At 47.8% G+C, this 143,791-nt stretch overlaps 2 protein-coding genes across 12 annotated transcripts; one reads left to right on the top strand and one right to left on the bottom strand.

Annotated features, from left to right (window-relative positions):
* Window positions 1-42,779: 42,779 nt before the first annotated feature.
* SEPTIN10 (septin 10) lies at window positions 42,780-95,400 on the bottom strand. Of its 4 annotated transcripts, none has more exons than XM_022599043.3 (11): window positions 94,827-95,399; window positions 75,206-75,274; window positions 71,017-71,137; window positions 70,405-70,600; window positions 63,180-63,366; window positions 59,244-59,405; window positions 57,537-57,633; window positions 56,029-56,197; window positions 49,997-50,129; window positions 44,667-44,854; window positions 42,780-42,855 (listed from the first exon to the last, which is right to left on the bottom strand). In XM_022599043.3, the coding sequence occupies exons 1-11, from the start codon at window positions 94,851-94,853 to the stop codon at window positions 42,840-42,842; spliced, it is 1,365 nt and encodes a 454-aa protein (XP_022454751.2). In that variant the 5' UTR covers window positions 94,854-95,399; the 3' UTR covers window positions 42,780-42,839. The 4 variants fall into 4 exon arrangements, with proteins under 4 accessions (XP_022454751.2, XP_089778635.1, XP_089778636.1 ...); XM_089922509.1 differs by lacking the exon at window positions 94,827-95,399 and adding an exon at window positions 93,180-93,721; XM_089922510.1 differs by lacking the exon at window positions 75,206-75,274 and having other exon boundaries at window positions 94,827-95,400.
* Window positions 95,401-95,679: 279 nt separating this feature from the next.
* SOWAHC (sosondowah ankyrin repeat domain family member C) lies at window positions 95,680-116,360 on the top strand. Of its 8 annotated transcripts, none has more exons than XR_016395320.1 (3): window positions 95,682-96,897; window positions 97,943-98,158; window positions 111,871-116,360. XR_016395320.1 is itself a non-coding variant. In XM_089922511.1 (2 exons), exons 1-2 carry the CDS (start codon window positions 95,753-95,755, stop codon window positions 98,088-98,090), a joined length of 1,293 nt encoding a protein of 430 aa, XP_089778637.1. In that variant the 5' UTR covers window positions 95,682-95,752; the 3' UTR covers window positions 98,091-104,571. The 8 variants fall into 8 exon arrangements, 2 of the variants coding, with proteins under 2 accessions (XP_022454752.1, XP_089778637.1); XR_016395319.1 differs by lacking the exon at window positions 111,871-116,360 and adding an exon at window positions 102,892-104,571; XR_016395318.1 differs by lacking the exon at window positions 111,871-116,360 and adding an exon at window positions 98,885-104,571.
* The last annotated feature ends 27,431 nt before the right edge of the window (window positions 116,361-143,791 follow it).

The raw sequence follows: 143,791 nt of genomic DNA, 5'->3' as shown, positions 1-143,791 counted from the left end.
CCAAGAATTTGTCCATTTCTTCCTGGTTGTCCATTTTATTGGCATAGAGTTGCTTGTAGTTGTCTCTTATAATCCTTTGTATTTCTGTGGTGTCAGTTGTGATTTCTCCTTTTTCATTTTGAATTTTATTGATTTGCATCCTCTCCCTTTTTTTCTTGATGAGTCTGGCTAAGGGTTTATCAATTTTGTTTATCTTCTCAAAGAACCAGCATTTAGTTTTATTGATCTTTGCTATTGTTTTCTTCATTTCTATTTCATTTATTTCTGCTCTGATCTTTATGATTTCTTTCCTTCTACTGACTTCGGGTTTTCTTTGTTCTTCTTTCTCTAGTTGTTTTAAGTGTAGAGTTAGATTGTTTCTCTGAGATTTTTCTTGTTTCTTGAGGTGAGGTTGAATTGCTCTAAACTTCCCTCTTAGAACTGCTTTTGCTGTGTCCCATAGGTTTTGGGTCGTCGTGTTTTTGTTGCCATTTGTTTCCATGTATTTTTTAATTTCTTCTTTGATTTCTTCAGTGATCTCTTGGTTATTTAGTAGTGCACTGGTTAGTCTCCATGTATTTGTGTTTTTTACAGTTTTTTTCCTGTAATTGATTTCCAGTGTCATAACGTTGTGGTCAGAAAAGATGCTTAATACGATTTCAATTTTCTTAAATTTTCTGAGGCTTGATTTGTGACCCAAGATGTGATCTATCCTGGAGAATGTTCCGTGTGCACTTGAGAAGAATGTGTATTCTGCCACTTTTGGGTGGAATGTTCTATTAATATCAATTAGATCTGTCTGGTCTATTGTGTCATTTAAAGCTTCTGTTTCCTTATTTATTTTTTGTTTGGATGATCTGTCCATTGGTGTAAGTGGGGTGTTAAAGTCCCCCGCTATTTTTGTGTTACTGTCGATTTCTCCTTTCATGGTGGTTAGCATTTGCCTTATATATTGAGGTGCTCCTATGTTGGGTGCATAAACATTTATAATTGTTATACCTTCTCTTGGATTGATCCTTTGATCATTATGTAGTGTCCCTCCTTCTCTCTTGTAACAGTCTTTATTTTAAAGTCTATTTTATCTGATACAAGTACTGCCACTCCAGCTTTCTTTTGATTTCCATTTGCATGGAATATCTTCTTCCATCCCTTCACTTTCAGTCTGTATGTGTCCCTAGGTCTGAGGTGGGTCTCTTGTAGACAGCATATATATGGGTCTTGTTTTTGTATCCATTCAGCCAGTCTGTGTCTTTTGGCTGGGCATTTAATTCATTTACATTCAAGGTTATTATTGATATGTATGTTCCTATTACCATTTTCTTAATTGTTTTAGGTTTGTTTTTGTGGGTCTTTTTCTTCTCTTGTGTTTCCCACTTAGAGAAGTTTCTTTAGCATCTGTTGTAAAGCTGGTTTGGTGGTGCTGAATTTTCTTAGCTTTTGCTTGTCTGAAAAGCTTTTGATTTCTCTGTCGAATCTGAATGAGATCCTTGCTGGGTGGAGTAATCTTAGTTGTAGGTTTTTCTCTTTCATCACTTTGAGTATATCCTGCCACCCCCTTCTGGCCTGCAGAGTTTCTGCTGAAAAATCAGCTGATAACCTTATGGGGATTCCTTTGTGTGTTATTTTTTATTTTTCCCTTGCTGCTTTTAATATTTTTTCTTTGAATTTAATTTTTGTTAGTTTGATTAGTATGTGTCTTGTTGTGTTTTTCCAAGGGTTTATCCTGTATGGGACTCTCTGTGCTTCCTGGACTTGGGTGACTATTTCCTTTCCCATGTTAGGGAAGTTTTCAGCTATAATCTCTTCAAATATTTTCTCAGACCCTTTCTTTTTCCCTTCTTTTTCTGGGGCCCCTATAATTCAAGTGTTGGTGCGTTTAGTGTTGTCCCAGAGGTCTCTGAGACTGTCCTCAATTCTTTTCATTCTTTTTTCTTTATTCTGCTCCTCAGCAGTTATTTCCACCATTCTTTCTTCCAGCTCACTTACTCATTCTTCTCCCTCAGTTATTCTGTTACTGATTCCTTCTAGTGTATTTTTCATTCCAGTTATTGTGTTGTTCATCTCTGTTTGTTTGTACTTTAGTTCTTCTAGATCTTTGTTAAACATTTCTTGTATTTTCTCAATCCGTGCCTCCATTGTATTTCCGAGATTCTGGATCATCTTTACTATCATTACTCTGAATTCTTTTTCAGATAGACTGCCTATTTCCCCTTCATTTAATTGGTCATGTAGGTTTTACCTTGCTCCTTCATCTGTGACATAGTTTTTTGCTGTCTCTCTTTTTTTTTTTTTTTTTATGAGTGGGATTGTGTTCCTGCCTTCCTGGTTGTTTGGCCTGAGGCTTCCAACACTGGAGTTTGTAGGCTGTTGGGTAGAGCTGGGTCTTGGTGCTGAGATGAGGACCTCCATGAGACCTCACTCTGATGAATAGTCCCTGAGGCCTGAGGTTCTCTGTTAGTCCAGTGGGTTGGACTGGGAGCTCCCACTGCAGGAGCTTCGCCTGACCCTCAGCTCATGAACCAAGATCCCAAAAGCTGCCTGGGGTGGCAAAAAAAAAAGAAAGAAAAAAGAGCAATAACAAAGTAAAAAATAAAATTAGACTAGGAAACTAACAGATATTCTAGAAAGAATATAAAAATAAAAATATAGATGAATCAACAACCGGAAGGTACCACAGTACCACAATAGTAAAAAAGAGGAGGAGGGAAAAGAAAAAAAAAGGGGGGAGGGGGGCGAAGGCCTTGGCTGTGGAGGGCGGGGCCTAAGCAAGGACGAGGTTTGGGTGGTGGGTGGGGCCAGTACTCAGGACCCACAGGGCTGGAAAAGTTCCTGGGGGTGTCGGGGGTGGGGCTTAGGCTCAAGGAACAGAAGGGGCCCAGGCGTGCCCCCCACCCCTGGTCTCAGAGGGCAGCGGACCTCACCTGGGAGCCCAGCAGGCTCCCTGGGCTCAAGTGGGCCAGGCGATCGCCCTCCTCTCCTGTCCCGTTCCTCTCGGAGGCCCCTCCTGCCTACATCTCCTGATCTCCCCGGCCTCAGGGGCGCCGACCCCGTCTGGCCTCCACTTCTCCTCTCCCCTCAGTCCCCCCACGTCCTGCCGGTTCACTTGGGGCTTCCTCCTGTCTCCTTGGGCGTCAGGGTCACTCGCCCACCAGCAGCTGGCAGTAGAAACGGCCCCAAGAGTCGAGTCGTAGAAGATAAACTAACCCATAACCCATGGATAACTCACCCCACCCTTTGGCACTGGAGCAGCTCTAGTAAACTTTTCCCACACCCTCTGTTGCCAGGACTGCTCGAGAAGGGTGAAGTGGATGCCGCAACTCTCCAGTCCTGTGACCTTGTCTCCCAGGTGGGCCATTTCCTCCCTGGTTAGATCGGCAGCTCAGGGAAGGGCCGCATCGAGCCCCTGGTTGAGCTGAGTTCACCTGGATTCTGACACCTCGGCTTCTTCCAAATTTCCATCCTTTCCCAGTCGTTTTAATGTGATAACGACAACCAGGCATGCAGTCATGATGGCGGCTCCTTAGAGAAATTGAGGACCGGATGGAAGCCCAGGCAGGGCCCTTTTCAGGGAGGAGCTGCCAAGCCAGGGTCTGGGCTGCATGCAGCGGGCAGCGGCAGGAGGGGCCCGGCCAGCGGCCTCTGAACCTGTATCTCCGAGCTGGTGCCCAGGCTGGGTGTCATCTCACATTTCCTGGAAGCAGCCTGTCTGAAGAAGCACACACAGTTCAGGAAGGAAATCCCAGTCTCCCTGAGAGCTTGCAGGGCTGCCCGTTGGCGCTAATGGAAATAATAGCGTAGATTCCTAAGTGACCCCCAAAATCCTGCATCCCCTTGACAAAGCCCCTCCCGTATGGAACTGACGGGCCTGCTGCTGCCTTTCTGGTTGGATGAGGTGATTTCTACCCATCTGTTTTGTTTAAAAAACTATTCAGAAGCACATGAGCTTGGCACACCCGAGTAGATAATGACGTGTTTATCTTTCATGTTCCGTTCCAGACCCTTTCCGAAGGATACCAGATTTTACAGAGATTTCATGTGAACGCATTGCATTTAATCTAATAATTTGTGATAGCTCCACATTTGTTCTACAGAAAACAAGCGGAGGCCTGTTGGAAATGTACATTCAAGGCAAGGTTGTCCTACAGGACGAAGCCGAAAGCAGCCCGGACACAGCCTGGAGCCAGAGGTCTGTTCTGGCTTCTCGTCTCTGCCTTTTGGCCTGACCTCCTCCGAAGCCATTTTAAAGAAATTAATGTTACGCTCTAAATTCTACTGAGGTAACAGGCCTTCCTGCTTCAGTGAAAAGATGATGGCGTTGGATGAGATGGCAAAGGAACAGGACCTGCTGCCGCAGCTTCTCGGGGGCTGAGTCCAGAAGAATCTGTAAAGAAGTGAAAGCTCAGCGCTTTAATCCTCCCTCATTTAACTGCGTCAAAGCCCGTTAACCGTGTCTCAGCCCTGGGGGAGTTTGCGTCGTCCAGAGGCCGGCTGCTTGCCTGGAGACGTGAGCGCCACCCAGAGGTCCGGTCCAGCCGTTCTGCAGCCAGGCTCCTCTGGGGGCTTGGGGTTGAGACGGAGCCCTGCCTGTGCCAGACCCTCCCTCTGGCCGTGGGGGCAGCTGCAGGTGGGCGCAGGCCGCTTACAAGGTGCCGGCACCTGCACCAGCATGAATACGACGGGGGGTCCACGTGGGGGCAGGTAAAGCAGCACACGTGTGAGGGGACAGAGCAGGCGAGGGAGAAATGAACTCCCGGAAATGCTCACCAAGGTCCAGGGAGGAGACGGCTCCCAGTCGGGGCTACAAGCGCGAACAGGGCTGGTGGGGATAGGGGACTGCGGTGCCAGTGAAGAGAAGGGGGTGTGTGCCTCCCCCCTGCCCCCGGCACCCTGGTCCGGCTGCCCCTGCGAGAGTCCTGAGCGTGCCTGTCTGGGAGCCCTGGGCCCCCCTCTTGGTGGGGCTTATCCACCGCCTTAGCCCCCGACGCCTCTTTCCTGGGGTGTCTCCTGTTGGGGGGAAGACGTTGTCCTCTCCCTTCAGGTCCTTCTGGCACATCTGAGAATTAAATTGACAGGCGACGGATCAGCAGGAGGAAATAAGAAAAATTTAAAAGCGTGTGCATGGGAGAGACCCAGGAAAACGAACTCCCCCAATGGTGGAAGCCCTCACCTTAAATCCCATCCTCAGCTCCAGACGAAGGAGTATGTCAGGGATGGGAGTTTGGGACTCAGAGCGGGAGGGAGGCAATTCACGTGGAGACGGAAAAGCAAACGTTTGGTGAATGCGTGTTTGCTGGGCCAGGCAGGAACCGTGGACACAGAAGTTTCAGCAGTTTTTACTACAGTTACCTGTGGTGACTCCCCCTTCCTGGAACAGGTCCTCCATCTACATTCTTTTAGGCAGTTAGGGGAACGCTCTTCCTGAGTCTTTTGGGCCTTAGAAAGAATCATAAGTGAATCATATTTATATATATAATCATCATAATAAATTAATCCTCATGCCACAGAGACACGATTTGGGGTGCATGTTCTGTCCCCTCGCTCCTAACCGCTGACGTGTGTGGCTCGACCCCATCACACAGCCACCCTTGCTCCTGGGGGATCACATCCCCACACCCTAGAGCAGCCCCCCTCGGGGTCAGAAGGTCCACAGAGATGCGGGAAGTGCGGTCCTGGACTGGGCCATGGTGCCGGGGGAACCTGCCATGCCTCTGTTTGGACTCATCACCCTGGTTTTGGGGTGTGGCTCCCACTTGAGATGGACAGGGCAGGGCCAGCGGGGCTGCAGTTTTCAGAGCCTGCAGGTGTTCAGAAACGCAGGTGCTGGGGGCGCGGCCGCCAAGAATCCGTGCTTTTTGCCCACCAGCACAGGACCCCGGCCACTCCCCGGGGCAGTGGGTGCGGGCACACTGTCTGTGGCTGCCCTTTCGGGCCAGGAGGACGGGGCTGACGTGTGAGTCTGATGGCTGTGTGTCAGGCTGGTCGAGGAAAGAAAGCCCCTGTTTTCTGGGAGTCGTTTGGGTACGAGCTGATCGTGGATGTCTGCCTGGTGAGGTCCTAGCAGAGCTCAGGGCGGGGGGCTGTTTCCACGATGGATGTGGCACCCTGTTGATGGAAAACATGGGCATAACCGAGAGCAGGACACGTGGCACTGTGAGCAAGGCCCGTGCTGGCCTGGGGGTGGGATTTCAGTCAGAACGGCACTGGGCCTGTGTCATCGGCTTCAGAACCACGGGCAGCCCGCTGGGGGCAGGAGAGATGCGGGGCCCTCCCTGGACAGCGTCAGGGCCTGGCCCTGTCCCTTGTCCAAAGTGCCGCAGATACTTCTTTGCTGCCGCAGGAGACAGGGCCGTGGATGGCTCCGGAGACCTGGGGTCCCTAGCGCTCGGGGTGGGGCGACTCCGGAGAGCTCCGCGACCTTCCCAGAGCCGGCCCAGCTGGCCCCGTCCCCGCGTCCCAGAAGCAGACTAGCACCTTCCAGTGTTCTCTGTGGCTCTGCAGGGGCTCCTGGATCATTCTCTCTTCACCTCCTCACCCCCTGAGGAAACCCATGCAAAGGGTCCACCGGCCCCCACCCTCCAGGTTCAGCACCTGAGCCCCCAGGTCACGGAGCCAGGGGTGGGGGAGCACGGGATGCGAGGCGGCCTGGGTGCCGAAGGCCACCGGCCAGCATCTGCCCCCGGCCGCTGTCGGGAGGGAGCCTGACGCCCGCGCAGTCCCGCACTGGAGGGCCTGGAGCAGCCCCGGCTTCTACCTGCAGGACGCCAGCTTCACGTCACCCCCGTCGCAATAGCCGGCAACATCTCCACCTGTGGTCGCGAGCGTCTGCTGGCCGCAGGGTCACCCTCGTGGGGAGCCGGCGGTGTGCAGAGCAGCTGTGAGCAGTGTTCTGGGCCTCCCTGCACCGGGCTGGGTGGATGTTACCTTTCCAAATCGTCAGAACCCTCCCTTCATTTTCAGAAGAGCCCCAGGCCCACCAACAAATAAATACATAAAAAATAAAAAACTCCTGCAGGAAAACCCAGCTTATTAGAACTTGGCTTGCTTTACTGAAACTTAAGGTCATTGATAAAGCTTCAGTGAAGCAAGGTGAGTTATTTCTAGAGATCCACCGATGACTGTCCCTACGGTGAATGCCCCTACAGTGTCTACCAGGCAGCGTGGTCACTTACAAACTCGCTAAAAGAGTACATTTCTCGTTACGTGTTCCTACAAGATAAAATTTAAATTTAAAGATTAGCTTATTGGCACAGAGAAGGCTCCAGAAGGTCCCACCGCAGAGAAGCCTGCCCAGCTCTCGCTCACGCCAGGCCTGCCAGCATCCGAGGTGCCACATCCTCAGGGGACACCAAGGCTGTCGGCCTGGAGCCCCTGGGGACTCGGGTGCAGGTCATATGAGCTCACATTCAGACAAGTCCCTGGCAGCTGTAATGTAACCCGAAGCAAGGTGCTGGGATTCTTCCAACGGCTCAGACAATGAGACCCAACGCACAAGTCCCTGACCTTTCGTGTAAAGCTTGGCTCTGCTGTGCAAGGGCTGAGGGAGGCTGGAAATCCTTCCCCAAGGGGGGGCCTCGGGGGGGCACAAGCCCACATCACGTGATGGCTGCTGGGACCTGACCCAGAGGAGAGAAAGTCGCTCCCCGCTCCTCCACAAAGGCACAGCCTTCCCGCCAAAGAGCGCGTCAGCCTCTCCCTGTCAGAAAGAATCAGGAGGCCCTGTGGGTCAGCCTCACGCTGTGCCCGCCTTGCTGAGGGCCCCCTTCCAACCGGACACGTGGCGGGCGGGTGGCTGTCCTCCGCCTCCTTGAGGGCTTCTCCCCGCAGGAGTTGGAGACTGAAACAATGGGATTCAAGCCCCACGGAACCCTCCTTCCGGGTGGGCCTGCAGAGGACACCTCTCCACCCGGGGGGCCCTGCTTGCTCTGCCCACCCCCAGTGATGCTACTGGGACGGTTACAAGGCTGAGAGAGGCCCGTAGGGAGAGACCCCTGCGTGCCCCATCCCTGACAGCGAGGGGAGGGCCGCGGGGGCTCCGATGCACAGGGGAGATGAGCCGCCTGGCGCAAGGAGTGGCCCAGAGCAGCCGCGGATGGTCTTGTTCAGCATCGCACCTGTTCCTGCAGCTCCGGCTCTGCTCCTTTGATGCTCTCAGACCTGCGTGGTTGGAGTCCCCGGGCATCTGGCAATGCGTCCTGCCTCCGAATCAAGGCGGGCCTTCCAGTTTCCGAGGCCCCATCGGGGTGTGACCTGGGATTTTAGGGCCCTGCGGTTTGGTTGGCTGTAGGTTGTCTGGAAGTCTTCGTGTTTCCGGTAAAAATATGCTGAAGTTCAGTTCTGGGCTTCCTTCCGCACGGAATTCTTCTCATCTGTTACTTGTACGTGTTTCCAGTACTTCTGTAAACTATTCCAAAGAAGTCTGTTGGGAGATGCTTTCATTTTTCCATCCTGCACTTGTTAACTACAGTGCCTGTGCTCGAGGCGTGTGCGTGTGCCTGTGAAGCTCCCGGGTAAGGTCACGTCAGAGGGCAGGGCCGCCAGCACCCCGACCCTGCTGCTGGGTCTGGGACGGGGAATCTCGGAGGCATCTCGTGAAGTCTGCCATGTAACACACACCCAGCCTCAGTTGTGTAGAACAACTTTCACTTTTGGTGATGAAAATAATCAATGAACAGTCTCTGCTAGGGATAGGAAAGAGTTTTCCTTGAGCCAGACTGAGGACTCTAGCCCAGAAGACAGCCTCTCAGGTAACCTGAGGAGCTGCCCTGGAGAAGCAGGGTTTTCAGCACAGTTTTGTGTCTCGTCAGAACAAAGAACATCAAGCCAGGGATGCTTTCCTTCAAGGTTGAAAAAAACAACAGACCAGCACGTACTGAGTCAGCGTGGCCTTGGCCCCTGGGGAGGGAGGCTTACCGTGGATGGGGGACCAGTGCTGGCGCCCCGGGAAGGGAGGCATTTCATCTTTATTGTTTTTTCTTTTTATAACTTTATTTATTTATTTTTGGCTGTGTTGGGTCTTTGTTGCCGCACGCGGGCTTTCGCTATTTGCGGCGAGTGGGGGCTACTCTTCGTTGCGGTGCGTGGGCTTCTCATTGCGGTGGCTTCTCATTGTGGAGCACGGGCTCTAGAGCACAGGCTCAGTAGTTGTGGCTCGCGGGCTCTAGAGCACAGGCTCAGTAGCTGTGGCTCGCGGGCTTAGTTGCTCCACGGCATGTGGGATCTTCCTGGACCAGAGCTCGAACCCATGTCTCCTGCATTGGCAGGCGGATTCCTAACCACTGCGCCACCAGGGAAGCCCCAGTCTTTATTATAACATGGACGTTCTTTACTTCTGGTCAGGGCACCCTTTTCTTTCATAATTAAAGCCAGCGTGCAGTGTGTTTTTGACAGGTCACACACAGGCCGTTTAGTCGGCACAAAATTCAAGTTAACTCACGTAGAGGCCGCAACAATTTCCCGCACCTCAGTGTGGGAGAACATCTCCCGTCGGGTTGTCATGATTCTGCTCCGGGGCTGGGCTGCGGCTGAGCGGAGGGAGGCCTGGACGCTGTGCCGGCCGGGCCGGAGCCACCTGCGGGCCGCTCACTGGCTGCTGGCCGGCACCTCAGTCGGCTGTTGGTCAGACACTCATGCGTCCCCTCCGTGGTCTCTGCTCAAGGGTGAGCTGGCGGTGTCTTCGAGCCCTGGGTGCGGGTGGAGCCATGGCAGGCCCTGGCGCACGGCAGGGACGTGGATCCTACAAGAGGGGCCACGTGAGGCAGTCGAGGGAGGAGAGACAGCACCGTGGCCGCATCTGGAAGCTTCGCTTGGCCACGTCACCCAGGGTGACATGTGACCTCCCTCTTTCCTTGAGTTCTTGTCTGTCACAGCTTCCTCCTGTTTGGGGCTCTCAGACTGAGAGCAGAGTACGCCCTGTTGTCTCTGTTGTCCCCAAAGAGCTTGGCCTCCAGCTCCCGCTGATGTCACGGCAGCGGCCTGGGTGCAGGTGGCCCGTGGCCCCGTCCATGCCTTCCGCCGGTCAGACCTGCACACCCACTGCCCTTCACCTCCTTTTTTCTCAGTTGAATTATGCCATCAGCCTCTTAACACTGGGGAGGGGCATGGCCTGCTTTGAGAAGCTACTCATGCCCAGCCTGGCAAATCCAGGGGCTTCACAGAGCCCAGAAGCCACCTTGGTTCAGACCCCTGAGGTCCTTCACGGCCCAGCACGTGACACATCCGGGTAGGGACAGACCTTCAGACCATCCTCCTTCCTGCTCCGGGTTTGCTGATGGCCCCTGCAGCACAGCACTGGGGAGGGTCCGTCCCACCACGTGTGTCATCATAGTACGTGGGAAACGTGGTTTCAAACTCACTACCTGTGAGGACCGCTGCTTTAGAAGGAAAAGGTCCTGGTGCGGTTCCTTTGGCTGAGGAGCGGTACTTTCCTCCCCAAACAGTAAGATGTAGCTGTGGAGGGAGACTCATGTATCACTGGACGGACTGGCTGTTGTAGAAAGAAGGCTCCAAACGGCTGTGTGGTAACCATGGTGACGGAGAGTGTGCTGGTGACAGCAGGCTAACGTCTCACATGTCTTATTTCATCTGGTCCCCAGACAGCTCTCTCGGGCAGGTGCCGTCGTTACCCCCACTCCACAGGTGAGGAAACTGAGGCCCAGGAAACGCAAGCACACGTTCAAGGGCACCCGGCTGGGAGGCAGGAGAAGAGCCAGGTGGTGTGGCCCCTGCCCTTCAGCATGGGGTCCTGACCTGGGCTCTGGCCCCTGTGGAAGGTACACGGCCACAGGCCTCCCACCTTCGCTGAGCACCGGCCACGGCACCTGCCCTGTGGTGGCCTTTGTGACGCCACCCAGGGTACCTGGTCCTGCCCCGGGTGCAGTGACAGCATCACGGGGCTACACGGCGGAGGCTGGACCAGACTCTGATCCCGCGTTCAGCGCCCTCTCGGGGTGCTGGCCGGGCTGGGCCCCAGGGTGCGAGCTGCTCAGTCCTGCCCGCGGGAGGCCAGGACGGTCCGTGGGACATTGAGGAGTCGGGGATGCCAGCGCTTGCTCCTCTGATGGACCAGGGGTCACGAGAGGTGACCTGGCCGCCCCAGAGCGGCTGAACTAGATCTCGAGGTGGCACCCAGGGTCCATTGCTCAGGCTTCCTGCCGTAGGGGCTGGTGACGGGTGCAGGCCACACCATGACCCTCATTGAACGTGGGGTGATCTCTGGGCCAGATGGGGGTACACAGGGTGCTGCTGCTCATAAGTCAGAGGGTGATGTGTGTGGTTACCGCCAGCATCTGGTGGACAGCAGGTGCGGGAGCCCAGGGCTGGCAGGAGAGCGTTCTGCAGAGAAGGTGGGGCTTGGTCCAAGGAGCTCCAGCCTGAGCTGAGGGCGAGTTGGGGCCGGGTCAGCCTTGGACGTGTGATTGTGTTCCGGTGGCTGGCTGGGGACCGGGTAGGCTCAGCAAACACTAAGTAAGGCCATGGGGCACCGGGCAGAGTAGGGCCTGGAGGGTGAAGGACGAGCAAAGCCTCCGCATCATGCACCAGCGGCCACGGGAACAGGCGGTGAGGTGGCTGGAGAGAGTCTGGGATTCTGCATCCAGAGACCGGGGTCCGTCCCTGTCATCTCTCTGTACTTGAATTTCCTCTCTCTCGTTGAGGTAACTGTGGCCTTTTCAGACTGGATGTGTGTGTGCCCCCAGAATTCATAAGTTGAAGCCCCAGTGTGGGGGGGCCCTTGGGGGGTAATTAGGGTTAGATGGGTCATGAGGAAAGTCCATGTGACCACCTGACAGACGGCACCGTCTGCAGGCCAGGAGGGTCCTCACCAAGGGCCCGTCCATGCTGGCACCCCCAGCCTCCAGAACGGCGAGAAAAGACAGGCTTGTGGATTAAGCCGCCCAGGCTGTGGTACTTGGTTATGGACACCTGAGGCAACCGATACAGATTTTGGTTCCGTGAGTGTGGCAGGGGCGTCAGTTACAAAGCCTGAAAATGCAGAAGCAGCTTTGGAACAGGCGACGGAGAGAGGCTGGGAGGCTTGACGTTTGGCCTTATAGGCAGTTCTGGCGAGGGTCCTTCGCGAGGGATCGTGAACAGACTCTGGTAGGGGCGTGAATGCTGAAGGACGTCCAGGTGGAAGGAGGAACGCGCTGCTGCTAATGGCAAGGAAGGCAGCCCTGGCTAGAAAGTGGCAAAGGGAGCAGCCTAGCCATGCCCTCGTGTCTTGCAGAAGGTCCATGTTGGATATTTAGCTGAGAACATTTCTGAGCAGCACTGAAGGAGAGGCTTGGTTCCTCCTGCCGGCTGGCAGTTAAACGCAAGAGGAAAGACATGAGTTGATTGTTAACCAAAAAGGACCGGAGCTTGGACATCTGGAAAACCCTTAGCCTCACCATATTGCACAAAATGAGAAGGCGTGCTCTGAAGAGATGCCAGGGATGTGGCCAAACCATTTGATAAAGAGACCACAGGTGCAACTCATGCACTTAACCAGCCGTCGCAGCCGAGCCAGGAACAGAGGTGGGATTAAAGCACCAAGGACTCTGCCAGCCTGAACTTTGGGGGTCAGAAGAAGCAGGGTGGTGGGGAGGACGGCTGTGGGGCTCCTTGGATTCTGCAGGACCAGACCACGGGGCCGTTGGGCTGCAAACATGCACTCTTCTACCGGGAAAGGGATGAAGGGCCCCAAAGGCTATTCAGAGGTGGCCTCTGACCGAAGCCGGGGGTGTGGGCCCGGAGGAGAGGCGTTGACCAAGGAGGATTGTTCTCCAGCTTGGGGTCTAGTGGAACGTGCCTGGCTACGTTTTGGACCTGTCACTCCCTCGTCTTCCCATTTCTCCTTTTGGGAGTGGGCAGGTCTATTTTCTGCCTCCCTCACCTTTGCATTTGGGAAGCATGTAATTAGTTTGGTGTCACAGGCTCACAGCTGGAGAGGAAATTTGCCTCAGGATGAATCATAGCTCGAACTCACCCACATCTGATTTAGAGGATATTTACTTTGGACTTTAGACTTTTCTAAGTTAAAATTAAAATACCATATTATATCATATTAGGTATACCACATAGTGAACTGATATTTTTACACATTATGAAACGTTCACCCCGAGAAGACCAGTTTTCATCCGTCACCATACAAAGTTGTTGCAGTGCTATTGACTACGTCCCCTATGTGTACATCACATACCTGTGACTTATTTATTTTATAGCTGGAAGTTTGAACCTCTTAATCCCCTTTACCTATTTCTCCCCTCCCCCAACCCCCTCCCCTCTGGTAACCAACAGTTTGTCCTCTGTATCTGTGACTCTGTTTCTGTTTTGGATTATTTCTTCATTTGTCTTGTTTTTTAGATTCCACATACACATGGAATCATACAGTATTTATCTTTCTCTGTCTGACTTATTTCACTTAGCATAATACCCTCCAGGTCCATCCGTGTTGTCGAAAATGGCAAGATTTCATTTCTCTATGGCTGAGTGTATATATACACATTGTTGTCCATTGTATAGATGTACCACATCTTCTTTATCCATTCATCTGTCAGTGGGCACTTAGGTTGTTTCCACATCTTGACTATTGTAAATAGTGCTGCAGTGAACAAGGGGTACATATATTTTTTCAAATTACTGTTTTTTTCTTCAGATAAGTACCCAGAAGTGGAATTGCTGGATCGTATGGTAGTTCTGTTTTTAATTACTTGCTGAACCTCCATACTGTTTCCACAGTGGCTGCACCAATTTATATCCCCACAAGCAGCGCACAAGGGTTCCCTTTTCTCTACACCCTCACCAACACTTGTTATTTCTTTTCTTCTTGATAATAGCCGTTCTGACAGGTGTGAGGTGACACCTCATTGTCGTTTGGATTTGCATTTCCCTGATGATTAGTGATGTTGAGCATCTTTTCCTATGTCTGTTGGCCATTTGTATGTCTTCTTCGAAAAAATGTCTATTCAGGTCCTTTGCCCATTTTTTTATTGGGTTGTTTGGGGTTTTTTTTTATACTGACTTGTATGAGTTCTTTATATTTTGGATATCAACCTCTTATTGAATGTACGACTTGCAAATATCTTCTCTCATTCAGTAGGTTGCCTTTTCATTTTGTTGGGGGTTTCCCTTGCTATGCAAAAGCTTTTCAGTTTGATGTAGTTCTGTTTGTTTATTTTTGCTTTTGTTTCCCTTGCCTGATGTGACAGGTCCAAAACAATCTTGCTACGACTGATGTCAAAGAGCATACGCCTATGTTTTTAGGAGTCTTATAGTTTCAGGTCCCACATTTAAGTCTTTAATCCATTTTGAGTCTATTTTTGTATATGATGTAAGAAGGTGGTCCACTTTCATTCTTTTTCAGGTAGCTGCCCAGTTTTCCCAGCACCATTTATTGAAGAGGCTGTCTTTTCCCCACTGTATATTCTTGCCTTCTTTGTCATAGATTGATTGACCATATAAGTGTGGGTTTATTTCTGGGCTCTCTAGTCTGTCCCACTGATCTACGGAGCTGTTTTTGTGCCAGTAACATACTGTTTTGACTACTGTCGCTTTGTAGTATAGCCTGAAATCAGAGACTGTGATACCTCCAGCTTTGTTCTTCTTTCTCAAGATTGTTTTGGCCATTCAGGGCCTTTTATGTTTCCATATGAATTTGGGGATTTGTTCTAGCTCTGTGGAAAATGCCATAAGAATTTTGATAGGGATTGCATTTAATCTGTAGACTGATTTGGGTAGTATGGGCATTTTAATGACCTTAGTTCTTCCATGAACGTGGTATATCTTTCATTTATCTGTATCATCTGCCGTCACTTTCCTCAGTGTCTTATGGTTTTCAGAGTACAGGTCTTTCACCTCTTTGGTTAAATCTATTCCTGGGTATTTTATTCCTTTGATGCAGTTGTACCTGGGATTGTTTGCTTTGTTTGTCTCTCTGATAGTTCATTATCAGCAACAGATTTCTGTATATTGATTTTGTATCCTGCTACTTTGCTGAATACACTTATTAGTTCTAAGAGTTTCTTGGAGGAGTCTTTGGGATTTTCTATATATAGTATCATGTCATCTACAAATAGTGACAGTTTTACCTCTTCCTTTCCAGTTTAGATGCCTTTTATTTACTTTTCTTACCTAATTGCTGTGGTTAGAACTTCCAGTACTATGTTGAAGAACATAGTGGGCATCCTTGTCTCGTTCCTGACCTTGGAGGAAAAGCTTTCAGCTTTTCACCATTGAGTATGATTTAGCTGTGGGTTTGTCATATGTGGCCTTAATTATGTTGAGGTATGTTCCTCTATATCTACTTTGTTGAGACTTTTTATCATGAATGTACGTTGAATTTTGTCAAATGCTTTTTCTGCTTTTATTGAGATTATCATATGATTTTTATCCTTTGTTTTGTTAATGTGGTGTATCACATTGTTGGATATACATATGTTAAACCATCCTAGTATCCCTGGAATGAATCCCACTTGACATGGTGTATGATCCTTACAATGTGTTGTTGGATTCAGTTTGCTAGTATTTTGTTGAGGATTTGGGCATCTATATTCATCAAGGATATTGGCCTATAGTTTTCTTTGTGTGTGTGTGTGTGTGGTGCCTTTGACGGGTTTTGGTATCAGGGAAATGCTGGCCTCATAAAATGAACTTGGGAGTTTCCTTCCTCTTTAGTTTTTTGAAATAATTTGAGAAGGATGGGTATAAGTCTTCTCTGAATCTTGGGTAGAATTCACCTGTGAAGCCATCTAGACCTGGACCTTTGTTTGGGGGAAGTTTTTTGATTACTGATTCAATTTTGTTACTGGTATTTGCTTTATTTAGATTTTTCTATTCATGATTCAGCCTCGGAAGATTGTATGTTTCCATTCCCTCTAGGTTGTCGAATTTGTTGGCGTATAATTGTTCATAGTAACAATTTGTTACTCCTTTGTATTTCTGTGATGTTAGTTGTAATTTCTCCACCTAATCACCATAGGATAATGAGGAGATGACGGTGAGGACATGGCACTCATAGGCCATGTTACAGGTTAACTTCGTTTTAATGAAATGAATTGACTCCCTGAAAAATTTAATGTCACATTTTATAAATGAAATTCTATTCTCTTTGACTTCCTTTAATTTCAGAGATAATTTTCCATAATTTTAATTGACTTTTAACTGGCAACACTTCTTAATTTAAGCTTTAAATTTTTTTTCCTTTGGCCAAGTTTTTGCATTAATATTTTATGAAACAAGGCCTCTGGGGACAGACACTATCATTTTATTATTTGTAAAATGTTTTACAGTTTTCCTATAATGAATGAACGTCTCTTTTTTTAATATTAGATTTCCAGATGACTCTTTTAAAGTAGGATGTGACTTTATTTCAGGGTGTGTGAGTGTGTGCCGGTGTGCTTGTTTCCCTAATGTCGCCTGTAATCCCTTCTCTAACGTAATGACATTGTTTGTATGGGAGGCAGAGTGCAGACCCAGGTGTGTGTGTAGCGTGAGAGCCGGAGCTTCTCATGCCTGCAGGCCTGGCTCCCACCCATTCCTATGCCTGGCGTGGCTGCCGTGCCTGGTGAGCTCCTACCTCAAACGATGGCCCTTGCCCCCCAATGTACAACTGGGGAGGGCAGCCTCGCCTGGGAGCCAGCTAGGCAGCCAGACACACGGGTCAGAATCTCCACCCCCGTGCACCCCAGCACTTCATAGCACGACTTTAAGCCCATGCCTGTCCCCTGGGCTGAGGCACTTAGTAGGTAGGGGACACAGTCTCCTTCTTTGATCATCTTCCCATGACGCTGGGCCCTTCCCTGTGTCTTACCTGTCTGCCATCTTCTGGAATCACTTACCTGGTTGCACAGGTGACCATCGGCTTCTAATTGATCACTTCCTTGGTTCTAGATCAGAACCATTTCAGACCTGTTGAATCAGAATCCTTGAGGGCAGAGCCCCACATCTACATTTTATCAAACTCCCTGGTTGGTTCTTTGTACCAGTTGGAGCCGAGAGCCCTGTGTTGGTCCCTGGGCTCTCCCAAGGCAAGGCAAGGGTTAACAGGAAGTGAAGTTGATTTTATTCATTTAACAAAAATGTGTTGGCAGGGAATTCCCTGGCAGTCCAGTGGTTAGGACCCCACGCTTCCCTGCCAATGGGCCCGGGTTTGATCCCTGGTCGGGGAGCCAAGATCCCATTAGCTGCGTGGCCCTGCCAAAAGCGAACAAGCAAAGATGTATTGGGAGCTAAAGATTTTTCAAACTTGTTTTTTTTGCAAACATTTAAAAATATCCAGACACACCATAAAAACAGCAACAGAATCATATTTTGTGAGGTACTATAATAGTTTAAACCAGCTCTCGCACTGATCTTAAACACTCGGTGAGCCAAATGCAAAGCCGGGACTGGACCGGGGCTGCCCTGGGCTCCCGGCGTCCAGTGCACAGCCCGCCGGGGTGAGCTGTGTCAGGGGAGGGGCAGGCAGGGTGGGGGCGGTCAGCTGCACAGGGAGCCGGGGCGTCGCAGGGGAAGGGCTGGCCCAGCTGGGAGCGAGGGCCCCTTTCTCTGGAGATGTGCCCTCCGCCCCCCGCAGCCGGTGGGGGGACGGGGCATTGTGTTCCCACAGTTCAGATGTTTGGGGTCCCGCAGCAAGGCTGAAATGACTGAGCCTCGGTCATTCAGAGGGTCACTGGGGTGGAAAGTGACCCGTGCTTAGGGGAGGGGAATTTAAGCCAGGTGCGGAGGGGGGCTGTGAGGAAAGCAGTGGCCCCGAAAAGCAACAGGGCACGATTGCCCACGGCACCTGGGCTTGCGAAGGCCCGGGAAACCCCAGGAAACCCGTGCTCCTTTAGCATAAGCTTTTGGCCCCGATCCACCCCAGCGCGCGTCCTCCCTCTCCTGCCGCCCGTGAGGGGCCCATCGGCGGGCCCTCGGCTGCGCCCACAGACCAGGGCGGCCCGGAGGGGCTGGACCGGCCCCCGAGCCCGCGCTCCGCTCCACGGGGTGTGTGGACGCGGACTTCTGGGGCGTGCAGCGTCCGCCGAGGTCAGTGGGAGGGTAACCGGTGGTGACTGACCACGGGGACCGACAGGAAATCCCCCTGCATGTGGGCGCCCGGCTCCAGACCCGCAGCCGCCAGCCTCCTGCGCCTTCCCTTACCGGGGCTCCTGTGGGTCCGCTCGGCGGGCGCGTATCCGGTGAGAATGCCTGCAGCATTCTCGGCCCGGGCTGGACATGGGGGCGCCAGGACGTCAGAGCCATGTCCCCTGCCCGCGTGGTGTTCTGGGGCAGCCCTGGGACGAGGTGGGTCGGGTGATGGCCTCCCCTGTCGTGGATGGCACCACAGGGCCACTGGCAGCCCTGGGGACCCATCATGTGGCTCTTAGTTTTATTCACCTATGTGCTTACTTACACACACGTGCACACATACATACACACACATCATACATATACACACGCATACACATATGTATACACACGCACACATACATGTACCTGCACACACATATATATACATGCACACACGCACTACACATATACATGCACACACACTTGCACATACACGCATACACGAACACATATATACACACATACATACACATGCATACACACATACAGTTAAATCACCTTTAAGAGTTTTGGACTTCAGGATCGCATTTGACCATTTGATACCCTGTGGCTTTTTTGCCTGAGACCCAGCAGCATTTGGGTGTCTGGCTGCAGCATGGCTCCCCTTCCAGAGGCCCTGAGGGCCAGGGACCACCGGCCCACCGGAGCCAGTGCCTCTCCTGCTGGTCTCAGGTTAGGCGACTGTCATCCTGGGAGCCGCTTCCTCCACATGGTGGCCACAGGAGCCCTGCTCCTTGGAGGACGGGGACGCCTCTGAGCCATCTGCATGGTGCCCCCCGGTGGCCAAATGACCAAAGCTCTCCTAAGTGTGCCACACGCACAGATCTCTCTTGAATGTTGGAAGAGGGCTGCTCTGTGACACGTTCCCTGCACACCTGCTCGCCTCCAGGCCAGGGCTCGCCCGTGCCAGCCATGGACAGCGTGCAGGACATTAGCTTCCATCCTTCCTATCAGTACCAGTGCTGGGAGTAGAGAAAAATGTCAGAATTGTTCATACTAAAGTGTTATTGACTTACCTTGAGGTTATGCACGTCTCTACTAAGTGCACTTTAAGGGGATTTCAGCACCACTAACTGTCCCCAGCTTGGGCGGGCAGAGGAGTCCCCATCCAGCCACCATAGGGTCCGGCGGGCCCTGTGACCAGAGCAGACTCTGTGGCAGCCATCACCGACTCAGGAGCTCAGTGTCAGGCTCCGTGTGCTGCCTGTATCACACCACACCCTGTGCCAGCTAATCCGCATCCAACGTCAGAAAAGTAAATCCCAGGAGGGTCATGGAACTGTCTAGATTCTAAGGCGAGCACACTGCTCTGGAAGCATCTCTGCGTGTACACACCCCTCCTCCACACCGCTCGCTCACACGTCGCACACACGCGCACCTCGGCTCCCTGTGTGGCACAGACCACACGGTGCTACCAGGGCCTCCAGGTGACGCTGTGTCTGTACACATGGGTTCTGTGAGCCCGGGGCGGGGGGCAGCTGACGTGGAATAACCAGCCCCCCACCCCACCTCCAGGTGAAGTTTCCAGGCTGGAACGCGGTCCCGTGATGGCGGGGCTGCTGTCGGATCGGCACCTCCAGACCCGGGTCTGTGCTGGCACCTCTGCCACGTCTGGGGAAGGAAGGAGTTGGGAAGGCTTTCCGTCTCCGCCGTTCTCCTCCTCTGAGCATCTTTACGGGACCGTGTTTAGAGCTTCCTGACAGGGTCCTACCCCCTCGCTGACAACGAGGGCCTCCGGGAGAACTAACCCACTTGCCTCCGTTCTGTGTGTCTCTCTAGAAAGACAAGAAGCCCGGGCTTCTGAAGCTGCTGGCCGGCGCGTCCACCAGGAGGAAGTCGCGCTCCCCGCCGTCCACCTCTCCCACCCACGACCCCTGGGCAGCGGCGGGCGCCTCCCTCCAGGGTGCGGCGGGGCCCGAAGAGTCCTCACTGCCCGTCCACGGCAGGGCCGGGTCCTGCCCCGTTGAGGGCGAGAGGCAGGGGGCCTTGGGGTTGGAGCCACTGCACAGGAAGGCAGGCTCCTTGGATCTGAGCTTCCCGTCACCGTCCCGGCAGGCCCCTCTCGCCGCGGCCGCCGTCCGCCCCGAGGCCAAGCTGCTGCCCAGAGAGAGGTAAGGGTGGGCCTGCGTCCTCCTGGGCCTGGGTGTGGTGGTCTGTGAGGTCTGGAGCCATGTTGGGGAACAGGGATGACGCAGGTTTCTGGGGTTTCAACCTGCCAGGCGGCGGCCCTCACGATCTCATCAGCTCAGACATAACAGGAGCGTGTTTCACGTTCTGAGTCCATCTGGGTCCTGAGTTTGTATTTACAAGGGATCCATCTGGAAATCTGGTGGAACTGATGGTGTCCTGAGCCCGAAGAGTGAGCAGTGGAGTGAGGGACCTGCATCCCCCTGCCCCGAAGGAACCCGCAGTGACCCTGGGCTGAGTCCCCCGTAAGCCTGAGCGAGCCCCGCCCTGGGGAAGCTCTTCCAGGCTCAGCCCACTTTGACACCTGGCCCCAAACTGCCTTCAGGGTTACACCATGTGAAATGGCCGGTATTCGTGTTTTTTGCCAAAGACAACAATTTCTTAGAGTTCAGCATAGAATTTTCCAGGTCAGGAAACTGAGTCCCCCGAGGCCTCGGGTGGAAGCGGCCGGAGGCTGGTGTCCTGCTTGTGGGCCAGCCCGTTTGAGTCATCGGTCCTTAGAGAGCCTCAAAGAGGGCTGAAGGGCGCTCAGGGGAGGAAACGCTTTCCTTTCTAAGTGCCCCTCCTCCTGGGAGAGCTGCCTAAACGGTGAAAAGGGGAGCATCTCCTGAGCGCGCAGTCCTGGCATTTCTGACAGATCCTTCCCCCGCTCGGCCACACTGACCGATGCCAGCCCTTCCGTCTGGCCTGAGACGCACCACACACGTCACACGCACACCCACCATGTACACCACACACACGCACACGAAGTGCACACCACACACCCCCTCCTCTCTCCCTCCACTTCCTTCCCCAAGGGAGCCTCCGCCTTCGAGCAGCTCTCCCACGTCAGAACCTTCTTTCTGCCACGGGACCAACCCAGCTGCCTGTGATTTCTGAATGGGGGTCACGGCCCCTCCTCCGGGTCCCAAAATTGGGGGCTCTGGGGAATGACAGGTCCCTAAACGTGTCGAAGCTGCTCTCGTGTCTCCCCTGGGTTTCTGCCTTAGCAGATCCTCAACTTCTAGACTCCACAAAAGGCTTAAACACCCTGTTGTAAAGAAATCATGGGAGTCTAGGATTAACTAGGAGGTTCAGGGAATTACTCCCATTAGCTGACTGGATTAACTGGGAAGTTCAGGGAGTTACTCCCGTTAGCTGACCGGATTAACTGGGAAGTTCAGGGAGTTACTCCCGTTAGCTGACCAGATTAACTGGGAAGTTCAGGGAGTTACTCCCATTAGCTGTCTATCCTAATTGGGGATATTGTACCCGGGGCCCTGGGCGCCCTCCTGCCCCCAGCACCCTGCACAGCTCCTTAGTGACCACTACTGCCTAGCGCGGCCCTCGCCACTCCCATGTACCGGCCCCCAGCAGGTCGGAGCTGAGGATGTGACAATGGCAACGTCACCTTCAGGCCGGGGCAGCCCCCGAAACACCTGGACTCGGGCCGGTGGGTCACACTGACCTCGCAGCTGTGACCAGAGTCCTGCATGGTGAGCGCACCCTCACTCACACCCCAGCCCCTGTTTGGGGGCCCGCCAAGGGGGGCTGTGCATGAAGGGCAGGCTGGGCTCGGTCCACGCCCCCAACATGCATCACAATCTTGCAGCAAGAGAAGCACCTGCCACTTAACAGCCATTTCACCCAAACGAGTGTCTGCTTTTTGAGTCCCGGCCCCTACATACAACACGGGGATGATGGTGTCTGGTGGCTATAATGGCCGCAAAACACCTAGATTAATACCTGGAAATGGATGAATGCGTAGTGAACGCCAAGGGCAAAAACAACCGTAACAATGCATGAGATGACATGGGAGACGACGCTGTGTGACATGACGTACACGACAGGGGGGAGGCCGTGGTGAGGGCCGTGGTCCCCCCACCTCCGCATTGATTGACAGGCCTCCCCACCTGTTCACACGCCCAGTCTGTGTGTCCTCACCTCTCGCCGGCCTCTCAGCTGTTCGGCTCTGTTGGGATTTAGGAGTTTCTTGCTTTGATCCATTGTGGGTCGTGGGAGGCTCCCAAAGACATCTGTGCCCTAATCCCCAAACCAAGGATAAGGTGGCAGGTGGGCCAAACAGCTGACCCTAAAGTGGAGAGGTCGTGCAGGCCCCGTGGCGGCCCGTGTGACCTCAGGAGTCCTTGCAGGCGGATGAGGAGCTGGGCCCGCCGTCCTGGCTTTGAGATGGAGGGAGAGGCCTCCACCGGAACGCCGCAGCCTCTGGGGGCTGGAGGAGGGGAGGGGACACAACCTGCCCCGGAGGTTCCATCCCTCGACTTTGCCCCGTGAGGCTGTGTCGAACACCGGACTTCCGGAACCCCCAGATGAGACGTGTGCGTTGTCAGGCACTGTTCGTGGGAATCCGTCAGAGCCGCCACAGGAACCCAAGGCATGTGTAGACCTTAGAGTTTGGTGTCCAGGGTGTATTCTTATCATTTTCAAGGTCCTGGAGGGACACCACTGTGATGCCCACAGCCCCCCCCCAGACCACTCGCCCTCATGGGGACCGACACGGGGGCTCTGAAGGGCCCCTCTGGTGACACGGAGGATATGCCCAGCCCCACAGGCAAAGCGACTGCATCTGCAGCGGTCGGATTCCCCTCGAATTCTGCACCCTTGGTCCGTGCGTCTCATGTCTGCAGAGTGGCTGTGGTTGACGCAGCTGCTCAGGATGGCCTCTGACGTGTGACGCCAGGATCGTGCCACTGTTCGCTTGGCCCTTTGGGGCCACTGAGCATGTTTCTTTCAGCGTCTTGGAAGGATCTGGACAGAAAACTGAATGCTGGTCTTGTAGACGTTCAGCCCACATCATCCATCCGGGCTCATTAAATCACGGGATTGCTCAGAAGCACCAAATTAATTTTTTTCTAGCAAATTACACTTTTAAAGTTGCTTGTTTCACATCTGGCAGTTGAGGCAAAAGCTAAAACTTATGTTGGGAGCGTGAGGAATGATCTCGACGCGTTCTCTCCTGGGGACTTGAGGGAAGGGGGCGGTGTTTGGAGGAGGGGGATGGGCAGGAAGCCGGGGGGTGGGGTGGGTGGGGGGGGAAGGGGGGGCGGTGCTGGTCCTGGCAGTCCTGCAGCCTGGGTGCCAGGGTGTGGGAGCTGCAGTCTGTGTGTGCTGGCTGATCTCACGGTCGTTGCTGTGTTCCAGCTATCTGCAGGGACGCGGGGCTGGGAGGGCAGGAGCTGTCCCCTTCCTCGCCTCGTCTACTCCCTGAAAGGGACCGCGGTGGCCACTGTCCCAGCCTGCACGCTGCAGGCACCTGGGGAGGCCGGTTGGCCTCGCGGCCCGCTTCCTCTCTGCCCCCCGCTTCCACCGCCTGGAGCGGGCTGGGCCCGTGAGCTCCTAGGGCCGGCCCGGGTCTTCTGCACCTGAGCGTCTTCCCCAGGGGACAGGGTCAGGCCAGGTGCTGCCAGGGAGGAGGGACAGGAGAGCCTGGAGTTCGGAGAGCATGGGGAGGTGGCCAGAGGGAAGGGGGAGCACAGTCTGCACCTCTGGCCCAGGGAGGCCGCCTGGGCCTTTCGGGACTTGGAGGAGGACCCGGGCCCCGAGGGCGGGGCTGGGAGCGGGGAGCCGAGGACGGAGGGCGCCCTGAACTGCTCTCCCCGGCCCGGCCCACAGATGCTCCTGCTCTGCCAGTGCCCACGGCAGGGGTGCTGGCCAGACTGGGCCCAGGAGCAGGGGACGGGGTCAGCTGTGTGCGAGCTCCTGGTCGCTGCTCCTGCGACCCTCCCAGCAGCCCCACGCTTCGACCCACCCGCCCCGAGGACACGGGGACACAGCGTGGGGTTGAGGTCGGTCTGGTGAGGAGGGAGTGGCGGGCGGTGCCCGGGGACGGCAGGGACAGGCAGGCCCAGCATCCGTGACCGGGAGAGGCCGGTGCGCTTGAGGGGGGGCGACGGGAACACAGAGCCTCTTCCCAGCTTGCCTCTAGTCCGAGCGACGTGCTTCCAGTGGAGGAGGGCGGTGTGGATGGTGGGCTGGAGGCGGAGGGAGAGGAGCGAGCCCGGCGCCCAGCCGGTCCATGGGGAGGCCTTTGCTGACCCCTCCCCTCCCCTCCCCACGCACCCAGCCTGCAGGGTCCATGGTGCCTACGAGCTGGGGTTCGCAGGCAGCGAGAACAGGCGGCCCTGCCGGCCACGAGACCACCCACAGTGAGGATCTGTGCACGGAGCCCCCAGCTCACCTGACCAGTCCTGCCCCCGTAAGGGTGGTGGGCTTGGGGACAGCGGGACGCACGAGCCCTGTGGGGTCCCCGGCTGGAGGGGGCTGCCGGCAGCTCTGCCGGGCTGGGCGGCAGGGAGGGATGCGCACGGTCGGTCTGCCCTCGCCCTCGGGCGCTTTAGAGCAAGGCTGGTCCTCAGAGCCTTCTCCTCCCCTGAGGCTTCCTGGGCAGGTGTGGGGTGCAGGCCTTTGTCTCAGATCCAGGGAGCTGCTGAGGCCCAGGGGTCTGTTCCTGGTCGGAGCTCAGGCTCCCGGCAGGCAGAGGCACAGCGGAGACTCACGTCTCCAGGTGGATCTTATGGCACGTTGGTCTGAAAACAGGGACGGAGCCCCGGAGCCCGGGAGGTGGTGGGCGGCTCACCCCTGGGTATCTGTTTCCCCAGGTACCGCGTGGTGGTCTCATACCCGCCCCAGAGCGAGGCGGAGATCGAGCTGAAGGAAGGGGACGTGGTCTTCGTGCACAAGAAGCGTGAGGACGGCTGGTACAAGGGGACCCTGCAGAGGAACGGCCGCACCGGCCTCTTCCCCGGCAGCTTCGTGGAGAGCTTCTGAGGCTGTGACTGCTGCCCCCCAGGGACGGAGGTGCAGGGACCCCAGGGGAGCGGCCGCCCGAGGCCCTGGGTCCTTCTGGGGACCTGGTGGGGACGCCCGCACGCGCAGGATCCGGGGGCGAGGAGGTCATGCCTTCCACCCATCCGTGTCCTCTGACAGGGAGCAGACGCCGCTGGGGCGCTCCTCTGCCATCTGCTGGCGGGGCCGGCGGGGGGCAGGGCCCCGCGCTTTGGAGAGCGTCCTTTGGGCGGCTCCGGGTGTCCCGTGGGTCCTGACCCTCGTCTCCGGCTATACCTCAGGCACCTCCACCTGGAGCCTCAGCATGGTGCCCTGGCCCGGGGTCGTCAACTGCCCCATCCAGGCAAGGCCAGCACATGGCTCCCGCGGGGCGAGGTGGCAGCAGTGCCTCGTGCTTTGCCACCACTGTCCCCTCTCCCTTGTGCTTCTTTCTTACGTCTTTTTACTGCCGAGCTGTTAGACTTCATAAATGTCTAACAGGTCGTTCACTGCCTATTTTTCATACATCTGGTGCTGCCTTTTTGTAAAACTAGTCGGGACTTGGTTGAGCTTGAAAGAAAAAAATCTCTGGGGCGACACCAAAGGGGCAGAACTTTTACAGGCACCATGTGAACCTGGAGAGCCAGGTCTTCACAGCCTCGGTGCTCGTGGGGCCAGAGGGGCCTGGGCATTGGAGGGAGTTAGGAAAAGCCCGTGTCTTTCCACCCTTCCAGAGCCCCTGCCGCATCTGGAGATATTCTGACAAGAGGTGGCAGTAAAGGAACAGGAGGGTGGACCCCAGGTCAGGAGGCAGAACTTCCCTTCTGCGCTGTAGAGGGGACACCACAGCCGGCACTTCCACTGTCCAAACGTGCGGTTTTTACCACCGTTCAGATCGACTGCCTTGTGACGGTTTCTCCTTATTTTCTTTAAATAAATAACTGCTCTGCTCTCAGTGCGCACCTTGGTCTCGAGACCAGAGCCACGAGGATAACGAGGGCTTTGAGGCGTCATGCAGACTTGCAGGTCCAGGGAGCTGGGCGGGGAGGGGCAGCTCTGATCCTGGGACCTTCCCCGTCGGGGGTCTACGAAGGGCACCCACGAGTCCACCTTCCCCCAAGCCCCGACGGGAGGAGCCCGTGAGAGAGACACCTTAGGAATACGTTCCTGTCAGTTCCTAAACCCTCTCTCTTTTTGCAAAGCCACTCAGGGTTAAATCAGGCTGAACACACTAGCCTTTGGCATGTCTCTGCAACAAAACCCAGAATCCCACTCCCCGGCCCGCCATGAGGCCGTGGCAGGAATGCGGTTTTCAGAGTTCCTGTGTTGGGGTGTGACCTGGCCACTTGTTGCTGCCAGGTGGCTCCACGCTGGCGGGTCGCTCCTAGAGAAGAGCGCTCTTCCTCTCTCCAGGACATGACAGATTGACAGAGTTGAGAAATTTGTTCTGAATCAAAGAAAAAAAAATCCGGTTTAAACGCAGGGAGCCCCGTGCACCGAGTTTATGACAGCCAGAAGGTGCACGTTTGTCACTGGTTGCCAGATTAGTTGCTTTCCGTGCACAGAAATCCTGTGCGTGTCTACAATTATGTCATCACCAAAAACATGCGTGGATTAACGTGCTGAGTGAGACACGTGTTCTCCAGTGAAACCAGAGCTGACTGTGTCCACAGATGATAGAAAGTCTTCTTTCTAAACGTAGGCAGTTACCAAGCAACACCACAGACCTCTCCCGGCACTGCCCACGTGATGCTGAGAGGCTGGCGCCTGGTGGAGGGGGCACGGCCCCCTGCAGGTGTCTTAGCAAAGTTGTCGCCAGCCTCTCCTGTGCAGAGTCAGGGCTGGGCACTGGGGCCTCCCCGGGGCCACCAGCGTCAGGGCCTCCTCGCCGGCCAGGCTGCAGGGAGCATGGACACGCACGACCACCCCCGTGCTTTGGGCTGTTTTCAAACCCTTGGTCAGAAAATCAGCCCTCGTGACCAGTGAACCACAGACAGAGCAGGAGAAGAAGCAGACCCTTCTGCCGGGCCGTCCTGCCGGAAGGATGCCCTCGTCCCGGGCACTAAGGTGAACCAACCCTTTGCCTGATACCCTTAGATTCCCCAGGTCCAGACCTCATGCACCGTGCTCGTGATGTGGCCTTTGGGGCCAAGGTGACATAATCTGAGGAGCAGGGTAGAGTCCTCAGCCACATGCACTGACATCAGGACACGGAGGTGACACAGACATCGGGCCATCAAAGGGCCACGGGAACAGAGTCAGGAGATGGCAGCCTCACAGTGAATGCCGGGCTCCGGTGGGAAATTGTTGTCACTTTGCACAGTCACACACATGCACCCCTTGCTTCTGTTAGACACAGACGTCAGTGTGTGATTCTGGAGGGATGGACTGATGACAAACCATGATGCCTGTGTTTCCGAGTCTTTAAATAAAACTGAACGTGGAGAGGCCTGGTGTCTGGATGGGGGAGCAGTCAGGTGGGGCCGGGCCGGGCAGGAGCAGAGTCGGCAGGCGTCCCCCACGTCCCCTCTGCCAGCCTGTGGGCGCACAGCCCTGCCACCCCCGGGAGCTTCCGAGTGGGCCACCCGGGGTCTGTGTCAGGGTGGCGGGCCGCTGAGGGGACCGGGGGCACCAGACAGCCACTCCCGGCACAGGCTGGGATTCTGCCACTGGGCAGGAAGAGTTGAGCCTGGCCAGCGGGGCTTGGGTGGCTTCTAGGGCCCCTGCAGGCCAGCGGGGCTTGGGTGGCTTCTAGGGCCCCTGCAGGCCAGCGGGGCTTGGGTGGCTTCTAGGGCCCCTGCAGGCTCGCGGGGCTTGGGTGGAAAAGCAGAGTGGCTTTCTGTAGGTGATGCCCCTGCCTTGCTTGTGGGAAGCCTTCACGTCATAGTCATTCAAGGCCTGTCGGCCAAGAGTGCCTGGAATCGGCCTCCCAGGCCAGCACGCTCACTGCCTGGCCTGTGTGTCTGGCCTCGGGTGCCTGTCCTCTGGAACACGGGGTGCTGCATGCCTGGAACCCACCCGCAGGAGGGGCGTCAGGAGGCTGCCTATCTCCAAAGGGGGGGGGCGGGGGGCCTGTCTCCAGTAGCCAAACAGAGGGAGGCCCAGCAGAGGGCCGCACACGACCCAAGACCTGTCAGGGTGTTTCCTGGAGGCGACCCCGCTGCCCTCCTGGCCGGGCCTCCCCCACAGAGCCTTTGACCGTCACATCACTGGAGCTGGAGGGAAGCTTAGCCAGGAGCTACTTCCCTCTTCTATGTGAACGAACAGAGTGAACTAGCAGAAGACTGGTAACACCGCCTGCAGGGTGGGGAGGGGAGGACAGCCCGTGCTGCAGTGATGAAGCCTTCACGCACTCCCCAGCAAGCTGGGCCAGAGACACTTCGCCAGGTGGGCCATTAGATGAAGCGCCCAGATCTCATGCTCAGTGCACCCCCAAGACCCATGCCCAAGGCTGGGCACTGAGCCAGGCCCTCCGTGGAAATAGTGCGTCGGGCCTGAGGGCCGGAGGAGGCAGCGCCGTCATGACCCGCAGGCCGCCTGGTAAGTCTGACCACAGGGACGGACACGGCATACCCCTGCCCCTGGGCCTGGAGCCACGTCCGAGTCCAGGCTGGTCAGGGCAGCTGGACACTCACCTGTGAAGCAGAGACAATCCCACTGTCCACAGGGAACTGGGACTCTGTTGAGACCTCAGCCCCATGGCTTTTGGCAGCTGGAGTCATTGCTCTGTCCCCGACACTCACGAGGTGGCACACGTCGGCCCTGGGGAAACTCGGGTCTCCTTTCCCCAGGGGAGCCGCTCCACAGCCGGCCCTTCATTGGCAAGGACAGATTGGTGACACCGTGGAGTGTGCAGTGGCAGTGTTCTGCCCCGCCCGCAGCCTCACCCTGCCCCATCCCTCCCCGCAAGCCCAGAGCAGAGCGAGGGCTGTTCCAGGGACCGTAACAGATGCACCTTTTCAGGCTCTGCGTCCACAGCCACCAGTCCTCCTGGGAAGCCTGGAGCCAGACCTCCAGTCACAGGACTCAGCCTGGAAGGGGTAGGGGAGGGTGTGTGGTTCAGAAAAGGGATTCTGGGTAAGGAAGGGGAGAGGAGGTCCGTGAGGAGCCCCTGCACCAGGCAGGGCAGAGGTAACAGGGCGGCAAAGCGGAGGGGGGGGCACTGGGAGGGCGGCAGGGAGGGGCTGTGTGCAAGCCCCCTGCAGATTGAGAACCACGGCCCGTGTCCCACTTCCCGGAACCTGAAAACCTGTCAGGTTATGAGGCAAAGAGGGGTTGAGGTTGCTAACCTGCCGACCCTGAGTTAGGGAGACCCTCCTGGTCCCCTGGGTGAGCCCAGAGTGCCCACGGGGCCTTGCAAGGACATCAGGGAGGCCGGAGAGCCGAGAGCCGCGCAGGGGAGGTGCCCAGGGCCTGCTCTGAAGCTGGAGGAACCAAAGGCTGACGCTCCTCTGACCCGGGTCGGGTCCTGAATGACCCCCGGGACCTCTCCGGGCCTTGGGCCGTTTCGGGAGGGCTAGTGGGTCTGTTTGAACAGGGATGGAAGGAGGGCCAGCGGGGCAAAGGGGGAGGGGCCTCCTGATGGGGAGCGTCCGGAACTGCTGAGGAAGAGCCTCCAGGCGACCGGGAGGCCCCCACGGAGGAGGTGAGCGCCGGCACCGGGCTGCGCCGGAGGGGCCACCGAGGGGGCGGCTCAGCAAGCACCGGGCAGGACGCCCGCCCCGCGAGGAGGGGGTGCGCACGGCAGTGACAGGGGCTGAACACAGGCCAAGGAAACGGCGTGCGTGCGGGTCCCCTGGAGGGGAGCATCCGGGGGGCGCGGAGGGCGGGCAGGGGTGTGCGGACGGCAACGGGCTCTGCCACCTGCTCCCCCGCGCTCGCCCGTGGCCCAACCTGAGGGGGGGGGCAGGTTCCTTCCCAGGGACCCCACCCCCTGGATGAAACCTCTGCCACGGGCTAGGCTGGGAAACAGTCCTCCCTGCTCGGTTGTTCCTGGAATGACTCTCCCGTTCCAGGACCCTCAGGGCCTCAACTTTTTGGTACCAAACTGCCCTTTTCTCTAAATAAGCAGCTCTTGCCCTGACGGTTCCAAGAAAGAAACACGACGGCCCCCATAAGAGAAGACGTGCAGCCGCCCTCGTAATCAGAGGAACGGGGTCCACGCGACACCGGGACCGGCAGACGGGACGCTGCTCTGCCCGCCAAGCCGCTGGGACGCAGGTGATGCCCCGGAAGGGGACCTGGCGCACCTGCGCCCCAGGAGGTGCCACGTGGACGCGGGGCCCTCGCACGGCACGTCGGCACACGCAGCCCACGCACAGGGACATTCACGCACGGGCCCACGCACGGCACGTCGGCGCAAGGCACGTCCCCGCGCGGGTTCCGCCCTCTGACCCGGGAGACGAGGGAGTGCTGCGGCTCCACGCCAGTGGATGAAGGAGCAGGTGAGGATGCGGGGGCGGCGCGCGTGTTCTTGTGAGAAAGGGACGTGGAGGAGTGAGCGTGTGTGACGGGGACGGGCACCGGAATGTGCTTCTTCGTGTGTGCGCGGGAGCGGAACCTGGGCGGTGGGCGGGGCGTCTCTGGAGGTCCCTCAGCGCTGCCTCACTGAAACGTAGCTTCCCACGTCTAAGTCAGATGACCTGTTTGGAGTGAGAGTCAGAAGCTGAGCAGCCGCTGTCTCTGGCGCGGCTGCGAGGGACCCGGGGGCGCCGCGGGGCAGCAGCCTCTGAGCTGGGGGCGGGGCGGGGGGGGGCTGGAAGAGGGAGGGAGAACCCGGAGCCTCCCGCGGCCGCGGTCCCCACCCCAGGCCTGGCCGGGCCTTCGAGGGCCGGCTGGGGCGCGTCCCGGGACGTCGGTGTTCCCGGGCTTCGCGTCGGAAGCTGCGGTCCTGACTCTGGTTTCCGACGCGGCGACCTCCCACCCTCCGGGCTGGATCGTGTTTGGCGGCGGCCCTCGGAGGGTCCAGGGCGCTCTCCCTTCTCGGCCCCCGTGGCCTGAGCGCTGACTTACAACGGGGAGAGGGGCAGGCTCTGCAGCACCGCCGAGTCATTAGCACCGTGGCACGTCCATGCGCGCCGTTGACTCAGCGCTTTAATGCGCCTCTTAAATATGCATCAGAGCCCTGATAAACGTGAGTCATCCTGGGAATGACTTCGCAGCTGTTCGCCTGCCGCATCGCCGATGCATGTTTTTTCGGTGAACTCATCAAAGGACCTAGATTTTAATCAAAGGCTTCGGAATCATCTGTTGGGGCCAAGTCAAATCCCTGTGAATCCGAAGGGAGGTCTCTGGTGGCACGCCACAGGGCTCTGCCAGTAGAGCACGCTGTAATTTAGGTAAAGGCGTCAGGGCGTGAATATCACATCTGTCAATTACCCAGAGCCTGGTGGGACAGGTGGATATGACAGACAGCGGAACCAAGGTCACAATTTCCTCAAGGGAAGAGATTCGTGCACGACCGGAGTAATTGTAGAACCTTATATACAGAAACCTGCGGTTTATTGTGTTTGACCGACCAGCGCGACCAGGGTTCCTCCAAAAGAAGGATGTGACATAAGTAAATGCAAAACTGCCGAGGTGCGTGCGCGGAGAGTCCTGTGAAGCGGTTCACTTGTCGTTGCAGCTGTGGCGCTTGGGGGAGGATTAGTGGTGACACAGCTGCCCCCAGGGATCAGGACTCGAGAGGACTCCCAGGACAAAGGGGCAGGACTGGCAAGGCAGGCGAGCTTCTCCTCAATTATAGACTAGGTCACTTTCCAGACCTTGGAATTAATTGTCTATTAGTACAAACGGTTAAGTTGCATTGGCCAAGTAAAATTGTAAAAAAAAAGTGCTTTAGATTTTATATTTTCAAAACGCTAGAACTCTTTGTTCAAATGAAATCTCCTGTGGAAGAGTAGCTCATAAAGCCGATGAAAGCAGGGCTCTTTTTCTTGAAACGGGGCGGGGGCCGGGAAACCCATTTGCGTGGGTGCCCCCCACAGTCCACGGCCCTTTGTGCGTCTCCCAGGCAAGTGGGAGCTTCTGTGCTCTGTTCCTGTAGCAGCTGACAAGCCGTCGGGGGTCGGGGGCCTGCTGTTCTAATGGCCTCCTGGAGGGTCTCGTCAGGATGGTTAGACTTGGAAACGTGATCCAGAACTGAGATTGCAAAGTTAGGTTTAACAGCTGGGCAACCCCACTCAGCCCTGTCCGTCATACTCAGCAGAGGCCGTGCTCCCGGGACGCCTCAGCATTTGGCTTTGGGCCCAGTGTCTTAGCGCTGCTCATTTCTCCTCTTTCTCGGTGCCAGGCATGAGGCCACTGTCAGGGGCTTCCCTGTGCAGCCACTTCACAGCCTCGAGGCGGTGGGGACAGGCGTGGCCACCGTCCCCGGGTGGAGGGGAGTTCGTGCCTGCGTCCCACTGGGACGGCTGCCTTTCTCTCCCCGGATGGGAGGCACCGACAGCCGCCACTTCCCCCACCCTCCCGCAAAATGCATTTCCCAGACTGCCCTGCAGCCAGCCCAGGCCACGAGTGGGGACCCCCCTTCTTCCCGGCTTTCCGAAAGCTGGGGCGTGGATGTGCCAAAGCCATCTCCAGCCCCGAAGATAGGAGCAAAGTCTGGGGACAGCAGAGAAGGAGGAGGAGGGGCTCCGACCAGCCAAGCCCCGGCGGATGGCCTGCCCACGGGAGAGAGAAGTAAACGTTTCTCTGTTTAAGCCACCGTCACTGGGAGACTCTTTCTCTTACACCTGTGTTTCTTTTTACCATCTCCACTGGGTTGCCTTCTAACCAGCCGTTCTAGAATGGTCGTCTCTCTGTGGATCACGGATGGAGCAGACATTGCTGAGTGACCAAAAGCCAGTTCTGATTTCTGCTTATGGACATAATGGAAAAACAGCATTGGATTTACCCTTCCGCCTGACACAACTAGGAAACCAGACAAGACACAGGACATTGGAACACAGGTGCCACAGAGCAGCGATTCTCGGGAAGAAGGGGCCCTTCAGTGAGTGTGGGCTGCCGTCACAGCCTGGGGGCTTAAACAGCAAGTTTCATTTCCCACAGCTCTGGAGGCTGGAAGTCTGAGATCAAGGTGTCAGCAGGGCTGGTTCCTCCCGAGGCCTCTCTCCTTGGGTCCTCATGTGGCTCCCTCTGTGCGTCTGTGTCCTGATCTCCTCCTCTTGTAAGGACAGCAGTCCTGTTGGATTTGAGCCCACGCATGTGACCTCATTTGCCTTACCTACCTCTTCAAAGGCCCGACACAGAACACGACCGCATGTTTCAGCTGCATCACACAAAATTTTTTGTCTGTTTTTGTGTTTACTAAGTTAAAAATATTTTGTAAATTTGCCTTTTTTGGGAGGGCCTGCTAGGTTTTTTTTAAAAGAAGTGTGTTATTTAATTTCTGAGTATTTAGGAATTTCCCAGGTATCTTTCCATTGTTGATTGCTAGTTTAATTCCATTGTGGTCAGAGAACATACTTTATACAATTGCAGCCCTCTTAAATTTATTGAGGCTGGTTTTATGGTCCAAAATATGTTCTGTGTTGGTGAATGTTCTGTGTACACTTGAAAAGAACGTGTGTCCTGCTGCTGTGGGTTGGCTGTGATCTCTATGTGTCAATTAGATCAAATTGATTGATAGTGTTGCTTAAGCCTTCTATATCTTTATAGATCTTCTTTGGACTTGTTCTGTCAGTTACAGAGAGAACATAGTTGAAGTTTCCGTTCACAACGGTGGATTTGTCCTTTTAACGTCTGTGGTATCTGCAAGTCTCTTTAGTTCCATCGGTTTTTTGCGTCATGTATTTTGACTCGGTTATTAGGTGCAAACACACGTAAGATGGATAGGTTCTCGTGGTGAATTGGCCCCTTTATCATTTAGAAAATGACCCCTTTTCTCCCTGGTGCAGTTCCTTGTTCTGAATTGACTTTGTCTTAGTTATGCTGCCACTTTAGCTTTTGTCTCATTCCTATTCTCATATGTTTTTTCTATCCTTTTAGTCTAGTGTTTTAGTAAAATAGTGTTTCAGATAGCTGTATCTTACTTGTAAAATCCAACCTGCCAGTCTCGGCCTGTTAACATTGGAGTGTTCTGACCATTCACAGTGATGTGATTGGGTTTCAATCTACACTTTTGCTATTTTTGTTGTTTCATCCTTTCATTATTTCTTTATTCTCCCTCTTTTCCTGACTCCTTTGGATTAATTTAGTATTTTTTATGTTTCCATTTTATTTCCTTTTTTGACTCGAGGCATACGTTGTTTTAAAATGCTGTGATTGATCTAGAGTTTGAAGTCTGTGTGTTTAGTTGTCATTGATGTTATCACAATGTTAAAGACACACATTATGCCTCTTCACATATTTTGTGAGCACTTATCATTCGAATACACTGATTCCACCCTCCTCAGCCTTTGTGCCACTGTTTTCATACATTTTACTTCTATGTTTGCACCGAAAATCTTGGCTCTGTGTGCACCAATGCTGAACAGAAATACAGAGACAGAGTTTTGGAGGAAGGGAAAGAATAGCTTTATTCTTTGCCAGGCAAAGAGGGAACACAGCTGGCCAGGGCCTCAAGAGCTGTGCTCCCTTTCGAGAGGGTCGTGAGGAGTTTCATAGTAATGGTTCAAAGAGGGCGTGATCAGCTCGTGGACACTCTTCTGATTGGTTGGCGGTGAGGTAATCGGGAGTCAGCATCATCAACCTTCTGGTTCCAACCGGTCTGGGGTCTCCACGCTTGTGAGCAGCAGACAGTTAACTTCTCCCACCTGGAGGGGGTTTCAGAGTCTGCAAAACAGCTCAAGGATATTGTTGTGTGCATCCCTCAAGGGGGAACCAGGACCTGCTCCAAGGCTGCGCTGTTGTGTCCTGACTGTTCCTCCCTGGTCTCTGCATCCCCTCCCTTCCCTGATTAGTAACTGTTTGAACCTGCTCGTTGGAACTAAGGGAAGGTCCTGGAGGCTGAATGATGCCCATTTCCTGTAATCAAGAAATGAATGGGGGACACAGAAAGGCTTTTGTGCCCAGGAGCCCACAGGGCCCTGCTCCTTATCATCTGTTACAGAGGCCCACAGTTTATTTTGATTTTGCTTTAAACAGTTGATTATCTTAAAACAATTTAAAAGAAATTTTTTATTGGAGTATAGTTGATTTACAGTGTTGTGTTAGTTTCAAGTGTACAGCAAAGTGATTCAGTTACACATACAATTATATCTATTTTTTTCAGATTCTTTCTCTTTATATTACAAAATATTGAGTATAGTTCCCTGTGCTATACAGTAGGTCCTTTTGGGTTATCTGTTTTATATATAGTAGTATAATATTAAAGCAATTTTAAAAAATAAATTTATTTATTTATTTTTGGCTGCGTTGGGTCTTTGTTGCTGCGTGCTGGCTTTCTCTAATTGTGGCGAGTGGGGGCTACTCTTCGTTGCGGTGCACGTGCTTCTCATTGCGGTGGCTTCTCTTGTTGTGGAGCTCAGGCTCTAGGCTCTCAGGATCAGTAGTTGTGGCACACGGGCTTAGTTGCTCTGCGACAGGCAGGATCTTCCAGGACCAGGGCTCGAACTCGTGTCCCCTGCATTGGCAGGTGGATTCTTAACCACTGTGCCTCCAGGGAAATCCCAAGGCAATTTTTAAACTGGAGAAAAACAGTCTTTTATGTTATGTGTTTACTCTTTCCAGTTACTTTGTGTAGATTTGAATTTCCTTTAGGTTTCATTTTTCTTCTGCCTGAAGCACTTCTTTAACATTTTATGTAATCGAAGTGTGCTAGCAGTGGAGTTTTTCAGCTGTTGTTTGTCTTAATGTCTTTATTTTGCCCATATTTTTGAAAGATATTTTCACTGGCATGGAATTCTAGGTTGACTTTTTTTCATTCAGCATTTGAAAAGATATTGTCTCTTGGTTTGCATTGTTCTTGATAAGATGTGTTTGTTCATTGTTGACCTAGTTTCTCTTGTAATCGGGAAGAACCTTTGTATCCTGTTACCAGTTAATCACTAAAGGGATGCTGCCTATAAGCTTAAATTCTCCATAACGGCCCATCTCTGGGACCCCTGCCTCCCAGGTAATGAGCATTCAGCTAAAATACCTGTGTTTAGCTCCCAGGAAACCTCCTGAGCAGGCCCACCTGTGAATGACAGCAGGAGGGAGAAATTAACACCTCCCCTCCGGAGGCCGACGGGAACCAGGAAGTGCTTGGCTTTAGTCCCGCCCCTTTTAGTATAAAAGGAGCCTGAATCTAATTCAGCAAGTGGGTTCTTTGGGCCACGGGCCCGCCGTCTTGGTCTGCTGGCTTTCCAAACAAAGCCGCTATTCTTTGCCCCAGCAGCTCGCCTCTCAGTTTATTGACCAGTCGTGTGGAGAGCAGGACGAGCTTGGACTGGGTAACACCGTCATTCAGACTCTCTGGAGTCTGCAAGATGTTTCCTTCTATAAGCATCTCGTTTTAAAGCTAGTATTTTTCCCACGTGGAGTAACACCTTAAACGCTGAGATTAACGACTCGGCAGGGAAATGGGGAATAAAGAGGGTAAATAAGGAATCGGGCGGCCCCGGCGAGCACTCCAGGCATTGCTGCGGAGGCTGGCCGCCTTCCCCTTATGTCGTCTCGCCCGGGCCTGCCAAGCGGCTTCCTGATGCCGGAGGTCAGCGCCCCAGTAGCTGCAGACGCGCTTTCTGGGCACCAGCCTGTGCTGACCTGCCAGGCGCTCATAGCCAAGTGTTGTGGACGAATGGCTTCCCTCTTGCTTGGAAAGACTCAGGGACTCCAGGGCTCCCCCAGCCGGGCTGGCCTCACCGGGAGGCAGGGCAGCCTCCGACTCCGGCCGCTCTCCTCTGGGCCTCACCCTCTTCCTGGTCCGCTTGGGCAGCAGCACCGCCTGCCTGCTCCCCAGGGTTCACATGGGAGCCCGAGGGGCGTCGGAGGGCTCCCAGGAGCCTCAGAAGCCGCCGGAGTGGGCGACCCCAGGAGGAGCAGCTGGACATGGCCCTGCCCTTGACCGTCACGGAGCAGGTGTTTCTGTTTCCTGTCAGGCCGTCTGGGTGCAGTTCTGCCTGAGCAGGGCCAGTGCCCTAGTTCTGGGTTTCGTCCCACAGCCCCCTTGGGTCCCACACTGAGTAGCCTTTGTCAGCAGTAAAGCGGCACTCATCCTCCAGCAGCTGCATTTTCACTTTGTTTCTCCAGAACTTCGGGGGAGGAAGCTGACCCTCGGGGCAGCTGTCATGAACGTGGAGAAAGGGCACCAAGGACGGTGCTCACCAAGTGAGCCAGGGCGAGGCTTTGTGGGACCAGGCGCTCGGCCTCCCCCCGGGCTCCCAGGTCACCACTCCTGACCTGGAACCACCACCGTTGGGACCTGAGGCCGCCGTGTCAGGGCCGGTGCCCTGGGGTGGTTTACTTGTGCGGTTGTCTCCTCCCGGGGGCCTGGGCAGGAGAACTGGAGGTTTGGGGCCACGCAGCTTTGACCTCATGGGTGACCACGGCTTGCAGTGGCTCTGTCCACACAAGCGATGGTTTCCACAGAGGCAGGAATTTAAGCAAAGGCTGCTTGGGCCTCCCTCACTGAGGCACAGGCCACGTGCAGGCACCTGAGAGTGAGTGGGCCTTGTGGAGGACCTTGACCTTGACCCCAAACCACAGTTAGACAGGCCTGGGGGCAGCAGAGCCTGAGCACAAGCCAGTTAACAAAAGGGCAGTGGTTGAGGCCGGAGGGGGCAGGCGGGACAGAGCCCAGGACACACCTTCCGGGGCCGAGATTCTTTGCTCTTTGCTCAGTGAGACACTCGACACTCGAGCCTGCCCGGTGGCCAACCCCCTTGCGTCACCGGTGGGCAGTTGTGCCACGACTCTGTGGACTCCTGATCCCAGGGCTCTGGCCACAGCTGCATGTGGACTCGCTGCATACACAGCCGTGTCACCTGTGAGGACTGAGGCCCAGCCTGTCTTTATTTTTTGCCTCCTGAGAGGGCTGCCTGCTCCGGTGACATGTCTAATGGAAGGGGACGATTGCCCCCAACCTTAAAGGTGCTTTCAGTGTTTCATCGTAAGTGTGATGCCTGCACTGGTTACTGTTTGCAGATACCCTTTATCAAGTTAAGGAAGTTTCCTTCTATTTGATATTCTACGAGTCTTTTGTTTTCTTGTATCTCAAAGATGCTAAATTTTATCGGTATTTTATGATGCTGCAGGGATGACCATGTGATTTTTCTTTTAATATTCATGCTGTGAGCTACACTGGTTAATTTTCTAATGTTAAAACGTCTTTGCCTTCCTGGATATGAGGAACTATCTTTTTAAATATATGTCCCTGGATTCAGTTTGTTAGTAATTTGTTTAGGATTTTTGCATGTTTGTTTATGTATGAGATCAGACTATAATTGTCCTTTCTCAGAATGTCTTTATTAGGCTTTGAAATGAAAGCCATGTTGGCCTTGTAAAATGAATTTGGGATGTTTCTTTTATCCATTTTTAGGGAATGTATTTGTTTCCTATTGCTGCTGTAACAAATTACCACAAATATAGTGGCTTTAAACAGTACAAATTTATTTATCTTACGATGTTGGTAGTCAGAACCGGACTAAAATCTAAGTGTCAGGCACAGCTGTGCACCTCTGGAGCCTCCAGGGGAGAATCCCTGTCTGCCGTTTCCAGCCCCTGGAAGCGCCCACGTTCCAAGGCTTAGGGACTCTTCCGCATCGCAACCAGCAGTGCTGCCCCTCCGACCCTGCTTCGCCGGCCACACGTCCCTCCAGCGGGCCCCCTGAGACCACCCAGGACCACCTCCCGGTCTCAGGCCCTCTGCAGCCTGCTGCCAGGTGAGGAAGCACACTCGCCTGGCCCGAGGGCGTGGGCATCTCTGGGGTGGCGGCAGTGTCCCACCTACCACGGGAGAGCTGGTCAAATGCCTTTCCTCTTGAGACACCTGAGAGGATTCGCGGCCCAAACTGTAGGGGTATTTTAATTATAAATTGTCTTTTATTAAGAAATTTTGTATCTCTTGTATCAGTAAATTAACTGTTTAAATTATTTTCTGTTGATACTTCTGTATTTTCTAATTTATCAAAGACACTTTAATGGCCCAGGATCTGTAGTGACACTCTTTTTTCATTCCCCGCTCTTGCCTTTTAACTTTCAGCCTTTAAGAAAAAAGACCGGCTTACTGTACAGAGAGGAAGAGGTTGCTGACGTGGCCACTTGCACGTGCTTTACAAACGTCGGTGGCCACGCAGCCCCCTCACGCCGTGGGTCTGGGGACCTGCGCCAGCTGCCAGATGCCCTCCTGCCTCGGAGGCCAGGCCGCCCCCCAGCAGGGCCGTCTTCTTCCCTAACGCTGCCTTTTGCCGAAAACGTAGCTACACGTCAGCTTTTGGCTCAGTGTACACGATGTACCTTTTCCTATCAGGACAGAAAGCTTTGGCTCACTCTTGTAAAGTGACGCAGCTGGTTTTTAAAAACTTCTATCTAGAAAAATTAGAGCATGTGATTACTGATTTATTTGGGTCTAAATCTACCATATTACTAAATGCTTTTTAGCTGTCGCACCTGTTTTATTTCCTTTATGTCCTTGCTTCCTTTTGGATTATCATTTATGAGACCAGTTTTCCTTCTACTGGCTTGAAAGGCACGTGTGTTCCCACGCGTACGTGGTCCTTCCTGAGTCTCACGTTACCCGGCTGACAGGACTTTTATCCTCTTCCCAGTTAATGCAAGAACTTCCTCACTGCATGCGTCCCACTCTCCCAACTTAACATGTCCCTGCAGTCTTGAATTTTTGTTCCCTCTATATTTCTAGCACGACAGGACATTTTCATGGTTTTACACAACGTATTCCTTTGTGTGTCAGTATTTTTGAAACATGACCTAGTTATCCTCCTGCACATGCAGTAGGAGGACTCCTGGCCTGGACTTGAGTCCAAGTCCGCCTGCCCCTGGCCTGGCTTCTCCCCTGCAACACACCTCTCCCTCTGCTCCGTGAGCATCTGGCCTGTGAGTCAGACTTCCGCCTGCTCGCTGCGCTAGGCTTATGAACCCCTTGTCTGTTCCCTGCCTCCGTCTTCCCGGTCCTCTCTGTTCACTGATCCTCTCCGCTCCCCGAGGGCACAGGCTTCGTCGGGAGCCTGCTGTCCCAAGTATCTGGGTGGCCCTCGTCCCCTCCTGCTTCTGAAGCTGCTTCAGTCCTTCAAGGCCCAGTCACACCCACCCCCTTGGTTCCCTGCGCTCCACGGCCAGGGGCAGGAGCCCTTCTCAGGCCGCTCCACAGGGGCCTCATCAGTTTGTGCTCCCATTTCCTGGCCAAACGGGAAAATGGGGCCTAAAATGAGTTCATCTTCAAAATGGGGATAGTACTCATCCCGATAGTGCTTGGAAGCTGAAATCATAGTCTGTATGAAAGAGCTTAAAAATTCAGAGTCGTCGGTACAAAGATTAATGGTTGGCGGTGAAAGGCAATTCTTGTTTTACATGCTTTATGGAAAAAAAATAAAACATGTCTAGCTTTATTTTGTTTCCAGGAAATTTGACTTAAGCGTCAGTGGATAATACCTCACTCTGTGACCCTGGAGAATTAATAAGCTTCATTAGGAGAAGCTGAGCGTTATCCAGGCCGATCTCACTGTATTTGCATATCCTGTGCTGATTGGCGCCATTTTCCCAACAGCATTTGCTCACTTCATGTCTGTGTCATGTTTTGGTAATTCTCAGTATTTCAAACTGCCTCATCATTATATTCGTTACGGTGATCTGTGATCGGTGATCTTAATGTTACTACCACGGCTTGCTGCTCGCTGAAGGCTTGGGACGGTTAGCCTTCTTTTAGCAATTATTAACTAAGGTATGTGCACTGTTCTTTAGACATAAGCTGTCGCACACCTGGCAGACTAAAGCACAGTATAAACATAACCTTTATATGCACTGGGAAGCCAACATTCACGTGACTGACTTTATTTTGATACTCGCTTCATTGGGTGGTCTGGACCTGAGCCCGCACTATCTCCAAGGTCCGCCTGTACTGTAATTGTTTAAAAACATTTTTGTTCTTTGCAGTGCAACTCTTCTAAAATACAATCTTATGTGGAATCCCAGATACATGAAGTGAATTCAGGATTCACACTGTGGGCGTGCACGTGTGGCAAGTCTTCCTCACAGCAGAGTCACTAGCAGCCCAAGGTGACGGCCCTTCTGTTCAGCTCCGGGTCTGAGGTAGGTTTCCGTGACCTTTTCAACTAGGAATTGAATAACTGTTTTAACATGCCAGCAACCACTCTGGCATTTAAAAGTAACTTTATGAAAGTTCAGGATAGCTGTTTGTACACAGCTTGATGTAACAGGCTACAAACAGCCACCACTCGCAGCACATCACGGAGCTCGCCGCGAAGCTCCTGGGCTAAGGCTCAGCGCTGCAGCACTGACCGGGCTTGGGAGGCCAGGCTACCTGACCTCAGGGACTCACCGACTCTCCCGCTCCCACCTTCCAGAGGCTGGGCATTACTGATCCTGAGAAGAAAGTGCAGAGCTTTTCCTGTGATGCTTGTAACTTACTTTACTAAACTGCAGAAATGCAAAAATGGAATTTAAAGTGTTGGTCCTGATAAGCTGTGCTACAAAATGAAAGGTTTTATTTGCAACTTAACGCAAATTCATGAAAAAAATACACTGCTCAGAATCTGACATGGGCTAAGTAAAACATTCTGTTATCTGAAAAATACTGCTAATATACCTCTGTCTTAAAATAATTCAAACATATAATTAAATTCTCATAGTTCTGGTAAGATGTTTAAGATCATGGTTTGCAAAAAGAGTTACAGTAATTTAAATGCAGTTTAGTGAAGATGTAGATACATTTTATTTGTCAGGTGTAAATGTCAGTTTCATTTAGAATATTCAAGTACAAAAAATGAAAACTTATGACTGTTAAGAAAAAGTTAGAAGCCATTAAATCGTTCTGCAAATACTGAGGCACTGAATTCAAATATCCTTTACAGTACGAATTATCTAAATTTTTATCTTTAATATTCAGATGTTCATAGTAACTTTTTTAAGAAATATTTTTAATAAGATGATTCAACTTTATTATTTATTTTCCCTGGAAGACAGTTTGCAACAAGTATGTAATACAGACTCATGCAAACAGTGTGAAGACACCCAGTTCCAAAGGTACTTATCACCAGAAAAGGGCTTATTTACCTGAGTGTTTCTGCTTTCAACATATTACACCCAGTTCCAAAGGTGCTTATCACCAGAAAAGGGCTTATTTACCTGAGTGTTTCTGCTTTAAACATGTTGTTTCATCACAACAACCCATGGACCACAACACTGAAGCACATATTATGTAATTTGATGCAAAAGCTTAGGATCATGTTACCAATTGGATAATTGTATGAAAAATTTTAAAGTTCTATAGAACTATTGAGCTTAGAGTTTCAGGTACATAATACGTTTTAAAACATATTCCCAAAAGTTTACCTTTAGTATGTACACAAAAGGTTCATCTTGGAATATGTATGCAATCAGAGCCGCAATATAAACGAGTCCTGTACTTTCAAAGGCACCGACACTCTTGTCACAGCAAAGTGACAGCAAGCACTGGGCAGCAGGAGAAATGATCTCGGTTCATCACAAACCAACAACTTAAACTTCTAACAGTGCGTGAGTAACGTCATCCAGTCTGGCTTATGTACTGACCTCATACTTCAACTGTGGCCTTTTGCCAGATACAGAGTAAGTGATACAGCGTAAGTGATACAGCAAATAAAAACAGCAAGAAAATCAAAGCATACTTCTCACAGTTTAATAACTTTGCTTGTGATGATCTTCTGTGATCTGGAACCTTTGTTTTACATAAAACTGGAGCTGGAAAGAGAAAAAAAACCTTTTGATTGGTACAACAGAAAACTATATAGGAATAAAAATCACTTGTTTTACAAAGCTTTTACAGAAAGAGCAGATGTACATCGAGGATATGATAGGATATCTAGCCATGGGACTCTGGAAAAGAAAAGAAAAAACAAACACCAAAATTTCTTGAGGGGAAATTTTTCTGAGCTCTCGAACTATGGGCTTGGCCCTGATTTTGCAAACAGCCCATACCTTACTTCCGCAAGGTGATTGTAAATGGTTTTTCGCGTATGGAATAAAGTCAGGGGAGTCCAAATCTAGTAACACTGGACTAAGTTGAGATGATGATAAGATAAAAGACCCCTTAGCTTTATAATTCGAGGCACACTGAAAAGAAGTTATAAATTATATTTATACACTTTGGTCCTATGGATCCGAGGGTTCCACATCTGAGGATTCACCTGACTGAGGATCGAAAATACAATATTTGGGAAAAAATAACAGAAAGTTCCAAAAAACAAAACTTGAATTTGCCACTTGCTGGCAACTATATACCTAGCATTTCCATTCTATTTACATTGTATTAGGTGTTATAAGTAATCTGTAGATGATTTAAAGTATACAGGAAAATGTGCATAAGTTCTTTGCGAAAATTGTGCCATTGTATATGAGGGACTTGAGCATCTGTGGATTTTGGTGTCCTCGGGGCATCCTGGAACCAGTCCCCTCCACAGATGACGAGGGTGGTTAACATTTTGAAATTCAGTGTATTCATTTTTTTCTAGGCTCTGGGGGTGGATACATCAACGGACAAAACAGAGATCCACTCCCTGGAAGAGCTTATGTGAAAAGATCATACATGAGAATTCCTTCTTCCCCAAAACCATAAAATCCAGAGGCCAATTAAATGCACCCAAAACCGTGTGGATTTACTTCTCCATAGTTCAAAAATGGAAAGCTATCATCATGGGCAATGTTATGTTCTCCTACCTTTCTGAAGGTGACCAGTCTGAAATATGATGTGGCCATAAACCTGAGGGCTGCCCTTTGGGGCACGGGAGAACCTGAGCTCCCCACGTGGAGGGGGCTGGGTGCTCAACAGAGCGAGCAAACAGGCAAAGTGATGAGGACATTTAAGTGGGAGAAATAAATGAAAAAAAGGAAGAAAAAAACCCTTGTTTTCTAAGACTTCGGTTACGTTGTCTTTAACACATACCCCAGACCTACAAGCCTTGGGACCATCCCCCACCTGCTACCAAGGCCGCCCCGATGCACGGGGGCCCTCTCTACCTTCCTCTGTATCTTTACGTCCACCACTCGTTTCACAAGCTCTGACATCAAAGCACAGGAGTTCCAATCGATAGCCTGGTTCCCTTATTAAAATAAGAGTTCTCATAAAATCATTATCAGAATTTGTTTTAAAAAAGTAAACCTAAGAATTACTTTTTTTAAATCAACTATTATGTCTATGATTCCCCAATATACAGCCTCTGTCAGGCATGAAATGTGACATAACTAACGGGGGGAGGGGTGGTCAGCAGTTACTAGACGTGCCCTGGAGCAGCCAGTGTCCCAAGGTCGCTGACCCTTACGTGTTGTAGCAGATTTTTATTTCGTTCATTCACTTCAGACTTTCACTCAAGGATGCACAGAGCACGGAAGACGTGCCAGGTGCCCTTCTAGCTGCTGGGGAATCAGCACAGCAAGAGGGACGAGCTCTCTGCTCTCAAGGAACTGATGCTTTAGCTGCAGGAGCAGATGGGAGTAAGGGTGAAGCGCCCTGAAGGTCGGGGCAGTGAGACAGGCGTGGGGTGGGGGGCGCTTACTTCTTGCGGTCCTTGTCCTTCCGCACGTTACCACCCGGGGTCATAAAGGGCTGGCTTTGGTATATCTCGGAGGTAGCTTTCTTCTTAGAGAAGGCGATTATTTCTTCTTCCAGAAGTCTTCTCTTCTCCTCAAGCCTCAGCTTCTCCTCTTGGTGTACTCTCTTAAGGTGCTCAAACTTGGCCTGGAGCTATGAAGTGAAGTACGGTTCCCGCTGAGGGACGTGCTGGGGCAGCCCATGCCCCGGCACCTCCCCACTGCAGCCCTGCTCACGCGGCCTGCAGTGACATGTGGAATTGCTCTAACTTTAACTCTGAATGAGCTGCCATGCAAAAAACGCATGAACAAAACATAAAAACAGCCTCATGCACAAACCTCAGTTTTTTAAACATTTGACCTCTTAGAGTTTTTCTTTTGCTCTACATTTTCCCCACAAAGCCTCTTCAAATAAAGTTTCAAAAATCCATTCTTAATAAAAGTGAGGGACAAATTACAAAAGCAAGTTATCAAAAAGAGGGAAAAAAGCCCTTATTTTCCAAATAAGTTTACTACGTGGTAGTGAAATAGCTGTTGACTATACTGGTGAACCTGTTTGGAAAGCAAGTGTCAATTTAAATCAAGAACCTTAAAATCTGTTATGTTTTTCCCATGGTCATTCACCTTCTTGAAATCTAAACTAAATCAAAAAGTCCTGAATTTAGATTAAAGTTTTATACATAAATATACAGTTGACCCTTGAACCTTGCAGGGTTGAAGACGCCAAACCCCGCTGGTTGAAGATTCGCGTGTGTCACAGCTCCGTAAGCACAGACGCACCGGTGCAGTCCTGTGGACTCGGTGAGTGAGAAACATCCACGTATAAATGGGCCCGTGCAGCTCAAACCCAGGTGGTTCAAGGGTCAGCTGCACTGGCTGGGTTTACACCATAATTGGGAAAATATACCTGTGTCTCTAAGAGAGAGAACATTTTAAAATTCACTTATGCTAAATACACTCGGTGCAGTCATTAAAATGAGTTTTGCCGAAGTTTATAACAGTACAACATGAGAATTCCCTGGTTTGATTGTTGTTTATCTGAAAAAAGATCTAGAGACTTCAGCAGGTTCCTTACGAATCGGCTGTGGTGCCAAGAACACAAGCACAACATCTAGAATCTACATCAAAAAAATAACTTTGTTTTTGGTTCTCTGGTCTGGTTAGATAAATTTTCAATTAGTATTTTCAGTTCTGGGCAGCAACCTAACATTTATACAGAAAGTAGGACTTGGTTTCCAGAAAGGATGGCTTATGATCACTGAGGAAATTCATCAGAGGCTGAGGGCAGAGAGAGCAGAGAGCTATGCTGCTTCCTAATAAAAATCAGATGTTCCAGATACGGAGCGGGCTGGCGAGTGAACCGGCAACCCTGATGGCAGAGTTTACAGGATAGGGTTGAAACAGATGAAGTAAGGCCCGAAGATTCTCTTATTCCTGAGGATGTCATTTCCAGAGGGATCAGTTCCTTAGTATTTGCTTATGTAAGTGGTTCCTTATAAAGGAAGGAAGCATGTTCTTTATAAAAAGAAACATAAATAAATCGGTGGTATGAATACACAGACTGGCAGCTCTCTGAGCATGCGTGCACCCCGTGGATTTGGGAGGGGAGCGGGGCAGCTGGCGGGTGACGCCTGGAAAAAGAGGCCACAGGGCAGATTTACGTTATGTGAACAGAGATACATCTCTGACAGACACTTAAACGGAGGGTGCACACTTTATATCCTTAAATATCCTGAAAGGTTATGGAGTACTTCATATATCATTTATGAGGTTGACTAAAAATTCCAGGAAAACTATGAAGAGAAAAACGTCTTAGAAAGGGGTCAGGGGGAATGTGACTTATTCACATTCTGTGGAGTTCATGGCTTTCGTCAGTGACAGTCTGCTCCACCTGCAGGAAGCGCTCGCTCACAGCTCCAATATTCACTACAAGGCCTTTAACTCAGACACATTTTCAAGTTCTTCTGTGCTGTTAAACTACTCACGGATGCTCTGAAGCCTCTATGGCCAATGTGGTACGCTGCTGTCTCTTGTAAACCTGCTTCTAAGGACACTATACATGCTGTTGCTCAGTGATCCTTTTTAAAGTATCCATTTTAAAAAGTGAATACCAGAGACAACATTCCTCTCTTGCCAAACTAGTCAGTGTCTTTGACCTCTGTACTTGGCTGGAGACCCCGGAAGTGTCACTGACAAGCACCCAGCGCTGCGGCTCAGCTGCACTGCGTGCAAACCTCGCTGCTCATCCTGGACTCCCCACGTCCAGGTTCTAGTGCAGCTGTACTTGTTTACTGAAAATTATCTAGAATACTTTTAGAAACAGGAGAGGCATAAATACTAAGTGAACAACTAACCAAGAAACAGACTTGCATATAAAATTCAGAAGTAGTAACATTTTAATGTTGGTCATGCACTTCACCTGAGGGATAAATATAAAGTGCACTTTTTCTTGTGGTGGGGAAGGGCTGTGCATCCAGGATGATGTTAACAAAAGATGCACAAAAGAAGCCATTTAAACAGTATCCTGACATGATATCTGTCCTGTGCATCTGCCTACTCTAGTTACCTGACGTTCACTGCATTTTCAGCTAACTCTGTACTATACATGAAAATCGGCCAAATTCATACAAAAGGTGAATTGCCAAGGATATTTTAATAACAAGGCCATCTAATACAGACTTAAGTAACGTTTTGGGTTACCTGCCAGTATCTTATTGATGTAACTAGCTTTGAATGTCCCACTTTGCCCAGTAGAGACCTGGTTTACACCTACCTATTGTCCAGTGTAACTACTAAAAAGCCTCCTTTCCCTCTAAAACTGCACTTACACTGACGGTAGATTATATGGTCCTCCTTGGTCCTTCAACTGATGGCTTTTTTTTTTAATTTTTAAAAAAATTTTTGGCTGTGTTGGGTCTTTGTGGCCTTGTGCAGGCTTTCTCTAGTTGCGGTGAGCGGGGGCTACTCTTCATTGCGGTGCACAGGCTTCTCATTGTGGTAGCTTTTCTTGTTGCGGAGCACGGGCTCTAGGCCTGCGGGCTTCAGTAGTTGTGGCTTGTGGGCTCTAGAGCACGGGCTCAGTAACTGTGGCTCGCGGGTTCTAGAGTGCAGGCTCAGTAGTTGTGGCACACGGGCTTAGTTGCTCCGCGGCATGTGGGATCTTCCTGGACCAGGGCTCGAACCTGTGTCCCCTGCATTGGCAGGTGGATTCTTAACCACTGCGCCACCAGGGAAGTCCTAACTGATGGCTCTTGAGTTAATCATCACTCATGCGAGTGAAGATGACCCCCAGATGCCCTGCACCAGACCTGACTCTAACGTACCAGCCTTGCAGGATGAAACTGGTCATGAGGGAACTTACTAATATTATTGTAATATTAATGAAACAGGCCAGTAATCTGCTTCTAAACCTATGTAATTAAAAGTTTAGAACTCTTGTGACAACTTGGTTTAAACTAACTTCATTAGTTTTAATATAATGTTCTTAACACGAAACCGCTTGAATCACAAAAATAAACATCTATGAAGCACCTACTGACAAATAATACTTCTCTTTTTCTTTCAACCATTTGGTCACCCTGAATTTTCAATTTCCTTTTAAACAATATGCATTTAAGCAAAATATTCTTATGTGGGGTTTGAAAAATTAGAATTCAACTATAAACCACCTCTACATCTTCTCTCCTCACTGGAGAAACTGAGAACCATGATGTATGAGAAAGAAACTCTTACCAGAGAAGCATCAACTAATCAAAAGAAAAATCAGCACCCTATTTCCTACTCATCACAACTCCTTCCTCAATATTTGTATTTAAAAATAACTCCAGGGACTACCCTGGTGGTCCAGTGGTTAAAAATCTGCCTTCCAATGCAGGGAATGCAGGTTCTATCCCTGGTTGGGGAACTAAGAACCCACATGGCGTGGGGCAACTAAGCCTGCATGCCACAACTACTGAGCTTGTGTGCCACAACTAGAGAGGAGCCCATGCATGCACTGCAACAAAAGATCCTGCGTGCCGCAGCTAAGACCCGACACAGCCAATAAATAAATAAATATTTTAAAATAAATAAAAACTCCAAACTAGGGACTGTTTTCAAATAAGAGACTGAACAAAACAGAACACCCAAATGCAATGAGACCTAAGATTGAATTCTGGTTCAAAAACAAAAAATCACCGAACAGAAAGCAACAATAAAAGACAATCTTGGGATGAGTGGGGAAATTTGATTGTGCACTGGGGATTAGGAGAGTCTGTGGCATTGCTATTCCTGTTCTTAGGTGTAGTACTGGTACTGTGGTTATGGAGGAAAATGCACCTGAGCTTCAGAGATGCATGAAAGTGCCTGTGATAAAGTGTTGTGATGTCTACAACCAGCTTTCAGACGACCAGGGAAACACACACACTAAAGACGGCAAAATGTCTATCCTAAATCTAGGTCTGGGGAGGGACACAGGTACCCCGTACTTTCACTTTCCCATTGTTTGAACTTTTTCAAAATAAAGATCAAAATTCAAATTATAAACAAGATAGATTATTTTATAAAACCACTTACTACAGGGTTTATTGAAATAGCAAGTACTATAAGGGTACTTAAAATAATAAATTTGTAGCATTAAATTACAAATAACTCTTCAGGAACTCTTACATCAGCAAGTTCATTTGTATTAACATTTCTGTCTTCTCTTAGAGATTCCTTTGTGCAGCTCATCCTTTTTGACCCTCATCTTAAATGTGGCCATTTATTTAAAAGCAGCCATTACAGTAAAGTCTACAGAAAATACCTTAACTCAAGTAAAACTAAAACTGATCCTTGGAGAACCAGAAGCAAACCAAACTCACTGTGGATGGTTTTGCGCCCAGGCTGCCCAGACCACCCACCTCCAGGAAGCCTGACTTCAAACTCAAAGGCTAGTTAACAGCTCTCAGAGTCACCTACTTCAAACAACAATCCCAAGGACTCAAAACTCTCAGAAAAGGCTTTATCAAGCCACAGCTAAAACACTTCTGGCTCCTGGTTAAGGTATTTCAAACGCTTCTTAGTAACCTAGTCCTTTACAAGTCCTCGATAAACCACTTCTAATGGAAGACACCTTGTTCAAAAAGGCAAAAATTTCTGTTTCCAGCCTGTGCTTTTTTTTGGAAGTCTGCATCCAAAGAGTATGTGTTAAAATACAATAGCTACTTTTTAAGGAACAACTAGTTTTCAAAACCATCTCGGAATTCTTGAGATAATTATCCCCAGGTTAACAGGACACCCCAAATAAGTGCACATCCCAACAAACCAGCGCACTTGCCTCTCTCTCAGCTTCTTTCAATACAGCTTCTTTCTCCTTCACACGCTGTACAAACAACTGCTTCATTTCTTCCTCCTTCCTCTGACGTTCACCATAAAATTCGTGTCTTTTGGCTTCGTAGGTCTCCTGAAGACTGAAAAATTATTTATGGTATACTCTCATGTTAGCGAGATTACATCACAAACTTGCGAACACTCGATGCGCGTTAGGCCCCGTGACCATCACAGCACACGTGGCTCCAGGGAGCGTGGATCTGTCTGCGGGTCCCTGCTTTGCCGGTGCTCCCAGAGGTGCTCATCTCACCCCAGATGGATTCCTCCTTCCACCTCTGTTGGTTCCTCCCCTCCCCTCATTGCCACGTCCGATCACCAGGCTCTGGGGGCTCAGCCTAAGACCCCGACATCACTTCAGTCCCGTCTTGTTTTGATTTCTACAGACACCGTGTTCAGCCCAACTTGATCTTTGTGCTTTTCTGCCTTCGCTACTGGAATAATCTCCCAGCTGAGCTCTAGGCTTTTAGTTCCTCTTTCTTTCATTTCGTCCTTCCTGCCACTCCTAAGATTTTTCCACCAAAAACAGACATCTCCTTATCTTTTTCCTCTGCATTAGTTATATTATCTACAGGATAGCAGCACTTCAGAAACTTCACAATCTGGCCCAACAGACCCAATCCCCCTAAGGTTTCAGCTGTACCAACCTAACCTTTGTTCCTAAGACATGCCACACGTTTCATGCTCCAGCCACTGCCCATTTCCCAGCCCTCCCTCTACTCACTAGTCCTGTCCCTCGCTTCTCCAGTCTCCCCAGCTGGAATCCACTGTTCCTCCCAAGCACTTCCATGGCTCTTTGTTTATACCTCTTCCTGGCACTTACACCCCACCTGCCTCTCTCTCCTAACAGCTCAGCATCTCCATAACCCAGCTATCCAGTAGAGCCCTCCAGATGTTTCGGTTTCTTCATAGATGTTCATCTAATGATAGAAACTGCAGGGAAGTAGAGCCAGTTTAACCAAGCAGGGCAGGGACTGTCCTGGAACGCCACGGCCAGTGCCTGCCTGTCTTACTTGTGGCATTTCAGAAGAACCACAGACCTTATATCCGGCAATGCAGGGCCCTTCCATTTCAGCTCACTTGGAGAATATCCCCAAGGTTTAACAGGGAACACAGATTCACTTTCCAGCTGTGTCACAGTTAGAAATTTCTGTTACTTATAAAAATATAGCTAAATAGATTTAAAATGTGATGAAATTCAGGAATTTTACTAATCTTATAACTGGAGAAATCTTTCATGGCTAGAACTGTATAAATTTAAGGAAAAACAAAGGAAGAAATGTTACACCATAGCACTTACAGCTGAGCATGAGTGTGTGGTACTCAGAGCATGTATTCCAAGGAGGAACAATCCTACACATTGTCTTTAAGAGCAAAGTTCATAAATGTACAGAATGCCCTAGATAACCACATAAATGCCTCTAATCTCGAGGCATTTTACTTTTTATAAGGTTTTTTGTTTTTCTGTGTTTGTTTTGGTCTTATTTTAAAGAAGGTCACCTTCGCCCACATTTCACTGGTCCTATACTGGACTGATAGCCTTTAGTGGCAAACTTAGTTTAAATAATGTATTTAAATCATGTCAAATCAAAGTTTTAAAAAGTTCTCACTAATTTACTTACACAAGCACTTGAGTTGTTCAGGAGGAAAATCAAGCCACCTGGCAAAGAGAAAAGACCAAACACTTGCAGAATAGCTGCTACCAGCAGGGACTGGTCTGGACTCACTAATTCCCGCAGCGCCATGCAGAACAAAGCACTAACACTGTCCTTCAGGAAAGAAGACGACGCTCGGAGAGGTAAAGTCACCTGCACAGAGGGACAGAGTTAGCAAGTACAAAGCTGGGGCTGGAACTTGATCAGACGTGCTCCAAAGCCTGTAACCCTAACCAGCATAAATCCCGCCTACAGTGGTGCCTCAGCAAGAGGTAAAGAGGAAACACTGGTCCCGCGTGTTCTGCATCCATTGCACACGCCCACTGTGACAGGTAAACTCACAGAGCCAACTGCAAGGAAAGAGACCGCACTGTCTTTCAAAAGGTGGTAATGAAACTCTGAGAGGGCCTGCAAGGAGTGGCTGTGAAACTAATACAACCACTGTTGACTGCCATGGATCTGAGAATGAAAAAGAGCTCTCCTGCTGCCGTGATATTTAATGCAGCATCCTACCCTAGTTGCAAACATCACTGATTGAAGGCAGAGCTGAAAATGAAAGAGGAAGAAAATGCATCCTTGATTGCTCGTGCCCATCAGGAAAACCGCTGCGTCCCCCTCACTCAGGACCTCCCTGAGCTCCAGGTGCAGCTCTCACAGGCCTGATGAGCGTCCACCACAGACCAAGTGCAGAAAGACACAAAGTTTATGACACAAAAAATTATGCCAAACACTTAAGAAACTCTAAAATACCACACAAATCTCCCTTCCAGACTCTGAGGGCCCAGAGCACTTCAGTGATGGTAAACGAGACTGGTTTTGTTCACCTAAAATAACTTGGGGATTTGAGGTTGATAAAAGCATGTTTCATGTAGTTTAAATAAGTAAACATCAGTTAATTAAGACTACAGGGGTACATATAATGCCGACCCCCTGGACCTCATGACAAGCATGAGATGGGTGTGGGTACACGGGGACACAAACCATGACTCAGCATAACCATTCAAGTGAAACAGAGATGGAGACACTGCGGGGCTGCAGAGAGAAAGGCCGGGCCATAAAGAGCAGAGCGCAGCCTAACAGGCTCATGTAACTAACTGTTCTTATTCATAGATACAATACTGAGGGACAGATTTTACGTGCCAACCAAATTATAGTGACTGTTGTTGTACACATCCCAAATTAAATGGGAAGATTCCTAGGAAAACAGAATACAAGTTCTTAAAACCACACTGGTGAAACCTTCCTAGACCTCAGGCTGTAAAGAACTACAGGAATTTTATCAAATAATTTATTCACAAATGAGAAAGCACCAAGAGGAGAGAACATTCTGCTGCGCTTGACCCAAGGAATCCCATCTCATCAGGACTGCAGGCCTGGGCAGAGTAGAGGGCCACCAGCTCCCGGGCAGGTGGGCAGGGCCTCCCTCACACTGAGCTCGAGCCCCCGGCCTTCTTGCTTGTCCTCTGCAAGCAACCTGCAGCCACTGCTCCTGCCCACTCTGTAACCTGGCCTCCACTGAAGAGCCTCCTTTCCCAGTTTTCCATTCTTCACCTGTCCAGTGGGCAGACGCTCCCCAAACTGAGGAAATGCTAAAAAACGGCTGTTCTGAGTGCCCGCCCACCATCTCTCTCTCCTGTTGTATTATTATTCTGGTTACCTTTGGAGAGCTACTTCTTCCCACGGGATGCATTCTGGTGGGACAGGCAGTCAGGCTCACACCCACCCAGCCAGAACACGGGCACATGTCCTAAGCTGGGCCCACTGGACATCCCCCTTCCTGGAAGGAAGGCTGGAAATGGTTTGTTCATGAATGAAACTGGTTTTCTCCCTTCAAATCTGCAAGCCCTGGGCTTCCCTGGTGGCGCAGTGGTTGACAGTCCGCCTGCCAATGCAGGGGACGTGGGTTCGTGCCCCAGTCCGGGAAGATCCCACATGCCGCGGAGCGGCTGGGCCCGTGAGCCATGGCCGCTGAGCCTGCGCATCCGGAGCCTGTGCTCCGCAGCAGGAGAGGCCACAGCAGTGAGAGGCCCGCGTACCGCAAAAAAAAAAAAAAAAAAATCTGCAAGCCCTGGCCTGTGCTGTCCTTTTTGACTCAGATGGCGTGTTCCTCGTTATTGTCAAAGAACGGTCAAGGGAGCAACTGGACTGTATCACACTGCTGTACTTCCACAGCAAAACCCTCTCACTTTCAACACGGCCACCTCTCCCTTCTTGAGACCCTCTTCACTTGGCTTCCGAGGCACGACCCTGCAGGTTTCCTCCTTCCTCTACCCTAGGCTTCTCAACCGCTTCTGTCTGCTTCTTCTGCTGACACACATTCAACGGACTCAAGGCTGTTTCCAAGGCACCTTTCTTTCCAAATGTACTTCTCTCTCCAGGCATCTCACCCATACGCAGTATTCAATTAACCACCTCTTAGTGCCTGTGACTCTGAAGTTCATCCCTTTGGCCCAGCCCTCTCCTCTCTCCTCTGAGCTCCAGATAAACAGCCAAAGTGCCTATGTGACACTGTCACTTGGATGTTTCAGAGGAAACTCTAAGTCCCCAGGTCCCAGCTGAGCTAACGATCTCCATCCTGCCCCACAGAGCAGCCAGTGCGCCTCCAGAGACACTGCCTTGTGAAGGGTACAGCTACCTGCCGAGCTGGAGAAACCACTGATCCAGGCCAGCAGAAGTCTTCTTTTGGCATCTTCTGCTCCTTTACCTCATTACATCTGAACAGTCACTAAGTTCTTTCACTTTTATCTTCTAGATGTCTCTCAAACACACCCAGTTCTGTGCTTGCTGCTGGCACTTAGCTCCTCAGCACCTCTGCACACCCTCTGACCCCTCCCTCACACTGCAGCCAAGAGTGATCTTTTAAGTGCAAATACCGTATCGGTATCACTCCTTCAAACTTTGTGTCTTTCTCCGAGGACAAAGACCAAATCCCCACCAGGATGCCCTGCTCCTCCGACCTTCCTGCAGAGACTTAAAGGTGCCTTTCTCTCTCTGCCTTCCAGGTCTCTGCATATGTCTCCTCTGTTTTCCCCAGGTAGTAAAAGCTCAGAACAATAAGAGCACTGCGAACACTAGATGCAGTATTATTCACTGCTGACTCCAAAGTATCGTCTCAGCCTTCACTTCTCCCCGAGCTCCAGATTCGTTTATGAAATAACCTACTCTAAGTCTTCACCTGAAGATTTAATAATCAACTGAAATGTAACATGTCCCAAACTTCTCAGTTACCCACCAGGAAGTCTACCCCTTCCCCCGTCTTGCTCATAACAATAAACATCACCACCGTTCACCCAGGTTCTCGGGTGGAAAACAGTAACTGGAGCCACCACCCTGGCTTCCTCTTTCCTTTACATCCATATCCAGACCATCAGAGAGTCATGTTGACGTCACCTTCCAGTCCTATGTGGTGACCATGCTTCTCACCACCTCCGCCACTGCCACGCCAGCACAGGCCCCTGTCTGCTCGTACTTGGATGCCCACAGCAGCCTCCTGCCCGGGCCTCCTCACTCCCCCAGACCCTGATCACCACACAGGGCAAGAGCATCTTCCTCTCTGCACCCACGGTGCACACCTGGCCAGTGACCAGCAGGAAGTGTCTGCTGAAGGGCTGAGTGGGAATTTTCATTTAAATGTGATTCTTCGGCTCCATACCCGGAAACTGCGAACCTGCATTTCTGAGTCCTCCACAGGTGACTGATAACTGAGCCACCAGGCACCTGAATCCCTCTCCTCCAGCATGCAAGGCCACCCCGCCCGCTGTCACTCAGGATCCGCGTCTCCTTCAGGCACGTGGGGACCCCTCACCACCCACAGACTTGAAAGAACGAGAAGTGAAGCCTCCTGGGAAACACGAAGGGAAGCCAATGCTAGATGCTTTCTCTTCAGCAGAGAAAATCATCGCTTTACCAGAGCTGGCCCGTAACTAGTGCTTCCTTTACAAGATATTTTCCTAAGTTTAGTCATTCCAAAACTTTCATCAGGATAAAAAACAACAGCTTTGTAGTTAATATGATTCATAGTCCAGGTTTTTAAAATAATAATCAATACTCTTTCACCTTCTTCACATAAATACAAAAATAAAACCAAATAATGAGAGATTTTTCCTTTGGTTACTCACTTCAGCGGATGCTGAAATCCTGGGCTTCTGCCCTGTGTCCTCCCTTCTACTCGAACTCCCTGAGTCGGGTAAGGACAAAGACCTCCGAGGGCGGCATGGAGAGCAGAGTCATTAATCGTAGCAGGTGGCGCCACCTCACGATGTGGGAGACTCTCTGTCATCCTGGGCAGACGGAGAGGCCCACCCCACCTCCCTCCCTGGCTGCTCACCTGAGCGGCTTGTTCTCTGGGCCCGTGTCTGTGAGGCCCATCTCCTCCAGTTTGCGGCGCCGGTACAGCTCGTAATGCCTCGTGTGCGTCTCGTCTCGCAGATCCTCCATGTTCGTACAAATGAGCATCTCCCGGAGCTTGACAAAGTCGCAGTGGTTTTCATTTTCCACTAGCCGGAAAACAGAAAACAGCAACACCGATTTTTAATCCTGACATATAATTAGTATTTGTTGAATGGACGAGTAAATGAAAACACATTTGAAATAACCCAAACAGCGAAATGATCAGTCTGATTAACAGCTATGGTTGTTTCATACAAGTAACCAAGGAAGCAATTCTTGTATTACACACACCGAATTATAGGCGATATTAACAGAGGTTTGCTTAAATTTAGTAGCCAAGGATAAACAGGAAATAGGAAAGAAATATATTCTATTCTGTACCATATGCTCCAATCATTTCACTAGTATTTTGTTAGCAGTTTATAAACCATCCTCAGGACATTTCACATACCGCCTGAAAAGAGTATGTAATATTTTTTCACTAAAACTTCAAGGTGGTAAATTCTGCACACTCGAGAACACCACCTGTGCCTGCTGTAAACATCAAATTCTTGTCACACAATGCCACATTTGTGATTCTGCGTCACATGTGTTACTGTGATCAATAGTTTTAAGTACAATTATTGCCTTTATATTTTCTGTACATTAAAAATGTTAAGTTTTGTCAATATTTTCCACTAATTACAAAATTTGTCAACTTAAAAAAAGCACTGGGGCTTCCCTCGTGGCGCAGTGGTTGAGAGTCTGCCTGCCGATGCAGGGGACAGAGGTTCGTGCCCCGGTCCGGGAAGATCCCACATGCTGCGGAGCGGCTGGGCCCGTGAGCCATGGCCGCTGAGCCTGCGCGTCCAGAGCCTGTGGTCCGCAATGGGAGAGGCCACAACAGTGAGAGGCCCGCGTACCACACACACACACACAAAAAAAAGCAGCACTGGGAAACCAGTACCAGCAGGGGTAATCCATTCCCCATCAGTTGGCATCATGAATGAATGAGCCAGTCAAGTGCTAATTACTTACTCATTGTAGAGTTAGACAAATGCTAAAAATTATTACTTGGCTGACTGGTTTGTTTGGGAAATAGTTGGCAATACTTTGATGAGTAAAAATATATAAATTTACAAAGTGGTTTATTGTGTCACAGAATTATCTAGTACTTAGTTTACGTACTATGTTTAAACAATACTATTTACACTCAAATTTTGTTCAAAGTACCCGACCAGTGCCTCCCGCCTTCTGAACGTCCTGGTGCACCTGGGCAGGTAACATGATCTAAGACAGGAAGTAGGGAGGCTGTGCCTTGTGCCTCTGCAGACATGGCTAAAACAGAACAGAGCCAACCCTTCTGACAGCCAATCATAACCCCAAATCAGCATCACCTCCTAGAACGCATTAAATTCAACTTTCAGGCTGTGAGGCAGCGCACATATCCTCGTTTATCTCCTTTACCTTGTACGATGCCCCAAGGGTACTGGCGAGCTTTAACCATCTTATTTCCAACTTTCACCTCATCCATACTTCCTACCACAGCAAACGGCAAGTGTCCCTGGAAAGAAGCCAGGACATCAATCACATCTCATACCAGTAAAAACAGAGAAGAGAAAATTTACTAAATAACAAATGTGTTAAAGCCAAATGATCTGCTGTGCCTCAGCTTTTAAAATGTGCCCTGTGAATATGTGTTCACAGCTGTTCACGTGTATGCCAACTGTTCTACAGAGTCATCTTCAGGCCCTAGAGAGAGAATTATTTACTGAGCATGCCCCACACGTATTCCTATTTTGCTGCAAGAATACAAAAACAGAATTGTAGCACAGGTATCATTTCCCTCATTATTATCTTGGTCCTAAAAGACAAAGATAACGTTGAGGAAATCTCACACACACACACACCCCATATAACCAAAGTGTGTATATATATAGTGTATATCTACATATATAACACTAATATAAAATAATATTTAAGTCCCAAACTAATGCTAAATACAAATGTTATAGAAATTTAGAGGAGGGAGAGGTCTCTTTGGGCAGGAAGACACAACCCAAACTGGAGACGGATCAAGCAGAATAGGAAGAACTAGCATAGTAAGGAGAAGATTTTGAACAAAGATACAATAGCTGGATTTAATAGCAGTGAGTAGACCGTCCTGTCTGAAGCTGAGGATTAATGTAGGGGAAAAGTCTAATGTAAACAGTATCATGTTTAATATTTAATAATTGACAATATTTAGTCTCTTAATTGCACCCCTCTGAAAACTTATTCCAGGTGGGCACAAAAAACAAATTAGATATAAAGACAATTTAACACACAGAAATTAATATCACTTCCCTTTACATTAGTCAGCTTTCTATATATTTAAGTATCTTAATATGAACAAAGTATGAAAAAATCAGAAAAAAGGGGAGAAATGGAACAAACAGGTACTGAATGTCACTGTGTCAGGCAGTGAACAAAGCTGTATCCTCACAACAACCCTTAAGACAGGTATTATTAACCCAATTTCATAGATAAGTTAACAGTCTCAGGGAGGTTAATAATTCCCACAAGAACACATGGTAAAGTCTGACTCCAAAACCCGTGATCCATCAAAATATAGCCAATTATTTAAGAAATCTGGTAGCCTCAAGTAACACAAAGAACTTAGTCATCCTCAATCACATTAAGTTATGTATAATTAAAATATACTAAATATATTCTATATTAAAATATTAAAAAAATTATGTGAATATTTCATATGTACCTGTGACCCTGTAAGGGAGAATGAGCTTCAGTACCAGATTAGAAAGCTCTCCTTAAAGATTTTAAGATCCTAAAGCATTCTGAGGGAGGCCGTAATGTCTTCTCATGTTCTTAAAGAAAGGACAGAAAGGAATCTTTCTAAGGCAATTAAATATGGTTCCACAAAAGATGAATCCCGGTCTCACAGATGTATCACTTCATTTAGGTGAAAGTAGGGAGGAAAGAAAAATGCTCAAAAATATATTCTCATTATACTTTTCCAACTCTAGAAAATAAAACATTTCCCTATACTGGACTCTTTCAAAATTCACCTTGTTTTGGAAGACAGAAGTGAAAATACATTAGTAGCAGTGTTACTTACTTATAAATCACTTTTTTCATATGTAAAACAGAAATAATATTCAGTTAAGCGCTTACATTCATTGAAGCATTGACTTTAGCAATAGTTTCATCATCTGTTGGGAACTGGTATATCTGAACACCATTGCTGACCAATTCACTCATAAGCTTGATCTTAAACTTCTGTAATTCAGTTTTAGAAATTGCATCTGCTTTGGCAATCACTGGTATAATGTTCACCTATTAAGAATAAAGAGAAACAAAATCTCATGATTGAGGATTTATTTTTTAATCCTGAAGCTTTTGCATTCAAAACCACTCAGTCCCTGACAAATTTCCTTGACCTAGATCAGAGGACAGGCAAACTACAGTCCACTCACTGCCTGTTTACATAAATAAAGAGTTACTGGAACACAGCTAGGCCCATTCATTACACATTACATATTTCCTATGGCCACTTTCATTCTATAATAGCAGAAGTGAGTAGTTGTATCAGAGGCCCACGAGCTGCGAAGCCTGAAGTATTTACTACCTGGCCCTTCACAGGAAAAGCTTGCCAACTCCTGACGTAGAATCATTGGCTTCATTTTTACCAGATAATCGTATACAACCACTCCTACAAATGCTGGCCTTACAATAACTGCTTTTAAAAAGCAGAGCTCTGGCACTTCCCTGGTGACAACAGTGGTTAAGAATCCACCTGCCAATGCAGAGGACACGGGTTCAAGCGCTGGTCTGGGAAGATCCCACATGCCGCGGAGCAACTAAGCCCGTGCGCCACAACTACTGAGCCTGCGCTATAGAGCCCTCAAGCCACAATTACTGAGCCCATGTGCCACAACTACTGGAGAACTCGGGCCTAGAGCCCGTGCCCCACAAAAAGAGAAGCCACTGCAACGAGAAGCCCGCGCACCGCAACGAAGAGTAGCCCCTGCTCACCACAACTAGAGAAAGCCCACGCGCAGCAACGAAGACCCAACGCAGCCATCCACCCATCCATCCATCCATACATAAATAAATAAAGCACAGCTCTTATAAAGCTCATCTTTCATCTGAATTCAGGTTTAGAAATCTCACATTTTCTTCTCTCAGTCTCTGACAATTCCATCATACACAAAATAAATAAAATGTAAGCCGTGAGCTGAAATCCACTGCATAATTCATTAAGAATTTTTTATTTCTTAATACTCTAAGCACTAAGTAATCAGGGTGACTGATCTCAGCAGACCTACAGAACAGGCCAAGGGCCTCCTTCTGCCTCTCATTTAAGCAGGTCCCTTTTCCCAATGACTTCATCTGACCTGCACCCCATTGTCAGGCTCTTACCAAGATGTTGAAAGAAGGAGATTTTACGAATACCAACTAAAGACGTTCATGACTCAAAGGAATAACTTTCTCAGCATTATTTTTTTTACATTATTTTATTTTATTTTTGGCTGCGTTGGGTCTTCATTGTTGCACGCTGACTTTCTCTAGTTGCGCCGAGCGGGGGCTGCTCTTTGTTGCAGTGCACGGGCTTCTCATTGCGGTGGCTTCTCTTGTTGCAGAGCACAGGCTCTAGGCGCATGGGCTTCAGTAGTTGTGGCACATGGGTCAGCAGCTGTGGCTCGCGGGGCTCTAGAACGCAGGCTCCGTAGTTGTGGTGTACGGGCTTTGTTGCTCCGTGGCATGTGGGATCTTCCCATATCAGGGATCGAACCCGTGTCCCCTGCACTGGCAGGCGGATTCTTAACCGCTGTGCCACCAGGGAAGTCCCCCTTTCTCAGCATTATTTAAAAGTCCTATCACTGGCCTGAGAGGAAGAGATGTGGGGTCCTGAAGACCAACTGACCTGCGACGCTAGTTCTGTATGATTAACGTCCCCACCAAAGAGTGATATCTCCACAAATTCAGGGGTTTATAGGTCTTTTGGGTTATTAGTTCGTTTTTAGTGAAAGACTTCAGGCTAAGTAGTCATGTGTGCCAAAAGAGTGAGCTATCAATGTGATTTTCAGAATGAAAGTGAAAACTAAATATCATAATTCCTTTTCTATTCTTAAATGTATTTTTCTTCTCCAATTTCACACTGATTTACTGTGTACATTTGGATTTATTGGTCTTAAATATGTTCCAAAGGAGGTAAAGATTTTTCCAACTATCCATGAAATAAACTTTTCAGCAATTGTGGGTAAACAGCTTTGAAGATAAATTAGTCAAAGTATATAAAAATTTGATGCCAAGTTCTTGATTTTGGTATCATATAATATTGATACATAGATATTCTATAAATTATGCCAAGTTAGTAACTTCTAATTGATTCCACTATTAATAGCAGGAGCAGGCCAGTGTACATACATGACGTTAAGCTTTTTGATTGTAGCATATGCGCCTGAAACTGACCTTTGCTGAGGCATCTATTTCAAAGACATCCATTCGAATAAACCCACTGCAGCTGCGGACATAGCTACTGGCTACCATCAGGTAAGGAACCGGGCAGCCCTGCCTGGAGGACCCCCTTTCAGAAACCCTAGATGGCCAAGCCTGGAGCGACCTGCCTCTCCCTTGCCAGCCCCAATTTGCACGCTAGTGCTTTAGAGTCACCACCAAAGGGGGAACCTGTGAAACCCCAGATGCCTCACCCTCAGACCCTGATAGAGGCTGAGCCCAGGTTGACGACCCCTCCCCCTCCCTCCCCCCCACTCCCACCCCACCGTGTGGCCTTGAGTGTGCTGTGTGCCCTCAGGACCAGTAGGGACAACCCTTGCTCCTCGGAGTCCCCTGAGGCTTGTTGCTGATGTGCATCCTGGGACCCTAAGAACCAAGAGGGCTGGCCCAGCCACGACAGTGGCCCTGGCGGAGGGGGACGTGGCACCACCCGCACAGCAGGTAACTCTCCACGTGGAGGGAGCCGTGGAGCCCTGTAGTAAGAACAAGACACATTGTCGATTTAGTCCACCCTCACACCTGCCTTCGAGGGAGATGGTCTCCTGGTTCTGGTTTGAGAGGCAGGGAGACGGACGCTCGGAGGGTAGAAACCTGCCAGGAACAAGGGGCGATTAGGTGGCAGAGCGAGTACTGCAGGCACCTCTGCCGCCACCAGACAAGCGCAGCCTGAGACAGAGCTGTGCACTCTTGCGTTTATGTCCCTTGAATAAGATGGGTTTCCTGTATCAGACTCAACTATGAAAACAACCGGCTAAATGGTCAGAACATCCGATCAGGTGAACAGACTCTCACATCAGCTTCCTCCAGGCCCGTCACAGCCTGGGGACTGTGGTACTTGTCAGAAGCCAGCCCATCTCTGCACTGACGCTGCACCCGCTGGCCCGCGTGCCTTCCACACCGACTTCCATACAGAAAGCAGCAGTGGCCAGATGTCCTTGCTTTCCCAGTCCTAGCTCACGAAATGCTCAGCCAGGTAACGGAGCTGCATCCCTCACACCATCAGAGGTCACAGGAGAACCCTGGAGACTTTTTTAGTATAAGACAGTAGTCTTTAACTATCTTTTAAAGAAATAAAAAAAATCTGAAGTGAGTCAATTTGTAGATACTATATTTTACAGCTCCCTGAATTTATACATAGCTCATTGGCTCAGAAATTCAAAAATAGGTTTTCTGGATACAGTTGAAATAAAAATGTAATTTACTGTAGTATGTGGTGAGACTTTAGACCTTGATCTTCATCAGTGAGCTGCTTCTCACTTAATATGTCATACAGTAAAGTTAGTGTCAAATAAATTCTATAGTTACGTGAAAATGAATACCCCTATTCTGGCATGCAATTTAATCACTAAAAAAGGACTAAAATTTTATGTTAATGCTTTTTCTTTGCATCTCATCTCCCAAACTGAATTTCTCTGGAAAATATCCTAAAATTGAAAATTATCAAATGTTTTTAAAATGCACAGAATAAGAGTTATGACATATGTATATATCATATATATATCATAAAGATACTTTAATAGTTCCAAGTGAATGAACTTGGAACTATTAAAATGAACTGAAGCACGATGGTTGGTCCTTTTCCAAACCCACCTTGCTGTCCAGGCTTTTCATGGTCAAGAGATCCAGTGTCTTCAGAGAGTGGCCTGTTGGGGAGATGAAGTAGAGGCACACGTGGATGCGAGAGTCGTGGTAGTTAAAGAGGGAGCGTTTGATTTTCAACTCTTCTTGGAGATAGGCCTCAAACTGAGCGTCGATGTAGTCAACAATTGGTTGGTAGCTGAAAAAACAATTATTTAAATATTTAATACAATATATTCATGATACCTTAATAAGGTATATGCATAAATCTAAGTTTGAGATCAGTGAATAATAATAAGGTATATGCATAAATCTAAAGTTTGAGATCAGTGAACAGTTGCTATCTATGCTAAACAGATAAGTAATAAAACAATGTGCAAACGTGCAGGTACAAAGGCAGTACTTTGAAACCATCAGAACAACCTGTGCTTTAAACCATTTTATAGAAACAACACTGAACGTACACTAATTCCCTCTCACACTCATTCACACGCTGGAGCCCTTCTGGCACGGCTTCCCACACTTGCCAGGCTGCTGAAGGAGGGTAGGCGTCTAATTGCAACCAAACTGGACATGGCATATTATTCTGCTGAGAGAAGGCACGAGTATCAACAACTTAAAAGATACTTAAGTCAAATTCCATGACTCCCTGCTTCTGAAATCGGATCGTGAGGCGTGGAAAGCATTAACATAGTAAGGAGGAAGGGCACACCCACGTGGAAGCGCCTAACTGGTGACGCAGGCATGACCTTATTTACTTACAAGCAAGGGAAAGCCCGTCGCAGCCGACACGCCGAGTCCTTGCCTGGACCCTCCTCCCGCCTGGCGCGTCTGCCCCCACAGCTGTTCCAGGCTGTTCACCCTTCAGGGTGCAGCTCACAGCACGATGCACTGCAGACAATAGTTTGTGAACGGTCCACTTCATTTTGGTATGCTAAATCACCGCCTGTGAACCTCAACTTTCTATGCGTAACTATTCTCATCAGGCAAATCTGGGCTTCCAAGTGAAAAAAGCAGCAAGCGGATCCTCTATCAAATTCCCTGGACACCTCTACACTTATCCCTGTAGCCCCTAAACAGAGCAGTCAGTAACTGTGCAGCTGCAGTACTAATAAATGTGCATTCAGCGGAACGCCTGGCCCTGCCAGTCCTTGAGGATCATCACCTCCTTCTTTCAAACTCATAGAACCCCTGTTGTCCCCAGGCACACGGCACGCAGCTGGGGACAGAGACGGGACCTTACGCTTCTGTGCTCTCCACACAACAACACAACAGCACACCTTCACCACATCAGATGTACTATCGGGGACACCATCCTTGGGAAACTGGTCTAAATGTGACCCAACGTGATGCCATCCCCAAAATCATAAAACAGTAAAAATTAATCTGTAAGTACATATTTAACATAAAATTTCCAAAGAAGCTTCTATTAATGACTTAAAATAGATCAATTATAAATAGCCATAAACACTCCTCTATCTGAATGCTTTGCATAATGCCTGTCATAAATGAAAACCATAAACATTTTTTGTTAAATAAATAATAATAACATTAGAAATTCTTCCACAGTATTTTCCTCTAGGCTTCCGTTTCCAGTACCTTGCAGGTTCAATCTTCAATGAAATGAAAGACACTGGCTTAAAATACAAAAACCACCTCCTTTTTCAAAGTACTCATAAAGGGTAAGGAAGTAACCACCTCAAAACTGAAGAGAGTAGAAACAGGGAGGTGAGCAGAGGACCAGAGCGGGCTTGGTAAATGGGCCAAATCCAGCCACGTTCCTTTGTTATTCATAGTCTGAGGCTGCTTTTTCGCTACAAGCAGAGTAGTTTGGACAGAGGCCATAGGTTCTGCAAAGCTTGAGATATTTACTTCTCTGGCCTTTACAGAAAAGGTGTACCAGCCCCTGCACTAAAAGCATCAGTGCTAGTTTCATCCTGAGGCCAGTTTGTCAATGTGGTTCTTCGGCTTTGCTCCCGAAGGATTTGCGGGACAAGAAGGAAGAAAGCAAAGTCCAGGTCCACACAGGAGACTGCCTCCCCACACTGCGCTGAGGTCCTCAGATCTACACCTTCAGTGCGGGAATGAGCTAGAAGTAAACCCGCAGTTCCTCCCCCCTCCCCAAGGATGTGAGGGAATGTTGCCCTGGCACTAAATGAAGTTGGGAAAATAAACGGAGAGGGAGAACCAGCCTCAAGAACTTGTGGCCACGGGGTCAGCCCTCACAGGAATCCACGGCCCGGGTTCACACATGGCCTCTGATTCTGAGAACCTCAAGCCACGAAACTAGGATCCTGAGTATTAACACCCAGAGGGACCTAATGTAAGCAAATCCAAATCTGTTTTGAGTATCTCCGCAAATATTCAAAGACCATGAGAACTCCAATAAAAAAACAACCAAGCATATAGGGGAGAAAAGGCACAATGAATAAGAACCAAAGGAAAAAACAAACATCAGTACAATAACTGCAAAATTGCAATGTACTGGAATTATAAGATATAGTTACAAAATAGAAATAAAGGTGAACTTGAATATACGTGCTGGGAATAGTAAAGTAACAAAAAGTGATCCTACAGATATGAATATGAACCACACAGAATGTATAGATTTGAAAACTATAATAACCAGAATGAAAAACTCATGGATTAGTTTAAAAGCATATTGGACACAGCTAAAGAGAGAATCAGTACACTGGAGGATAAATCCAAACTAATTATCCAGAAAACAATAGAGAGAAGAAAAAAAAAAGATAAAACTATGGAAGAGAGATTAATAAACACAGAAGACATAACGAGAAGGTCTAACATACATTTTAACACCGTTTCAGAAGGGGCAGAAACAGCATCTGAAGAGATGATGTCTCAGATTTTTTAAAAGAACTGATGATACTGTTCAGACTCAAGAAGTCAAACAAATCACAATCAGGATAAATTATAAATAAATAAAACCTAGATATATCACGGTAAAACTGGAGAACAACAAAAACAAAGATCTTAAAAGCACTGGAGGAAAATAAGGAGGATACTCTTAAGGGGAAGACAGACTCACAGCTGCCTTCTCAGCAGTAAAAACAGAAGCCAGGAGACAGTGGAATGGTATCTTCAGTGGGAGGAAAGAAAATAAATGCCCACCCAGAATTGTATACCCAACTAAAATTTCAAGTATGAGAGTAAAACAGAAAATTTTGGTTAAGAGGGTAGTAAATACTGGCTATATAAAATGATAATAATAATGTCTTGTGTGGTTAGGAAAAAGAGAGAGAAAACATGACAGGGTAAGTTGGAGGGGTGGGGGGGCGGTTAACAGTTTAACTGTTCAAAATTCCATTTTATTGTCTATTTGTATCATTGAGGACAAGTACAAATATTAATTAACCTCAAACCTTGATTAGGTTAGAGATTATGTTTGTAATTTCTAGGGTAACAGCCACAAGAATAGAAATCAAGCAAGAAAGGAAAAAGAAATGTGAAACTCGCGACCAACAGAAAACTCAAAATGAGATGGTAAATTTAAACCTAAAATATCAGTAAATATATTACCTGTGAATGGACTAAGCACACAATTAAAAATAAATATTGTCACAGTGGATTTTAAAAAAGAAAACCATATGCTTGATCAGAAGCACACCTAAAGCACAAGAGTACCCAAAGGCTGGAGTGAAGGAAAGAAGAGCATGCCTCCACAAGGAAGTGACGTCTGACAACACAGAAGCCTCACAAGAGGAAGAGGTCGCTACCTAGTGATAAAAGCATCTATTCTTCAGGATAAAATTAAAGAAAAAGTTAATTGAAATTGGAAATATCAATACTACATATCAAAATTTGTGGGATGCAGCCACACTTAGAGGGTAAGTATGGGTAAAGCCATACTTAGAGGGTAATTTATAATCTTAAATACATAAGGCTGAGAATCAGTGAGAAATCAGAGCAAATTAGATCAAAATCCAAAGAAAAGTAATTACAGATATAAGAGCAGAAATTAATAAAATAGGAAAAACAGTAAGTATAAAATTGATAGAATTGACAAAGCCAAAATTTGAAAAGACCAAGTAAACTTACCACACTTTGTCAAGGCTGACCAAGGAGAAGAGAAACAAGCACAAATGACCAGTACCAGGAAAGGAGGTGCAGATGTCATTACAGATGATGAAGACAATGAAAATATGTTAGAAGAATACTATCAACATCTTTAAGTAAATATATTTGGGAATTTGGATGAAACAGATTCCTGGAAAATTGTAACTTTTCAAAGCTGTCTCAAAAAACAACTCCAAATTGTCCTATAATCATTAAAGAAAATTAATAACTCAAAATCTTCTCAGAAAACTCAAGGCCCAGATGGTTTTACTGGCAAGTTCCACCAATCATTCCAGGGAAGAATAACTCTAATCTTACACAAATTTTTCCAAAAAACAGAGTGAAAAACTCCCCAAACCCATTTTAGAAGGCTAACATAACATTTATTTAAAAAAAAAAAAAACGGATAGTATAAGATACTGGTTGAAAACCTCACTTATAGACATAACATGCAAAAATACTAAAAGGAAAAAAAAAAATCAGATACAGCACAATATAAAAAGAATACCAAATGGTATCCAAGACTGCCAGGTTAATTTACTAATAAAAAGTCAGTTACTGTAATTCATCTTATTAAAGATTAAAGGAGAAAAATTACAATCTTTTCCACAGAATCCAAAAAATACCTGATAATAATATGTATTCATGATTTTAAAAAAACAACTCTTACTAATAATATAAAGTAACTTCCTTATTCTAACTGAAAAAAAGAAAGCAGCATAATTCAGGGCAAAAAGGGAGCTTTCCCTTTGGAGTCAGGGCAAGGCAAAGATGCCCACTATCTCCACTGACTCTAGTGGAGTACTGCCAGTCCCAGTGCAGTCAGGTATTAAAATGTGAGAAAGGAAATAAAGACCACTGTCTTCAGCCATGCTGGAGGAGCAGCAACCGGATCCACACCCCGCCTCCGCCCCCACCCCCGCCCGGACAAAATATATGGAAAGGGGGTTTCAGACACAGGACAACAGGCAGTAAAAATGCTGATCACTGGGAGATGAATGAGGGGAGTCTACAGCCTCCCAGCCCCACTGCCTGCAGACAAGTTTCTGGGGCCCAGCACAAAAGAGGGCACAAAGCCTGGCAGACCCACTGAGGACGGAGGAGAGACAGGCACTCAGGGAGGCCAAAGTACCGAGACTTCACAAGAGGGCGCCGGGGAGAAGCCACAGCACCCACCCCAGGAGAAGGCACCGCCCCTGGGGAGCCCCTGGGGAAGAAGTGGGCTGCAGGGCACGTGAGGGGACTCAAGGCTGTGGACATTTCCTATAACTGTCGTGGTGGTGGGTAGGAACTACATGTTTGTCAAAAGTAACTAAATTGTACGCTTAAGCAAACAATGCATTGTATTATTCTATGTAAATTATACAGCAATAGGGCTTCCTTGGTGGTGCAATGGTTAAGAATCCGCCTGCCAACGCAGGAGACACGGGTTCAATCCCTGATCTGGGAAGATCCCACATGCTGCGGAGCAACTAAGCCCGTGCGCCACAACTACTGAGCCTGCGCTCTGGAGCCCGTGAGCCACAACTACTGAGTCTGCACTCTAGAGCCCGTGCTCCACAGCAAGAGAAGCTACCGCAATGAGAAGCCCGTGCATCGCAACGAAGAGTGGCCCCCGCTCGCTGCAGCTAGAGAAAGCCCATGCGCAGCAATGAAGACCCAATGCAGCCAAAAATAAAAAACAAATAAATTTTTTAAAAATTATACAGCAATAAAACTTATTTAAAAAGAAGAAACAAAAGAATTAGAAAGGAAGAATATGCCATTATTTGCAGATTATACTATTACATACATAGAAAACCTAAACAAATTTAGAGACGAGTTATTGGAATTAATCAGAGAATTCACAGAAGTGGCTATATGCAAGATCAATTATATTTCCATACACCAAATAGAAAATGAAATATTTGTAAAAGATGCCATTTACAAGATCATCAAAACTACCAAATATCTAAGAATAAATGTAAATGATTTCTATACAGAAAAGGCCTTTGCCTCCTCCACCGACCTGCTTCCTCCAGAAAGCCCACAAAACTGTTTCCTGAATTCTAAAGTAGAACACTTGTGTTCAGGCTAACACATAAAGACAGTCAATGATGCAACATATTTTCCCTCTAAAGCAAACTTTTAGGACCTAGGAAACTACCTCTAATAATGAAAATATATAACTTTCAAAAAGGAGAAAGAACAAAAAGTCATTGCTTTGCCCCAGTCTATTTCCTCCTTTTATAGTTTAAATTTCATATAGAATCTATAATCAATCTTTATAATACCATAGGAGGGGCTTCCCTGCTGGTCCAATGGTAAAGTCTGCCTGCCAATGCAGGGGAGGTGGGTTCGATCCCTGGTTGGGAACTAAGATCCCACAGGCTGCAGAGTAACTAAGCCTGCGCACCACACTACTGAGCCCACGCTCCACAACTACTGAGCCCGTGCACCTCAACGAGAGAGCCCGCGTGCTGCAAACTACAGAGCTCACGTGCTCTGGAGCCCATGCACCACAACTAGAGAGAGAAACCTCGCACGCCACAACAAAGAGCCTGCGTACCTCAACTAAGACCGGTCACAGCACCCCCACCCCAAAATAATAAAAATAAATACATAAATAAATAAATTTAAAGAAAAAGAATAATTATAATACCTTAGAAATAATGACAAAAATAGTGACCTAATATAAAATACAAATAAAAATTTCATTATCAAATCTTTCCTGCGATGCTTAATAATGTACCTGGCTAATTTAGTTAGAATTTCACAAAACAATTCATGCACATGGATTTGGCGATTATATATTTGCCATATATGCCTTGTTGTTGTTTTTTTTTTTTCTCAACAAGACAAGTCTTGCCTGAAAATTAGTTAAAATCACTTAATATACACCAAATTGTCATATCAGGAAATAACTAAAACTATTACTATTTTTGCTGAAACACGCATTTAAAAAATGTGATTCAAATTACTCTAAAGAAATTAGACAACTGGATAGAAAAATGTCAATTTGTTAACAATAATAAAATATTGCTTAATTATTTAAAAAATTTAAGTCTGGGAGGAAAGGCATGGGTTTCCACAGTTGAAAATCAAATCACAGCACATAGGGCAAGAAGGCAGATATCCTGAAATAAGAAAAACCTATTTATTACAAGAGGAAAGCGTGTACCTCTCTTCTTTGTTTATTTGGTCACCAAATCCCACTGTATTCACGATGGTCAATTTCAATCGAACGTTACTTTCCTGGAGTTCATATGTCTGGGCTTTAAGTCTAACATGTGGGTAAAAATGTGAGGATTCATGGTCTTCAAAATTCGTATTAAATAGTGTGTCAATCAGCGTTGATTTTCCAATTCCAGTCTCCCCTGAAAGAAATGCAGGTACATCTTCACAGGTGCACAGGATGGATGAAGAAAAACAGAACAGTAAACTCTTACAATGGTTTCATGGGTCCCAAATATTTCGGATACTTCAAAGGCTGGATTGTCCCTGAAATAAATACATGCTAAGGCTGGTCCACTGAGTCACCAGCAGAGCATAAAAATGAATCACGTGTGCTAAGTTACTCAGAACTCTGAAGAAAGCACTGAAATGTTTAAAGAACAAACAAAAAGTTTAAAGCAGTAGAGCTAAGAAAACCAAAACTGATAGAATTTAAATAACTGGAAAAAAATCTGTAATCATGATCTTAAGTTGCTAATGTGGGCACCATGCTGCTCATGACAAGAAGGAAGTGAGCACAGGAACAGGAAGGAAGAATCTAGGGGGGCTTGGCACTTACCCACGCAGAGAATATTAAAGCAGAAGCCTTGCTGAATTGATCTGTTGACCAGCTGATCAGGCAGACTCTCAAAACCAACATGGCCAGACATGGCTAAAGAACGAGTATTTTCTTTTTTTTGCTGAAAGGAAACAAAAACAACGGCAACAATTTTTTAAAGTCTTACTAAAACAGGATATAGGCACATTAGAGATAAACATAATTCATCAGAAAAAAATTAAAGACTTTTTGATCATTATACCTCCCCCAAGATACAACTGGTTAAGTTTGTGAGAAACCTGTGTCCAGACCCTCAAAACACATATTTCTTATTATCTTCCTATGATGAGAGTCCAGCACTACTTATGACATAAAAATATTTGATTTTCCAAAACAGGAAAATACTGTTGGATGAAGAAAACTTTACAAGCAACCAGGGGTGGGAAGGCGTATTACAGACAAGTAAAACATAAGACGCGCACCAAAAGACGACAGAACAGCACCAGTAAAGCGCCAAAGAAGAAGTGACAGCCCCGAGTTCTGTATCCAATGAAAACACCCCTCACAGGTGAAGGCAAATGAAGACCGCTACATTTGCTAAATGTACAAATGACATTTACGAAATGGCACGGCCAGAAATGCTACACGACAAGAAATGCTAAAAGTTCTCCAAGAGAAAGGAAAATGACAACAGATGGAAACTCAGATCTACAAAAAGGATGAAGACTGTCAGAAAGGTAAAAATATGGGTAAACGTAAGAGAATTTTTTGCTAGTTTTAATTTCTTGAAAATATAGATTGACTGCTTAAAGCAATAACAACAGTGTATTACAGGATTTATGATACATGGAGAAGCAGGATGCATGACTGTTGACGGCACAAAAGATGGGAAGGGGAATGGAGTTACACTGTCGTAAGGTTTCTACACTATACAGGAAGTGCTGCAACACTGAAGGCAGTGAGTGATAAGTTAAAGCCCACATCAATTACTGTTTAAAAAAATAAAAGACCAAAGAGGGTTAGCTAGTAAGCAATCATAAAAATACTCCATTAATCCAGAAGGAGGCAGGAAAAGAAAAAAAAATGAAAGAACAAATGGGACAAATGGAAAACACATGGCCACAAATGTATGGACACCAAGGGGGGAAGTGGTGGTGGGATGAACTGGGAGGTTGGGATTGACATGTATACACTAATATGTATTAAATGGATAACTAATAAGAACCTGCTGTATAAAAAAAATAAAATAAAATTCAAAAAAAAAAAAACGTAAAAAAAAAGAACACACATGGCCAGTTGGTAGACTTAAACCAGGTGCGTCTATAATTAAACAGAAGTGGCCTAAGCCAGCTGTCCAACAGGACCTTCCGTGACAATGCTGAGCTGCCAACTGGAGCCACCAGCCACGTGCAGTCACTGAGCACCTGCACGTGACGCATGCAACCGAGGAAGGAACTTCTTAATTTTATTTAATTTTAACTAATTTAAATTTAAATAGCCACGTGTGGCTAGTGGCCACCATACTAGACAGCGTAGGTCTAAACTTTTCAATTAAAAGGAAATTGTCAGACTGGATAAAAGAGCAAGACCCAAATATATGCTGTCGATACAGTAACCAACTGCTGATGGTAAAATTCATATGGGAAGGCAGAAGACTTAGAACAGCTAGAATGACTGTACAAAAGAACAAGCTGAAGGACTTACAGTACCTAATCTGAGGCTACAATCACCAAGGAGTGTGGTATTGTGACAATCTATTATTTACCTATTTGTCTACTTAATCAAAATTAAAAACTTAGAGTTATCAAGGACTATGCAAGTCACAGACTGGGAGAAAATAGTATATATATGACAAAGCACTTGTATTCAGAATACATAAAGAATTTTGTAAGATTCAATAACAAGACAACCCACTTTAAAAAAAATGGGTAAAACACTTGAACAGACACTTCACAAAAAAGATAACAAAACAGCCAATGAGCACATGAAAGAGTGCGCAACATTATTAACAGTTATCAGGAAAATGTGAAGCACAACTACAATGAGATACCCCTGAACAGCCACTAAAATGGCAAAAATGTAAAAGGCTGATAACATCAAGCGTTGGAGATGATGAACAAAAATGGGAACTCTGATAAGTTCGCTGCTGCACATGCAAAATGGCACAGCCGCTCTGGAAGGCAGGCAGTGGTTTCTTATAAAGTTAAGTACACGTAACCACACAGCCAAAAGACCCCGCTTACCAGCACCCAAGATAGAGCACCCATCCACACAAGGACTGACGCACGGATGGTCGTAGCAGCTTTCCTCCAAACAGTCAGAAGTGGCAAGAAACAAGCAAAGGCCCAACAACTGGCAAATGGATAAACAAGTTGTAGTGAATCCACACGATGGAATCCTGAACGACTGACACATTCCACACGTGGAGAAATCTCAAATGCTAAGTATCTAAACAGTGATTTATTCACTGTGATTTCAGTTTCAGAAAGAAAAAATCTTTTCATATATTCTCATATATATATATGAACATGGATGAAGATGTCTCAAAGGGTAGTGACAGACTGTTGGGAGTGGACCTGGAGGTGTAGGTGAGAAAGACGAGCTTGTCACTGTATATGGTGAGAGAGTTCCCACGAGGACCCCAAGACTGCTGGCACCGGTGTACCCACACCTTCTGGTTATTCAAACGCTAATCTAGGTGCTGCGGTGAAGGGGTTTGACAGATGTCATTACGGTCCCAAATCAGTTAACCTTAGAAAGGGAGATTATCCAGGGTGGACCCTTAAAAGGGACAGAGGACTTCCGAGTGGAAGGGATTTGAAGCATGAAGGGGCCTTGCCTTTCCAGTTCCCCTTGCTGTATGGGTCGCAAGGACCTAAGAATGATCTCCAGAAGCTGGCAGCAACCGGCCAGCAAAGAATGGAACTCTGCCGACAACCTGGAAGGGTCGGGGGTGGGGTGGGGTGCGGTCCCAGCTGGGAACCAGCAGCCGACCTCCTGCACGTGAGGCCTGGGTGGAGAAGCCAGGGGAGCCAGCCTGGCGCTCCCGACCCGCAGGCTGGGCGCTAATCAACAGCTGCTGTTTTCAGCAGCTCAGCTCGTGCCATTTGTTACAGAGCAACAGACAACTAGTCCACGGACGAGTTGTGCCCTTCGAGTCCCTTTTACCAGGTAAGCCTGTTATCTCTGTGATTTAAAAAGAAGAGAGAATGAAGAAACACACTATGCTTCCCAGCTGGCCGTGAGAGCGTTCAAGAGGATTAGAACAGTATTTGTTAGAGTTTCTATTGGAAGCACAAAAGTTGAACTAAATGGCCTATAGAATCCCTCCTGGTTCTAAAGCATGTGATTTTAATGTCATGGAAATAAAAGAATCTTTTCAAAAATGTGGGAGTGGTCAGCATCATTTAATGAAGAAGAGGGGCTGGAGAGAATGAGGACTGAGCAGTGAGCACTCAGTGCATCACTCACTAAACAATTACAGTAGTTTCAGCAAAGCGACGTGTTAGAAGACCGATTAAGAGTAATTCAAAGTCTGCGAGGTGATAAAATAAAGATGGAACAGACTACAACTACCAATGAGAGAACAGAGATAAAATGATGGCAGCTCGGTGGCCAGATGACCAAGTATCAGAACTGGGGGGACCTCAGCACGTGTTGGGAGGCAGAGGCTGCTGGAGCATGGAGCTAAAGGAAAGGGATCTCGTGACCCGTGCTCATGGTTACTGTTTTCTCTTTTAAAACACTGACAACTCACCTCATTCACCAAATTAAATTTACTCCCTCTTTCTAAATATAACTTTTAATACAAATTACCCAAACACATCCCTCCTGTGCAGGCACTCAGAAAGCCCTCAGAAGCACTAAGGTCTGACCTCGCACTCAGGAAGGCTCTGACAGGGCCGTCCCGTGGCGTCCCACCCTGTCATCATCAAGGTCTGTGAGGACGCCAGCTACAGCAGTGTCAGGCTGCCCCTGCCTGCCGTGGCAGAGCTGGAACCTGCATCTGCTTAACGTCAGGCAGGGTAGAGACGCTGTGGACAGTCGACAGTGATGCAGTTCGTCACTGATTTTTAACTTGGATCAACATAACAGTTAATTCATATTCAAGGTAAGTAGCAACAAAAGTCTTTCAGGTCTCTCAGTAGTTATTCTGAAACCACAGAGGCATCCAGAGTACAAGGCGGGTCTACTTAAAAGATATACTCACTTTCTCTTCATTGTCAAATACTTGTGGGGACATATGAGCTGTTTTTGTTGCCATGTGAGACTGAAAGAGCTGAAAAAGAAAACACAGATATTACTCCAAAAAACCCTATATCTAAGTAATGTACTTACATTAAAAAGGAATTCCAATATTGTCATTATCACCAAGCTTTGACTTGTAATCTACACAAGTGACTCATGTTTAAAACTGTGGTTTTCTTGCTGGAAGGATATCTGCACAGGTAAGTAATATGTGATAGTCAACACATGATACACATTATTGCACTTACACCCACACACACAAAAATGTAAAAATTATCATGTATAGAACCCCTACCACATGCCCATCATCATGCCAGCTCACGGAGTACATGCTCTTATTTGATCCTCAGGACAGATCTGAGCTACACACATTACCACTCCACAGCCTGCACAAGAAAATTAGGATTCTGAAAGGTTAAGTAACTCACCCTAAACCGTACAAGCCAGTAAGCTGTAGGCACAGGTCTACTCTGACTGCAAAGCTGGTGTTCGTCCTACTGTACCAAGTGTAGACCAAGTACTCAGTCACCTGTATGCAGGGAGTGGGGAACACAGTACCAGAGAAGCTGTGGGAATTTAATTTCCGAGCAACCGCCTCAAGGGCACTGCCGCCCTACTCTGGAGGGCAGTGCGAGGCAAGGAGGAAACGTGGCCTTTTTAAAAAGTAACAGGAACATGGATGTAGTAAGAAAAAACACAAACGGTGCCAATGAGAACACAGAGCAGAATAAGTAGGTTCCCTTCCTCCCCTGATTCCCTGCAACCTCAGCAGTGCTCTCCCCAGAGGCCACCTCCTGGGGGTAGAGGATGCGCGTGGTGGGAACGTGCAGTCTCTTTGGCTCACAGACATGACACATAACCCATGCTCTGCAGCGGGTGTTTCCTTTCCACTTAATCTATGGTGGGGGGACTTCCCTGGTGGCGCAGTGGTTAAGAATCCGCCAGCCAATGCAGGGGACACGGGTTCAAGCCCTGGTCCAGGAAGATCCCACATGTCGCAGAGCAGCTAAGCCCACGAGCCACAACTACTGAAGCCCATGCGCCTAGAGCCTGTGCTCCGCAACAAGAAAAGCCGCTGCGATGAGAAGCCCGTGCACCACAACTACTGAGCCTGCGCTCTATAGCCTGCGAGCCACAACTACTGAGCCCACGGGCCTAGAGCTCGTGCTCCGCAACAAGAGAAGCCACCACAATGAGAAGCCTGCGTCCCGCAACTAGAGAAAGCCTGCGCACAGCAATGAAGACCCAATGCAGCCAAAAATAAATAAATCTGTGACTCTGTTTAATAAATAAACAAACAAATAAATAAACAAATAAGGAACACTCCCTCTTAAAAAAAAAAAAAAAACCTCTCTGGTGCAGACTGTTTCCGCAGAATGTGAGCTGCCTCACTCCCTCTACAGGACAGCGCTCTGTTCTGTAAACTACACAACATGCGGATGCACTGTCTTTAAATACAGTGAACTACGCTGCAGTGAACAGCTTTGCCCACACATGGGACGGGGGACTGGACCCTGCAGCAAGGGAGGGGCGTGTCTGGCGCCTCGAACCGCCCCTCCCCCCACCCTGGGCTGTGAACGCAACACCAACAGACACACGGGGCACGTCGGGACTGCGTTCTACACAACGCTAACGACCCCCTTCCTCTGGTACTTTCTGGGTAATGTAAGCTTTTGAAGACTGGCCCTGGGACTTAACAGGACACGTAGCAAGTCCAAACCCTGAGCAGCCAACTAACTGAGCGCACTGTGGCGACAGGTGGCTCTGGCCAGTGGGAAGAGGCCCCGTATAAGAGCACAGCCAAGGCTCGGGATGAACACACAAGCACTGGCTGTGTTTTTACTATTTAAAAAGTGAAAAGCACGTAATGATACAAAGCCCACCAGAACTGGCCTAGTGTGGTTTTAACTGTACACACAGCTCCCTGACTCCCCCTAGCCCGTCACAGTGTGTCACACGAGCCAGAGAGCACATCCCCACTCTGAGCCAGCACAGAAGAGTGAGAGCAGAGGGAAAAGAGAGCAGTGGTCACGGCTACGCACACAAAGAGGAAAGACAGTGACACTGCGCTGGGCCAAGAGACGGCCAAGCATCAGGCAAGGCGGCATAAGGTGGGAAGACCCCTGAGCTCCGGAAGGGAGGCCTGATTTCTTATCTGGATAAAGTGAACCGTGAGGGAAAGTTTGCTGGAAACACAACGCTCATCGTCTCTGGCGAAGTTACGAAGAGGCGAGAAGCCGAGCAGGGGCAGACGAGTTGTGGGCTGAGGCCTGGAGTGTCCGCCTGGGCTGGGACCTGCTGTCGGGACCCAGGCGCCCCCGAAGCTCTGGCTCAGGGCCCCGCGCAGGCCCAGAGGGAAAGCGAACAGAGCCTTCGCGCGGCCATCCGCTGCCGTCGGGATGGGAGCGGGTGCCGCCACGTCTAACTGAACTTCATCGACTACAGAACTCTAATGAAAATTAATCTTTATAAAACTACACTAAGAAAGTAGTTTTGGGGTTTTAATATAATGGAGAGCATATCGAAATTTTTGTGAAATGCTGCTTAGGAAGCAGTTTCATTGATGTGTAAAATTTGCTTAGAAAAAATGAGATAGGGTTTGAACTCCTTTATGATTAAACTTTAAACTTTGACTAATAAAACCAAGGTTACATTTCTGTCATTTATGTAAGTTCATATCAAATATCCACTTTTGTTTATTCATTTCCTGTGTTTCTGAACACCAGCCAAAAAGCTTACTTAAAATCTCTGTGGATAAATATTTTGATCGGGAAGTAAAAATGAGTCACATAAAAGTATTATAAATAGTTATTTTTAGTATTTTCCACTGGTACTACCTGACTAGTCAAATTTCCAAAACACATTTTAGAATGAAAACAGTTTTTAATAAATTAACAAGACATTATTGAAGGTAAAATAACAAAGGGACAAGAGTTGATCCAGTCCCTCTAGTGGCAAACACTAAATTAAAAAAAAATCTGGAAGTGGAATTCCAGTCTGCTCCACTACTGACTAGCTTCTTAGTAAATCCTATGCTGGGAACTGGGTCTCAGGAGGAAAAGACACGGCCCTTGATCTCAAGAACTTATCTCAGAGAAAACACAAGCTCATAATAGGCAATCAAATCTCATTCCAAGGCACCAGGGAAACTAACAAAATCACCATCTACATTTTTGACGACAGTCAGTAGCTTTTATTTTAAATACAAGCATACGTCATACATACACAAACACACATGTATTTAAGTCTCTACACCTACATCCCAGAAAGAAAAACTTTATACAGTACTTTTAACTCCTGGCAAAGTCTAAGAAATTTTTTTAAAGTTGTAGTATATAACGAATCACAGAAAAAATGCCAGAACATTTTGGGGAAGATCAGGTTCTCCACCTTCTTCAAAATATCAGTTTGAGGCAATGCAACAGAGGCTGCACACAATCTGTCCTGGGGTCCCTTGGAGACAGGTGGTAGGTGACCTTTTTCCTGCCGGTCAGTTATGGGGAAAATTCGGTGATTCTTTCACAACAGGACCCTAGATTTCCTGACGACTCTTCTGACTCTCCTGGAAACAGTCCTGTAATGCCTCATCACTTCTCTAGGTACAACAATGAGCTTTGGAGGAACAGAATTATGACCTGGGTTACAATAGCTTCATTTTAACTTCACTTTCCCACAGTTTTTATCTTTGTAAAGCTAATCCAAGAAATAGAACCACAGTTTTCAAATTATCCTCTGGTACTGCTTGGAGTTCTTTAGGCCAAAAAAAAAAAAAAAGTAAGAGAGAATGAAGAGCAGAGAGATCAAAATAGTTATCTGGGCCTATTTTATGGGTTTCAAGAGATCCGCGTTCTTTGGCTTAAAACAATACTTTGAAAGATTCCACAGATGCATTATTTAAAATCATTTTATTAAATCTTCAGCTTAAGTAAACTTTAAAAGTAAAGTTAATATACTCATCTAAAATTTTCCTAAAAACAAGTAGTAAAATTACCTTATTCAAATTATACAGAAGTTGATTCTGGAAGTGGATACTAATTACAACCAGGGAAAAAAAGAAACAATCCAACTGAATCAATAAGACTGGGCACTGTCACGAGAAGCAACATGCTGGCCTCCTGTCCCTCCAAGACAGTCTTGGTCGAGGGCAGCTTAGGGTAGGCCAAGTTCCATCAAAATATCACTTCAATTTTACCACCATCTCCAATAAACATAAAAGTTAAAGGGTAACTACAAAGTCTCATATGCAGCCTCAAAAGATCATCAAGATGGGAAAATTCTTGAGAGTAATTCATATGAAAAAGAGTTAGGGATTTTAAGCTCAAAAGAAACCCTTACAGTAATGTGTATGTAGCTGCTTTAGATACAAATGCAATCTTATTTTGAAATTACTTTCCCCCACTTAATTAGAAAAGGAGTATTTTATGTTTACTACAGGAAAAAAAAACCCTTTCTAATTGTGTCACTTTAATAACACTACCATGAACACTCCTCCGTGGCAGCCAAACGGTGTGCCCCACAGATGTCCCTCCAACAAGAACTGCCCTCGGCTACACAGGATGCAATGAGATGATGGCCTCCAGCAGCTGGGCCTGCAGGACTGGACCCACACCACACCTTCCCAGGCAGCCTTAGCCGAGGCCTGAGCGCAGTGCGGTGTCAGGACCTGGGCTCTTCTGCCCCACGCAGGCTGCCCTGGCAGGCACTGGGCTGGCCCAGACTCTGCTGGATCCGCATGGCCTCTGAGGGTCTCTCTGTGGATTCTGCTTCCTCCCCTTTCTCCTCCAGGGCGTTACCCTCCCCCGCCCCATGCGCCCACCCCCCCTCCAGTCAATCTCTAACACTCCTGGCTCTTCCTTGAGGACCCCACACACACCTGTACAACCATCGATCACTGTGTACATCTATCTGATAAGTTTTCTCACAAGAAATCCCTAGACTAATTACTGGTCAGAGGTATAAACATATTGCCAAACTTACATTTCCAAAATCAGTATAAAAATAAAGTATCATTTCATTATATAGTCATCAATACAGGTGTTAACAATTTTTTAAGTGTCAATCTGTTAGGCAAAAACTGAAATCTTAATTTGATTTCTGGTATTCTGAACATTTTTTTTTTCAGGTTACTGGCCTAAAAAGTACATAGTATATTTTCATTCATCACCAGTTCGCGTTTTCCCATTTGCCTATTAGGGTATTCCTTTTTTGTTTCTTATTAACGAGAGCTGTTGGATGTAACTCCATGCTTGTCATGTATATTACAAATGTCTTTTCTGGATTTGTCACTGATCTTCTTGGTTTCCATAGAGCTCAATCTATCAAGCTTTTCTATTATGGGTTCTTCCTTAAATGTAAGGCTTAGAAAATCTTTCCACACTCCAAGTTTTTTAAAAACATGAATCTAAATTTTTTCCGAGTTCTCTTATGGCTTCATGTCTTATACAGAAGCTTTTAAGCCTTCTAAACATTACTTTCTAGTTCTGTGTGAGGTACTTTCCCCCAGTGTTGTTGGCCTGTTGCAGCATCAGGGGACAGCAAAGCATATTCAAACATCTATAGTCTGTCTCATGGAGATGAATCTCCCAAGGGAAAAAGCAGGACCCACGAATGAACTAGAGAGGCTGACCTGACACAACAAAGGGAAACTTCTGAAGGTCTCTAAAAAAAAAGGTGTCTAACAAGATGGGCTGGGCTGCCCGGGAAGGATTCAGCTGCTGACCCGGGCAAACTGTGGCGCCAGTTCCTGCTCTGATCTTCTAAGTTCGCTTTCAACTCAGAATGTATGACCTGTGAGCAAGCAATGAGGAAAAGTATGTGATGTGATGGAGAATGAAGGATGAGTCATGGGAAACTGCAAGTACAGACAAGGTGGATTAAGGAAAGACAGAACACAACCACACCTAGTTGATACGGAAAGGTTTATTTAAATGAAAAGTAGACGGTTTGCATTCCAGGGAGAGGAAGTATGTCCCAGGCAGGCTAGGTGACAAGCCAATCAAAGTTGAGAAGTCAATTACTTAGGACAGGGGAAGGCAGAAGAACTCGTTTAAAGGACTTAAAATTGACAAGGAACATTTGGGGAAGAAAAGAATACTCAGAAATAAGTGAGAAGTCTATCAATATACATTGCTTTTCATTTATTCCACAAATATACACAGTATTTACTAAAAGACCTACATTTTCAGGACCCCAGGCATTGAGGCTCAAAGATGAATAAGTCATATCTTTGCGGTTTGAACTTGAGCACAGGTAGGAGACATGCATACAACTATGGACAGGGCACAGGAGTGGCTCATGGTGAAATGACCCCTGCACGGTTAGAGATGGCACTGCCAAGAAAAGGCTTGAGCTGAGCCTTGAGGGAGAAATAGGAATTTTCCTAGCGAAGGAGAAAAGGACGTAAAGGAGTCAATGTGTGCAAAAGCATAAGTGCACCCCTGGCGTGGCTGGAAGCTGCAGTAAGTGCAGTGTAACCTAAGGCGGCTTCAGTTTAAGTGCGAGGAGGACAGCAGAAGGCAGCAGGGCGGGACATTCCCTCAGCCACCCAGTGAGGCCAGGAGCACCTCCACGCCTTTCAGACAAAGGTAAACTGATAGGCCGCAGTGCTTAGCAGGAAAGAAAATTTGAGTTTAAGGTTCCTACGGCCCCGGATCCCTCAAGGAGCTTCCACCTAATCACCGGAATCTTTAGTCAAGTGTAAAATAAACCTAGGGTAATTTTTACAGGGTTATTAAAAACAAATACAGTGGTAGTTCCCATTTGCCTTAAAGTGTCCCCTGATTCCATAAGACTTGTACTCTTCCACATAGATAAGAGCACTAAAAATCCAGCCCAACTCACTAGGCCAGTCAGGTTCACTTTTCAGACAGAACATAGTTAATACTATACTAGTTAATACTATATTACTAGTAACAGTTTAGAAGTTATTATCCCATTTTTGTATAAGTCAGAAAAAGATAAATCTTCAAAAGGAAGGGTAAAGTTGCATATACTAACAGTCTATACTGAAATATTGGCCACAGGGAATATTTTTACAAAGATTAGAAGCAATAATTATGAAAATTAAGAGAAATTATATGTGATATTAACTGGCAAAAAAAGAATATAAGATTTTGTTGACACCATGGTTACAAGTAAAAATTATACATATGAGCAAGCATGTATAGAGTCTGATTCTAAAGGGAAGAGAATAAATATTTCCTTTTCTTCTTGATATCCATTAATATTATCATTTGGGCTTCCCTGGTGGCGCAGTGGTTGAGAGTCTGCCTGCCGATGCAGGGGACACGGGTTTGTGCCCCGGTCCGGGAAGATCCCACATGCCGCGGAGCGGCTGGGCCCGTGAGCCATGGCCGCTGAGCCTGCGCGTCCCGAGGCTGTGCTCCGCAACGGGAGAAGCCACAGCAGCGAGAGGCCCGCGTACCGCAAAATATATATATATATATATTATCACTTATGTGAATTTAACAAAGACTAATGTAGAAAAAAGAATATGTCTTCCTCAAATATCTATAAAAATGCATTTATTTAACAGATACGAATTGAGTGCCTCCTATATTCCAGGAACTGTCCGAGGCCCTGGGGCTGAATAACTTAATAAAATAGAAGAAAAAACATTAAGTCATTATGGAGCTTCCATTCCAGTTAGGGGAAGAACGGCAAAAATCAAAGTGAAACACATGCTCTGATGTGATAACAGAGAATAGTAAGTGCAGCACAGAATAAGGCAGCAGAGGGGGATGGGGGTAGGAAATGAGGCGGAGGCATGGCTCAGGGGCACCGCTCTGAGCAGGGTGGTTGACGGCAGCTCAGCGAAGGCCGGAAGGAGCACAGGGAGCAGAGCGGTGAAGGGGCGCCTGGAGGACGAGCATTCCTGGCAGAGGGAATGGACCCCTGCAAAGATGTGGCAGCTGTGTGTGCTCCTGGGTTCCCGGAGCAGCAAGCAGGCGAAGCAGCAGAGGGAGAGAGAGGCAGAGTGGTGCCGGACCTCACAGGGTTCCCACGGCGTACTGAAGAACTTGGCTTTGAAGGGCTTTTAGCACAAAGAGACGTGAGTTATCTTTGTAGTAAAAGATTCATTACAGCTACTGTGTTGAGAGGACACTGAAGGATGGCAAGGCAGAAGCAAGGAGACAAGGTGCAAGGCTACTGCATTAACCCATGGCAGTCTGTTAGCGGTGGAAGAGGTGAGATGTGGGCACATTCTGGATCCACCTCGACAGCAGAGCCAATGGAACTTGCTGAAGGCTCAGTGTAGAATGTGGAGCGATGTGGAGAGCGGTTCCAAACTTCTGGGCTTGAACAACGGGGAGAAGGGAGCTTCCCTTCCTGGAACTGGGAAGACCGCAGAAGGAGGGGTTAGGGAAGGCGGCTCTCCTTGGAACTGGAGATGCCTGCTGGACGCTCAAGTGAAGGTCCTGAGTAGGCAGCAGGATGCTCAAGTGGACAGAGCAGAGATACCCGGACTGGAGGTAACAATTGTGACGTCATCTATACATGGCAAGTCCTCAGCGCTGGGGGACGAGGTGAGTCACCCTGGGAGTGAAGGTGCTTAGAAAAGAGAGGGCTCCCAGAACCGAGCTCTGGAGGGACTCTGACACTTCAAGTTTGGGGCACTGGGAGTAATCAGTCCAACTGACTGAGAAGGAACAGTCAAAGAGGGTGAAAGAAATCCAGAGAAGTATGGAGTCCTGGAAGAAAGCTTTGGAAGAGAACGAGTACCACCCCCATTCCTTGACCGACCGTGTGCGGCTGCTTTCAGGACACAATGTACACAGAGACCACATGGCTCGCGAAGCCAAAAATGTTTACTATTTGACCCATTAAAGAAAATGTTTGCCAACCCTCGACCTAGAAGGATGAGCCGGTGAATGAATGAGGAACATGCAGTACAGTCTGTCGGCAGCATCAAGGCCTCTTGAGCCGAGTGGTCACGACATGAAGGAAGACAACTCAGCACGATGCTCCCTCATCGCATTCAGCTGTGAGGACGCAGGAGCGGAGTCCGGCACCGCTTGACTGCAGGCGGTGTGGGTTTGCCGGGGAGAACGATGAAGCGAGAGAGGCGGCTGAGACGTGCCATGAAGGGACAAGAGGGCGTGGAGGATGTGAGGGGAAGGGAAAGGTGGCGGGATCAGAGAACCGTGGGACCAGGAGCAGCTGGTGGAGTGAACAGGAAGAGGGGAGGTGTGGTCAGACTGAGATCTCAGGGGTGCCCTTATGGATGACGACAAGGTCAAGGTGCTCCCCACCAGAAGGTGAGGCTAAAGTAGGGTGGAGAGCAGGACACTGAAGGAGAGGAGGCGGGAGGCTGAAATGGGCCGCGATCACACAGGTCACTCGCTGGAGATCCATCAGGCCCTGCGGCAGGAGGCGTTTCAGAGGTGGCTGAACAGAGGCGGTGAGCATACAGTATGCCAGGCCCATAAGAGTCAAAGCCCGGAACTTTCCAGGATGAGAGCGAATGATGGGGAGTGGCGACCACCTCCCCTCGGGGCTCTGTGCTGCCAAGTGTCCGTGAACCACAGGAAGCTTCCACACACAGCCCCCCCGCTGCCGGTCCCCTCCGCCCTACGTCCCCCACAGAGGCTCCTCCTCTCCAGTCAAGGAGCTTCCGTCTGAAGAAGGCAAAGATTTCCTAGCTACAATACCAAAAGCATGATCCACAAGAGAATAATGATAAACTGAACCTAATAAACTAAAAAACTTCTGCTCTTCAAAACACACTGTTAAGAGAATGAAAAAACAAGACACATACTTGGATAAAAGATTTGTAAATCATTTATCTCATGAAGAACTTATGTCAGAAATATCTATTTTTAAAAACTTGTACAACTCAAAAGACAATAACTCAATTTAAAAAAACAGGAAAAAATTGGAACAGATGCTTCATCAAAGATATAGGGATGGCAAATAAGCACGTGACAAGAGGCTCAACATCATTAGTCATTAGACAAATGTAAATTAAAACACAAGGTATCACTACATACCCATCAGAATGACTTAAAAAAAAAACTATCTGGCAAGGATGCAGAACCATTGTTAGTGGTAATGCAAATTTTGGCACAAACATTTTGAGAAACAGTTTGGCAGTTTATAAGGTTAAAACACACTTACCGGGCTTCCCTGGTGGTGCAGTGGTTAAGAATCCGCCTGCCAATGCAGGGGGCACGGGTTCAATCCCTGGTCCAGGAAGATCCCATATGCCGCGGAGCAACTAAGCCTGTGCACCACAACTACTGAGCCTACGCTCTAGAGCCCGCAAACCACAACTACTGAGCCCGACCGAATAGGGGCAGAAAAGTGATAGAGACTAGGAGGAGGGCTACAAAGAAGCACCAAGGAATGTGGGGTGGAGGATGCTGGAACAGTTCTCTATTTTTCATTGTGGTTGTGGTTACATGACTGTATGTATTCATCAGAACTCATGAAACTTTGTACTAAAAAAGTAAATTTCACTGTGCATAAATTATAGCTTAATAAAAAAGTTAATTCTTAAAGATATAACAAAATTTTTTAAGTAAGTAATCAATACATGGGAAAGCAGTAGCTAACAAAAACAGAATATCTGAAGACAAACTAAATGATTTAGATGATACACGTATGATTATTTGTGAGAAGCAATAAAAAAGAAGATATTCAACAAAATATGCAAATAGGCAATGAGAATAAAACAGTCTCTCCAATTGTTCAAATTACAATTAAGTATTAGGTTCTTTTGGCTCTCAGAGTCATGTGGAAACTGTAAATTATAATTCTTTTCCACACAACAGAATCTCTGTTACTATATGACAAGCAGCCTATCTTTTCCCGAAACAGAGAGCCCCTAGAAATTGTCTCAATGACCGAGGTCACAAGAGAGAAGGGTTAACATGACATCAGTGTAAACGTATGGCTTAAGAAGGCTGCTGGGATTTCCCTGGTGGTGCAGTGGTTAAGAATCTGCCTGCCAGTGCAGAGGACACGGGTTCAAGCCCTGGTCCGGGAAGATCCCACATGCCGCGGAGCAACTAAGCCCGTGTGCCTCAACTACTGAGCCTGCGCTCTAGAGCCCGCAAGCCACAACTACTGAGCCTGCATGCCGCAACTACTGAAGCCCGTGTGCCTGGAGCCCGTGCTCTGCAACAAGAGAAGCCACTGCAATAAGAAGCCCGTGCATCGCAACGAAGAGTAGCCCCCACTCACCGCAACTAGAGAAAGCCCGCGCGCAGCAACGAAGACCCAATGCGACCAAAAATAAATAAATAAATAATAAAAATAAATTTTAAAAAGAGGGCTGCTGGAGCTAACTGCTTATGGTGGCAAGAGATACAAAGGTCGGGAGCACTAAGCAACTGCCAAAGCCATGTGCCAGGGCCCGGGCCAAAGAGGCACCAGCACAACAGGAGAAAAACAAGAGACAGTCTGTTAACAAATTTTGAGAGAGTTAACCCTCAACCCCCAAAACGGAGATAACAGTACTCGGCTCATGGAGTCGGGAGGAGAAATGTGATAATGCAAGTCAAGCACTTGCCCCAGTGAATGCATGTTAGCACGGGGAGCATTCAGTTACCCCAGTGGTGTCCCAGACAAAAATATACGTTGAATACTTTAGTGTTTGCAAAGATCTTTAGAGATTACCAGACCACTAAAAAAGTAAAGATTCATCTAAAGAAGCTGAAAATAATGGTTAAAGTTTCCTTTAGTTTTTTAAAAATATACATTAAATTTTAAAGCTATTTTTTTCATGATTGGCAAATACAATTGAAAGGCATCTCGTGATATTTTAAGATTGAGTATACAGGCTGAGTCTGAGATGAAGAATCTTCTTCCTGCCTAAAATATTACTTCTCTGCTAATCCATGGCCATCTCTTCCTTTAATACTAAGCTCAATATTGAGTTTTGGCAAAAAGGCCTCACTCTTTATATAAATTTAAAACCAGTACAAATCACCATCTCACATATAGGTTGTATTTTCCAAAAGTTCATTTTAGTAAGCTTTTTGGATCTAGAATACAGTTTCCATAGAAACAACATTACAGTTAAGGTCCTGAGTAGGTTCACAAATGCCTTATTTAACCCATAATGTACAGACGATTTACAGTCTTAGACTAAGTTTTCAAATCCATCAGCAGACAAAGTACACCTGTTGCCCTATTCCTAGAAAAACTAACTCTAGATCATGCATTCTCAATGGGGGGTATCCCCTCACCACAAAGGTGGTAGAAATTGGTTCTTGGGGGACCAAAAAAAAAAAAAAAAAAAAATCAGTGGTTTGTGGACCTCCAAAGCTCAATCAACCCTATCTGAAAAAATTTATTCTTTAGTACTGAATTCCTCTCATTAGGGAAAACTTAATTAATTGGATCAATTAATTTAATAAGACTAATTAAATGTTATCAATTAACTAAATTTGATTTAAATTTCATTTTTCTCCAGAAAGGGCAATAATGAAAAATGATAATTACTGCTCTAGACAAAGACTGAAACAGGCCACGTTTGCATGCAGCATTTCCCACCTTCCTCCGCAGCTCTCTCCACGCTGCCCTGCGCTCCAGTCTCTTCACCCAGGTTGGTCCTAAATCAACTGCCCACCTGTTTTCACTGCTAATCAAACTCCTTTCTCGGTTCCCGAGATCTCACCAGGGGTTAGGAAAGTGACCCCTGACTAACCTTCCCTAAGCTAGTTATACTTTCACAAGAGGAGACTTGGTGGGGACAACTCAATGCCTTTGTTTCTGAAGCCCTGAGTCACTGCCCTGAAGACTGAGCATCCTAGGTACCAATTTGCCAATGAGGACAATTTCCCACTTACACATACAGGATGGCCCCAGTTAACAACTCATCTTAAAACAAAGCTTCTTTATAACAAAGACATCTTTTAATGTTTGAAAATCATTCAAGCAATCCTGGCTTAATTAATAACGCAAAGTAATAGTCCAGTTAGTATACACTCAACTAAGCAAAAATATCACTGTGCACAACTTAACATTTGTCCATGAAAAAACGAGTACAGACCACTCACAAAACATTTATGGTATCCATCAATATACTCTCTACCTAGCATTTCATTACTTATGGCCTCTTCCTACACATATCAATCACACTGTCTAATGAGAACAAAAGGACTCCTCACTGTCTCCATACACATGGTCCGAATAGAGGGCAGGATAACCTTGATCCGGTTCTTCAGAGGAGAGGGAAAGGAAACCAGAGAAGACATCCCACAGTTCTTGCACCTCATCTTTGGTAAGCCCTGTGGTTGTGTGATGCCAGGCTGCCTGAAACTGGCTTGGAGGGGCCGGGGACCCCATCACACCTGGCAGGAACCTGCAGGGCCAGCTCGTCCTCCCGGTCCCTCCGCATACACACGTCTCAAACAGAAACTGCCTCTTCTCCTTTCCCCCAACCTTAACTCCTTCTTATGCCTCACGATGCATATTTTATTTTTTCAGCATATGTCATAATTTTAATACTTGCTTCAGTTGTTTTACTCAGGTCTGACAGAAAACAACCCTATTCCTCCTATATAATTTCTACTTCTGTTAGTAAGTATTTCTGAAACACATACTTTGTGAACTAAATGATTACCATGCAACCTCTACTAAACTGCCATATGCTTACATTTCCATCTGTCAGTTGTCTCAGGCCTAGATGTCAGAGTATTTAGGATTGTTTCAACAGGAAAAGATTCCGGATGGCCTTAAATGGAACACGGCTGAGAGGGTGTATCTTTATCCCTCTCCCCTAACAGAGGTTCTACAGCCTCAGCCCTCCATGTTCATATGGCACAGCTGCCACTTCTGCTTACTTGCGTCTCCAAGCATCTTCCCTCGTAACACAAAGAAATGGGAGTGAAATTCTGACACCTAGGTTCATTTTCCTCCACTTCATTTCTCCCAAAGGCTGCATTTCAAAAATCTTTCACATGCTCTGTTTGACTCTACCTTCCTTTTGTAGTCTCAATACCCGGTTCATTTTTTTAAATTTGCCCCAACAATTTAGTTATTCCATAATTTAAATTTTTCTAGTGTCAGAAAAAGCAGACTGAAAGAAATCTGAAAATTCTAGAATGTAGTCAAACATGGCTCCTGAGAGAATACGGTCACAATGTTTCTCAAAACAGATGCTCCAAACACATGGTCTAAAAGTATCCTGTCCTTGGAAGTGCTCCAGAAAACCCAGGGCTCAGAGCTTCCCTAAGCTGGTAAAAGTCTAACCACACACCTTCATTTGCCTCTGACAGGGAAAGCCTGCAGATAGCCAAAAGGGAGCTTGTACATCCCTGTGGCATTATTTAAATTAACCAAAACAAATGAGGAAAAAGAGGCCATCAAAACACAATTCTGGACAACTTTAAGATTAGCACACAAAAGTACACCTTTACAATGACTAGTTCTGGAACGAATCACATAGTGTAAGGAACCTTGAGTTCTATTGTATCTAAACTGCTTCAGCTAGATCCTCAATGAAGAAATCTCCGGACTTTTTGAGAAATACAAAGAAAGTAGTTAATTTCAAGTAAGTATAACTGCCAAATACAAAATTTCAAAGACAGGAAGAACACTCGAGCAAAATATGCATATTTACTAAAAGTAATAAAAAATTGTAAGCATACTAAATCATGATTGGTTTTAAAGGTATTTAAAATGGTAGTTTTAATCTTGTGGTTTTGTTATTGAGACTGTGAGCTGCTTATTTCTGTGATCTTCAAATCAGTGGTAGACACAAATTGTAAAAGGTGTTAAATAAAATTTTAAAATAAAGCATCATCTAAATCAGACTTCCTCCCAGATATGATCAAAAGGAAATGTAAAAATTATTCTCATTGAAAAAGCCTTGAGAATCAGGTATTTTGTACTAGGAATACTTAAAATCTTAAGCAGAGAAAATTAATTTAGTATGGTTAAAAATAAAGGGCCAGGGACTTCCCTGGTGGCACAGTGGTTAAGAATCCACTTGTCAATGCAGCGGACACGGGTTTGAGTCCTGGTCCAGGAAGGTCCCACATGCCACAGAGCAACTAAGCCCGTGAGCCAGAACTACTGAGCCTGTGCTCTAGAGCCTGTGAGCCACAACTACTGAGCCCGTGCACCTACAGCCCATGCTCCGCAAGAGAAGTCACCTCAACGAGAAGCCCGTGCACTGCAACAAAGAGTAGCCCCTGCTCGCTGCAACTAGAGAAAGCCCACATGCAGCAACAAAGACCCAACACAGCCAAAAATAAATAGATAGATAGATAGATAGATAAAAAATAAAGGGCTAATAAATATTCTTGAGAAGAGTCTCTTCTGTAGTAAACTACAAAAATTTAAAACACCCTCTTTCTCCTTTCCCACACACCCAAATAAATAAATAAATAATCAACACAAACAGTTACAGTCTGGAACTGTGTTAGGATCAAAATCAGCATGGAAAAACCTCAAAAGCTTGGAGGAAGGTGGAGCCTCGTTAGAACATAAATGCAGACTAACAGCTCCTAGCTACCCGTAAGAATTTATAACTGACGTGTGTAACATTCAACAAGAATAAAATGATTCAAGGTAAACATACTTCCCATATAAAAAATATTCAACACCGGTCCTCAAAGACGTACAATCATGGCTACGGAGGATACAAAGAATATTACAGGTTGCTTTTCCTGAAGACAGATCATTTAATTTAGGGGGTGGGGGGGGGAAATGCAAGGTTCACTAAAATTTAATTGATGTGAAAAGTTAAGTAACAATACAAAACATAAGTTAGGAGGTATTGCAAGGAAGCACATGACTAGTGGCAAACAAGCAGTACAACAGACTGCCACAGGTTAAAGTGCTCTGGGTAAGCTTCAGAGAAGATGGGCCAGGAACTCGGTCTTTCATTATCTTATGATGATTACAGGACCTGGACCAGTGGGAAGGGATGTCTCTCCAGATCAGAAACACTGAGGCGGTAATTAACTCCAGGACATAAAAGAGAAGAATTAAAAGTCACAACTTCAAGGTAGAAAGTAAAACAAATGAGGGAAGCTTCTAAGATAAAAAAATTATCCTCACTGAATGATAACTGAAAAAGAAACATAAGAGTTCAAAAGTATAGCATCTGAAACAGGAAATGACAGAAGCAGTTTGAAATTGAAAAGATCTGGACACCATTTAAAAGCTTTGGTAAGGATAGTCTGAAGAAGCAGAAAATTATGAGTGTGTTTCTCAAGAGACAGGAAAAGGTAGTCAATGTCATTACAAGATCCACTATCAGAGTCAGCAATAAATAACTATACAGTCAAGATCTCTTGAATCATAAAACTTATGCAATTACTAATGGGGGACATGTGGAGACAGTGGCAGGCACAATATGGCCCAAAGCAGACCTCATCATCACTAGCTGTGATTCCTTGAGCATGCACTAAACCTCCCTGAGTCTTTTTAATACAACCTTTGAAGGTCAGTTTCCATTTACAGTTATTACAAAATACTGGCTATACTCCCTGTGTTGTACAACATATCTTTGAGTCTTAATGTCCTCTTCTATGAAAAATAAAGGTCTGAAAATCTGAAGAGTTTCAAGTGAGGTTTAACACAGAGCTCTTTAAAAACAAAAGGTAGAATGAAAATGAAAATACAACATACTAAAATCTGTGGAACACAGCTAAAGCCCTGCTGAGAGGGAAATTCATTAACACCATGTGCCTATATTAGAAAGGAGGAAAAGTCTCAAATCAGTGATCTAAGGTCTCCCCTCAAGAACTTAGAAAAAGAAGAGCAAAATAAACCAAAAGCAAGCAAAGGAAATAAAGATAAGATCAGTAATCAGTTTATTGAAAATACAAAAATAATAGAGAAAAACCAATGAAACAAATAGTTCTTTGAAAAGATCAATGAAACTGACAAACTTCTAGCAAGACTGACAAAGGCAGAAGATGCAAATTACCAATATCAGGAATGAAACAGGGACTGTCACTACAGACTGAAGAAATCAAAAGGATAATAAGATAATATTATGAACAACTCCATACACAGAAATTTGACCACTTGGAAGGAATGGATCACAAAACCACACACCATCACAACTCACCCAATGTGAAATAACGTGAATAGCCAGATAACTAGTAAGGAATTGAAATCTGTAAGTTTAAAAGTCCCTCTCCGTAAACTAATATGTAGACTTAATGTAGTATCTATCAAAATCCCAGCAAAATTCTTTGTAGGTAGACAAGACTATTCTAAAATTTATAATGAAAGGCAAAGAAACTAGAATAGCCAAAAAATTTTTTGAAATATAAGAATAAAGTGAGAAGCATCAGTCGACTCTATTTCAAGACTTATTTATGTAGCTACAGGAATCAAGACTGCATGCTAACAGAGACCCCAGAAAGAGATCCACACAAACACGCTCAACTGATTTTTGATGAAAGTGCAAAAGCAATTCAAGAGAGGACAGATAGCCTTCCCAACAAATGCTGGAGCATCCATAAGCCAAAAATGACCCTTGACCTAAGTCTTGTATCTTATACAAAAATTAACTCAAAATGGGTCATAGGTTTAGATGTAAAACAAACTATAAAACTGTTAGGAAAAAAATTAGAGAAAACCTTTGGTATTTTGAGTTAGGCAATGGATTCTTAGACTTGACACAAAGGTACAATCCGTATGACGAAAAACTGATAAAATGGATGTTATCAAAACTTTTAAAAATGTTTGCTCTGCAAAAGATTCTTTAAGAGGATGAAAAAAACCTACAAAGAATGAGAAAAAACATTTGCAAGGACTGGTGTCTAGAATATATATTTTAAACCACATAGCAAGGACTGGTGTCTAGAATATATATTTTAAAAACATCTAAAATCAGCAGTAAAAAAAAAATCCAATTAGACAATGTGCAAAAGAAATGAAGAGACATTTCAGTGAAGAGAATATACAGATGGCAAACAAGCACATTAGAAAAATGCAAGTTAAAACCCCAATATATCATTACATACCTATCGGAAGGTCTAAATAAAAAAACAGGAACACCAAGCGCTGGGGAGGATGTGGAAAAACTGGTCTTGCATACATTGCTGACGGGAATGAAAAACGGTGCAGAAACTCTGGGAAAGAGTTCGGCAGTTTCTTATGAAACTAAACATGCAACTGTCATGTGAATCCCAGAGAACTGACGACTTACACCTTCCTCATGCTACATTACTAAAGCAGCTTTATTCATAACAGCCCAACACTGGAAACAACCCAGGTGTCCTTCAAAGTGTGGTATATCCACCCCCTGGAATGCTACTCAGCAATTAAAAGGAACAAACTAATGATACTTGCGACACCTGAATGAACCTCCAGAGGACGCTGCTGAGTGAAAAATATCCAATCCCCAAAGGTTACACACTGGGTGATCCCATTATATATCATTCTCGAAATGACAAACTCATAGAAATCACAGACTGCAGTAGTTGCTAGGGGCTAAGGAGGAGGTGGAGTGGAAAGGAATTGGCTGTGGCTACAAAAGGGCAGCGACGGGCCCTGGGGCGAAGGAGAGCCCTGTCCTCACACAGCAGAGTCAGTGTCCTGGGTGTGCTCTTCACTGTGGTTGGCAGCGTGTTACTATTAAGGAAGACTGGGTAAAGGGTGCTGGGGAATTCTGTTACTTCTCACAGTTGCACAAGAATTTACAATTATCTCAAAAAGTTTAATTAAAGGTAAACTTATTGCAAAATAAGCACAGCAACTGACAAGAAATCCACCATCAATTAAATGATTAAACTCTCTCCAGCCCAAGTTTAATTCTGAAGACTGAACTTCACTCTGAACCAAAGAGTTTAAAACACATTTTCCTCACCCACACGTGCACACAAACACCGCAACGGTAACAAGGCAGTCCAGACAGGAAAGCTGAGACCTCCCTAACGACAGGACACAGAGGAAAGAGACCTGGGCTGAATCAGGACAAAAACCCTCCTCCAGGCTCTATCAAACAAACGGGCTGTGTGACTTGGGAACATCACCCAACCTCTCAGGTCCCCACAACCTAAACTTTTAATCTGGGAGACTGCTTAGACCAGCACTTTTCAAACTTTTTGGTCTCAGGCCCCCGAAGAGTTTTTGTTTACAAGGATTACGACCACTGATATTTGTAGTATCAGAAATTAAAACAAAATTTTCAAAAGGCAAGTGGTCCTTCCACAACTTATAGCGTCTGGAAAACTCCACGGCACTCACAAGAGAATGAGAGTGAAAAGGGCAAGGAACAGCTTGGAATGGCCGAGGACACAACTGTGACCATCCCACGGCTTACTCTGAAATGAGATCAGTGCATAAAAGGGACTTGAAAGGTAGAAAACACCGAACAAATCAGCCACATCAGTTCTTTTAACAGAAAAGGGCGCCAAGGCGGGAGGAAAAGGCTCCAATCCCAAGGAGGTCGATACTGGGTAAAATGGGGGGCTTCTGAAGGCCTGGGAGGCCGAGTCAGTGGGCCAGCCCGCCACCGGCCCGCTCTCGCCCGTTCGGGACCGTTACAGAAACCGCCCCCGCTTCAGACTCAACTTCAGGGAAGACGGGAAGCCCCGCGAAGCCTCGGCCGCCGGGAGGGGCCCTGGCAGGAAGGCGGGGGTCCCGGGGAGGGGGGGCGGGGGACTCACCAGGTGCCGCGCCACCTCGGAAGACATGGTACGAGCGGGTCTGGGCGGGCGGAGGGCCAGCGATGCGGCTGCAGCCGGCCGGATGGCGCGTCCGGCGGCTGAGGGGCGCTGGGGGCCGGACGGGACGGGGCAGGGCGGGCGGGAGGGAAAAAGGGAGGAGCGGCGGAGAGGGGTCCGGCGGCCTCAGTGACGTAGAGGGCCGGGCGGGATGGCGCGGGGCGGGGTCCGGTCGGGAAAGGAGGGGAGCTGAGGGGAGGGGTCCCGCGGCCTCAGTGACGTGAGGTCCGGGCGGATGGCGCGGCGGGCAGGGGTCCAAGAGGGAGGGGAGGGGAAATGAGAGGAGGGGTCCAGCGGCCTCAGTGAGCTGGGGGGCGAGGCGGGCTGCGCGTCTCCACCGCGCCCAGATGCCGCGCGCGCGAAGCGGGCCTGTCACAGGAGTGCCCGGACCTTTTAGAGAACGACCAGTTAGTGCCGGGGAGGGAATGGAGCACACTCGGGACGCGAGGAGAAAGACGCGCGGAAAAGCGGACGCTGCTTTTCTGACCGCCGGGGCGGGGCTGGAGCACAGATTGCGGCCGGAGCGGGCGCCGGAAGTGGGCGGGGTCTGGGCGTGTCCCCTGGCAGGAGCGGCCATTGCGGACCGCTCACGGGCCGGAAGTGGGTGGAGCCAGGGCGTGTTCTCCGGGGAGAGCACTGATTGCGGCCTGCGCGGGGACTGAAAGGGGGCGGGGCGGACAGGAGCGGGGCCCGCGGGAGCTGTAAGGCGGCCAGTGCGAAGGCCGGAAGTGGGCGTGTCCGTCCGGCGGGGGCGTGTCCGCGGGCGCGGCCGGGGGGCGGTGGCGGCTAGTCAGGCCGCTGCGGCGCCCGAGGAGCCTGAGGAGGGGCCAGCCGCGTCGGTGCGGAGCCGGCCAGGTGCGCGGCCACGGATGGAGGGTCCAGTGGAGTGCGGGGCCCGGGACCAGGCCGAGCTGGAGCAGCCCGTCGGCGGCGCCCTGGGCGGGACGCCCGAGCAGCGCGCCAGCGGCCGCCTCAGGGAGCCGGGGCACTCGGCGGCAGACCCCGCCGACCCCTCCGACCCCGCGGACGAAGCCCCGAGCGCGCCCCCGGGGAGGCGGCCCCGCGGCGGCCCCGCGGAAGAGGGCGCGCGGCCCGAGGTGCCTGGCGATGCGCCGCGGCCCGGCCGCCCCGCGCCCCGGGAGGCGGCGGGCAGCTCCCCGCAGCTGCGGCGCGGCCCCGGGGGCGCGGACGGCGCGGCGGCAGAGGAGGAGGGCGCGGGCGCGCTGACGCTGGACCCGCTGGAGCACGCGTGGATGCTGTCGGCCGCCGACGGCCGCTGGGACAGCCTAGAGGGGCTGCTGGCCTGCGAGCCCGGCCTGCTGGCCAAGCGCGACTTCATCACCGGCTTCACCTGCCTGCACTGGGCGGCCAAGCACGGCCGGCAGGAGCTGCTGGCCCTGCTGGTGCGCTTCGCGGGCCAGCACCGGCTGCCGGTGAACATCAACGCGCGCACAAGCGGCGGCTACACCGCACTGCACCTGGCGGCCATGCACGGGCACGTGGAGGTGGTGAAGCTGCTGGTCGGGGCCTACGACGCGGACGTGGACGTGCGCGACTACAGCGGCAAAAAGCCTTCGCAGTACCTGAGCCCGAGCACCGCCGAGGAGATCCGGACCCTGGTGGGCGCCCTGGACGAGGACGAAGCCGAGAGCACGGCGGGCAGCGGGGGAGGGCGCTGGAGGCTCTCGAGGGTGCTGCCCTCGACCCTCATCTCCGGCAGGCTCTCGCACGCTCTGGAGGACGGCGGGGACCACCACCACCATCACCATCACCTGGCCGAGGGATTGGCTGCGGGCAAAGCGAAGGAGCCGGGTCGCAAAGCCTCGGGCAGCTCTAGTGGGCGGATGAAACCCAGACTCAACAAAATCCGCTTCCGAACCCAGATCATCCACACCACACCCTCCTTCAGAGACCCGGAGCAGCCCCTGGAGGAGGGGGAGGACGAAGAGGAGGACCGGCCTTTTAAAGGCCACTCATCCTCATTCAAACTGAGACCCAAGTCCAATGTATTCGGGTAAAAATGATTTCTTTTAGAACGTTCTAAGACTTGTTTGTCGTCTTAGGAATAGGGTACTAGGTGTAGACAAGGAAGTGAGACCAGAAAAGACTTAAGCTAAATGCTGCATTCTTACTTCGGGGGGTTGGAAAGGATGGGGAGGAATTCTCCTTAGCAGTATGGCTGCAGTGGATTTCCAAGCGATTCCTCAAACCTTGACCTAGGCCTCTTTTCCCCCTGCCACCCTTCTGCGCTGGAGTCCCTGTTTCTAAGGACTGAAAGTGTATCAAAATCAGGTGCAGAGCTGATGACTGAGGGTCCCTTTGATTGAAACATTGCCGGCTACCATGCAGAGTAAGGAGCATTGCACATTCGTATCTGTTTTTAATAGTGGCGACTCTTCAAGAGCAACAGGAAGTGCAAATTGTAATGAAGCTGGTAGTGTTTGTAAGTGTGAACAAACCGACATATTACCCTGTGTTTTTACTAATTGCATTTGATTTTAAGATGCTACTGAAGGCCAGGTCAGAGTTGAAATGCACAAATACTAATTAGAGAATAATGTGAATACAATTGGAAATCTCTTGGTACCCTACTTGTAAGTAGTGTTCACCTCTTTTCAAAAGCAATTTCAGCTTTGGTCACTGAACTAAAGAAATAGGCAACATTCACTTTTGAGTTAATCTGTTGTGTGGTTTCCTCTTAATTATCTCTAATACCACTGCACTTAGTATTAAGGTACATTATTAATAACTACATAAATTTTTATTTAAAGAAAACACTTTTTAGCAACCTATGGTACTTTTAAGTAAATGTTACCTCTGGTTCTGATTCTTACTAACTTGTTTTGCTTTTCCAAAAGTCTGAATTTGTCTGAGTTTTTATTCTGGGGGTAATTTAACCGTTGGTTCTACTTGGCATGACCCTATTTGACAGTGCTTAGAGTTGAATTGCCTACAGAAACTGTTTCTGGTTTAGATTATTAACAAAAATTGACATAAATGTTAATGAACTGATGCTTCTGTGAAGTAATTATTAAATCAACTTAATATTCTCACATAAGGTACACTTTTTTTTTTTTTTTGCGGAACGCGGGCCTCTCACTGTTGTGGCCTCTCCCGTTGCGGAGCACAGCCTCCGGACGCGCAGGCTCAGCGGCCATGGCTCACGGGCCCAGCCGCTCCGCTGCATGTGGGATCTTCCCGGACTGAGGCACGAACCCGTGTCCCCTGCATCGGCAGGCGGACTCTCAACCACTGCGCCACCAGGGAAGCCCAAGGTACACTTTTTATTTTACTAATGAAATACATTCATAGTCTCAATACTTTGTAGCAATGTTTTGCAAATGTTTAAAATACTCAATCTTTGCAGTTTTCCAGTGTTTCCTTGAATCTATTAGAGACATGGAGTGAAGTTATTGGAAAGCTGGCTAGTAAATCTACCCAGTTAAAAATAGCACTTTATAAAAGGGAAAAGAAAATAGATGGGACTATTTCTATATTTAAATGCTGCTGGTTATTGAATCCCTTCACATATAAGTGAAAAAATATCGGTCATTAAAATTAAAGACTCGTTTAACTGTGGTTCTTAATTATATTTCGTTCAAATATGTTAGGGTGAATGTCTTTATAATTATTGTTCAATTTAGCTCACAGGCATATTACATTCACTTGTAACAAGATTCAAAACGACTTGTGGGAGACTAATTCCAAAACGTCCTTCTCCCTTGGTCTTTTTGGTCTCATAGTTGCTACAATATAAGTATTGCAGCCTATAGTGATGACAGAGTTAACAGATTTCAGAGTGAATGAACCAATACATGAATTGCACAGAACTGCAGTGTTTAGAGAGTTCTTAGATCTTTAATTTCCAAAGTTGTAGAAATTTGTAACAAGTTGGTCACACCTCTCTAGACAGCAATTGATTTTGTATAAAGACTAACGAAAAACATTCACATAAAATATATAAACCATTGTCCATTTGTGTGCCTTTACTTTTGTTTTAGGATTATGGAAGTGGGATATGTACATTTGAGAAGCACTTTTATCCATACATGTGGGTGAAAATCTAATTTTGTATAAATCAAAATTAGGTTCCTTGAAGGTGAAAAGCAGTCATTTGTTCCAGATCATAACCACATTGCCTGTATCTAGTGTGGGATAAGTTGTAACTTCTCACTGAGTCTAAGGTTTCAAGGACGTGTGAAGCCAAAGTGAACCATAAAAACACTGCGGAACCACCTCCAGGTTCCACTGAGCAGTGTTAATCTCTCAAATGTGTATGTTAGTGCCTAATTGCACAGAATCTGTAACTTGCTAGATCTTTAGGGATTGAGTCAATACTTAACTTGCTTTTCACATTAAAGAATTCAACTTTTCAGATAAAATATACTTTAAAATTTCAAAAATCATTCCTGGGGGAACTTTAAGCATTCCTTGTCATGATGTACTTGTGTGCAGTAAGTGCAGCATTTTCAGCTGCTTAACTCTGTTCCTCTTATTTTTTCAATTTCCAAATTGAGATTATAAAAAGCAAGTGATTTGTGTAATTTGATGTTTGTGGAGTTGTGCCTACCATTAATGGAAATATGCACGTCAGTTACTCAGAGGTCGTTGATGTGAAACTGTGGTTAGAAATTCCAGGTGTGTCGGTGTGTTTCTTACAGGTGCACTGGACACTAGTGAATTTGTCACAGCTCTCTTCACTTTTATGGTGTATAAAGTACAGCTAGCTTATAAAACTTGAAAATATGGCACTAGTCTATTCATGCCTGAAATCTTGGAGTCCAGGATGCCTTGTCTCTTACTTTTCAAATAAGTGAAACTTTGGGAGTTTAGAATGTAAAATTTGTAAAGTTTGTTTTGTCAAAATAAAACGTTCACACTAGATTTTTCCTCTGAATTGTCTAAATCGCTATAGTTCTTTATATTTTTACCTGTCTGGGGTTTTACATTTCACACAATGCTTTTTGAAGTTTGCATCTATTTGATCCTTTTTCTATCCCTTAAATCACTGGCCATATATCCTTAATTTACAGATAAGGGAATGAAGGTTGATGCTGTTCAGGGTCACAAAGTCAATGGCAGTAAGATCTCAAGACTTGATGCTTTTCCACAACATTATCTTTTCTGCACTTTGAATTGCCAAATTTTGGCAAAGGTGCTGCAGCTGGGCACCAGTAGTGGAGGAATCAGCTTGGGGAGAGGGTAGTACCTCTACCACTACCTTAAAAAAAAAAATTCAAATGAAAGGACCGACAAGGGATTAATCTCCAAAACATGCAAACAACTCATAGAGCTCAATATCAAAAAAAAAAAAAAAATCAAAAAATAGGTGGAAGATCTAAATAGACATTTCTCCAAAGAAGACATATAGTTGGCCAAAAAGCATATGAAAAGATGCTCAACATCACGAATTATTAGAGAAATGCAAATCAAAACTACAATGAGATATCACCTCACACCAGGAAGAATGGCCATCATCAAAAAATCTACAAACAAGTACATGCTGGAGAGGGTGTGGAGCAAAGGGAGCCCTCTTACACTGTTGGTGGGAAGGTAAATTGGTGCAGCCACTATGGAGAACAGTATGGAGGTTCCTTAAAAAAGTAAAAATAGAATTACCATATGACCCAGCAATCCCACTCCTGGGTGTATATCTGGAGAAAAGTGTAATTTGAAAAGATACACGCACCCCAATGTTCATTGCAGCACTATTTACAATAGCCAGGACATGGAGGCAACCAAAATGTCCATCAACAGAGGAATGGTTAAAGATGTGGTACATATATACAATGGAATATTACTCAGCCATAAAAAAGAATGAAATAGTGCCACTTGCAGCAACATAGATGGACCTAGAGATTGTCGTACTGAGTGAAGTAAGTCAGACAGAGAAAGACAAATATATGATATCCCTTGTATGTGGAATCTAAAAAGAGGGGTACAAATGAACTTATTTACAAAACAGAAATAGAGTCAGAGATGTAGGAAACAAACATGGTTACCAAAGGGGAAAGGAGGGGGATAAATTGGGAGATTGGGATTGACATATACACACTACTATATATAAAATAGATAACTAATAAGAACCTACTGTATAGCACAGGGAACTCTATTCAGTACTCTGTAATGACCTATATGGGAAAAGAATCTAAAAAAGAATGGATGTATATATGAGTGTAACTGATTTACTTTGCTGTAAAGCAGAAACTAACACAACATTGTAAATCAACTATACTCCAATAAAAATTAATTTAAAATAATTTTTAAAACCCATGGCTCAAGCACACACCAGCTACCATAAACCCTCCCTTCCCAGACTGGAGCTTAAGGAAGATGGGAATGCCTTTTTCTATTTCCTTTAATATCTATCAAACATTGGATATTAATGAATTTACTTCCTCATCAAGGTTGCCTTTGATCTTTGTTTTAACCAAGTTCAGCAGGTGGCAGAGGGACTTGTGAATCTTTGCTGTAACTGTCCGCCATTGGTCCCTCTCAGGAAGATCCTGCTATGATTGCTGCTGGGGCTTTTTGTTGTTGCTGTTAATTTAGGACAGCTTATAAAACAAGATAAGTCTAGTTTCCGTTTCTAGAATGACTTCTTTCCTTAGAAGTACTTATCTTAAAAGGATTCATTGAGGAGCCCCCATGAAGATATCTTCAATTTTTCCTAGTGAAAGTATTTTTTGTTTTGCTAAATACATGGTATTATTTAGAGTTTCTTGTAAATTAATCCTAAAAGTACTTGGGAATTTGCTGCAAACCAGTGTTCCTTCAATGATGAGTCAAATAGTTACTATTAGAGGGCTGGAAGGTGACCCTTCCTGAACCTGTTTTTCAAGATATAGCAGCAGAATTGTTTGCAACACTATCAGATTTCTTTTTTCTGAAGTATACTGCTTTCATGTTACCAAACTTTTTTCTCCTCAATCTTCTCTTCAAATGTCAGTTTTGTCTCAGGAAGTGACTTCCCCATTCAGCTAATAAAGTGTCTGCTCTTCCATATTTATCGGGGAATGAATGACAAGTGTCCCCACTGGCACAATGCCTGGCATGTCGAAGGTACACAGTAAGTGTTTTGTTTTAATGGAAAACACTAAGGACATTTTTCATAATGTTGCATCACATGGATAATTTCAACAATATGCATTCATTCCAATTGAATAAAGGTAAGAATTTTTCCTACAATGTGGCTGTACTGCCAGCCAGCCCCTGCATCTGCAGCCCAGCCCAAGGAACAATCTATTCCAATCCTGGAGGTAAAATCGGCTTTATTAGGATTTTACTTTGTAAGCAACTTAAGAGATTTTCAACAGTAAATTTGATTATAAGAAGTTTTACCTTACAAGTTTATTCAAGTACATAATCCCCAGGAGAATCTGCTTTAACTGGCTTTAAATATTCTAAGTATTATCATGCGTACAAATGACTACTTATTCTGTGAAACCATAAAAAGCAAGAGAATAGGGAGATGAAGTTTATTTCAGCTTAGAGAACTTTCTAATAATCATTTTGAATATGCCATGGACTGTCACATAAGGTAGAACACTCAGCCTTTGGAAATATTTGGTCAGGGGTTACATGAGGACCTGAAAAGCTAAAACGGATCATTTTAAAGCACCCCTGTGACTGATGCAGTATTGAGAAACATTGCTCTAGGCCTTCCACTCTGACCAAAGTTTCAGCCCAAATTTGGCTGACTTAGAATGAAGTTTAATAGTAAAGTAGGATCGTAAAAGTTTGTTGTTTTTTTTTAAACCAAACTTTACGCCGCTCTGATCAAAGAACCTGGAAGCGCCTGTTAGAATATTCTTCTGGGTCTCTAAGAAACTTCGAGCTAAATACTCTAGAAAGATAATTGAGAATCCTTGACATTTGTCCAGAAGTTTCCAATATTGATGAATGTGATCTTCAAGTTTTGTCTTCATCCATTCGGCCTGCTGAAACAGAATCCCATAGACTAGGTGGCTCGTAAACAACAGTTACAAGTTGAGTTTGTTTTTCACAGTCATGGAAGCCGGGGGCACAAGATCAAGGCCCCGGCAAATTTGGTGTCCAGTGAGGGCCCGCTTCCTGGTTCACAGATGGCCGGCTGTTCCCTGTGTCCTCCCACTGTCGCGTCAGAGGGTCTCTGGTAAGGGCACTAATCCCGTCATTAGATGAAGCCCTCCAAAAGGCCCCACTTTCTCACACCATCAGCTTGGGGTTTGGGTTTCAGCACGAATTCTGGGGGACACAAACCTTCAGTCCATGACGAGCTTGCATTCACCAGGCAGTTACTTAGTTGCAGTCAGCAGTTCCATGCCCTGCTGCAGGCTGAGTCAGCACCGAGGGGGTTGAAAGCTGGCCAAGGGTGTTCTTTGGCTGTAAACACCGTCAGTTCTCCCAGGAGGCAGGCTGTGTACGCCAGGCAAGGTTTTAAGCACTTTATGAAAAGTAAGCTGTTTAATTCTCCCACCTCCCCCCGCCCCAAATCTAGCATCTACGTTTCGTTGATGAGGAGTCCATGGCAGAAACTGGCTGTTTGCCCAAGTTCACAAAGCGAGTTGGCAGCAGAGCCTGGCCTTGAACTCAGGCAGCTGGGTGCCAGGCCGCACGGGGACCACGAGCTGTGCCACTTCTCTGGGAGCACAGAAGGCAATGCTACCACCCTGTGATGCAGAGAACGCACTGTCCCTGTGGAAGAAGAGACCAGACAAACCGCAGACAAGCACTAATGGGCGAGACAGATTGGACTTGCACATTTAATATTGCTTCTGCACAGGAAAAGAATAGAACTGGACTTTTGGGTGTTTGGTCCTTTCCATCTCACCTAGGGTAAAATTCATCTGTGGTGGGAAAGAACATCTCCTTAGCTCCCAGTGGTGGAGTTGCTAAAATGTGCAGTGTGTGGTTACATTTCTCTCTTTCCTCTCCAACCTCCACCGACTTGTCTGAGCACTTGAGCTCTAGTGGAAGGGCCCATTCTGCATAATCCTGGGATTATAGGTGGACCTGGAGGAGAACCACCAACACGGCAACCACTTTCCTTACCATAAATTTCTAAATTTGTAACCCACTAATTCGGAATTTTGGAATCTCATTTTGGAATAGGCAGACGCTTGCCTTTGCTCTACTACAAAGGGTGATGGTTGAAGATGGTTGAATGTCTTTAAGAACATAATCTTTTTTTTTTTTGAAGTTAATTTTCTCTCTTTTTTTTTAAATAGATTTATTTAATTAATTAATTTAGTTTTTTGGCTGCCTTGGGTCTTTGTTGCTGCATGCTGGCGGCGAGCTGGGGCTACTCTTCCTGGCTGTGCGCGGGCTTCTTATTGCGGTGGCTTCTCATGTTGCAGAGCACAGGCTCTAGAGCGCAGGCTTCAGTAGTTGTGGCTTGAGGGCTCTAGAGCGCAGGCTCTGTAGTTGTGGTGCACGGGCTTAGTTGCTCCACGGCCTGTGGGATCTTACCGGACTAGGGCTCGAACCGGTGCCCCCTGCGCTGGCAGGCGGATTCTTTTTTTTTTTTTCTTCTTTTTTTTCAGGCGGATTCTTAACCACTGCGCCACCAGGGAAGTCCCAAGGACAGAATCTTTAAGGATATTTGCTCATTGCTTGCAAACTACTCTTAAAAAATGTTACTCGCTACAGCTTTGATACCCAGTTAACTATGCATGAACTTCAAATGAATAAAAATGCCTTGCTTTAATTTATTTACTATTTTTATATTTTAAAAAGTGTATGCTCATGGACAGTTAGAAGAAGAAAGGGCGGAAAGTAAAGACTACTCATTTCTCTGCCATTTGCATCTCCGTGTAACTCCAGCTAACGGTTCCTTCTATACTTTTGGGTATTGGACTTTTCTTTAATTCAGGCTGGCCTCTCTCCTTGATTTAAAATGATTTACCCAGTTTCTGCTGGGTTATATGGAATGCAGACATTGAAGAAGTGAGAAAAAGCTGGTATTGAGCTTCCCGCCCCGGGGCGCCCTTGCAGCGGGAGGCGTGCGCACGCCCGCCCCAGGGCTTCTGCCACCGCCGCCCGCGCCGGCTTCCGGTCTCCTGTCTCACTTCCAGCCCTTTGCTGCCCACAGCAGGCCCTCTCCAGGCCCGGCACCCTTCTCCGAGATGCGCAGGCAGCGGGGTCGCTTCCTGCCGCTGCCCATTCCCTGCCTCCGTCCCCAACCCTGACCAGTTGACAGTTTGCCGCTGCGCGCCCCCGGCTCCCGGGGCCCTGGTTTTCTGGCCCCTGTCTGTTCCCAAGAGCAGGTGTCTTCGTCTCGCCCAGCCACCCTGAACGTACTTCCTCTCAGGAGCTGTTTAAAGACTGAGGAATGAACGGCTCTTCTGGCCGCCTGGCCCTCCCGCCATCTATACTTTGCCCACAGCTTTCGGATCTCCAAGAAGGGGATGCATCTGGAGCTGCTTTTCCTCAGACCTGTGCTGAGTGGCGCTGGTGGAGAGCTGCTAGGAGGTGAGTCTGGGGTCTGTGTGAGGCCATGTTGTCCGTTTAAAAGCCATCCCACCCTGGTTATCTTCCCCAAGGCCTTGCCCAATGCCTGTTCCTGGCAAAGTTCCTTCCAGGAGAGGTAACACGTTAAACCTTAATCGCCACTAGAAAACCGTGCATTCCTTGATCAAAAAGCTGGAAAACCACCTTCAAACAAATTTAGCGTCCTGAAAAAACTCCACAGCAAGATTGGTAAGGTTGGGGTGGGGAGAGGAAAGAAGGGAGAGAGGACCCAGGAGAGCCTGCGGTGGGGAGCACCGGATGGCCATCTTCTCCTGCGTCATCTTTGTGCCCGTTTAAGTCTACAGAAATATGATGGTCGCCTTTCTGTGCACCATCAGGGCTCGGCGTCACCTGTCAGTCTGCAGGCTCCAGGAGGGAGGCTCTGCATCCCCTGCTCTGGCGGCTGTTTGCATCAAAGTGTTCAAAGGAGACCATGGGGGCCTGGATGTGGTCTGAGGCTAAGATGAAAACAATGCCATGGTTCAGCCCATCATACAAAACTGTTTTGCGGGAACCTCCCCTATGTTCCTGGAGGTCAGCTCCGCCTTCCTCCCTGGCGGGGATAATAGACTCTGCACCGGGTGACCCTTCTGCTTGCGGCGGGTTCCATGCACTTCCTGCCGACTCTTGCTTGAACACAGGTATCTGTTTATTCAGGTGTGGGCTGTGTTGCAATTAAGCCCTTAACTAACTGCGGAGCAAGTGAACAGAATAAAGGAGTATTTAAGCGAAATGTTGCTGGGGGCGAGGGGGACTTTAAACCACCACCATGTGTCTTTCATTCAAGGCTAATTCTGCCACTAGTGCAGGATATTGAAGAGGGAATTCCTAACACCAGTGGAAAGTCGGGCAGGCTAGACCTTGAGGTCATTTTAATTAGAAACTCGTGTGATATGGTTGCTTGTTCTCCTGCCCCAGAAACCTAGCTGAAGGTCACGCTACGTGTTCGCTAACCCCAGGGCCTATGTTGAAGCAGACATTTGTCAGCCAAGTTTAAGTTTGCTAAATAGAAATGAATTGCACTTGTCACATCTTATAATTCAGATTTTTCATCAATTCATGTTGATCTCACCCTCAATTAGTATTGCTTTTAGTATTTTAAAATACTTACTTAGATATAATTGACTCATGAAAAACCTAGATTACTTTCTCCTTGAAAGTGACCACTATTTCTTTACAACTGGAAAATTGATCTGCCATTTACTTGCCATTTAAACCTAGGCAGCTATGTATTTTGAGTTTCAGTAGTTCATCTATAAATTGGAGGTGATAAATGCTGTATGTACAGCGCATCACACTTAGTGCTTTTGAGATTCAAATGATATATCGTGAGGATGGTTTAAAATACTAAATAAAGTACTGAGCACATAACAAGTGGAATTAAAGCAGGAGTTCTTTTTCCCTCTTTTTTCACCAAATCAGGCTGTTTTCTTCCTCTTCTAAAATCATAAAAAGGCATAGGGTAATGTATACCACATTTAATCTGATCTTTACCTCTGGGGAAAAGGAGAACGAAGTGGAGAAACTTAACTGTATCTATGGAGTTTTGTTTCTTTAAAAAAATCTGAATCAAACATAGCAAGATGTTTAAATATGATAAAGCTGGGTAATGGGTAGACATTTACTATATTTTTCTATATGTTTGGAATATTGCACAAGGGAAAAAAGAACAAGACAGGCATTCTTTGGTCTTCTGTGTCACGGCACTTCCGTTCTCCCTCACTGTGCTGCTTCTCTGAACTCATTCACGATAAAAATCTAAGTGATAAAGCATGACTGTCCCTGAGACGTGGCGAGATTGCACGGAAGAGGCCACGGCAGGAGCACCAGGGAGCAGAAGGGGAGTGGGCTGGTCTGCAGGCAGTCACACAACTCCATTGCAGGCCCGTCCAAGCCTCACGTCTCTCCCACTCACAGCTACGCCTGTCAGACCCACAAATCTGGGAATTTTACTTAGACTGGCTTCCAAACTGCTGCTCTCAGGTTAGAGAGATCAAAGTGAGGTGTGGGCTACAGTGCTGTGTCACCCACAGGCAGGCTGGCCGTGGGGTTCCTCCGGGAGCAGAGTCTTGGTGTGGTCCTTAGCCTTGGGATGCTAGAGCCGTGTGGAGGCACCCATCCCTGGTGTGGACGCAGCTGGGGCAGTGTGGGCCTGGATCCACAGCTGAGGCAAAAACCCAGACTTCTGTATGGAAGTGAAGAAAATGCATACGGAAAGCACTCAATTCTATGTATACACTGATGACTTTTCAATAAACTCATCACAGCAGCTGTGTAACGGGTCACCCAGAATGAGACACAAGGCGATACCAGCCCTAGAAAACCCTCTCATGCCCCTTCCAGTCCCTGCCCTCCTTACAAGGGCGACCCTCTCCTGGCCCGTGACTCTGATGGCAAAGATTCATTTTGACTGTTTTGTACTCCTTGTGTCTGACTTTTTTGCTCAACAGTATTTGTAAGATTCGTCCATGTTCTCGCTTATGGTGGTAATTGTTTACTCTACTTGCTGTGTAGTTGCATGACTGTAACAGTTTCTCTCTTCTCCTGTTGATATCGATGCGCGCTTTTGTTTGGGGCCTCGTGAGCTGTGCTGCTGTTCGCGGGCGGCTGTGTGATGTGAAGTGCTGGTCCTGGTGCAGCGGCGGCGGGGCCTGACTTCCTGCTTCTCCGTCTTCCGGGTGGTGAAGATGGGGCGGGCGGCCCCATGGCCCTCTGTTTGGTGGTTTTCTGGGAGGGTCCTCAAAGCACGGCCTGCGGTTGCCCCCTAACACTCACGAGGCCCGGGGGACGGCAGGGGTCCCGTCTCCTGGTTTCTGTCACAGGCAGCTAATCACTAACCATTAAAGAAGGGTGTTTCCTATTTTCCCGAATGTGGCCACATCAGTTTACACGTGTACGCTTCCCTCACTTATGTCCACATTCGTATTCTAATAATTTCTGCTAAACTCATCCTTTTCTCCCCAAAGCTGTCTGCGTTTTTTTTAATGTGCTAATTATTTTGTTTTAAATTACATGGAATAGATTTTCTTTTTTTTCCTTATTGAAGTATAGTCGATTTACAATGTTGTGCTGATAGCTGCCGTACAGCAAAGTCTGTCTGCTTGCTTTATACCTTTTTCTGTTTCACACGTTTCACCAACATGACGACATGCTACCTTTGCACAGCGGTACAGCTCAGGTGGTACATTCAGTCTACTTTTAAACAGTATATATTTTTAAACCGTAAAAAATTTAAGTGAGATCATTATTCCTTTCCCTTTAGAGGAATCTCATGTTCTTGGCAAGCAAGTTGGCAATTATGTGTCCTACTAAATATAAATCCTACTGAGTAGCCACTAGCAAATACAAACATTACTTGCCCTAAAGTAGTTTTTGAAAAATAAATTATATTGATTTTTATTTTACTGGGCCTTATTTCCACAAGCTTGAAAAATGATAAATCTCTACCTTAATATAAAAATTAGCTTTATAAATATTTACTAAATATTTTAAAATCTCAATCCCACTTGGTACCAATTTGAGTGTTAAGTATGAAAATATTTGTATAAGTGTGCATGTGTATATATATATTTGCTGATATTTATTCATTAAAAGTCACTCTGATCTCATACAAGGAGAGCAGCAGTGTGCTTCCCCCATTGAGGAAACAGTGATCCAGGTCCCAGGCTCTGCCCTGAAGAGACCCAGTCAGAAGTGACACAGAACATGCCCCCAAATAGCTGCAGTGCAGGAACGAATAAGAAACGCATCTGTGTGGCTTATACAGACAAGGTGATGCTGAGGGTTAGAATGTTGGCTGAAGAAATTACACAACCTAAAAGTTGAGAGTTCTGTTTTATTCGGCAGATATTCTTAGGACCTCAGACCTGGGAGGCAGCATCTCAAGTAACCCTGAGAGAACTGCTCCAGGGAGGGGAGGGGAGAGCCAGGTTATATAAAAGTTCTGCAACAAAGGGCAGGTAGCCTGAACGTGAAAAGATTATTGTTAACTAAAGAAAACCAGATATCTCAATGAATTTAGAGCTTTTCTCTGTATGGGAAGTTGCAAGAGTCTGGGCTCACTGAAAGCATTCCTTTGATATGCACCTCAGCTATTGGGGGCCAGTATCCTGTGTTTTCACATCCCGAGTTTCCTCAAGGCTCACCAGAGTGGCTGCAGTCTGATGGCTGCTAGATGGCAGGTGTTCTTTGTTTCCTTCCTGAGTCCCCTCAGGGCTCACCAACTCGTGGTTGGAGGGGTGCAATTGCTGATGACTGTGACATCCTTTCTTTACTGATATGGCGGGCGATATTTTATTTCTCAAGGAGATGAGATCATTTCCATCTGGAGGATCAGGGAAGACTTGTGGGGTAACAGCTAAAGATGTATAAGGATGGAAAGTTTCCAAGATTAAACACTTGAAATAAATATTTTGAAAATACCCTGAGAGCACTGGTTCTCTGAAGGTTGTGTGAACTGTTGACTCGTGGTCATCATCGGATTGCAGTACCATCTCTTCCAGTTCTTGCTGTCCACATATGATGTTAATGCAAGTTCATGTACACTGATGTACACTGAGGCCAGACAAACTGAAACGTCAGAGTTCGGAGCAGAGAAAGGTTTATTGCAAGGCCATACAAGGAGACAGGTGGCTCTTGCCCTGAAAAGCCTCGAGCTCCCTGAAGGGTTTCAGCAAAGCCTTTTTAAAAGGCCAGGCCGCCCTGACCGTGGGGCCCACGCTGACCCCTGTGGCTGGAACTAGGTGTGGGCAGCAGCCAGGTGGGAGGAAACAGGTGTCACGTTATCTCTTCAATACGTGCTGTCCAAGGTGCAGTACACAGGTACCATTTTGGGTTTCTTTCCATTCCAGTTCCTTTCGGCTTCAAAATCTTAATAAGTTGCCATAAACTTACTGTCGTTCCTTTTTATTGTGCTAATGCTCTGTGGAAACCGGTTTGGGAGAACTGCGTCGGGGCGGGTCCTGGCAGCAGTCAGAAGGCACATTCAGCTAAAATTTCGGGAAAGACTTTCAAATGAAGTAATGATTTTTAAAAGAATAGACAGGAGGAAGGGAACCAGCAGGGAAGGCTGAGGCTCCCAGGGAAGCTGCCCCCCGCCCCGGGCCTGCCCCCCAGAAGGACATGTCACTGCTGTCCAGCCCTCGTCTACCTCCTGCAGCGATTCTCAGGGGTGGGTGGCGGTGAAGACAAGGCTAAAAAGGAAACTTGGCTAGAGAATGAATCTGGGGGCAAACGGATGATACCTAACAGCACAGAAAATGGGTGTTGGACTCAGCCTAAGAGACAGCTAGCTTCCTAGACTCCCACCGACTGGCTGGTTTTCAGAGTCAGCGGACATGTGCTTCTCCTATGGCCGGGAGTTGATTCTATTTAATTCCCTTAAAAACCTAGTTTGTGCAGCAGCTGATACCGTATGGACGCCATTGTAGAAAATGGATTAACTGGTGGTTTTGGTTGCAGTTTGTCACTTTTTCTGGGAAGCTTTTGATGCGCTGGTTACATTATATGTTGCGTGTTCCCTGTTGCGTTTCCCCTGTGATGCTGTGATTTAGTTTTTCTACTTGCCTATTTTCCTACTACATGGGAAGCTTTTTCAGGGCGTGGATTTTCTCATGTTCCTTTCTCAATAGTCAGCACAAAAATGTGAACAAGTAACAAGAGACTGTAAGTTGAATAAGATTACTTGAAAAAGAATTAAAATGTTCATAAATAAAATGTATAATAATTGACATTTAAACAAAAAATAAACTTAAGGGACAGCCTTACACCAGGAGAGAAAAACAATCAACTGGAAGACACATTTGAAGAATTTTTCTAGAATATAGCTCAGAGAGACAGATTTTATTCTAGTGTAAAAAAGAAGTTAAGACACAGAAAGGAAAGGATGACATCAAAGATACATGCATTTAGGATTTCAGTAGGAGAGAATAGAGAGAAAGAAGAAGCAATATTTAAAGAAATAATGGCTGGGAATTTTCCCCAGCTGATGGAAAAACACCAGTCATTGACCAGGAAGTCCAACAAACCACAAAAACCCAGGCCTAGAGACACGCTTAAACTGACGAACATGAAACAAAGAGAAGACATTAAAACAAACCAGAGAGAAAAGACAGATCATCTCTGGAAAATGGATAGCTAGGCTAAGAGCTGATGTCTTGATAGCACAGTAAGCCCCAGAAGGTGGGGGGTGATGGCTATAATATTAGTTATTTGCAAATAATATAAAGTCACAACAACAAATGAGTATCCATGAAGAAATAAAAAACTGGTGTCCATGAAAAATTAATCAGTCGATCTAGGAAAGAAATGGAAGATTTTATTTATTTTATAATCTGGGAAGAACATCTCAGAAAGCTCTGAGAATTCTTCCACCCGTTAGAAGTCAAGGTACAGTCAAGTTTTTTGAGAAAGTGGGCTGTACATCAAATGACATTATTTATTTATTTATTTATTTATTTTTATTTTATTTCACTTGGCTGACCCGTGCGGCTTGCAGGATCTTCCCGACCAGGAATCGAACCCAGGCGCCTGCAGTGAAAATGTGGAGTCCTAACCACTGGATCTCCAGGGAGTTCCCTTCCAGTGACATATCATTGACAGTTTACATAATCCAGGTCTAAGCACAGTCCTGGTGGGCCACGTGAGCGCTTACAAGATCAAGAAGGAGCGTTGTCTTTTAAGGAGTTGTCTTGCTGAGCTGGGAGAATGTTACTCTTTATGGTTGAGCAGGTATTTCTGCTGATGGGGAGCTTTGGTGGATGCCTAATGCAGATACACAATGCTCAGTAAGGGGAGAGAGGAGGCCAAAGGGCAGAGAAGAATTTTTTATGTTTAAATTTTTCTTGTCTTGCCATAAAATATGAATTTTATTTCACACTGGTAAACAGTCATAATCATCTCTTTCTCGTTAAATATTGCACTGCTGATACATTTACTTATTTTGTCATGTGCCAGTGCCCACTTGCACATGGGCTATGGCAAGAGCCTAAATGTTATTACCAGTTTATGGAGAATCCTGAAACTGATGATGTTTTATCCTAAGTTTCTCTGAAATTGCAAAAAGAACAGTTTTTGACTGTTTGTGATCTAGTTCTTTAGTCCACTTTACACAACTTCAGTGTTTAGCAGAAGCGAGATAACTATTTGGCATATCGTATTTTAAAGATTTTTTTTTTGATGTGGGCCATTTTTAAAGTCTTTATTGAATTTATTACAGTACTGCTTCTGTTTTATGCCTTGATCTCTTGGTCCCGAGGCATGTGGGATTCCAGCTCCCAGACCAGGGATCGAACCCTCATCCCCTGCACTGGAAGGCAAAGTCTCAACCACTGGACCACCAGGGAAGTCCCTCAAATTTTTAATCGTTTATTTTTCAGTGATCTGACCCTGTCAAGTGGTGGGTGAGGACGTTTTAGCCACTGCTCACCAGTGGAGCCACACAGCACATCCTGGGAGGCAGCTGCACCTGGACTGGACTTTCTGACCCTGTCTGAGCTGAGGAAGAAACGGAGATGGGGGGAGACAGTGGAAACCAAAAGGAAAGATGGGCGGTTCTCATTCCCATGGTGGGTGCCAACTGGAGGTCATGCCCTTCACTGCTGCTAAGTCATAAACGTGGATGAGACCCAGTCTCTACTCTCCCTACGACTGGAAATTGATGCGTAATCAAAGAATCGTACTACAGTTATTATGAATCCGATGATAGTTTAGAATTCTTATGGTTTCTTATTTCACTGAGAAGGGCATACCAAGATACAGTTTTCCTGTTAACAATGATTATACGTCAGCTCCTGATACGTTGCACTAGAAAAACATGGCTTCTATGAAATCTCTGCCAAAGGTGCATGACCTGAACGGAGTCATTAGGAAACAGCCGACCAACCCAAATGGAGGGACTTTCTACAGTGTACTGAAATGTAGTCTTCAAAACTGTGAAGCCTGTGGAAGACAAAGACTGAGAGCTGTTCCAGATTAAAGGAGACTCAAGAAATACGACAGCAAGTGCAGCACAGCAGCCAGGCTTTTCTTTTGCTAAAAGGACGTTATTGATGCCGAAAGCTCAGTTTCAGCGTGCACCGGTGCTGAATCAAATCTCGGAGAGAGTTTTGGGTGAAATAGAAAAGGAGAGCTTTATTACTTTGCCAGGCAAAGGGGGACACAGCGGGCTCCTGCCTTGAAAAACGATGTGTCCCCCTCCTTGGAGAAGATAGTGAGAAGTTTTATAGTAATTGTTCAAAGAGGGCACTGCTCGTGGACACTCTTCTGATTGGCTGGTGGTGAGGTAATCGGGAGTCTGCATCATCAACCTTCTGGTTCCAACTGGTCTGGGGTCTACATGCTTGTGGGCAGCAGACAGTTAACTTCTCCCACCTGGAGGGGGTTTCAGTATCTGCAAAATAGTTCAAAGATATTGTTGTGTCTATCTGTTGATGGGGAAACAGGACCCTGCCCCAAGGCTGCTCTTGACTGTTTCTCCCTGGTCTCACATCCCTTCCCTCCCCTAATTAACAACTGCTTGAATCTGCCCATTGGAACTCAGGGAAGGTCACGGGGGCTGGAAGAAGTCTGTTTCCTGTGATCAAAGAAATGGGGGGGGGGGCCTTCCCTGGTGGCGCAGTGGTTAAGAATCTGCCTGCCAATGCAGGGGACACGGGTTCGAGTCCTGGTCCGGGAAGATCCAACATGCCATGGAGCAACTAAGCCCATGCACCACAACTACTGAGCCTATGCTCTAGAGCCCTCGAGCCACAACTACTGAGCCCACATGCCGCAACTATGAAGCCCACGTGCCTAGAACCCATGCTCCGCAACAAGAAGCCACCGCAATGAGAGGCCCCCGCTCACCACAACTAGAGAAAGCCCGCGTGCAGCGATGAAGACCCAACACAGCCAAAAAAAAAAAAAAAAAAAACTATTTAAAAAAAAGAAAAGAAAAGAAATGGGGGACACAGAAAGGCTTTGTGCCCAGGAGCCCCACAGGGCCCTGCTCAGGATCATTGTTAAGCTAAATTGGCCAAATCTGAATAAGGCTTGTAGATTATAATGGGATTGTGTGATGATAATTTCCGGGTTTGGTCTTGGTTCTGTGGTTACGTAAGAGACTGCCCTTGCTTCTGGGAAATACACACTATCCGCACTTAAGGACATCACGTCTGCAGCTACGCTCACATGGTTCAGGGAAAGAAGCAAGAGACCGAAGGTCAGGGCAGGTGTGGCAAAATGTTAACGTGAAGAATCAGGACAAAAGATGCATGGAGATTCTTTGTGCTCTTATTGCAACTTACAGTTTTTTAAAAAAGGTAACAGAATAAAACTATTATTCAACTATTATTCAAAGTAAGATAAAGCATTTCAGGTATTGGTAGCACTCACTAGAAGCAGGTTAAGTCCATTTAAAGGGGAAGACATTGGGTTGCTCTCTGAAAACATGAGATTTAATAGTCCCTGGAACTTCCTTTTTTATGTCCCATAAATGCAAACTCAAGTTCCAAATTCCCCACCAGGTGTGCAAGTCATGTGTTTGGACTGAGTGTTTTGTTATTGTTTTTCCTGAACCTGCTTTTGAAGGCACCTCTAGAGTGGGACTAAGCCACCTGCCAAAGGTAGCAGTGACAGGGCTGGGCCTTCTGTGCAACCTCTTCCGTTGACTCGTTTAAAAATCAGTCCAGTTAGACTTAGCTTTCACAAATGTGTTAATCAAATCAATTCCTGAGTCCCCATGTACTGTATAGTAGGTTTGCACAGTAATAAAAAAATGTTTTAATGGAATCTCAGCAACGGGGTTTCCTTTGTTTAATTCTCATTTAGATTCTTTTTAAAATTTTTTACTTTCTTTTTTAATTGAAATATATTTGACATATAACATAAATTTAAGGTGTACAACATGTTACTTTGATACATTTATACATTGTAGCGATAATTAGCACCTCTATCACATTGCATAATTATCTTTTCTTTTTAGTAGTAGTATTTCAGGATCCCTTTCCCCAAAGCAGGTAAACTCCAGCCAGGGTGGAGCTGATGACTCGCTGTGGTCCACAGCAGGGCTTTTTAGGAGTAGTTGAACTTAAGAATCATTTAGTTCTTGGCAAGACTGATGGTTATAATACACTATTGCTGTCTGTTAGATTCCTTTAGTGGCTCATTTATGAGGGCATGGTCTCAGCTACTAGGACTGGTTCTCCTAAAAAGCACTAAACTGTTAAAAACTACTAAAACTGTTAAGAAACAGTTCAAATGCCTAGGGTGTTGCATTGTTGAGATGATGTTCTTGTAAGACTCCCTGTTTCTTCTGCCAACCCTCTGCGATGGTGTTTCTTGCTGTAAATAGAGGCTGGAGACTTTTTCCCACCTCCAGTGGTGCCCCGGTCATGTTCCAAACAGAGCCTGGGCCCAGAAGATGACGCTGCTGGCCAAACCCCTTTCCAGCAGACACGGAGCAATCTAGCACAGCGCCCCTGGGTTTTCTCTCCAATATTCTTGGGAAGAGGAGCTTATTGCCCAGTGCCTAGGATGCTCCTGTCGTCACATCGACCGTTCATGTCAAAGTAGTTCCATCTGCAGCACCTCCCCTTGTAGGGACTCACTCAGACTTTTCAAGTGCACTTGTTCTCTACCTTCTGAATTCAAAGAGTATTTGTACTCAGTGATGGATTTAAGCATTAGGCCAAATCTGCTCGAAGAAAAAACCAGACATTTCTCCAGAGTTTTCTGCAGCCTTCAGTGAAACAGTGATCTTACTTCGGAAACTCTGTGAGGGAATCAGTTGTAATCTAGAGGCTCTGACCTGCCTTTTACAAAAGGTCATTTAGGGCTTCCCTGGTGGCGCAATGGTTGAGAGTCTGCCTGCCAGTGCAGGGGACACGGGTTCGTGCCCCGGCCCGGGAAGATCCCACATGCCGCGGAGCGGCTGGGTCCGTGAGCCATGGCCGCTGAGCCTGCGCGTCCGGAGCCTGTGCTCCGCAACGGGAGAGGCCACAGCAGTGAGGGGCCTGCGTACCGCAAAAAAAAAAAAAAAAAAAAAAAGGTCATTTATATTTTCTAACAACGCAAGGTTAAGAGGGAGAGAACCCAGGGAACTCGCTGCTCTTTGTTGTTGTTATTGGGTGGGTGTGTGTGCCAAATCCAGCCTGATGGCTGAGCCTTTTTTTAAAAAATATAAATTTATTTACTTATGTATTTTTGGCTGTGTTGGGTCTTTGTTGCTGCGCTCGGGCTTTTCTCTAGTTGCGGCGAGCAGGGGCTACTCTTTGTTGCGGTGCATGGGCTTCTCATTGCGGTGGCTTCTCTTGTTGCAGAGCACAGGCTCTAGGCACATGGGCTCAGTAGTTGTGGCTCGTGGGCTCTAGAGTGCAGGCTCAGTAGTTGTGGTGCATGGGCTTAGCTGCTCCACGGCATGTGGGATCTTCCCGGACCAGGGCTCGAACCCATGACACCTGCATTGGCAGGTGGATTCTTAACCACTGCGCCACCAGGGAAGTCCCTATTTTTTTTTTAAATTAATTTTTATTGGAGTATGGTTGCTTTACAATGTTGTGTTAGCCTCCACTGCATAACAAAATGAATCAGCCATACACATACAGATATCCCCTCCCTTTTGGACTTCCCTCCCATTTAGGTTACCACAGTGCATTAGGTGAGTTTCCTGTGCTAACAGCATGTTCCCATCAGTTGTCCATTTTATCCATAGTGTCAGTGAGGAACTTCCTGCTCTTAAAGGGCTGGGAATTTTCTTTTTTCCTGCCCTCTATTTTTTTCTGAAAGGGTGCATTAAGCATAATGGAGGGTTCACAGGAATACTTAGAAATTATATGATTCCTTGTGTTTTCAAAGCCCGAATCTCCTTTTTTTTTTTTGTCGGTACGCGGGCCTCTCACCGTTGTGGCCTCTCCCGTTGCGGAGCACAGGCTCCGGACGCGCAGGCTCAGCGGCCATGGCTCACGGGCCCAGCCGCTCTGCGCGGCATGTGGGGTCTTACCGGACCGGGGCACGAACCCGTGTCCCCTGCATCGGCAGGCGGACTCTCAACCACTGCGCCACCAGGGAAGCCCTCTGGGTGGTTTTTATGTTGTTACCTTTGCATTTTGGAAAATGTTAAAAATAAGGGAAGGTATGTGAACCCCAGTGTCCCCACAAACCAAGTTCCACAGTTATCAACGTTTTGGTGAAACTGCCTTTCATCTATTCACCTACCCACTTTCCCCATCTCATGTTATTGTGAAGCAAACCCAGACATCAAAAGAGTGTTCATAAGCATTGTTGAAATGTCTAAAGTTGCATCTGGTAATTTTGTAATATAAATTTGCCAGTTTTCTACAGATAGTAAAAATAAAAGAGCTTGCTGTGCTGCCAGGTCACACGCCACCAGGGCGTGGGAATGGGAAGGACACGGGCATGTGTAGTTTGGAAATTCCTGGTCCTCTATGAAATGTTTGGATTTTTAAATTCTTACTAAAACTCAAGATTGAAAAGATGCGTTTGTGTGCATGTGCGCACACACACAATCGCAATACTGTTACGTCTAAAGTACTGGCAAGAATTCCTTAATGTCATCAAATACTCAGAGTGCTCAAATTTCTCCAATTCTCTCATATTTCTAAATAGTTTGGTTGTTTTAAAAATTAGGTTCATGCATTTGAATCAGTCATTATCATTATGTCTCTTAAATCTCTTTTAACTGATAGCTTCCCCCAGTTACCCATCAACATTTTTTTTTTTTGATGTTGAAGAAACTGGGCCATCTTTGCTGTTGAGCTCCCACAGTCTAGATTTTGCAAACTGCATCCCCATAGTGTCATTTAACATGATCTTCTGTCTCCTTATTTCCTGAAAATTGGTGTCCTATCTAAGGCTGAGTCACACTCAGGCTCCATTTTGGCAAGAACACTTTTAACAGCAGACCCACAAGAGCTGTTGTTTGTACGTAGTGGGTGTGGAAGATCAGTGCCTGCCCGGATCCGTTATTTCATTAGAGGGTCAAAATATTGACCTTCTAATTGTGTCATTCCTTCTTCAATTGTTAGCTGGTCTACTCCTGTAAAAGGAAACTTCTTCTCATCAATTATTTGGTTACCCTGAGGTATAGTTCATATAGGAAAAGAAGGGTACATGCCTGGGTTTCCCCTTTATTTGCAGGTTTTCCAAACAACAAAATGGTTTCCTAGCATCTTCCAGAGGCGACCAGTGATCTGTACAAAGACATCATGATGAGTTCTGAGCTTTAACACATTTACTGGGCTTCTGCCCTCTGAAATTATTTTTTATGCTCTAATTTTCATATTATAAGCTAACTCGAGAGGGTTTTTCTAACCTTTGATTGGCTCTCATATTGGCTGATAACACCTTTGACACAACTCTTTTCTTTCCCAATATGACAATATCTTCCAAGTTCCTTGGTACACTGTATTCTGCATACCTGGAATTGGACATTTCTCTAAGGCAGCCTAGTTTTTTGTTGAGAAATGCTGTAAGGACCTCTAAGGTGCTCACTGCTATTGGGCTTATCATTGTTTCTAGGTCTTTCAGAGGACAGTGCTACAGAATTCTTTTTTTTTTTTAATTAATTTATTTATTTTTGGCTGTGTTGGGTCTTTGTTGTGGTGCACGGGCTTCTCATTGCAGTGGCTTCTCTTGTTGTGGAGCACGGGCTCTAGGTGCGCAGGCTTCAGTAGTTGCAGCACACGGGCTCAGTAGTTGTGGCTTGCGGGCTCTAGAGCGCAGGCTCAGTAGTTGTGGCACACGGGCTTAGTTGCTCCGTGGCACGTGGGATCTTCCTGGACCAGAGCTCGAACCCGTGTCCCCTGCATTGGCAGGTGAATTTTTAGCCACAGTGCCACCAGGGAAGTCCCAGAATTCATTTTTAGAAATAAAATATATTACTAGCTGTAAGACTTAGATCAATATGATTTACTTCTCTGAGCCTCAGTTTTCTCATCAGCAAAGTAAAGATGAGTGATCCCTACCATCTCATAGGCTTGTTACAGGAACTTAACAAGGTAGCACATGCTGCGATTAACTCAGATGTCCCTCTGCACAGCTCGGAATGCAAGTCACAGGCTGTAGTTTGATTTTAGACCAGTTGTGCGTAAGCTCTTACGTGCTCTTGGGAGGTGATAGCCTCGAAGTGCAGTCTATCTCCTTCCTTTCCTTCCTGCCCCTCCCTCTTAGTGCACACAGGATACCCCTCATAATAGGGGTCCTTAGGGGAGTCCCATCGACCTGTCTTCTTTGGGGTGCAGCCTGCAGTGGGTGGTCAGGAAGACGTGAAGGCTGAGAGCGCCGGCCCTGCCACGGCCCCTCCTAAACGCAGAGCTACCACCTCGCCATCCCCAACTTCTCACTGACCAGCACTCTCTTGACAGCTTTTTCTTAAACTCTCAGAACTCAAAAGGTTGTTTCATCATTTTCCTAAAATATGCGAGGGATGCCTGGTCCACTCTTGTGAGACCCGGATTTTTCGGTCCTTGCGAAGCAGCTGGCATTTTCTCTTTAAAGTAGAAAGTAAAAGCCAGTGTGATGCCTGGTGCAGCCCCTTTCCAGCAGAGGCCCTGCTCCAGGAGGCCAGCACGGAGCCAGGGGCTGCTTCGTGGGGGGGTGGGGGGTGGTGGTGAGGGCCAGACCTGGCCCCTCAGGACTGTGTCCACTCAGTACGTGATCCCAGCAGGGAGACAGGTGTCCTGCGGTTTTCAGACGCCTCACCTCCAGGTCTCAACCCCATCCCTTATCTTCAACCCATCCCACCTACTGTGTAGGCTCTGGGCTTTGATTCCCAAATAGAATTCCCATAGAATCTGTAAAGTTAGAGCACCATTTCATTAATTTTGATTTGGAGTTCTGAATTTTAGACTATTTAAAATTAAGTAAGACACTTGAACCCACAGGTCAACCATAGCTTCACTAAAACTGGGGCAGTAGACCCTGTACCCCCGGGTGAGGCACTAGGAGGCTTTCAGCACCACTTACGTATAGTCTGCTGGAAAAAATGGAACCTAATCTCATCGAGCCTGTAATACTAACTGCCCCTTAGGGAATGGCAGGGACAGTGAAACAATTTAAATGACATCATGAGGATGTCATCAGTCAATCCAGAATGTGGAAAACTCCAGAGGACAAGCGACCAGGTCCTCCCAAAATTAATGGCATAAAAAGGGAAGGGAAGGATGGTTACAAAAGAGACTTAACGGACAGATTAGCCAAATATACTATGTGGAATTTGTTTGAATCCTGATTCCACCAGAGCAATTGTAAGAATAGGTTCTTAAGACAATATGTACAATATGAAAAAAACTTAATTTTGTGACATATGATAATAGTATAGTGGGTATGTTTCTTAAAAACTTTTCATCAGTTACAGAGGCATACTACAGTATTTATAGGAAGAAAGGCATGATATAAGAGATTTGCTTTAAAATATTCTGAAACAAAACAAAGTACCAGTGTTTGTGGGGAAGAAGTATAAAAATAACATGTGCAAGATGTTGATTTTTTGAAGCTGGGTGGTAGGTTTAAGGAGGTTTATTATATTATTCTCTCTGCTTTTTATATGTTTAAAACTTTCTATAACAAAAACGTTTTTTAAAGCAAAAAAACAGTAAAAATAAAAAAGTGAGAGAGGGAGAGGAAGGGAAGTTTTCACAATATGGTCTAGGTGGAGGCAGAGGTGCCTTGTACCCTGCTTCTATCCAGCCAGATGGCGAGAATTGATCAATTCGGGGTATATTTGGGAGGAGTAGAGAGCTGCTTTCTAGTGGTATTAGGAAAGGGGTGAGGATGAAGAATGTCACCTGCCGTATCAGTAAACAAAGGATGCTGTGGCCATCAAGCCACCAGCCACTGCAGCCGCCTTGACTGTGTACCCTGAGGAGATTCAGGATGGAGAAAAGCAGGATATTGGCCCTAGATCATTAAGGTGCACACGAGAGGAATGATTTCAATGAGCGCAGACTCTTGCATCTTCCCATACATAGAAAAGCTCTAAATTCATTAACAGTAATCTTTTGATGTTCTGATGACCTGGTTTTTATTGCAAAAACTCCTATATATCCTGGCTCCGTTCCCCCACCCAAAACCTAGCCACCACTGCCTTGCCTCTACAGAGAAGCCCCTCAGAGCCCTCTGAGAGGCTGCATCCCAGGCTTAAGTCCTCAGAAGTCGGCCAAATAAAGCTTAATTCACAACTTTTAGGTTGTGCATTTGTTTCGGTCGACGGGGGAGAATTGATTATGATTCCTCAGCTTTTGGCTGCGGCGGCCAGAAGGATGGCCATAAACTTGTTGAAGAAAACTGGGAGATGGGAGAGGTAGGCAGAGCTCCGAAGTTTGGTTGTGGCCACACTGAGTCTGAGATGGGATTAGAAATCTCGGTCCCCAGGCAGACATCCAGCCCTGGGGCTCAGGGGAGATACACACTTAGGACTCATCAGCCAGAAGATAGCATTAAAACTAGGGGATTGAATAAGTTCACTAGGAGAGAGTATGTTTAAAGAAAAGTAGTTTGTGTAGTGCTAGAATTTTCCAGAATCTCCGAGATGAACACTAAGAAATCTGAGGCAAAAAGGAAAATCAGGCTTCTGCAGTAACACATTCAAGCACACATTCAGACCGCAGGGGCCTTGTGTTGGCTGGAGTCTCTACACCCACAGGCTTCGGGAACTCTCGCTGGGAAGTCACTGCGGTGCCGCCTGGATGCAGCCTGGAGTGGAATGTAAGCTTGCGGTCAGCACTCCACTTTCCAAAAAGCAATGCTGTCATCTAAACCTGGACCTTGTTTCCTGTCTGCTTCCTTGGCTGCTTGTCAGTATTTGATTTTCAGATCACAGGACCCCGTATTGCCAAACCCCAGGCCTGTCACTTAAAACAAACAGAAGAGGAAGTCAACAGGAACCGCGCTGATCGAGCTGTCCACTTGGGAAACTTGCCCTTGGTCCTTTGCTGCTGCCGGCCCCCACCCACCCCTAGGGAGAGCGATGCAGTGCTAACTGAGCGGCTTTTGTTTGTTTCCCGACTCCGTGGCCCCAAAGGACAATGCCACATTCACAAGCCAGTGGGACCCCAAGTGTCTGCAAATGCCCCACAAGGTTGCTGTTCAGTCTGTTGGCAAAGTTCTCCCTGGTGCTTGCCCGCATGGGCTGTGAATTTAATTCCCTGACCGCTGTCTCTTGAGCCTTGACTGCCAGGAGTGCAGGGTCAACCTTCCAAGGTAAAGAACTTTAGAGGCGGATTGGAGGAAGGAGGTGGGGTTCACGTTGCAAATCCTCACCAGTTTAGTCGGTAATTTCAGCTCCTTCTCCTAGAGCAGCGGGTAGTCTGTGAATTGGCCGAGTGGGCAATCAGTCAAGGTCAGTGGGTGATGCCTCAAACTCACCCTTTTAGCCAGAGATTTCCTTCTCTGTGTAAAGCCATTAGTGAGTGAGACCGTGCCTTATTAAAATAAATCCAGGTCCCCCCAAGTTTCTATCCGAAAGGAGACCTTCTAGGTGAGGATGGTGGGGAGGTGAGGAGACAGCTAGGGCTGATCATGTAGACAGAGACAGAAGACACGGGATGTGCAGACTTGGAACAACGTTCTAGGTCCTGGAAATTCCCCCACGAGGCTGCCTTGAGTTGCGTGATCTACTGCCTGTCCTTATGCTCAAGTCCTTTTTTCCCCCTTCAGCTGGTGTAAGTGGATTTCTTTTTTTTTCTTTTTTTTTGGCCATACCACGTGGCATGCAGGATCTTAGTGCCCCGACCAGGGATCAAACCCGTGCCCCCTGCAGTGGAAGCGCAGAGTCTTAACCACTGGACTGCCAGGGAAGTCCCGATTTCTATTACATAGAGTCAAAGAGTCCTTGATGCAGATTTGGTGAGTCAGTTAGGACAATGGGTGTCACCTCACATTTCTGAGGCCACAGATGCTCCTTGTGCTGGCAGGGCTGGGGAGGAGAGGAGACCCCAGTCTCAGAAGAGGCCCCAGGTATGTGGGGAGCCCTGCGGGACCTGCCAGGGACGGCCAGCAGGTTCAAACCTCCAGTCTGTGCACCAAGCACAACCATTCTGTGTCATGACTTTAGTGAGAACACCTACACCACAGTGCGGGGCTGCTCCGCGTTCAGCGCGAATGTGCATCACCTGGGAGCCTTGTTCAATGCGGATTCAGTAGGTGTGTGGTGGGGTAGGCACCCCTAACTCCTAACCAGCGCCCAGGTGACCTAAGAGTAGAGTAACCTGGCCAGGTCACCTTGGCCCGGACCTGCCTCTACCCTAATTAGAGCCAATAGGCTTCTGCTGCTTCACTTAGAACCATGCTTGTTAACTGCTACTTTCACCCCATAAACAAGAAGGTAAGACACAGTGCTTACCAAAAAATGAAAATCTTACAGCTTTTGTTGAGAACTAGAAAATAAACACCTGACTACCTAAGCATTCAAAAGGGGGGGGGGATGGGAATTCCCTGGCGGTCCAGTGGTTAGGACTTTCACTGCCTCGGCCCTGGGTTTCAGCCCTGGTAGGGGCACTAAGATCTGCAAACTGCAGTGCGGCACAGCCAAAAAGAAGGGGCGGCGGAGGGAGGCTTCTTTCAAGCTGGGAGCAGAAAGCTTGGAGACGGCTTGGAAAGGAGAAATTTACCTGTCTCCTTGCCTCAGCAGAAGAGTCCTAGTGATCAAGGGTTCCTCAAAATGGTGCTTGAAATGCATCACAGGGGTTCAGTGTTTAAAGGTATTGTGAATTTTATACTTACCTAAAATAATTTGTTTTCTTTTTTGGTAAAGCATCTGACTAATTCCTCATTTATCTGTTCTAAAATTCCAAGTTTTTTTATATTCCATTTTCTAAGGGCTGAATTCCAGAACACAAATTTCCTTTATGGAAATTCCCCCCCTCGCGTGTTTACTTGGGCAGAGATGAACTTGGGGACCCGTGACAGCCCATGGGGGCTGTGACCCCGCCCTCACAGCATGTCACACTGATATGATGACATGACATGCAACCGTTTGTTGCAAAACAGTTGTGTACTTTTCTTAGGGCAAGGCTGCAATGATCCTGAAGCTTCCCAGAACAGTCTCGGTTCTGGATGTGCCTTGCAGGGCACTGCTGTGTGGCTTTGATTTTTCAATTGATTCACAAACATTTGTGCTTGTTTGGATTTTGTGGGAAGCAAAAGTCAGGGAGATGATGGAAATTCATTATACATTCTAGTGGTGTGACGGCACACGTGGTAGCAGCCAGGCTCAGGAACCGGCCTAAACTGCACAGATTGACAGTGGGAATTTGATCTGGGGAATTTGGAGCAATGTCTGAGGAAGCCCGCAGAACACGGTGGAAGGCAAGCTGTCCCAGACATTAGCCATTTCAGGAAAGGCAGAAAGGACACTGAGAGGGGGTGAATCCAGGTGTCCAAGAGCAAGGACCACCGAGTGAGCTGGAGCCACCGGGGCTGCCTGGTGGGGCTGGGGCCCTGGGGGAGGAGCTGCCCCGCCAGAGCTGCAGCACAGATGAGACACAGCCAGAGGAGCAGGGGGGAGGGGAAGGGGAGGGGCCCTGCCTCCCTCCTCCCCCTGCCAATCTCCTGCCAGTACCTCCCACTGTCCAGTCCTACCTGGAAGCAGACGGCAAATAGCTGGCACTCATTTGTGGCTCAGCCTCTGTTCTCTTGTATCCGCCTGTATTTGACTCCTGTTTGATGACGTCATGGGTCCAACCACCAGGAATAGCTCTCCTTAATGTACCCTCTTCCCGCCAAGCGGAGAGACACAAAGTCCCAGCAATCTCTGGATCCATCTCAAATTCCAGGATCTCTGGTGATGCACAGCCCCCTTTGTCAGATCCAGATGTGGCTTCAAATGTGGTCTATGAACTGCATGGGTTAAGTACCACCCATTTTCCTTGTCTAAAATAATAAGCAAGAGATAAAGCGGAAATATAGGTGCCTGTGTATGTGTAATTTTAACACTTACTGACGTGTTATGTTTTATATTTATTTATTCATTATATTTTACTCTTTAAAACTACTACGGTTCTCATTTCTGTAACCGTCACTGGGTTGATATGGGCACTTTTTTGTTTTTCACCCCCCATTCCAAGTTCCCTTTGCCATCGTATGGTTGACATTCTCTAGCTGGTGGGATGACAGAAACGTTTGCTTCTGAGTAGTTCGACGCGTCTATGGTCCTGCCTGTAGTTTTCCCTTAGATTTTACTTTGGGACATGGAAGTATTAAGAAGGACCCACTAAACCCCTGGACGCCCCAGCTGGTCCTCTCTTGTCCCCACGATCTAGGGCCAACCGCCTATCCCCAGGGAAAGCCAGCTCAGCATGTCCCCTTCTCTGTCTGCCTGGTGGGTCAGTGGCGTGAGGAGCCCCAAGTAGCCAGGTCTCAGCGTGAGTCAGTGGCACCTTGTTGCAGCCTCGGACGAAGACTCCCCACCTTGACAACCAAGAACTCTAGGCCTGCAGATCCAGTTTTCAAGGCTGGAAATGGTTTACCAGGTGGTGGTGAGAGGGTCCCTATCATCTCTACCCTGACCCCTGGACCTGTGAACCCTGCTGTGGAAGAAACAGCACATATACCCTCCTTGGCGCAAAGCATTCAGGGGCAGCACCCAGCCTTGCTTCCCAGCTGGTTCCTTAACCAACCATTTGTAAGATTGGGCTCAGAAAGGTCCAGGAGGTTAGGGTCCCATAACAGCTCCTGCTGCATTGCCCTCTCTCCCTCACCCAAACTCAAGCCCTTGTGGAAGCTCCTTATGTCCATATGAGAGGACAGAAAAGCTTCGGTCTGGTTTACAGATGCTTCTGCGCAGCCTGCTGGACCAGCACGGAAGGGACTGTGGCTGCACTCAGACCCTCTCCAGGGCCTCCCTCGAGGACAGCGTGGAGAGAGACCTTCCCAGTGGACGGAACTGTGGGCACCTTGCCCAGCTGGAGAGAGAGCCGGAGGTAAGGATCTGCACTGGTTCGTAGATGGCGGCTCATGGCTTGGCTGGTTGGTTGGGGGCTCTGACAGGGAGCCTGGGGAGTGGGCAGAGCACGGTGATGTCTGTGTCTCCTGTGAGAGCTTCCAATGGCATCCACTACAGAGGAGGCTTTCAGAAGTCAGGTGAACAAGACGACAGTGTGTGAATGTTAGCTCCCCACGCCCCCACTTGCTCAGTGGCCCCCTGTGCAAAGTGGTCATAGCGACAGGGATGAAGCCTGTGCATATGGACAACCCCTCCCCAAGGCTGGTCTGGCCACTGCTGTTGCTGAGCGCCCAGCCTGCTGGTGGCAGAGCCCACGCTTCTTCCCCGAAAGGGTGCTGCTTCCAAGAGGGGGTGGTGACGGGCCAACTACGTGGTCATAGGTTGGTTGCATTGGACCCCTTTCCTCCATGGACAGGGTGGCAGTTTGTCCTCACTACAACAGACAACTGTTCTGGCTGTGGACTTGCTTCTAACCCCACTATTCTTGGATTCAAAGAATGTTCTATTTACCATCATGGCAAAACCTTACTCTGACCACGGGACTCTCATGCATCAAAAGAAGTAAGTCATTTTCACTTGGATGATTCCTGCTGTGCGTGCACAGCCGTATGGCCTGGTGGCTCACACGGCACCCAGTTCATGATGGCAGCTTGAGTGCCCGCTGATCTGGTGTCCCCTGGTCAACTTTTCAGTCTCTAGACAAGCCCAAGAGGCAACCTCCAGCTGTTTCTCAAAAACATGGATTACAGTTCTTGGTAGAATAAAATCGATTTGCACTGGGTGGTAGAAATAGGGGTGTTTTGGCTTTCCAGAGGTTCACATTGACATATTTCAGTGCTGACTCAGCCCTCAAAAGTCTAGTTGTTTCCTTTCCTAGATGTACAGTCACCTGGTAACTGACCTCAGGTCCCTTTGGGGAGGGGTCTGAGGAAGACTCGTAGATTATTATATTTCTCACGGTGCTGAAGATTCCTTCCTAAGAGGACCTGACCTCCTCTTCATCAGGGTTTGGGGCTCCTGTGAGCTGACAAAGGTCTGGGAGTCAAAAGAGAAATAACTTCCTTTTTTGGTCACTCAGTCATGCTTCTGCTGACCTAGAACTTTTCTGCTTGTGTGGATGAAGTAACCTTAGTCGGGTGCCCTTCCATTTCAGATCTCTGTAGTTCAGGCAGTCTTCTCCCCTTTTGTACATCACAGTAATTGCACCCATTTGTCTGCTGGACCCATTGCTGCAGGACGCCGCCATTCCTGCTGATCAGAAAGCCCATTTCAGTGCAGAGGCTCCCGCTGTCATTCGCACAGGGCTTTTCAAGGCTGCTGGTCCTCTACTCACCAAAGCATCTCTCAGAGCCTTAATAAAGGGAGTCTCCAGGTCCTCCTGGGAGACAGTCAGGTGGTGAGGAGGTGGGCTGCACAAAATAATTTCTTTTCAACTTTCTCATATTCCTAAATCTTTGGATTCCTTCCTTGACATTATCCCAGGGAAGTTCTGGCCTCTCTTGTTAAATGTAGACTACCGTCAGGCCCACATTTCAGTCAACCAACCAACCAGATTGTTAGAGCCAGCGCACAAAGTCCAGGGTCTTGAATAATAGTCCCCATTATCCAGTGCAACGTTTCTTTCCATCTCAGGTGACTGTGGATATAAACTTAACAAAATCTTGAGTTGTTTTGGATTATAAGTTATCTGGGAACAGACCTAGGATGCATGGGTCCGACTGTAACTATGGGCTTGGAAGTAATGAGCAGAGGTGAAAGTAAGTCTTCAGGAGAATAGGCATTTCCTTAAAAGACACTTACCTCAGGTGAGTGGCTTCAGGTGCTGTGGAAGGCATGTTGCTACTGGTAAGGAAGTCTCGGTGGATCAGGGGTACGAGGTTGTCAGACTCTTACAAACCCATCCAGATGTCCTCATCTCAATCTCAAGGTCCTACGTGCCATACTAACAATTTCCAACCCTTAACATAAGAGACTTTACAAGGCTGAAGGTGGAACTCTCTTGTGATTCAGAAGCTTGCACAACTAGATTTTGGGTCTAGTCCTCAACCTGTGACATAAAAATAAGAAATTCTGTTAGGGCCTCCATGGGAGTTCTGTTCCTTTGACCAGGCCTTGCCTTGAGCCAAGAGTTTAAAGCCCTGAGCTTAGCTTTTTTCTCTTCCTGAGCCCTGTAGTGCAACATGAAGAAACCAGTCCTTCTTCACTTCTACCCTAACCACCATTACTACCTCCATTACTACCATCACCACCATCACTACCCTAACTACCATTGCTACTGCCATTCCTACCCTAACCACCATTACTACCTCCATTACTACCATCACCACCATCACTACCCTAACCACCATTGCTACTGCCATTCCTACCCTAACCACCATTACTACCTCCATTACTACCATCACCACCATCACTACCCTAACCACCATTGCTACTGCCATTCCTACCCTAACCACCATTACTACCTCCATTACTACCATCACCACCATCACTACCCTAACCACCATTGCTACTGCCATTCCTACCCTAACCACCATTACTACCTCCATTACTACCATCACCACCATTACTACCCTAACCACCATTGCTACTGCCATTCCTACCCTAACCACCATTACTACCTCCATTACTACCATCACCACCATCACTACCCTAACCACCATTGCTACTGCCATTCCTACCCTAACCACCATTACTACCTCCATTACTACCATCACCACCATCACTACCCTAACCACCATTGCTACTGCCATTCCTACCCTAACCACCATTACTACCTCCATTACTACCATCACCACCATCACTACCCTAACCACCATTGCTACTGCCATTCCTACCCTAACCACCATTACTACCTCCATTACTACCATCACCACCATCACTACCCTAACCACCATTGCTACTGCCATTCCTACCCTAACCACCATTACTACCTCCATTACTACCATCACCACCATTACTACCCTAACCACCATTGCTACTGCCATTCCTACCCTAACCACCATTACTACCTCCATTACTACCATCACCACCATCACTACCCTAACCACCATTGCTACTGCCATTCCTACCCTAACCACCATTACTACCTCCATTACTACCATCACCACCATCACTACCCTAACCACCATTGCTACTGCCATTCCTACCCTAACCACCATTACTACCTCCATTACTACCATCACCACCATCACTACCCTAACCACCATTGCTACTGCCATTCCTACCCTAACCACCATTACTACCTCCATTACTACCATCACCACCATCACTACCCTAACCACCATTGCTACTGCCATTCCTACCCTAACCACCATTACTACCTCCATTACTACCATCACCACCATCACTACCCTAACCACCATTGCTACTGCCATTCCTACCCTAACCACCATTACTACCTCCATTACTACCATCACCACCATCACTATCCTAACCACCATTGCTACTGCCATTCCTACCCTAACCACCATTACTACCTCCATTACTACCATCACCACCATCACTACCCTAACCACCATTGCTACTGCCATTCCTACCCTAACCACCATTACTACCTCCATTACTACCATCACCACCATCACTACCCTAACCACCATTGCTACTGCCATTACTACCCTAACCACCATTACTACCTCCATTACTACCATCACCACCATTACTACCCTAACCACCATTGCTACTGCCATTCCTACCCTAACCACCATTACTACCTCCATTACTACCATCACCACCATTACTACCCTAACCACCATTGCTACTGCCATTCCTACCCTAACCACCATTACTACCTCCATTACTACCATCACCACCATCACTACCCTAACCACCATTGCTACTGCCATTCCTACCCTAACCACCATTACTACCTCCATTACTACCATCACCACCATTACTACCCTAACCACCATTGCTACTGCCATTCCTACCCTAACCACCATTACTACCTCCATTACTACCATCACCACCATCACTACCCTAACCACCATTGCTACTGCCATTCCTACCCTAACCACCATTACTACCTCCATTACTACCATCACCACCATCACTACCCTAACCACCATTGCTACTGCCATTCCTACCCTAACCACCATTACTACCTCCATTACTACCATCACCACCATCACTACCCTAACCACCAGTGCTACTGCCATTCCTACCCTAACCACCATTACTACCTCCATTACTACCATCACCACCATCACTACCCTAACCACCATTGCTACTGCCATTCCTACCCTAACCACCATTACTACCTCCATTACTACCATCACCACCATCACTACCCTAACCACCATTGCTACTGCCATTCCTACCCTAACCACCATTACTACCTCCATTACTACCATCACCACCATCACTATCCTAACCACCATTGCTACTGCCATTCCTACCCTAACCACCATTACTACCTCCATTACTACCATCACCACCATCACTACCCTAACCACCATTGCTACTGCCATTCCTACCCTAACCACCATTACTACCTCCATTACTACCATCACCACCATCACTACCCTAACCACCATTGCTACTGCCATTACTACCCTAACCACCATTACTACCTCCATTACTACCATCACCACCATTACTACCCTAACCACCATTGCTACTGCCATTCCTACCCTAACCACCATTACTACCTCCATTACTACCATCACCACCATTACTACCCTAACCACCATTGCTACTGCCATTCCTACCCTAACCACCATTACTACCTCCATTACTACCATCACCACCATTACTACCCTAACCACCATTGCTACTGCCATTCCTACCCTAACCACCATTACTACCTCCATTACTACCATCACCACCATTACTACCCTAACCACCATTGCTACTGCCATTCCTACCCTAACCACCATTACTACCTCCATTACTACCATCACCACCATCACTACCCTAACCACCATTGCTACTGCCATTCCTACCCTAACCACCATTACTACCTCCATTACTACCATCACCACCATTACTACCCTAACCACCATTGCTACTGCCATTCCTACCCTAACCACCATTACTACCTCCATTACTACCATCACCACCATCACTACCCTAACCACCATTGCTACTGCCATTCCTACCCTAACCACCATTACTACCTCCATTACTACCATCACCACCATTACTACCCTAACCACCATTGCTACTGCCATTCCTACCCTAACCACCATTACTACCTCCATTACTACCATCACCACCATTACTACCCTAACCACCATTGCTACTGCCATTCCTACCCTAACCACCATTACTACCTCCATTACTACCATCACCACCATCACTACCCTAACCACCATTGCTACTGCCATTACTACCCTAACCACCATTACTACCTCCATTACTACCATCACCACCATTACTACCCTAACTACCATTGCTACTGCCATTACTACCCTAACCACCATTACTACCATTACCACCATTACTACCACCACTACCCTAACCACCATTACTACCATCACCACCATTACTACCACCATCACTACCCTAACTACCATTGCTACTGCCATTCCTACCCTAACCACCATTCCTACCATCACCACCATTACTACCACCACTACCCTAGCCATCATTGCTATCACCATTACTACTACCACCCTCGTTACAACCATAACTATCAAGTATATTAGCTACTTCATGTCCCAAAGTCTTGCTTTCCACTGGCCTTTTACCTTGAGTCAGCACAGATGACATTTAAGCTCAAATAGGTAAGCAATCACAGAATTCCTGAATCTCAGAATTCCCGGACCGCTTCTGGGGTCACCCGGGAACCCGTCTAAGCCCGAGCAGATACGTTTGTGACGTGGTGATGGGGTGCAGCATTTGTCCTTGATGATGAACTAGCTGTATGACTTCTCTGGGAGGCTCTGGTTTGTACCCTGGAGCTGTGTCATTTCTGTACCGCCACACTCCTCTGAGTGGCCGGGAGCCGTGCATCCCGACTCGCACTGCTTGCAGCCACAGCTCTTTGGAACTGGGAGGACACCGGAGCAGCAGCTTATGAATGGCTGGCAGTGAAGGGCTCTGCCCAGATAGAGTCAAGGCTCTCGTTTGAGAATTAGGATGAGGCCGGCCCTGCAGCTCCTAGGGACGTTTGGGGTGCTGAAGAAGGAGAGGATGAGAAGGATGAGAAGAGTAGAGGTGGAGGCTGGGGAGACTGGCAGGAGACAGGGCTTCACCGGTGCCAGCATCCCACCCTACCTCCCACCCCGCGCATGGGTTCCCTGAGGGGCCCCCGTAGCCTTAATTTAAATCGAAAGCAAGCAAGCAGAAGCAAAGCCAACAAAACAAAACCCTGCCTTTCACCTGAACTGTTTGCATGGTCTTGGCCTGGGGAAAAAAGAACACCTCTGGTGGCGCAGTGGTTGGGAATCTGCCTGCCAGTGCAGGGGACAAAGGTTCGACTGGTCTGGGAAGATCCCACATGCCGCGGAGCAGCTAGGCCCGTGCGCCACAACTACTGAGCCTGCGTTCTAGAGCCCGTGAGCCACAACTACTGAGCCTGTGAGCCACAACTACTGAAGCCCACGTGTCTGGGGCCTGTGCTCTGCAACAAGAGAAGCCACCGCAATGAGAAGCCTGTGCACCGCAACGAAGAGTAGCCCCCGCTTGCCACAACTGGAGAAAGCCCACGTGCAGCAATGAAGACCCAATGCAGCAAAAAAATAAATAAATAAATAAATAAATTGTTTTTAAAAAAGGGAAAAAAGAACACCCCTAATACACTGTTGTGTGTATCTAGACTGGAAAAAGACTTGTTTTCAGAATCAGATAGCTCATGGTTCAAGTTCATGGCCTTGGGTGGCTTAACCTCCCTGCACCTTGGTTTCCTCAACCGTAAAGTGAATAATTCCATTTGGAATGCCCTTCCAGACCTACCCATGTCCACTTGCCAGCCCACTCTTCAAAGTACCTCAGGTGATACCCACAGCCCTTCTAAGTCCTATGGCGTCACTGGCCTCCGTAGATCCATCCTACTCCACCTTGTACACGCATTTACACGCCTTCCTATTGGGGCCGCGTCCAACCTTCCTTTGCCCCAGCAAGCGCAGCAGAGAGCCTCTCGGGGAGCAGGTGTGGAATGAGTGAAGCGTCCACAGTCCGTTAGAGCCACTTTATTTCCTTTAATTTTCAACTCCTTTTCTTAAAAGTAAAATCCCAAAGGAAGCCCGGCTTCATTTGTTCAGGTGCCTAACATATACAGTCATTTCTGAAGTGTATCTCATGTGATCATTAGTTAGCAATTGTAAAGTTCATTTACACTCTGGCATTAATTAATGTCATGCGAGTCTTCTGGGTTTTCTTCAGCTCAAATTTTAGTGAATGAAGAATAAAGTCTGAAGGGGATGGAAAAAGATAAAACATGGTGTATGATTCTGTTAAGAAAATGGAAAGAATTTAGAAAAGTAGGAAGATTCATAGGAGGAATCAAGATCCCCGATGGAGAAATAAAAAGGCAGATGGTAAAAATTAACTATAGGCTGAGGTTGATCTTTGGTCCAATTATTTCAACACTGGGGCCAAGAAAATCCATGATGTGTTTTGAGAGAAGTCATTTCAGCTAAATTAGAAACACCCTCTGGATAGCCTGCTTTCATGAATGGCCCAAAGCTAGACCTCACCTACCCGGTGACGGTTAATGGCCAGCCCTGTGGGGACATGCAGGCACCCCTGCATCTCAAATGCCAGACAGATGTTTGTTATGTGGAATGGGACACACCTATGTTCTTTCTCTATATTTCCATAGAATGAACATCATACATGTGTGCAGAGGGATGCCCAACTTGAAATAAATGTTTAAATTGGTTATAACTTCATGTCTGGTGTGTGTGACTTTTAATAACTAAGAATGGCATTGTATTACAGAAGAGGAAGAATGCACTCTCAGAAGGGAATCCAAGTTGACTGAGGTCTCCAAAGGCATGATTAGCCCTTTGTCATTAGCCACTTGACGTAAAGTCTTACCCAAGTTCATAACTTTGAAATTAGCACAAATCAGAATTCATGTTGTATAAGCTGATTCGCACTTTCTCTCCTGAATAAAATGATTTCATTTCTAACAAATATAAATCAGAATCGCACTGTTCTCTCCTTATTTAAACAGACACCATGATATCTAGTGCTAAGATTCTTTGAGAATAATGTTGAGTCACAGTGAAAGGATCATATTAAAGCTGTTCAAATATTGAGCAATGGGGGCTTCCCTGGTGGCACAGTGGTTAAGAATCCGCCTGCCAATGCAGGGGACACGGGTTCGAGCCATGGTCCGGGAAGAGCCCACGTGCCGCGGAGCAACTAAGCCCGTGCACCACAACTACTGAGTCTGCGCTCTAAAGCCGTAAGCCACCCGTAAGCCACAGCTACTGAGCCTGTGTGCCACAAATACTGAAGCCTGCGCACCTAGAGCCCGTGCTCTGCAACAAGAGAAGCCACCGCAATGAGAAGCCCGCGCACTGCAACGAAGAGTAGCCCCCACTCGCCGCAACTAGAGAAAGCCCGCACGTAGCAACAAAGACCCAACAAAGCCAAAAATAAATAAATAAAATAAATAAATTTTAAAAAATATATTGAGCGATGACATCAGCAATATCCCAAGAAGGCAATTAGATAAAATCAAATAAGCTCGTGTAACAGCCACGCAGTGGCCTTGGCTCCATTTCAGAAGTGAATGGTGACGAGTACCGGAGTCGTGTCTTCTGACTTATCCTTGGGCATCTGTGAGTGTGGTCAGAGGCTTGCTGCTGGCTGGCTGGACAGAGGGAGGGGCTGGGAGAGGGATGCAGGCGGCCTGGCATGGTGGGAGCTCTACCACAAGGGGGGCAGAGGGGCCAGGGCACTTGAATGATGGGTCTGCCTGTCCTTGGTACCCAGGAGGAGGACAGCAACTCAGTTGGGGGGCACTGATATTCTGGGTGGATTAGTTGGACAGGGCACTTGGGGCTGGGGTCCCGACCACGGCCCAGTTATGAGAATGCGGGCCCAGGGTGGGGCTGAGTCTCAGGCACAAGCAGGTGGACAGATGGCTGAACTGGGGTACCAGGTGGGGGCATGGGGGGAGCAGCAGGGGCTCAGCTCTTGTCTCGGATCAGGGCTGGTCCCAGGAAATGAAAGGCGGAAAGGGCTGAGCCACAGTGGGGAGCAAGCTGTCCCCAGACCCAGGCGGCCAAGGGTGGGGTCCGGCTGGCCAGACTGTTGAGGGCCCGAGCAGCAGAGTGCCTGTTCTGGTTCTGCCCCAAATGATGTTAAACCAAGCTCTCAGAGACCCATTTCCTCTTCTGAAAGAACAGCAGTGCTAGCAGCTCCGCCTCCCGACATCTGGGCCAAGACCTCCTTCTCCTTCCCCGACTCCTTGCCAGCCACCGGCCCTGGGTGCAGAGAAGGCGGGAAACCGTGTCCATCCTCTCCTTCCAGGCTCTACCTGAATGCCCTCATCTGTTCCTTCAGCTGCATCTTTGGCCTCTTCCTTGGAGCTCGGTGCACCAGGTAGGGTTCATTAGGCTACTTAGGGCTGGCTTATCTGCTGAAATACATAGATTTATAAAAAATGGGGACTGGCCTGAGCACAGCAGGTAAACAGCCCTAGTCATGCCGGGCAGGCAGAGTGGCTTTGTTCCACGCGGTCATCCAGGGACCCGGGTTGAAGGAGGCTCTGCCACCTTCAGCATGCGGCTTGGCACTTGTGCTGTCCGTGCCCTGGCGGAGGGGAGGGGAACAAGGGAGCACAAGGAGTGAAGGTGGCACCCACTTCTGCTTCCGTTCCCCTGCCTCGTGCCCGGTCGCGGGGCTGCCCTGACTGCAGGGAGGGCTGGGCGTGCAGGCGGGTGGTGAGCCCCCGGGGGCGTGGTCGGCAGGGATGTGGGTTCGTGGGCAGCTGCCATCACCCTGCTTTCCCACTCTCATCCCTCGGATGCCCCCCAGGATGAGGGCTAAATCTGACCAAGGTCAAGCTCACTAATGTCCCCAGTAAATCGTGTCCCTTCTGCTACCTTCCTTCCTCTCCGACGCCCGCTACAAAGTCAGGTGCGGTGGTGGCCATGAAAACCACAGCTCGTACCTTCTCCTCGGGAGCGTGACTGGCCGCGGCCCCGGCAGCTGAAGACCCCTGCAGGGCCTGTCTCTGTGTTTGCACTGAGCCCACACTTCCCCCCTGTGGCTGAGTGGCCCCGCCGCCCCTCCTTCGGCTTGAGGATGCCCCATCCTCCCGCGGAAGCTTCTCAGACCTGTCCTTCCTTTTCTCTCTGCACCGGGATCACCTCTGCTTTGTCCAAGGCTCTCCCACCTTTGCCTTTCGCAGGCGTTTCCCGCAGTAAATGTCTTGAGTTCAGTCTGTTCTGCTGGCCTGTACGTTTCAGAGTTGCCCTCCTTCGTGCCCACTGCCACCGCCCGATTCAGGCGTGCCTCCTTCCCCACGAACCACTGCAGAAGCTCCCGATGGCCTCCCGGCCTCCAATCTCTTCCTTTCAAACGAGTGTCCAGACTGCCTCAGAGCCCGTTTCCAATGCAGGTATTAACACGTCACTCTTCTGGCCAAAGGCCTTCAGTGGTTCCCACCTGCCACCTAGGGAATCCCCCTACATTTCTTAGAACCTGGTTCAGAATCCTTCACCGTCTCTCCGCGGCCCCTCCTCCCACTGTCCTTTCTGCACCAGGAACACGTCCTTCCCTTGAACCTGTACTGTCCTCCTTGGTCTGGGCTCCTCCCTCTACCTGGAACGGCTTCCACCTTTCCCATTCTATCAAAATCCACTTCATTCATGAGAGCCCAGCTCAAAACCCTTCCTGATCCTCAGAGACCTATTTTTTCCCCTTTTCTGGGATCTCACAGCACTTTGCACAGACCCCTTACCTTGCGTCTCTTTACTTTAGGTGCATGTCTGTCTCCTCCTATAGTGGAGAAACCTGAAGGCAGGGCGGTGTTTCATTCATTCATTCATTCAGCATCTACTGTGCCCCAGCTCTTGTCCTGGGAGTTGGGGATAAATCAACAAGACAGATAAAAGCATCCCTTTCCCTGTGGAGTTTCGTTCTAGTTTAGACCCTGTGTTGAGTGGCGCTCTTGCGTGTGGACAAAGTGCCTCACTGGTAAATACTGAAAGGACATCGTTATTTAAAATAACCTACTGACGAAATACATCGGTAATGGCGGTGCTGAAACACATCTCTCTTGGGAGGAAAAAAAGGGAATTATGGCTCACAGTGTCTGCAGAAATCGCATAACTACACCAACAAAAGTGAAATGAGCCACAAATATAGGCCAAGAACGCTTGAGACAAAAGTTGAAACGGTTGATGGAACCCCAGAATGAAGGGAACAGCCTTCGTGATGACGTTGATGAGCCCACGTGGCTGTCCAGGAACCGTTTCCACTTGGCTCTGGGGGAAAGGCTCTGTGACGTTGGGCTACCTCCCCAGGGGCACTGGGCAGCAGCTGACCTGAGCACGGTCACGGACCCAGACACATTGACTCTGAGAGCTGGGGGCAGCACGAGGCGAAAAAGTCCCCAAAGACGAGCCTTCATTCTCTTCTGCTTGGGCACTTCCTGTGAGCTGACCATCCTGTCCTGGTGCTGGGCAGGCCTTGTTACGTTTATTCCTCTTCTGATAACATCTTGTTTTTTTCCCATCCTTCTTGTTGGGCAAGATCTCTGCTTGTAGCAAAATGCCATCATTATATTTCTGTAGAAATGATGTGTGCATTTAGAAATTCAAGCAATAGTGCAAAATTTAAAATCACCCCAAATCCCCCACCCAGAAAGCACCTTTATGAATATTTAGTGAATATTCTCACAGAAATCTCTCAGTAAATACTTAAATGTAGGTAAAATTAAGTATACCAAAATGAGATACCACAATCCTACTTGTAATCTTTAATTTTATTTTAAAACTTTGTTTTTAAGTATGGCATACATACAGAAAAGGGAAAAAAAATCAAAACTGTAAATGCAACAGATTATCACAAGATGAATACATCTGTGTAACTTCCGCTTAGGTCAAGAAATAGAATCAGCATTCACAGAGCTCCACTCCTGCTTCCCCGGTAAGAGTCCTCCTAATCGCTGTTCTCTCCTTCTTCCCCCAAGTACCACTGTCCTGACTTCTAACATCATAGCTTAGTTTTGCCTTTTTAACTTTTTTTTTTTTTGGCCACACCTCACGGCATGTGGGATCTTAGTTTCCTGTCCAGGGATCGAACCCGTGCCCCCTGCAGTGGAAGCGCAGAGTCCTAACCACTGGACCACCAGGGAAGTTCCTCTTTTTAACTTTTTTATAAAAGAAATGATTTGTTCAGCATTACTTTGTTTCTGGCTTCTTTGGCTCAAAATTATGCTTGTGAGGGACTTCCCTGGTGGCGAAGTGGTTAAGAATCCGCCTGCCAATGCAGGAGACATGGGTTCGATCCCTGGTCCGGGACGATCCCACATGCTGCGGAGCAACTAAGCCCATGCGCCACAACTACTGAGCCCACGAGCCACAGCTACTGAAGCCTGCACGCCTAGAGCCTGTGCTCCACAACAAAGAGTAGCCTCCGCTCGCCGCAGCTAGAGAAAGCCTGTGTGCAGCAATGAAGACCCAATGAGTCAAAAGTAAATAAATTAATTAATTAAAAAAAATTATGCTTGTGAAATTCATCAACATCAATGTATGTCTCTGTAGCTGGTTTTTGTGGCTGTCTAGTATTCCGTTGTATTACACAAATCATTCAGTTGTCTGTGGACACTTGTGTATTTCAGTTTGGGACTGTTATAAATAATGCTGCTCTAGATATTCCTGTCCATGTTTCGGCCTGTGTGTACACACTTTTTAAAAAAATATATATATTTATTTATTTTTGGCTGCGTCGGGTCTTAGTTGTCACACACGGGGTCTTCGTTGTGGCTTGCGGGCTTCTCTCTAGTTGTGGCGTGCAGGCTTAGTTTCCCCATACATAGCACGTGGGATCTCAGTTCCCCGACCAGGGATCGAACCCACCTCCCCTGCATTGGAAGGCGGATTCTTAACCGCTGGACCGCCAGGGAGGCCACCGTGTGTGCACACTTGTGTTAGATATTCCCAGGAGTGGAGTTGTTGGGTCATGGAGCATGCACGCTCCACTTTAGTCAGAAAGGCCACTTTTCCAAGGCAGTGGCATCCGTTCAACCTTTACAGACAGTGCACGAGGGTTCTAGGACCCCCAGCCTTGTTTGCCCTCAACGTGGCTTGGTGTCCTTTCTTCATTTTAGCTATTCTGGGAGTAAAGTAGTAGCTCGTGTGGTTTTAATTTGCATTTTGCTGAAGACTGATGAGGTTGAGTGCCTCTCCATGCATTTATTGCCTGTTCGCGTGTCTGTTTTGTGAAGTGCCTGTCTGAGTCTTCTGCCCAGTTTTCCTGCTGGGTTGTCGGCCTGCTTCTCTTTAACGTGTTAGGATTATGTTGCAGATACTGCCTCACGCTCTGTGTGAGATGCCTTTCACTCTCTTAATGCTGCTCCATGACGGTAAGCACAACCATCCTATTTTAATTAATTAATTAATTAGGCTGCACCAGGTCTTAGTTGCGGCATGCAGGATCTAGTTCCCTGACCCAGGATCGAACCCGGGCCCTCTGCATTGGGAGCGCAGAGTCTTAACCACTGGACCGCCAGGGATGTCCCCAAACATCCTCTTTTAAACATTAAATATTGAGTCACTGTACTTGAATTTAACAGAAAAAAAACGGAAGTAAAATGGAAGGAATTGCTGAATTTCAGATAGATCTTTCCTCACCATAAAAAATACTGGTTTCTAAAATAAAGCTGCTAGAATTAAGACAAGGGCTACGGAAAGCGTTAATAGGCAGCGGTTACTTTTGTCTGTCTGTTTGCTTTGGCTGCACCACGAGGCATGAGGGATTCTAGGTCCCCGACCAGGGACTCCGCCCCTGCACTGGAAGCTCGGAGTCTTAACCGCTGGACTGCCGGGGAAGTCCCAGCATTTATTTTAAAATAGCTTTGTTATAACTTTGGATAGTATCTACCAATGCCGTGATTTGAAGAAGGAGATTAACTTCTCACATGTCCTTTCCTCCTCTCTCCCAACCTCCTGAGTTTGCCAGATTTATGCTGTCGAGGTTTACGTTTTATTCTGAAACCACACTTTCTACCGTGGAACAGTCTTCACTCTTTGTTTACATGGAGTCATCCTCTTTGCCAGTCTTTTTACCGTGGCCCCTCCCTCCCTTAGTTTTCTATTTTGATTCAGCTCTTGGTTGTTTACACTTCATTTTCAGTGACATTTTTAAGTGCCCTCAAGTGCCGATTTCCTCTGATGCTGGAGAACGGCTGCTACCTTCAAACTCGAAGGACGAGGTGGCGAAGCCGTGACCCGAGTACGTCCTGCAGCGTCTGCCCACCAGCGCGGGGCTCAGCCTGCCCGCCTCTGCGAGGGCTTTGAAGGCTGTGTAGGAAAACGGTCCCGCGGATCCGCGGATCGCTGGCCCTCGGGCACCCGTCAGGCTCCAGGCAGCTGCCCTTCCGCGTCACTGGGAGCGGGCTGCTTTGTTCCTATGGGAACGCAGGCGTCTGGGCGGGGCAGGGGGACCACAGGGGCCGAGGAGGAAGACTACGGCTGCTTCTCCTTCCACAAACATTTACAAACGAGGAGGTTCCACCACGGAACAACCGTCAGAGTCCTGCTTCTTGTGCGGAGTGCTCTGGAGGACCTCCGGCAGGCTGGAGGGACCACGCCGGATGGCGCTCTGTCTCCCTTCCAGCCCTGGTTCCTCCTCCACCTTCCTCTTCCCACCCGTGAGGCCCTGGGCGCTCGGGTGAAAGCGGGGCAGGCTCTTCCTCAGCATCTGAAGGCCCTTTGCGGGACGCCCTTCCCCAGCATCACCCCCTTACTGGGCGTGCTCTGCCCTGCCCTCCCTGCCCAATTCAGTGAGTAACTGCTGAGCGCAGGTTAGCTGTGGTTCTCACGGCGAAGCAGGGGATCCGCAGGCGGGTGTGGGCAGGCACATCCAACACACCCGGCCCGGAGTCCGGGCCCTGCAACGTCGTCGCAACAGGACAAATTTTCTACCTATTCAGCACAGCCGGGGAGGAAGCACCGGTTTTGCCCTAAGCCCTGAAATTACCTTTGTCAGAGCAGAAGCCAGAGAACTGACGTGACATGAGAGGCTTAGGAAATTCCAGCTAAAGGAGAGGTCGTGAGCCTTCCTATGGAAAGAAAAGGAAGCATTTTTCCTCCTAAAATAAGGAAGCCGGCAAGCTTTTGCCAACACGAGCACGTGCACACTGCCTTACGCCCCTCGGTGTTCATCCTGTCTTTGCAGGGCGGCTGATTCTCCTGTGAGCCCTGGACTCACCGCCCACAGTGGAGGCTGCCCTCTGGGCATCTGGGGACTCGCGCTTGCGGAGACGCAGCCTCGTTTCTTTGGCGTCAGTCTCTCTCATCTTCTCTGTGAGATCTGAATCCTGGCAGAGGGGGCAGTTGTCTTTCAGAAGCTAAGATGTCAGCTCTGAGTTTCTCTACCTCTGCTCTGCTCTTCACTAAATGGGGCCCCATCCCTTTATGGCACATTCTCCGTTTTCCGAGGCAAACACTCCGTTTTGCAGACGGCACCCGCACTCCTCCATCGGGAGCTCTCCTGGGCGGCAGCCCCTCTGGGCACCTTCCCTGACTCATCCCTCACCTGAGCTGCAGGATGGCCCACAGGACGGCAGGCCCTCACCACCCCAACACCTGGATGCAGCACTCAGGTCCTGTCACCCAGCTTTCAGACTGCACCCGGGCCCCGCCCGAGCTTTCTCTGAATTGGTTGTCTCAAGGTCAAGCCTAGCCGGTTTCCAGCCTTGGCCCCGCGGTCTGCTCTTTCTCTCCGAGATGTGGCTCATCCTTCACCTCTGCCCTGTTGTCAGCATGTAAGAGTCAAGGCCTGCCCTCTCCACGGTAACAGTGAACCGAATTCTGCCAGGAGCAGCAGAAAGTTTCCTGAAGGTTTATGGGTCACAGGAAGTGCTTTTAAAAGCAAAGCACTTAGATCCACATGGCTCTTGAGCTGGGCCTCAGCCAGGACTTCCGCAGCTGAATCCCTATCCTCCCTCCCGTCTCTTCTCCTCTTTTCCACGAACTCCCTCCCACCCCTGGACTGTTCCCCAGTCAGCCTCCATGCCCTCGTGCGCCAAATCCTGACCCAGAAGTTTTACCAAGTCATTTTCGCAGATAAAGTCAGTTTCCTCCCAATGAAGAACTCTGGTGTCAGCTGTGTAGATGAAGCAGCTTTTATTTCCTTACCAGAGCAACTGCTGCTCTATCGTTTCTGTGTCTCCCTCCAAAACCAGGCTGGGCTCTCCTCTTTCGATCCATGCATCCCCAGAACCTGGCAGGGGAACTCGTAAGCACCCAGTAAGTCCAGCTGCTGAGAGACACAGAATGGCTGACCAGAGGACAGCCTCAGGGGATGCACTGCGGGGTTCCTGTCCAGCAGGAGCCTGCGGCTGGGGATGAGGGGCTTTGGGGGGATGTGCAGCGTTGCCTAGCAACAGTTCCTCACTCTCCTGTCACTCAGAATGTACAGACCAAACGATTCTTAGGGCAAGACTAGCTCTTTGGTCTCACTTAAAAATAGGTACGATCTTTCCTTTTGTCTCCGCTCAAAATCCGTAATTCTTAAAGGACCCCAAGGGTGAAAAGTATTGAGGACCTCAGATATTCACACCCAAGAATCTACTTCATCAGAGGGTTAACTGTGTCAGAGGATACTGGGAGGCCATCCAGGGGCCCACAGCCTATCTTCCGCTACCTGAGGGACAAATCCCGCCCGTGGTGGCGGGTGTGCTCCGGCCTGGAGTTGAACCGAGTGCTCACGTGGTCTGGCCTGGACCGGGACAGAAATGCCTTCTGGACGGGCTTACGCAGCCCAGGAAGAAAACTTCCAGGACCTTCCTGCGAACTTAAGTTCCTTGAAGATTTGCATCGAAAATGTTGCACATGAGTCAAATAGTAGTAAGGAATGACCGGATTTCCCTGGTGCCGGAGACACAGTAAACACTTGGTTTTTCCTTTTCCTCTTTCCTTTGGGCTCCCAAGCGAGCCTGGACTCAGGCTGCAGAGTGGGGCCCAAGGGGCTCTGTGAGCTTGTGGGTGCAGGGAAAGCCCCGCTGCCCCGTAGCTCTGGAGTTGCAACCCACCGAGAGTGGCACCCCCAGGTGGATCCAGCGCACAGTAGGAGCACAGCCTGTGAATAAACCTGGAACCTTCCACCACTCAGCTCTCAGCCAGCAGCTGCTGAGCGCCCTCCCTTTGCTGACCCGGGAGTGACAAAGGCAGAGGTCCTCCCACACTCGGTCTGGTCGGCCGCACAGCCTCCGTGGCCGGTCTGTTCTGGAAACTGGCTCATTGCCCCAAGGGAAGTACAAGGGCAGGTTCAGTGACACAGCACTTTCATCAGCGAATCAACACATAACCTTGTTTTGTGTGCTTCTGTTTAATTCACACTTTTAAATTAA

Source organism: Delphinapterus leucas, chromosome 13 (genome assembly GCF_059928025.1).
Source record: "Delphinapterus leucas isolate spDelLeu-1000000601 "Yukka" chromosome 13, BTC_Dleu_Yukka2, whole genome shotgun sequence".
NCBI classification, from domain to species: Eukaryota; Metazoa; Chordata; class Mammalia; order Artiodactyla; family Monodontidae; genus Delphinapterus; species Delphinapterus leucas.
This window is presented reverse-complemented; position numbering and strand designations above follow the sequence as displayed.

What these genes read in the sequence shown, in the direction of transcription:
- SEPTIN10 (XM_022599043.3), bottom strand. Translation starts at nt 94,853, where the DNA reads ATGTCTTCCGAGGTGGCGCGGCACCTG. An exon ending in CTTTAATATTCTCTGCGTGG is followed by an intron (nt 70,601 to 71,016) that starts GTAAGTGCCAAG and finishes CATTTCTTTCAG; the next exon opens with GGGAGACTGGAATTGGAAAA. An exon ending in AAGTCAATGCTTCAATGAAT is followed by an intron (nt 57,634 to 59,243) that starts GTAAGCGCTTAA and finishes GCTTCTTTCCAG; the next exon opens with GGACACTTGCCGTTTGCTGT.
- SOWAHC (XM_089922511.1), top strand. Translation starts at nt 95,753, where the DNA reads ATGGAGGGTCCAGTGGAGTGCGGGGCCCGGGACCAGGCCGAGCTGGAG. An exon ending in CCCAAGTCCAATGTATTCGG is followed by an intron (nt 96,898 to 97,942) that starts GTAAAAATGATT and finishes TTCTCACATAAG; the next exon opens with GTACACTTTTTTTTTTTTTT.